This window comes from Elgaria multicarinata, chromosome 23 (assembly GCF_023053635.1).
Source record: "Elgaria multicarinata webbii isolate HBS135686 ecotype San Diego chromosome 23, rElgMul1.1.pri, whole genome shotgun sequence".
Taxonomy (NCBI): Eukaryota; Metazoa; Chordata; class Lepidosauria; order Squamata; family Anguidae; genus Elgaria; species Elgaria multicarinata.
Window position 1 is genome coordinate 9,775,688 of NC_086193.1, and position 141,737 is coordinate 9,917,424.

The 141,737-nt window shown below is 49.0% G+C and overlaps 4 protein-coding genes across 6 annotated transcripts; 3 read left to right on the top strand and 1 right to left on the bottom strand.

Annotated features, from left to right (window-relative positions):
• Window positions 1–20,674: 20,674 nt before the first annotated feature.
• Window positions 20,675–22,021, top strand: LOC134412968 (heat shock protein 30C-like). Its single transcript, XM_063146965.1, has one exon. It carries the CDS (start codon window positions 20,974–20,976, stop codon window positions 21,592–21,594), a length of 621 nt encoding a protein of 206 aa, XP_063003035.1. The 5' UTR covers window positions 20,675–20,973; the 3' UTR covers window positions 21,595–22,021.
• A 1,741-nt stretch (window positions 22,022–23,762) lies between these two features.
• On the bottom strand, window positions 23,763–49,261 carry FKBP8 (FKBP prolyl isomerase 8). Of its 3 annotated transcripts, none has more exons than XM_063147126.1 (9): window positions 49,178–49,261; window positions 37,808–38,124; window positions 37,079–37,248; window positions 35,115–35,203; window positions 33,101–33,318; window positions 31,803–31,975; window positions 30,373–30,450; window positions 30,110–30,241; window positions 23,763–25,114 (listed from the first exon to the last, which is right to left on the bottom strand). In XM_063147126.1, exons 2-9 carry the CDS (start codon window positions 38,094–38,096, stop codon window positions 25,028–25,030), a joined length of 1,236 nt encoding a protein of 411 aa, XP_063003196.1. In that variant the 5' UTR covers window positions 38,097–38,124; window positions 49,178–49,261; the 3' UTR covers window positions 23,763–25,027. The 3 variants fall into 3 exon arrangements, with proteins under 3 accessions (XP_063003196.1, XP_063003195.1, XP_063003197.1); XM_063147125.1 differs by lacking the exon at window positions 49,178–49,261 and adding an exon at window positions 44,489–44,524; XM_063147127.1 differs by lacking the exon at window positions 49,178–49,261 and adding an exon at window positions 41,691–41,716.
• A 312-nt stretch (window positions 49,262–49,573) lies between these two features.
• Window positions 49,574–57,671, top strand: KXD1 (KxDL motif containing 1). The gene is made up of 5 exons (XM_063147090.1): window positions 49,574–49,671; window positions 50,618–50,734; window positions 54,214–54,366; window positions 54,935–54,981; window positions 56,018–57,671. The coding sequence occupies exons 2-5, from the start codon at window positions 50,640–50,642 to the stop codon at window positions 56,242–56,244; spliced, it is 522 nt and encodes a 173-aa protein (XP_063003160.1). The 5' UTR covers window positions 49,574–49,671; window positions 50,618–50,639; the 3' UTR covers window positions 56,245–57,671.
• Window positions 57,672–59,465: 1,794 nt separating this feature from the next.
• WDR18 (WD repeat domain 18) lies at window positions 59,466–108,441 on the top strand. The gene is made up of 10 exons (XM_063146867.1): window positions 59,466–59,720; window positions 63,760–63,870; window positions 70,910–71,043; window positions 76,405–76,546; window positions 77,787–77,930; window positions 78,446–78,510; window positions 79,001–79,125; window positions 93,699–93,865; window positions 106,431–106,499; window positions 107,776–108,441. Exons 1-10 carry the CDS (start codon window positions 59,475–59,477, stop codon window positions 107,905–107,907), a joined length of 1,335 nt encoding a protein of 444 aa, XP_063002937.1. The 5' UTR covers window positions 59,466–59,474; the 3' UTR covers window positions 107,908–108,441.
• The last annotated feature ends 33,296 nt before the right edge of the window (window positions 108,442–141,737 follow it).

Genomic DNA, 141,737 nt, shown 5'->3' on the forward strand with positions numbered 1-141,737 from the left:
AAAGACGGGATGGGGGTCAACAGGGATACAGTCAGGTCATTTTATCTGTGGACTTCATGGAATTTGGGGGTGGGTATTGTTTCAAAATGTGGGGGTTGCTTCTGAATTTTGCGGCAGGGGCTCCCCGACTGCAGAGCCTTCGGTGTGGTGGCCCCTTACCTTTGGAACTCCCTGCCCCTGGAAGTCAGGTGGGCGCTAGCACCGTGCTGCTTCTGATGGCACCTGAAAACCGCTCTTTTCCAGCCGTGGTTTTAACGGGCGCTCTGTTTTAAATGGAACCATTTTAATCTGTTTCTAAATTTTCTAACATTTCTAAATTTCAGTGTTGTTTCGAAATTTATTTATTTATACTGTTTTATTTCTTAAGTTCACCGCTCCGGCGTCTATTTTCGATACGGAGCAGCATAGAAATATTGTAAATAACTAAATAATGCCCTGGCTAAATAAAGTCCTACAAATAACTTTTTATTCATTCAGTATTTTAACACTTAATTTTCACTTAAATTTAAATTTTACTGTTTTAACTCTGTATTTTAATTTTATATCAATTTTGCTGCGTGGTTTTATTCTGGTTGTGCTTTTTATATTTTATTGTGTATTTGTGCTTTTAACCTGTTGGTTGTCTTACTATGATTTTAATTTTGGTGAACCGCCCAGAGAGCTTCGGCTATTGGGCGGTATAGAAATGTAATAAATAAATAAATAAATAAATAAATTATTAAAGAGTGGGGAAACGCTTTTAAGAGTGCAATCGTATACATGTTTAGACACACACACACACACACACAAAAATGTCCTACATTTTCCAGCATTCTCCAGCCAGGATTGCGGAGTCATAGGGCTTTTTTTTACCGTCTAAGCATGCATAGGGTTGCACCCTGAAAGATTAAGTGCTCTTCGCCTCAGCTGAGCATTGTAGAGGAACATCTCTCCTTATTCTTCCTCTTCGGGTGCAAATAGAGGCATGCATCTAACACTTAACTGCAGAGGACTGCTTCCTACTTCAATCTTAAAACATCTCTTCCTGGCTATTACATGCTCTGCAATGGCTTTTTATTGCACCGATTTAAAGCCGAGCGGGTGTTTTTGTGCCTTGGCTGAAGATACCTATTTTTGGAGCGGTTTTGCAGTGAACTAGGGTGGCGAAAAGCAAGAGCGGCGGGTAACTTTCCTTTCAAGGTCCTGTGGGTGGTCTGGGTGCTCACTGCAAAAATGATCTTCCTTCACTTCGCTTTAAGGTTTCTTTTTCAATCCAACCCCTCCCCCCCCCCCCCCACTTCACACTGGGGCAAAATCAACAGGACGCCGCTTTGCTTTGAAGCGATGTTACCCAGCGCTTCGTGTTTCTGGTACTGTTTAATTTGCTTTTCGCTGTGTATATTTATTGTTTTATATTGTATGGTTTCCTCTGTAGATCCTAGTGATATAGGGTGGGATACAAATGTTTTAAATAAATAAACTCCGTAAACACGGTAGAAACAATAAAATGAAGCTGTTGAGAGGTCAGCTGGGATTTGTATCTCTTCTACGAGGAAAGATTACAACAGCTGGGATTGTTTAGCTTGGAGAAAAAGGAGGCTGAGGGGAGACAGGATAGAGGCGTACAAAATGATGCCTGGTGTGGAGAAGGTGAACAGGGAGACATTTTTCTCCCTCTCTCAAAATACTAGAACCCAAGGGGGTCATCCCATGAAGCTGATGGGTGGGAGATTCAGGACAAATAAAAGGACTTCTTCACACAGCGCAGAATTACACTGTGGAACTCACTACCACAAGATGTGGTAGTATAATATTACAACCCAACAGGGTCATCCCGTGAAGCTGATGAGTGGGAGATTCAGGACAAACGAACGGAAGGACTTCTTCATACAGCGCAGAGTTAAACTGTGGAACTCACTACCACAGGATGTAGTGATGGCCACCAGTTTGGATGGCTTTCAAAGGGGGTTGGAAGGTGAAAAACTGGAGAGAGAAACCAGACTGCAGCTCAGTTCGGACAACACGTTTCTCAGCGGTGGTTTTAGAACTCCACGGTGGAGTTTTTCCACCACCGTTGAGAAACATGTTTTCCGGTGGGAAAACTCCACACGATGGTGGAATGTTGTTGGTTTTTTTTTGGAAAACTCTCCATGCAGAATTTTTCCGATACATTGAGTTGACGTTTCCCGCTGGCTACAGAGTTCCCTGGCAAGAGCGGCGAAGGGAATGAGTGCCGCTCTAGGAGAGCCGCTGGGATTCGTTTTCTTGCCGCAATGGCTGATGGGATACCGTCAGGAGGAGAGAGGGCAGAGGAACTGTCAATCAAACATCATGTTGCCTTTTACTCAACTCCACGGTAGACCACAGTCTCACAATGGCGGAGTTAGAACATGTCATGTGGGGAGCACCCCCTAAAAACTCAACTCCTGAGTGGAGTTTTCACACTGCGTTGACTAATGTGTTGTCTGAACTGAGCCTGCTTCTCTATTAACAAAGATAGAGATGATTTTAGATGCTGTCCCCAGCCTGGATCCTTCCAGATGTGTTGGATTACAATTCCCACCCTCCCCAGCCAGCATGGATGGGGGTGTCCACCTCTGACATCCTAGTACTTCGGCAATTTTTTAAAAATCTTTTCTTTCTTTGCGGATTCTTCCTCAGGTCCAGGCGAGCTTGGGTACTTTCGTGAGAGCCTGGTTTAGGAAAATAGCTCCCAATGGCCTGTTGAGATGTCTGGTAAGCCATTCCCCCCCCCCTTGAGATTTGGGTGGGGGCTGTGAACTTCCTCGAATGTTGCAGATCTGAGGAATTACACACACACACACACACACACACACACACACACACACATATTCCAGTTCATGCCGGCATCTACTGAATACCAGTTGATTCATGGGGGTATGAGGCCTTCAACTCCAGGTTCAGGGTGTCCTTGATATATCTGGCTGTCTGCCATTGGAAACAGGGCACTGAGCTTCACTGCTTGGTACGGGAGGGTTTGTGTGTTATGTAGAGCCCTCAAAACAGTTTTAAAGTGAAAGCAGTTGTAACGCACTGGGAGGGGAGGTTTAAAACTCCAGGCCACCATGGCAAGGATGATGGTTGTGCCACGGAAGGAGGAGGTGTGGCCAGGGGCGTGGTCGGTGTCACGGCCCCAAAAGGGGAATTTGCAGGGTGTATTAGGCCTAGAGACCAGGTGTTCTGTATACCGGCTCTCGTCAGTCAGAAATAGACAGACCTGTTTGTTTAAGCTTCTCAACTTTCCAATCTTCGGTTTCGGCCAGGGCCAGATTAAGACATGCTAAGGCCCTAAGCCAAATCAAGATTCAGTGGCCCATAGCATAAAAAGAAAAAAAAGCGTATTACATTATAGCAAGAAGGGTGATGAAAGGGTATCACCTAGAATTAGCGAGTGTTTGTAACAGTGTTAGACAGCCTTCACTGAAATGGGTATAGAAGCACTAATAAAGTAAGTTGATTTGAACTTCTTCCAAACTGGCTCTAGATGGCGCTTATGGCTTCCAATGCTAAAGGCTGTGTTGCCACGCTTCCTCTATCTAAGGCAACTCTGCTGTAAGTCAAACCAGACTTTCTCACATATTTAAATGGAAGCTCTGTGGATTGGTGGTTCCCGAGTCTGGGAATTGGGTAAACAACCTGTTCTGGATGGGGTTGCACTCCCTCTGAAGGAGCAGGTACGTAGTTCTCTGTGGTGGCACCCCTTGGAGGCCTGACTGGCACCAACACTGACTTTATGACCGGTGCCAAGTAAAGACATGGCTTTTTAGCAAAGCTTTTGATGGCTAAATTCACCAAGCGTGCACATAGTTTTAACTGTTTTAATTGGCTTTACGGCTTTTAAATTCTATACTGGTTTTAGCTTGATTAATGGTTTGATTTGGTTTTAGCTGTGTATATTTATTGTTTTATATTGGTTGTATGATTTTATCTGTACGCCACCCTGACATCGTTGTGATATAGGGTGGATACAAATGTCTTAAATAAATTAACAAACCGAAGTTATTTCATCTTAGTTATCTCCAACATATTATGTTATCTCCAACATACTATGATCCTTAACATGGCTTACTTGGTATTTCCTAAATCCGGCATTGGGTTTGGTTCATCCTACACTCTGAGAATTGTTTTTTTTAAGGTCTCATAAAATTCCTAAATTCGTCCTAACATGTGCATTTCTGTACACAATTTGCCTGCGCTACCCATTTTTGGCGAGCAGTTTTCTGAGAGAATGCATTTTTGAATGTTACTTGCACGGATATTTTTATTAGTCTGTGTTTTTAATTCCATTGCAAAAATTTGGAGGAGTGAGAATTTCAAAAATTCGCTGAGTTTTTGTTTTCGCATGTTGGTTTAAATGTGCAATATTTGTTTGCGTATGTTTGCATAATATTTGCATTAAACGTGCAACTAAAATGATGAAGGGGCTGTCGCATCTCCCCTATGAGAGAAGGTTACATCAACTGGGATTGTTTAGCTTGGAAAAAAGGAGGCTGATGGGAGACATGATAGAGGTGGACAAAATTATGCATGGTACGGAGAATGTGGATAGGGAGACCTTTTTCTCCTTCTCTCAAAATACTAGAACCCAGGGTCATCCCATGAAGCTCCAGAGAGCTTTGGCTACTGGGCGGTATAAAAATGTAATAAATATATAAAATAAAATAAATTGGTGGGAGATCCAGGACAAATAAAAAGAAGCACTTCTTCACACAGCGCAGAGTTAATTATGGAACTCACTGCCACAAGATGTAGTGATGGCCACCAATCTGGATGGCTTCAAAAGGGGATTGGATAAATTCCTGGAGGCGAAGGCTATCCATGGCTGCTAGCCCTGATGGTGGTGTGCTATCTCCAGTATCAGAGGCAGTAAGCCTGTGTGCACCAGTTGCTGGGGAACATGGGCGGGAGGGCACTGTTGCACCATGTCCTGGCCGATGGCTGGTTGGCCACTGTGTGAACAGAGTGCTGGACTAGATGGACCCTTGGTCTGATCCAGCCTCAAGGCCCTTCTTATGTTCTTCATATTACTGAAATGAGCCTTCAAATGTAAACCGGGTGAATCTTTTTTTCTGCCCCGCTCAGCTCCAGATCTTTCGCAAACTATTCCCCCGGGTTCCCCTTCCCCTTCCTGCGGAGTCCGATGTCATCCGAGGGCACCCAGTCCGGTCCCCAGACAGGCTGGTGCTGCACGCCAAGAAGCGGCAGGGAGTTCTGACCCGCGTCCTCTTTGTCTTCATCCCATGCCGGTTCCAGCGGGTGATGGGGTATTCGGGCATCATGTGGCGGAAATCGGTCTCAGAAGGTAAGAGACAGAGCGGCGCTCTCTTCTCAGTGCAAATAAGGAGCGTGTTCAGAGGAGGGCAACCAGGATGATCAGGGGTCTGGAAACAAAGCCCTATGAGGAGAGAATGAAAGAACTGGGCAGGTTTAGCCTGGAGAAGAGGAGGCTGAGGGGAGACATGAGAGCACTCTTCAAAGACCTAAAAGGTTGTCCCACAGAGGAGGGCCAGGATCTCTTCTCGATCCTCCCAGAGTTCAGGACACGGAATAACAGGCTCAAGTGACAGGAAGCCAGATTCCAGCTGGACATCAGGAAAAACTTCTGACTGTTAGAGCAGTATGACAATGAAACCAGTGACCTAGGGAGGTTGTGGGCTCTCCCACCCTAGAGGCCTTCAGGAGGCAGCTGGACAACCATCTGTCAGGGATGCTTTAAGGTGGATTCCTGCATTGAGCAGAGGGTTGGACTCGATTGCCTTAGAGGCCCCTTCCAACTCTGCTATTCTATGATTCTAACTTTGTGATTGGAGGGAAGACCTCTGCAATAGGGTGGAGCAATAATGTATGGAAATTTATGTAAGTACTGAGCCTCGTTGTCGCACACCATTCTCCTTCCGGCATGTCGGGGAACTCCTCTGCAGCGTATGCTTTTCTCTCTTGCTGAATAAAGCGAATTGCGAGCAAATGCTACCTGAGTTACATCCAGTCTCTTGACCATGTAAAGAATTCCACGACCACCTCCTCTGGGTGGTCCCAGTCTCCTTTAAAAAAATGCTCTTTTACCTTCCCTCCGAGATTTCTCGGAGAGGCAGCTGGCCCGGTTTCCCCTCCAGAAAAATGCCCCTTTCCTGCTAAATGGCGGGGCAGTCGGATCATGGATTGAAAGCAAAACAACCAGGATCGGTCTCAAATCCTGTGCCGAAAATTTCTTGCACAAAACTTTTGACTATTCTCATCCCGTTTGGTAGCAAAGAAATGGCTCTCGCAAAGAAATTCAAAGAAGAAATTTCTGAGATACACTCATGGGTTCGACTCAGGGTTCTTGTGCTTTCCTTACTGATGGGATGGCTGAGGAGTGTGTGTGGGTGTCCTGTCTTTCATTGTACAGTCCTCTTTCTGACAGCCTGTGGCCCCCTCGGCTTTCCACACTTCCCAGCCACGGGAAAACATCATAGAACCATAGAATCATAGAATAGCAGAGTTGGAAGGGGCCTACAAGGCCATCAAGTCCAACCCCCTGCTCAATGCAGGAATCCACCCTAAAGCATCCCTGACAGATGGTTGTCCAGCTGCCTCTTGAAGGCCTCTAGTGTGGGAGAGCCCGCAACCTCCCTAGGTCACTGGTTCCATTGTCGTACTGCTCTGACAGTCAGGAAGTTTTTCCTGATGTCCAGCTGGAATCTGGCTTCCTGTCACTTGAGCCCGTTATTCTGTGTCCTGCACTCTGGGAGGATCGAGAAGAGATCCTGGCCCTCCTCTGTGTGACAACCTTTTAAGTATTTGAAGAGTGCTATCATGTCTCCCCTCAATCTTCTCTTCTCCAGGCTAAACATGCCCAGTTCTTTCATCGTGAATTGATACCTCCCCTATGGACTTTTCCAATCAGGAAGAGCAGGGCAGCCTGGGAGGCTGCAGACCAATGGGGAGATGTGTAAAAGACAGTAAAAAATATAGACAGTATCCTCAGCTTCCTCACGGTGACTAGTGAAGGTCAGAAACGCCGACACACATTCAAAATAAATTATAAATTGCCCTCAGAATGAGGCAGAAAAATGGAAGCCCGTTTTATGGGGGGGAAACATTTTCCTGAGATTTTTCTTTTCTGACCCCCTAGAAATAAAAGGACACTTCTCAGGGTTTCCACCACATTTTCTTCACCATTCTTTTTTGTGGTGGGTTGTTGTTATCATCATCATCACCCTCAGCTCTCTTTTCTCACTGGTGGCGGTTTTTCTAGACGGACATGATGGGCTTTGCCAAGTCGTGCTGTCTTTTACTGATTCTGGAATTCCCTGACTATTGAGCCTGTTTTAAGTATGACTGCTTTCTGGGTGTTGGTGTGGATGTATTTTGGTAGGCCCAGTTTCTGAAGGTTTTGATAGGCCCAATTTCTGAAGGTTTTGGTAGGCTCAGTTTCTGAAGGTTTTGGTAGGCCCCGTTTCTAAAGGTTTTGGTAGGCCCAGTTTCTGAAAGTTTTCTGTATAGATTTTGGATGTGATGCCTGTGACTACTGGAATGATTGTGACTTTTTCCTGTTGCCATAGTTCTATAACTTTCATGGCCGCTGGTGTATATTTCTCTCTCTTTTCCTCTTCCTTTTCAACAACATTTTTGTCATTCGGTATTGCTATGTCAATGAGGTAAGTGTGTTTTTCTTTTATATAACTGTTTATAACTGTTAACGTCTGGTTGATTGCAGGGTAGTGTCTTGTCCAAATGAATTGCTCTGTCCCAGTATATTTTATGATCTGCATTTTCAAAGATTGTTTTGGGTGAGTATGAATAGTATGGTGCAGGTTGTTTGATAAGGTTGAATTATTATTTCTCTTTCTGCAGAGACGCTGAGGATGCTGGTCAACCCCTGTGGCAAAGGAAGCAAAAGGAAACAGGACGACCTTGCTCTGGAGGAGCACGAATGCTGGGTGGAAACCCTCCAGAAAGACCTACCTGATGACGATGACCCTGGGGACCCATCCTATGAGGTATTGTGCCTCTATAAAAGACCTACTGGATCAGACCAAAGGCCCATCTGACAACAGCCGACACGGGCTGGACAGTGGGCAAGAAAGCATCAGAGCATTCCAGCTGTAGGTCCCTAGCAATTGGAATTAAAAGATAGACTGCCACTGAATATGGAAGTTCCATTGATCTGTCTCATACACATATTAGACCTAAATTTTAACCTTAAATGCTTTCTCACCACCTTAAAAAGGCTTGTAGGTCAAGTCAACAAAATACAGAGCAAGGGAAGTGCGCAATAAAAATAGTCCTAAAAGTTGGGCAGGGTCCCAGGAGACCATTAGTCTGACCCCCTGTTCTGTGCCTTTCCACCACCGCCGCCTTAAAAGCCCTGAATCCCAAGTCAATGCAATATGACACAAGGGAAGCGCAAAATAAAAGCAGTCATAAACTGGACATGACTCCCAGAGATCATCTAGTCTGACCCCCTGTACTGTGCTTTCCTCCACCACATGCTTAAAAACCCTGTATCGCCACTCTTTCCCAAATGCAGCTTGGTTTGCTTCCGAGTCATCGATAGACCTGTGTTCCTTCCTGCAGTGTGCTTGCTTCTTCGGCTGATGGTTCCTTGGACATTTGGGGTGGGTTGTCTGGTGCTGTCCTGTCTTGGATGATGGAGCTAGATTTGAAAGTCCTCTTCTCAACCACCGTATTTTCCTTCTTTAATTTTCTTTTATCCCACCAGCCCAGAAAGCTGGAAACTGACAGCGAGGAATACAAGTCCCAGAACAACACCGAGACGGACCTGGAGGTGGAGGAGGAGGACGGGGTGATGATGTTGAAGGACTACCCAGACCAAAAGGTTAGGGGAAAGGAACGGGGGGCTGCCGGGATGGAGGTAGGGCTCCTTCACACAGTGCAGAGTTAAACTGTGGAACTCACTACCACAAGATGTAGTGAGGGCCACCAATTTGGATGGCTTTAAAAAGGGGGTTGATAAATACCTGGAGGAGAAGGCCATCCATGGCTACTTGCCCTGATGGTTGTGTGCTACCTCCAGTATCCGAGGCAGTAAGCCTGTGTGCACCAGTTGCTGGGGAACATGGGCGGGAGGGTGCTGTTGCACCATGTCCTGCTTGTTGGTCCCTGGCCGATGGCTGGTCGGCCAATGTGTGAACAGAGGGCTGGACTAGATGGACCCTTGGTCTGATCCAGCATTAGGGCACTTCTGATGTTCTTATGATTTCCCTGCTGCCTGTTGTTGTTGTTGTTGTTGTTGTTATTTCTATACCATCCAATAGCCAAAGCTACCTGGATGGTTTCCAACAATTCATAAGACAATGAAATATGTCATAAAAATATAGCATAATAAAAAATAATACAGCTGGCTGGGGGCGCTACGAGTTGTAGTCCAGCACAACAGGAGGGCACAAGGTTGCTTTAAGCAACGGGGACAGTTAGACACGGAAAGCCACGCTCGACTGGAAAACAGGGCAAGGAGTTGGTACTGTAATGGTCGGACTTTGGGGCACAGGTCTGGGAGAACCCACTCGACCGGTGGGCCCCTTTCAACGCTATGGGACTGTCTTGCTTCAAAGTAGCAAGACGCATTCCCGTCTAAAGCGTGGCAGGATGGCGGGGTCTAAAATGATCCCACTGCAACGTGCAGGACTGATTTGCTTTGGCGATGTTGGACTAGCAAGGAGGCAGGCCGGACACGCGTGGAGGGACCCGTCACATCTGCTTATTTTTGCAGGAGGAAGAAGACGAGGAAACAGCAGCAGTGCCCCCTGAAACCAAGGCCAACGGAGGGGAGCCCCTGGTTTTACAAAACCCTGGGGACAGAACGGAAGATCCGGAATGGTGGGTTCTGAAGAACTCCATCTTTGAGAGCGTGACCGAGGAGAGCCACGTCGGAAGGGCCCCGCAAAGCCAGGGACCTGCGGCCCGCTGCCTCCTGGACGCTGACAAGCCTGCTAGCAGCAGCTCTCCAGAGAAACGGGTGGACATGACCAGCGGTGAGGAGACCATGCGTTTTTGGGGTACTGTTGAAGGCCTCCCCCCCTCCTAATATTAGAACCTGCTGGCGTCCTCCCATGAAGCTGACGGGTGGGAGATTCGGGACAGATTCAAGGAAGGACTCCTTCGTACAGCGCGGAGTTCAATTATGGAATTCGCTCCCAGCTTAAGGACTAGAAACATGCTTTCTTTTTAACAAGAAAGGCTACTAGCCCTGATGGCTGTGTGCTGCCTCCAGTAGTAGAATCAGTAAGCCTATATGCACCAGTTGCTGGGGAACATGGGTGGGAGGGTGCTGTTGCACCGTGTCCTGCTTGTGGGTCCCTGGTTGACCGCTGTGTGGACAGAGTGCTGGACTAGATGGAACCCTGATCCAACAAGGCTCCTCTGATGTGGTGTGGAGGAGAAATCCCACCAATAAAATGCCCCTACTCAACTTGACTCAAGCGGCAGCAGCTTGGGGGCGAAAGATGTCACGCTCTGTACATACTCATGGCTTTCCGCTCTTCCAAGCCAAGCGAGCCAAAGACAGCTGGCATTACTGCTAAGCAGGCCTGGAGTCTTTTCAACCCAAGGGCCCAATTCAGTTTTGGAGATGGTGGGCAGCATGGTGGGCAGGGGAGTACTGATGGGCGGGAACTTCAGGCAAAATGGGTGGGGCCAAAGCTCCCCCGGCATAGATTAGCTTAAAGCCTGCAACTAAGCCTTAGAAGAAGCGTTTCATGTTTTTAGAATTAGAGTCTGGTATTTGGGGGAACCCTGCTTTAAAGGCGGAGGGTTTGAGGGCGAAGTTGCGCAGCTGTGCACAAGAGAGGGCGGCTGGTCTCACCCCATGGAGGGACGGGGATCATAGAATCATAGAATAGCAGAGTTGGAAGGGGCCTACAAGGCCATTGAGTTCAACCCCCTGCTCAATGCAGGAATCCACCCTAAAGCATCCCTGACAGATGTCGCAAAAGAGCCGGATCTTGTTGCAACGATGCAAGGAGGTAACAACGAGGCCATTCCCTAGTGGAGGACCGGGACTGTAGCTCGGGGGGGGGGGCGAGAACCCGCTTTGATGTCCGACTGTCCTGGGTTGATTCGTGGCCTCTCCAGTTCAGAAGGTTTGCTGGCCTCAAGGCAGGAAAGCCGAGGTCAGTGGTAGCCAAACGGCGCCGTCCCTAGTGAGGTAGATGGACCAACATTGTCTAACACCTCTTTCTCTCTCTCTCTCTCTCTCTCTCTCTCTCTCTCTCTCTCTCTCTCTCTCTCTCTCTCTGCCCTATACGGAGGTTGAATAGCAATGCAATGTGTCGTCTCACATACACGCACGCACAAATGCACAAAGTCTCGATGTGCTGGTCAGGTGCCCCCTCTAGTGTTGGCAGAACTGTACAACTTTTTGCTAGCCAGTAGCCGTGAACCTGATGCATGCGTGACTCAGAGCACCATCACACGGGCGTCTGGTTGCACGCTCGTTGCTGGGCAGTCACAGATTTTCGCGGCTCCCTCTCACGCCGTTATCTGCCTCCCGCCCCTTCTATCCTTCTTCGTGCGACAAAAAAACCCAGCAACACCCCAGTAAGTCTGACTTATTTTTAAAGACGGGAGTTTCCGCAATCTCCTGCTGTGTGCCGGAGAAGCAGCGGGGTCAAGACGACCCCCTGAATGGGCCACGCGCACATTGTTTACTTCCTCTTTCGAAAGAGGAAGTAATGAGGGACAAAAGCGTGGGCGGAGAAGCGACGGTAAGCAAACGTGGTTTTCCTCCGTGCGATGATGCTCTCAGAGCTGGGCAGTAGAATTCTGGACTGTACTATTTTAGGATAAGGGAAGGAGAGAGAGAGAAAGAGAGAGAAATCGTGCTTTAGGAGTGCTTTCTGCCCTATAAAGCTCCCTTGCTCACGATGTAGCATCTTTTCTTATGCCCCAAATTCTAGAATTGGGGGGGGGGGGTGTTTCCTTTTCAAACCCTATGAGATGCTGAACAGCGCTGTCCCTGAGGGGCTAGCTTATTAAATGCGGGGAGCTCTCCTAACGCGGGGGTGGGGGGAGTCCAAAATACCACAAGTTCTTTAGCTTAGAGCTCTTACGACCGGTAATTAAGCTGTTGGAGAGGCATTTCAACCTTTCGACTGAAGGGGAAATGGCACAAAATGCCGGGAAAATATCCCAATGATTGGTAGTTAGGAGAAATAGCAGAGGGAAAGAAATGGGGCACAGCTTTCTAGGGAATCCATAGGGATCTTTAGAGCGTCCATACTGGGCTCTGGACATGAGTTTTGGGGCGCGCGCACACACACACATGTCTATACAAATCGGTACCTAACCAGTAAGCAACATGCAATACATTGCAGTTTCTTATGCCAGTGGAGGCTGGTGGCTCTAATTTTGGCAGAGCTGTGAATCCGTTCTGGGTTTCAGTTCGAACCAGCCAGAACTCTAAAGCAGCTATCCATGGTGTTCTGAAGCTATTTTGGGAAATAGGGTATGGTTCTCCTTAAGTTCTTGTTATTAAACAAAGCCCTATGAAGAGAGACTGAAACAACTGGGCATGTTTAGCCTGGAGAAGAGAAGATTGAAGGGAGACATGGAAGCACTCTTCAAAGACTTGAAAGGTTGCCACACAGAGGAGGGCCAGGATCTCTGCTCGATCTTCCCAGAGTGTAGGACACGGAATAATGGGCTCAAGTGACAGGAAGCCCAATTCCGGCTGGACATCAGGAAAAACGTCCTGACTGTTAGAGCTGTACGACAATGGAACCAGTGACCTAGGGAGGTTGTGGGCTCTCCCACACTAGAAGCCTTCAAGAGGCAGCTGGACAACCATCTGTCAGGGATACTTTGAGGTGGATTCCTGCATTCAGCAGGGGGTTGGACTTGATGGCCTTATTTATTTATTTATTTATTTTATTTTATTACATTTATATACCGCCCCACAGCCGAAGCTCTCTGGGCGGTTTATAGGCCCCTTCCAACTCTACTATTCTTTGATTCTATTAAAAGGCGTGGGAAGAGTGGATTAATTCATGGTGAGGGGAAAACAAGGCCATTCAAAAGCTATTAGCCAATGTGGGTCGATAGAACTTCCATATTCAGGAGCAGTCTACTCTAAATCAGTGGAGGCTGGTGGCTTATCCCCCATATGTGGTTCAGCACCTTGGATGACTTCTTATGAGTTTTGGCTGGTCCTGTCAGCAACCCAGAAAGAATTCACAGCCCTACCAATGCTGTCTTGACGCATTCAATCCCACGTTCTTGTTTTAAGAAGAGAACCTTTGCTCTTGAAAATGGTGAGGCCCTTTCACGGTCCGTGTTTCTTATTGGGCCATGGGTCGATATGGAACTGCCAGGGGCATTCCCTCTGAAGACCTCAGTGACGGGGGAGGTTGGTCTCTCAAGTACCCTGGTACCACGTTGTTTAGGGCTTTGTGCTAAAATCTTAAACCTGGCTCAGTAGCAGGAAAGAACGTTCCCCTCTGCATGTCACAACCTCTCCGTTATAGGCCAATAAGACGCTGTAGGAATTCTTCACATGTTCTAGCAGAGAAAACGGTCTTTTCTGCCCCTGCCAACGAAACGCCCTGAACTGGAGATGCCGCGTGTTGACCTTACAACCTTCGACCTGCCAACCACGCACTTCGCCACTGAGCCATAGCTGCGCTATTTTGGATACTTCAGACTCCTTTCCCGCCCCTTTCCTGAAGTTGACCGTAACGACTAAAACCGCCTGTCATTTTTGTCTCTTTCCTAGAATGATTTTGGACGCTTCGCGACCACGACTTTCCTGGCTGAGATGTTACGAAAGCGCAACGTTGCTTTAGACTAGGGCCGGTTCTCTGCTTTCTCCCCTGCGTCCGCCCGCCTTGCCCTTTGACTACTGTGTCATCGTGAAATGTCTGCCATTTTGAAATTTTGCAATAAAGCCTTATTTTTCATATTGGTATCCGGCCCCTTTTCTGCGTCTTTTCCCCCAAAGCGGCTGGACGGAGCTGCGGTCCAGAAAATTCAGTCCAGGGCATCTCCACAGCGCACTCGGCTAGAAAGCCACAGCCCTGCTTGGGTCATGGGTGTGTGGTTCTTCCCCCAGCGGGCAGCCCTGCGAGGTAGGCCAGGCACAGAGGGATCAAACCAGAGCCCACATGGCTGATGTGGGGGATTCAACTTTGTGCCTCCTGTAAGGAGGGCAGACTCCATGTTAGGCATTATTAGAAAAGGAATCGAGAATCAAACTGCCAGGATCATACTGCCTTTATACAAATCTAGGGTGTGACCACACTTGGAATACTGTGTACAGTTCTGGTCCCACCACCTAAAAAAGGATATCATAGAGCTGGAAAAAGTGCAGAAAAGGGCAACTCAAATGATCAAGGGGCTGGAGCATTTCCCCTATGAGGGAAGGTTACAACAGCTGGGATTGTTTAGCTTGGGAAAAAAGGAGGCATGATTAGAGGTGTACAAAATGTTGCCTGGTGTGGAGAACGTGGACAGGGTGACATTTTTCTCCCTCTCTCAAAATACTAGAGCCCAACGGGGGTCATCCCATGAAGCTGGTGGGTGGGAGATTCGGAACAGATCAAAGGAAGGGACTTCTTCACACAGCACGGAGTTAAACTGTGGAACTCACTGCTACAAGATGTAATGATGGCTGCCAGTTTGGATGGCTTTAAAAGAGGGTTGGATCAATTCCTGGAGAAGGCGATCCATGGCTACTAGCCCTGATGGCTATGTGCTGCCTCCACTATCAGAGGAAGAACATAGAGGAAATTGTATTTCTGTTCCCCTCCCTGCATGCAGATGGGGGCCTTAAAAGCCCTATTAACCGGGCACCCATGAGCGGTGGGAGGGGGAGGAACATGATTTCCAGAAGGCTGGAGAAAAATACATGCTTTCCCCAGAATTGGTGAAATCACATTCCCCCCTCTTTAATGCAAGGGGGGAAGGCAAAGCATTCTGGGACCTCCAGAAAGTGCATAATTCTCCCCTCCCCCCATGCTAATGGCGTGCAGGGGAATTGTGCAATTTCCGCCAGTGCCCCACGAGTTCTTTATTCCCTAGTGCTGTGTGTTCTTTTCTATCACACTGAATGAGAATGGTCAGGGGGGGAAATAATGGGAGAAATTTTTGACACTTCGAGTTTGTATGTTTTTCACGTTGCATCACATACTTTGAGCGGTCCATTTTTCGAAGCCGCCCAGAGTCCGGAGTGATGCAGAAATGCAAATAATAATAATGACAAATCAATACCTTGCAACCGACCAGACATAATGGTCATAGACAAAAAAATAAAAACACACCTACCTCATTGATGTAGCAATACCGAATGACAAAAATATTGTTGAAAAGGAAGAGGAAAATATACACCACTGATCATGGAAACCAAAAAACTAGGCCACCAGGAAAAGGTCACAATTATTCCATTAGTCACTGGCATCACATCAAAAAACTATACAGAAAACCTTCAGAAACAGGGCCTACCAAAATACATCCACTCCAACATCCAGAAAGCAGTCATACTTCAAACAGGCTCAATTGTCAGGAAATTCCTGAATCTGCAGAAGACAGCATGACTTGGCAAAGCCCATCATGTCCGTCTAGAAAAACCTCCATGAGCGATAAATAATAATAATAATAATAATAATAATAATAATAATAACTGTTTTGGTTTATAGCACAGCTGGAATGGCATTTGACGCAGCATTTCTCTGTGACTTGGAAGAGATCAACTTGACAGGTGTTGCAGAAACGCCTTAGAGGGATCCGTTCTTCGGAGAGGGGGCGGAGATTTCGGTGACTCTCAGCCCGCTGTGTCAACATCCATTTGAGGAACGCTGGACAGCTGTCATCAGTCACCCCATGTCCTACATGCATGCTACAAATACTCCGAGTTCACTGAGCTATGAACTACAGTTACGCTTGACCTCCCCATCTTTGCTGGGAATTCACCCGGTACCCGGAAGTAAATTCCACACCCGGTTGGACTATTTTATTTATTAAAACATTTGTATCCCGCCCTATAGCTCTAAGATCTCAGGGCAGCGTACAACTAAAATTATACCACACTATAAAACAAGAAAACATAACCAAATCAAACCATTAATCAAACTAAAGCCAGTCTAGAATTTAAAAGCAGTAAAACCAATTAAAACAGAACAATGTGCAAGCTTGGTGAATTTAGACTACAAATCCCATTGTCCCTGACTGCAGGCTGGGGATCATGGGGGTTGTGGCCCAAGAGGTCTGCAAGGCGACAGGTCGCACAATGCTGCGGTTGAAAAGTGTGTGTGTTTTTTCTCAAAATATTTTCATTTAGAAGGGTTTATCGTTTCAACTAGGGCTTTCTCTGTGGTGGCACCCCGTTGTGGAATGACCTCCCCTAGGAGGCCTGACTGGCACCAGCACTGGGTTCATTTCAGTGGTTGCCCTTTTTGCGGTTTATTTATTTATTTATTACATTTCTATACCGCCCAATAGCTGGAGCTCTATATCATTGTATAGAATCATAGACTAGCAGAGTTGGAAGGGGCCAACAAGGCCATCGAGTTCAACCCCCTGCTCAATGCAGGAATCCACCTTCAAGCATCCCTGACAGATGGTTGTCCAGCTTGAATACCTCTAGAGTGGGAGAGCCCACCACCTCCATAAGTAACTGGTTCCATTGTTGTACTGCTCTAACAGTCAGGAAGTTTTTCCTGACATCCATACGGAATCTGGCTTCCTGTAACTTGAGCCCAGTATTCCGTGTCCTGCACTCTAATTCATGCAGAATAATATAATCCCGGTTATGCTCAAGGTTATAAAGATTAATTTCTGGGCAGATGTACTTTATTTATTTATTTATTTATTTATTGCATTTCTATACCGCCCAATAGCCGAAGCTCTCTGGGCAGTTTACAAAATTAAGACAATCCAAGTATAAAACAACAGTATAAAACCATAATATAAAATATTTATTATTTATTTATTTATTACATTTCTATACCGCCCAATAGCCGGAGCTCTCTGGGCGGTTCACAAAAATTAAAACCATTCAAAGTGTAAAACAACAGTATAAAACCATAATATAAAATACAATATAAAAGCTCAACCAGATAAAAAGAGCAGCAATGCAAAAATACAAATTTAAAACACCAAGTTAAAATTTATTTATAGACTGTTAAAACGCTGGGAGAATAAAAAGGTCTTCACCTGGCGTCTAAAAGAATATAAAGTAGGTGCCAAGCGAACCTCCTTAGGGAGCTCATTCCACAGCCAGCGTGCCACAGCAGAGAAGGCCCTGCTCCTGGAAGCCATCTGCCTCCCTTCCTTTGGCAGGGGCTCACGGAGAAGGACCCCTGAGGATGATGTTAGGGTCCAGGCAGGTAAATAGAAAAGGAAAAACGTGTCTTAAATGAGCCATGTAACAGCTTTTAAATCTTGGGAGGCCTCAACAGGAGCATAAACACTCGTTTTATCAAAAGCTATATGTACTTTTATCTTTTAAAATATGTTATTACCTCCATTTTAGAATTTTTCAAAGTAACGTTTTAAGGTTCAGGGATTTATTGTTTGTTTTTCACATATGTGTGAAACAGTCTGAAGACAGATTCAATCAACTTTTTGGATTGAGAGAAGTGAAGCCCATCATGCAACTCTGCGCTGTGCGAAGAAGACCTGCATCAATAGAAGTATCTCTTCCAAATCGCGTGAGGTCCTGGTTCCTCTCTATTCAGACCTGGTTAGGCCTCATCTTGAGTATTGCGTCCAGTTCTGGGCTCCACACTTCAAGAAGACAAGCTGGAGCGTGTTCAGAGGAGGGCAACCAGGATGATCAGGGGTCTGGAAACAAAGCCTTATGAAGAGAGACTGAAAGAACTGGGCATGTTTAGCCTGGGGAAGACTGAGGGGAGACATGATAGCACTCTTGAAATACTTCAAAGGTTGTCACACAGAGGAGGGCCAGGATCTCTTCTCGATCCTCCCAGAGTGCAGGACACGGAATAATGGGCTCAAATGACAGGAAACCAGATTCCAGATGGACAGCAGGAAAAACGTCCTGACTGTTAGAGCAGTACGACAATGGGACCAGTTACCTAGGGAGGTTGTGGGCTCTCCCACACTCGAGGCCTTCAAGGGGCAGCTGGACAACCATCTGTCAGGGATGCTTGAAGGTGGATTCCTGCACTGAACAGGGGGTTGGACTCGATGGCCTTATAGGCCCCTTCCAACTCTACTATTCTATGATTCTATGATCTTCCTCTCATCTCTCCTTAACCTCCCACGGCTATCTTCATGGGATGACCCCACTGCGTTCTAATATTATGACACAGAGATGGATCTGGTCTCCAAATGTTCTTCCTTGGAGTGTCTTCAAGTCTCGGGTCGAGTGACGTGGCCTGGAGGTTCACCGTCAGCAGCTGCCGCTCTCTGGGCTCGGACAGCTCCGTCTTCTATTTCGGTTTGAATGAGGCCGAACGGCCCTCCTAATTATAAACCAGCCGCAGGCCGAAGCAGTGAGCGCAGAGGTAAACATTGCGGGAGCGTTGTCTCATGATGCCCGTTCGGGCGACTGAGTAACGGTAACGCGGTGTCTCCGCACTGAGTTGAACACAGCTTTCGGCAGGGGAGCATCAAGGCGAAAATATTCTAAGAAGGCAAGGACCTGAATAAAAGGCGGACCATTTCCAGAGGAGGCCAGTCTCAGCCTACAGAGACAGGACACACCGGTCTTGGCTGCTGAGAAGAGAACCGGTCAGCTTTCCTTCCCAACAGAAATGCTGTGCCGACTGCATCTCGCCGCTCCCCTGCGAAGGACCCGGGCGTTGTGGCCGAGGGCTGGCTTGCTCTTCGAAGAACTTGAACGAGAGATGGACACTCTGTGGGACCTCCTGGGCGAAGACTGGCGGCCTGCAGCCAACGGCGGTGCAAGGAGCCGCGAGACACTGCACAGTTCCGCAGTGGCGAACTCCGGAAGCCCGTTTGCGGTGACTCAAGACATGGCTGGGTTTGATCCTAAGGAGCTGGTGGTGACACTTATCGGGGAGAAGGTGGTGCTGACGGGCAAGAAGGCCACTCAGACCCCCGACGGCCCCTTCCGTTATGAGCTGTTCCGGAGGGAGTGGGACGTTCCGGAGAGCGTCGACCGGGAACAGCTGAGGTGCTCCATCTCCAGCGAGGGACAGCTGCGCATCGAAGCGCCGGCGTCCGGACCAGCCACAAGGACGGTGCCCATTGATGTCAACGGAGCAGGAAACGCTGCCCATCCGGAACTGACAGTCACAGGACACAGCCGGGCTCAGGGTTGAAAGTGAGACCAGATTCAAGAGACTCTTTAGGGGCAATAAAAATAAAAAACTTTATTTTGCTTGAAACTACGTCTCCTGCTGATGAATACTTTAAATACAGACTCCTCCTCCCGATGGAGAGTCCATTGGCAGATATAGGGGCTGTCTAGATGCTCTGGAAGGCATAGGGTAGCTCCAAATCCATCCTGCATCGGTTATATGACACAGCACCAATTTGGAGCCACCCCGGGGCAAAGACACGAAGACCCGCAGCAGAAAAGTTGGGGACTTCCCCCAACGTTTCCTGCCCAAGCGAGGTCAGTGAGGGTCTCCCCCATCTGTCCTCGCTTGGGGGCGTTTCTGGGCAAAAGGCAACCTTTTGTAGGTCAGCTGATGCCGGGGGGGGAGGGGGCGGGCCCGGCGAGATTTTAAGGACTTTAAATATTTTTTTTCCTGTTCGGCCGCTTGGTGGTGTTTGGGGGAGGAGAGAGAGAATCACCCTCTATGTATTTTGGAAGCAGGCCCAGATTTGTGAATGATGCAACGAGGTGTAAGAAATTCCAGCAGCATCTGCCAACACCCGGGATCTTTTGTGCGATTGACTTTTGTAGCATGGGAGTTTTGAAACTTGAGAAGGGCGCTCGGAAAATTTCGAAGGGGGCTTTTGCTTCCCCGGCCTTTGGTCGGGGGGGGGGGGAAAAAGGAGACAAAATTACAGTTTTACATCTCTCCTCTTTTTTCGAGACATTACAGGTTTGCGGGTCTCGCTTGGGTGTGGCCCCGTTGGAAGGAGGACGTTGGGGTTTTCTTAGCCGTTTGTAATATTTGTGTCGATTTGCAAATCTGTAAGTTGAGCCTAGGTTGAAAGGCCTCTAATAAAGCTGAGTTTACTGGCAGGAAGGGTTTTAAGCAAAAAAAAACAAAAAAAAACAAACCCGTAGGAATATTTGGTATTTTGTTCCTGAGCACCAGTGGAATGCAGCACCTCCGATGCCAGTAAGGTGGCGAATCCGCTCCGGATTTCAGTCAGAAACTCCTTTAGAGTTCTGACTGAGAACGAGGCCTGCTCTTGTCAGCTAAAGCCTGTTAAATTCTCCCCACTGTGTTAGGCTACACAGGTCTCTTAGCAGCATTCAGGAACTCTGTGAAGTCCGTATTTCTGCTCACTAACGAACGCACTACATAGGGACGGAGGTAGGCTTTGCAAAGCAGGCCTTGCTGATAACATTTTTATCCATCCTTTGCCCCACATACACACACCCTTGATCAAAAGTGCCGTGGGTTTGGATTGCTTCTGGCAACCATACGGAGCGTTATCTTTGGCCAGAAGCCGGTGGGAGCCTGCCCAGGCGGCTAGTCCCGTGACGGTGACGAATGAGATTTTTTTTGCTAGAGGCTGCTAGAAAGCCGAAGAATTCCTTTTCGTTGCCCTGTGAAGGTGGTTTGAGGAGGAACCGAGAAAGGAACTGTTTGCAGGAGCTGGTTTCTTCAGGGGTGGGAGGTAGCCATCCCCCACCCCAAACTGGCTCTCGCTGTTTCTGGAACACTCTCCCTCCTTCCAGGCCTGTTTGCAAAGCTCTTTCCAGCCGTTGCGTCATTTCTGAACCCGAGCCAAGGACTTCCCCTCTGCTCTATTTATGGGCAGGCGAAGGCGGGCCTCCAGAGTTATAAAAACAGCTGCGTCTCCAAAGCAGGCCAGAAAGACACCGAGGCGAAGGAAGATCGCTCCTCTCGGCTGTACTGTGTTGCCATGGCGAGCTACTCCCGTTTGCTGCTACGGATGCTCCCGCTACGGCGTTGGGCCCTGCCGGGCCTCGGCCCCGTGTGGCTCGGCGAACCACAGCCGGCCTGCCGGGTCCTGTGGCCCTGCGGCCGCAGCCTCATGGACCGGGTGGCGAACGACATGGAGAAACAGTTCCAAGAGATGGAGGAGAAGATGACCCGGGCCTTCTTCCAGGCCTTGCCGGCCTTGACGTGGGACCGCGAAGGCCGGACGGAAGCGTGTGGGGACGGCGTCGCCCGGGACCAACCGGATGGGAAGTACCGCTTCTCAGTGGACGTGGCCGGCTTCACGCCCGAAGAGATGGAGGTGAAGCTGGACGGCCGGAGAGTGACGGTGACGGTGAAGCGGCGAAGGGAGAGCGGAAGCAAGGAGAGTGGCTACTGGCGGGAGCGTCAAGAGTTGCGCCGGGAGACCCTCCTGCCACCGGACGTGGACCTCCACGGTGTCACCTGCTCTTTAGCTTCTGACGGGCAGCTGTGCATTGAGGCGCCACGCCTGGCCTTCGCGTCGACCACGGGAAAAGCCATCCCCATCGATGTGAAGCCGGATGCCCAGGAGACACCCGACGGGGAGAAACCAAGCGCCTGAGACTGTGGATGCAGTGGCCACCCGCCCAACCCCTGTGAGAACGAGTTACGCTCTGCTGCCACGTAGAAAGACATCTCCGTGGCTGATGGGCCCTTCCGTCTCTTTCCACGCACCTGTCGGAGGCCTACCTGGACGCTGACCTTACTGTCATTCTTTCTGTGCAATAAAACTTTGATATTTCCCCACACACACTTGGTTGGATTCCTGCTTGGCGTGTTGAAAGCGTGTGTGTGCGTGTGCATTCGACTCTACCCGAAAAACGGAACGTCGAATGGTTGAATTGCGGCCGCAGCCTGGGAAGTGCAAGAGACGGATGCCAACTAAAACAGGCGACAAAACCAGGCACCGTGTAACATAAGAACGCTTCTTAAATCAAACCAATAAATAAATAAAGGGTGTGCTGGCAGTTCCCCCCTCCCCTTCCCAATTTGGAATTAAGAGTTGACGTGTTCTTGAGATGAAAAGCCAGGCATCAGCTGGCTCTGAGGCTTGGTGAGGGCAACAGGTCGGGCACCCGCCCACAGGGAAGTTGGACATTCTGAGGGCCAAATTCCATTTTGAAGACAGCATTCCTGTGGTGGGCAGAGCCAAAGGCCAAGATTTTGATTTAAAGCTCCCACGGCAAATAATTTGGGTCTTAGGAGAGGTATTTCAATCTTTTAGGGGGGGGAGGAGAAATTGTACAAAACCTGGGAAACCTCCAAATAGTCGGGGGGGGGGAGGTGGGGTCAGTCTGGAAAGCCAGCTTTGAGGTTCCAGACCCCTAACTTACGAGATCCACCAGCATAAGATGCAGGGAATATGTGGGTTCATGGGAGATCAACGTCATGGCCTATTAAGTCTATCAGTGTCTCAGTAGAGCCTCCATATTTAGAGGTGGTCTACCAGTAAATAACAGTTGTTAGCTCAGGGGCTTCTTGGGAGATGTCTGGCTGGAACAGATGGCCATTTCCACCTTTTCGTTATCGCTCAGAAGATCCCCAGTACCGCTCCTCAAAATTGGTTCTTCCATATTGATTGATTGATTGCCTAATCTTCCCCATTGTGGTGCCCTCCAGGGGTGCTGGGACTACAACTCCCAGTATCCTCCCCCAACCGGCTATGCTTTTTTAAAAGCTGTACTTTTAATGTTCCTGGTCACATTGTTTTAAGCCATGAAAGCCAGGAGGCCACAAAATGAATGGCAGTCAAAGGGAAGGGGGCATGGTCATTCGAGGGCCAGATTGGGACTCTGGCAGGGCCAGGTTTGGCCCATGGGCCAGTGGTTCTGCACCTGTTTTACGCTGGGAAACTATCAAATGAATGGTGGTCAGGGGGAAGGGGGCACAATCAGAGAGAAAGGAGCATGGTGAGGGGGAAGGGGGCGCAATCAGAGAGAAAGGAGCATAGTCGGGGAAGGGGGCACAATCAGAGAGAAAGGAGCATGGTCAGGGGGAAGGGGACGCAATCAGAGAGAAAGGAGCATGGTCAGGGGGAAGGGGACGCAATCAGAGAGAAAGGCGCATGGGGAAGGGGACCCAATCAGAGAGAAAGGCGCATGATCAGGGGGAAGGGGACCCAATCAGAGAGAAAGGCGCATGGTCAGAGGAAAGGGGACCCAATCAGAGAGAAAGGGGCATGGTCAGAGGGAAGGGGACCCAATCAGAGAGAAAGGAGCATGGTCAGGGGGAAGGGGACCCAATCAGTGAGAAAGAAGCAAGGTCAGGGGGAAAGGGACGCAATCAGAGAGAGTGGAGCATGGTCAGGGGGAAGGGGACCCAATCAGAGAGAAAGGAGCATGGTCAGGGGGAAGGGGACCCAATCAGAGAGAAAGGAGCATGGTCAGGGGGAAGGGGACCCAATCAGAGAGAGTGGAGCATGGTCAGGGGGAAGGGGGCATGGTCATCAGAGGGCTGGATTGGGGCTCTGGGAACACCTGATTTGGCCCATGGGCCCAAGGTTCTGCACTCGTTTTACACTGGGAAACCATCAAATGAATGGTGGTCAGGGGGAAGGGGGCACAATCAGAGAGAAGGGGGCATGGTCATCAGAGGGCTGGATTGGGACTCTGGGAAGGCCAGATTTGGCCTGTGGTTCTGCACCCATTGTAAACCATTAATGTTCCATCTCTCCCTCCCCTCCCCTCCCCAAATTGCTTCAGGAATAAAATGGGCCACCACCAGCGAGGCTGCTGAGAGATGTCGTTTTATTACAACGTTTGGTTGTGGTGGTTGTTCACAGTTTAAAATTTGACAGAGGCGACAAAACCAACGAAAGCATCTTTGGGGGAGATGTGGGGGGAGGAATCCCTGTATCCTGGTGATGCAGGAGTAGCTGAGCTTGGCACCCAGTGCTGCCAGCATAGTAGGGCCGGTGGTGTGACCGAGAAGGAGAGAACTGCAGAGCAAGGGGGTGAGAAGCTGGCAAAATTGAGAAGCAGGAATTCAAGGGGTGAGGAGGTTGGCATGATCCCTTATTTGGCCTCCAGAAGATGCTGGGGGGGGGGGGGAATTAATAGCTACACATACCCTGCTCCACCCCCTCCCCCCCAAAAAAAATTTACACATGGAAACAGGGTCCAGATCCACTGATGATCCTTTCGGCGCTACAAGGTAATCTCCCGTGGGAAGCCGCCAAAGACCACATATATCGGTGTCGCCCCTCCAGATGTTTTGAATGACAACTCCCAGCATTCCTGACCATTGGCCGCACCGACCGTGGCAGATAGGAGCCGGAGTCCCAAACATCAGGAAAAAACCAGGTTAGAGGATGGCTTACACCCAGGGAAGGAGCAGGGCCCAGGCATTTCTCAAACAGCTCTAAACATCCATGACGCTACTCTTCTTTGTCGGTACAAAAGCAGATTCATCTCACCACAGCCCACCTTCCTATACACGCGCCCTGCCACCCTGCAGCCCTTTGAAGCCAGGAGCAGTCCTCTTCCTTCATGGCCTGGGCAACTTTTCTGCTGGATTCTCCCTCCCTTGATCCCCCCACCCTTCCAGAAATAAGAACCCAAAAGGCAGGGGGAGAAAAATGCACGCACACTTAAAAAAACTGGGGGGAAAGGAGGGCGAGAGGAAGAAAATATTGTGGGAAACGTCCGGCCAATTATAGCCTTCCTGCTCCCGCCTCCAGCCCCCACTAAAACACACCTCTGGGTCCTTTCCCACTCCTAGTAAAGCCACCACCCATAGCCACGGACAGTGCAAAGATCGCCATCCGTGCCAAGTGACACCTCTCCCCGGAAGCGTTGCGCGTCGGTCTCGGGGAATGTGTGGGCAGGAAGCAAAGCCGCCCACCTGCAGCCCCCCTCCCCCAAAAAACAACCTGTAGTCCAAAGCTGTGTACTGGTCATCAAGGACCAGGCGGGGAGAGAGACAGTGGAAGGTGGGGGGGGGAGGCGGAAGGAAGGAGGAGGGCCGGTCTTTCGGATCGGGCTTCTCGCACGTCGCTAGTTCCTGGCTGCGATCACCACCGACAAGGCCACGCCGCCCAGCGCCACGGCGGTGGCGCCAAACAGCCACTTCCACGGAATCGACTGGAAGGAGAAAACAGGATTCGTTCTAAGAACCTTTTTTTAAAAAAAAATAACATCTTATTCAAAAGCTAGGTGGTCGGGCAGAAACAGAGGCTGAGGGAGTGATAGACCCATGGAAGACAGACGGGGGTCATTTCTCAGCCCTCCCCCGGCTGGCGGCAACGTCTGGACTCACTGGGGATGATGGAAGTTGTGTTCCAATGCATTTAGAAGGCACCATGCCGGGCAAGCCTGGTTTAGATTCCGCCCCACCTCAAGAGCCCGTTATTTGACTTTGCTACGGGTTTTTTTTATCCTGCCTCTCTGCTAAACTCAAAAATAACCCACCTGGGTTTCTCCAACAATCTTTAAGATGGTAAGAAGGGCCCTGCTGGATCAGACCAAGGGTCCCTCCAGTCCAGTATTCTTTTATCCTCAGCGGCTGAAACCCACAAGTAGGACAACAGTGCAACAACAGCCTCAAGCCCATGCTCCCCAGCAGCACAGGCATACGCCCTCCGATCTATCTGCCGCCATTTACCTTCCCTCAATTTGCCTAATCTCCTTTTAAAGTCATTCGAATTGGTGGCCGCCATTACGACTGAGTTCACACAACACGCTAACCCGCACTCAGTGATTGAAGATGGGTTGAGTGTAGGTTGTTGTTAAACTGTGCGCAACAGCTGTCTGAACCCAGTGCGTTTTTCTTGAACAACCCGTCCTAAGAACCCAGGGTTTGCTGTTGGGTTGTGAGCGGTGGGTTGTTCGTGGTTAACAAGTCCTGGTTTGTAAACATGGCTGGGTTCAGACAACACTACAACCCACATTTCAACAAACATCCACGTTTCAATGACTACCCATACTCAGCCACTGAGCGTGGGTTATTACATTGTGTGAGCCCAGTCTACGTCTTCAGGTACTGAATTCCACAGCTTAACTCTGCACTTTGTGAAGTCCTTCCTTCGATCTGTGCTGAATCTCCCACCCAACAGCTTCATAGGACAACCCCATTGGGTGCTAGTATTATGAGACAGGGAGAAAAATGTCTCCCGATCCACAATCTCCAGGGATAAGTTTGCCACACGTCCCGGAAAGCCAGGAATGTCACGGTTTCCAAGCATTTCCAAAATGCCCCGGCTGGTCAGTCAAGAATCCCGGATTCCTGTTCCAGCCGGCTGGAGAAATTCCAACCTCCAAAACGGTGCCTTGAGCCTGCTCAGTGGAGTGTAAGCCTCCATACTGAAGTCTCTGCTAGCTTTTGACAACTAGCGGAGAAATGTAATTTAGTGTCATTTTTCCTCTTTGTTTGCTTAAACTGTTCTTTGCCTATTATTTATTTGCAGGTGCTTAAGTACTTGTTGTTAAGTACTTGTTAAGGAACTAGAGGATCGGCAATCCTTGACTTGTTATTGACCAATAGGGATGACTTAGTGGATAAAGTGGCAGTTACGGGAACTCTGGGGGAAAGTGACCACGTCATACTTGAATTCTTGATTATGAAGGAGACAAAAGTCGAGCGTAGCCATACACGTACTCTGGATTTTAGGAAAGCTGATTTTAATAAACTCAGAACTATGATAAGTAAGGTCCCGTGGCAAGGGAGCCTAATGAGAAAAGGAGTGCAGGATGGGTGGGAGTATTTAAAAAAGGAAATTTTAAAGGCACAGTTACAAACCATTCCAACAAGGAGAAAAGATAGAAGACAACAGAGGAAACCAATGTGGCTTCACAAAAAGCTTATTGATGAACTGAAAACAAAAAGGGATACATATAGGAAGTGGAAGGAAGGCCAGGCTACAAAAGAAGAGTACAGACAAGTGGCGCAGAAGTGCCGAAATGGCGTCAGGAAGGCTAAAGCTGTGAATGAGCTGAGATTAGCGAGGGATGCTAAAAGCAATAAAAAGGCTTTCTTCAGATACGTGAGTAGTAAAAGACAGAGGAAAGAAATGGTGGTTCAACTGCTTAATGAGGATGGCAAATTGATAACAGTCGACAAAGAAAAGGCTGAAGTGCTCAATTCCTACTTTGCCTCGGTCTTCTCCCAAAAGCGGGTCTATGACCCCCCTGGAAAAAGTGAAGCAGAAGTTGAGGGGGCAGGATTGCAGTTTGAGATTGATAAACAAATGGTCAAAGAACACCTAATTTCCTTGAATGAGTTCAAATCTCCAGGGCCCGATGAACTGCATCCTAGAGTAATGAAGGAGCTAGCAGAAGAACTCTCAGAAACTTTGTCTATTATCTTTGCAAAATCATGGAAGACGGGTGAGGTGCCGGACGACTGGAGGAGGGCTAATGTTGTCCCTATCTTTAAAAAGGGCAAAAAGGAGGAACCTGGGAACTACAGACCAGTCAGTCTGACATCCATCCCTGGGAAAATTCTGGAGCAGATTATAAAGAAGTCAATCTGTAAACACCTTGAAATCAATGCAGTGATTACTAGAAGCCAACATGGATTTGTCAGGAACAAATCCTGTCAGACTAATTTGATCTCATTTTTTGATAGGATAACCTCCCTTGTGGACTGTGGGAATGCTGTGGACGTCATATAACTTGACTTCAGCAAAGCTTTTGACAAAGTACCACATGACATTCTGATTAACAAACTAGCTAAAAGTGGGCTAGATGGAACAACTATTAGGTGGATCCACAGTTGGCTACAGAATCGGACTCAAAGAGTACTTATCAATGGAACCTTCTCAAACTGGGGAGAGGCAACGAGTGGGGTGCCGCAGGGCTCAGTCCTGGGCCCAGTGCTCTTCAACATTTTTATTAATGATTTGGACGAGGAGGTGCAAGGAACGCTGATCAAATTTGCAGATGACACCAAATTGGGTGGGATAGCTAATACCCTGGAAGACAGAAACAAACTTCAAAGTGATCTTGATAGGCTGGAGTGCTGGGCTGAAAACAACAGAATGAAATTTAATAGGGATAAAGGCCAAGTTCTACATTTAGGGAATAGAAACCAAATGCACAGTTTCAAGATGGGGGACACTTGGCTCAGCAATACTACAAACGAGAAAGATCTTGGAATTGTTGTAGATCACAAGCTGAATATGAGCCAACAGTGCGATATGGCTGCAAGAAAGGCAAATGCTATTTTGGGCTGCGTTAATAGAAGTATAGCTTCCAAATCACGTGAGGTACTGGCTTCAAGAGGCAGCTGGACAACCATCTGTCAGGGATGGTTTAGGGTGGATTCCTGCATTGAGCAGGGGGTTGGCCTTGTAGGCCCCTTCCAACTCTGCTATTCTATGATTCTATGATACTTTAGGCTGCCATCCCATGCATACTTACCTGGGCGTAAGTCCTATTTAACTTAATTAAATCGCCTGGAACGCTCTTCCAGAACATTTGAGAACTACAAGTTCAACCGCAGCTTTTAAAGCTCAGCTAAAAACTTTTCTTTTTCCTAAAGCTTTTAAAACTTGATTTTGTTCTGACTTTTATACTGCCTGTTTGGTGCATTCTCTTCCCCTCCTTATTGTTTTATTACGATTTTATTAGAATGTAAGCCTATGCGGTAGCGTCTTGCTATTTATTGTTTTACTCTGTACAGCACCATGTACATTGATTGTGCTATATAAATAAATAAATAAATAATAATAATAATAATAATTAATAGGATTGGTTTCTGAGTAGACACACATAGGACTGCAATGTTAGATAACTAAAGCTTAGATAGCTTTCTCTTTCTCAAGACCTTCACATATTGCTGTTTTTTTAAAAAAAAAATCCTACCGCCCCCCGCAAACAAATTGTCCCGGTTTTGTGGATTCAGAATATGGCAACCCTATCCAGGGTTAACTGTATGTACCTCTTTCACGTCTCCCCTTCCTTGCATCTTCTAAACTAAACAGCCTTCGCCATTGTAACCTTTCCTCATAGAATCCTAGAATAGCAGAGTTGGAAGGGTCCTACAAGGCCATCAAGTCCAACCCCCTGCTCAATGCACGAATCCACCCTAAAGCATACCTGACAGATGGTTGTCCAGCTGCCTCTTGAAGGCCTCTAGTGTGGGAGAGACCACAACCTCCCTAGGTAACTGGTTCCATTGTCATACTGCTCTAACAGTCAGGACGTTTTTCCTGATGTCCAGCCGGAATCTGGCTTCCTGTAACTTGAGCCCATTATTCCGTGTCCTGCACTCTGGGAGGATCGAGAAGATATCCTGGCCCTCCCCTGTGTGACAACCTTTTAAGTATTTGAAGAGTGCTCTCATGTCTCTCCTCAATCTTCTCTTCTCCAGGCTAAACATGCCCAGTTCTTTCAGTCTCTCCTCATAGGGCTTTGTTTCCAGACCCCTGATCATCCTGGTTGCCCTCCTCTGAACACGCTCTTAGGTGGACCTTTTCTGTCTCAAAAAAACCCCATCCTTTTAAAGGAGCGGTGACCAGAACTGTACATAGTACAGTTTTATCCTTGCAACCCCAAGACGTAAGTTAAGGCAGAGAGAGAGAGAGAGAGCAGCTGAATACACAAGAGACCCACCGGATCCTTCTTTCTTGTCACTGAGAAAGCAAGGCCAGAAGCCTTGATCGACCTGCTCCGTATTGTAGGCCTCTGTATGTAGTTTGGTTCCTGCAAGTGAACTGCATGATGGGATTGGGGTGATGTATGTGCCTGAATCTGCTGTAATGATGAAACTGCTTAATTGGAAGGAAACACTGAATTGGAATTTCGAACTGTCAAGACCTTTTGATGTAGTATGAGACAAATAAGCTAGTTTGATAAAGAGGACCGTCCAGATCCATCTGACACGGCCAGGAGAGTCACGGGCCGTCTGTTGATAAGGTAGAATGAAGAAGTTTTCTTTGCTCTGTCTTTGTTTTGCTTTAGAACTTTGCCAACGGCTGATTGGTTAAGGTGCTTCTGTGTATAAATAGACCTGCTTTTCACACCGCCAGTTGAATAGCTCTTTGTCTGTAGGACTCTCTCCCTGCAGCTGTATGACGCTCAAGAAAACAGAGTTGCCTTACGACCAAAGTGGATTTTTTTACCCTTGACACCACCTACCCGTGACGATTTATCTTTGCACTTGGCGGGGGGCCCGCCGGGGTTCCCCAACATCTTGCGGTACATCTCCGTCTCCACGCTCCTTTGGTCCGCGTGCTTCTTCGCCAGCTTCGACAGCTCCGTGTGGATGGTCTAGCAGCCGGCGGGAGAGAGAAAGAGAGAGAGAGAGGCTGGTGGGTGTTAGTGTCAAGGGTGGGGATGTGATGAGGAGCCCTGCTGGACCGGCCTCCGCCGGCTGCAGCTCCGAATGCCCCCGCGCTCACCTTATTCGACGGCTCGAGCTTCAAGGCGGCTTTCAAGATGGGGATAGCATCACTGTATTCGCCTTGCTGGGCCAGGACCTAAAAGAGCAGAGGGGCGGAAAGAGAAGAGAGGTGTCATGTTTCTCAGAACCTCCTGCCTTCTTGGGAGATAATAACGAGGCCTGCTACGTAATCCACAAAGCTTTATTTAAGCAATAAACATCTTTTCCCACCTGAAGAGAGTCTAGGAACTTTCCCCTATGCAAACTAAGCGAGACAATTGTCCTTTCAAGAAGAATGGAAAGCCCTTTCCCAAGACACGTTAACTTCAGAGAGACTAGTTCTGAGGCAGCTTCTGACGGGATGCCAGACAGGCAGACTTTCTCTCGCTTTCCTTTCGCTCCGCCCATTTTAGTCAGCGGCGTACTCTAGGATTGGCTAACCTCTCCGTGCTCTCCCCTTCTGAATAATACTGGCTTTCCACTGAGTGTGTATTATTTGCCCTTGAGGAGATAAGCTCTGGAGAGGGTTCACTCCCAGCTGGTGGAGCCCGTGAGAGCTTTCTCCCCCACTGGTCCAGGCTGGCCTGTGTCTGGCGCCGACTCCTCTACTTCAGAGTCTGATTCTGATTGATCATCTGAAACACTTTCTTCCAACCCAGGGGGAGCAGGGCTAGACACGACAAGAGGTACAGGTCAGAGACCACCATAGCTCCAAATCAGGGACGGGTTACCCCTTCAGAACAAAGGCTCGATTCTGTTTCGGAGAAGCTCCCTGCATTCCAGTTGGGGGCGGGGCCCAAGGCAAAGGGGGCGGGCCTAAAGATACCAGATGATTTCCCCTTCAAGTTCTTCCTGCCAGTAACGTAGCCTAAGAGGCATTTCAGCCGTTTAGAATGAGGAAAAAAGTTCGCAAACCCCGGGGAAGCTCAAAATGATCAGTGGTTTGGGGGGGGTGGCTTTTAGGGAATTCCGTAGGGTGAAATTGGAATCCCAAGCAAGCTGGATCGGGACCCCAGGACGGAGATCGATCCAGGGCGTTTAGGCAAACTTATGGTCCCCCCTACAACCTCACCAGCAATAAAGGGCTAACACAGAACTACTTTGTTGAGTCGGTTTGGTACAGATAATATATTATAAGTTAGAAGGACACAACGTTTAACTGAATAGAGGTGCAATCCTATGCATGTTGAGACAGAAAAGGGGTGGGAAAGTCCTACAATTTCCAGCATGCCCATGCCAGCCACCCCAGGAATTATAGGACATTTTTTCTGTCTGAACATGCATCGGATTGGGCCCTGATGTCCAACCGGAATCGGGCTTCCTGAAACTCGTTGCCCTCCTCTGAACCCCCTCCAGCCAGCCTGCATCCTTCTTGAAGTGTGGGGTCCTCTGGTCCCTTCACCCCATTCAGCCTGCCTGCCTCTGAGCTCACCCCAAATCCCCCCCTACCTTTCCCTTCCGGAAGAGGGCCTTAATGTTGTCGGGTTGCTGCTCCAAGACCTGATTGCAGCTCCGCAGGGCGGCTTCATAATGATCCAGCTTCAGCTGAGATGCCGCTAAATTGTTGAGGCATTTCACTTTCACTTCCACTAGCTCGGCCTCTTCCTCTGGGCTGAAATCCACTGCAGAGGAGAAAGGGGGTGGAGTTACGGCCTGGAAAGGGGCGGGGTTACAGCCTGGAAAGGGGCGGGGTTATGGCCTGGAAAGGGGCAGGGTTTCGGTATTGGTCTTTGTGGGGTCTTCAGCGTGGGAGCTACCAGACTTTGTCACACACACATGGATTTTATGTTATTTCTAAAGATTTCCCTTTAAATTAAATCAAAACCGAACTGGGAGGGAGGGATGCCCCCCAGCACCATTTTTATTTGGGTTCCACAAAAATAAAAGGGGGTGTTTTGGAGCTTGGCTATTGCCTCCTCCATGTACTCACATTCTTAAGGAAGTTACTTTTTTGTATTTATTTATTTTATTGTCTTTATATCCCACATTTTTTCTCCTCCATGTAACCCAACGCGGTGTACATAATCCTCTTCCTAGAATCATAGAATAGCAGAGCCAGAAGGGGCCTACAAGGCCATCGAGTCCAACCCTCAGCTCAATGCAGGAATCCACCCTAAAGCATCCCTGACAGAGGGTTCTCCAGCTGCCTCTTGAAGGTCTCTAGTGTGGGAGAGCCCACAACTTCACCAGGCAACTGATTCCATTGTCGTACTGCTCTAACAGTCAGGAAGTTTTTCCTGATGTCCAGCTGGAATCTGGCTTCCTTTAACTTGAGCCCGTTATTCCGTGTCCTGCACTCTGAGAGGATCAAGAAGAGATCCTGGTCCTCCTCTGTGTGACAACCTTTCAAGTATTTGAAGAGTGCTATCATGTCTCCCCTCAATCTTCTCTCCTCCAGGCTAAACAGGCCCAGTTCTTTCAGTCTCTCTTCATAGGGCTTTGTTTCCAGACCCCTGATCATCCTGGTTGCCCTCGCAACAACAACCCTGAGAGGTAGGCTGGGCTGAGAGACTGGGCGGCTGGCCCAAAGTCACCCAGTGGGTTTCTGTGGCCAAATGGGGACTCGAACTCGGATCTCCGAACTCCCAGTCCAACACCCTAACCACTACGCCACACTTCTAGTCTCACCTATTTGCCTTCTGGGAAACGAGTGTCTCGTGACCGGCCACGCCCACCATTTCAAAAGTGGGCGAGCCCCCCCCACGTCAGCCATTTTGTGAGAGTGCCTGCTGAAATTCCAAGCGTACCTTTAGAACTGGAGCGGATGACCTTGAGGGCGACGTCGTAGGAGTTGATGGCCATCACGTAGTCCGCCCGCTGGTAGTGGAAGTTGCCGCGCTCCCGCTTCCGATTCGCCAGCTCGACTTTCTCTTTGCCGCTAAGGAGCTCCAAATCAGGAGCATCCCGCGCCGCTAGCAGCTCTACCTCGAGTGCCAAGGAGGCGTCAGGAAGGATGTCGGGGCTCCTGCACAGGGCAGATGAAAAACACCTCAATCAGAAGAGTCTGGGAACGGCCTTTCCAGATCTGATCGACCCAGTGTCCAGTTTCCAACAGCGGTCAGCCAAGATGCCTCCAGGGAACCCAGAAGCTTCCTGCTGACCCATTTCAGACCATAACAAAGGTGGTGTCAGTGGCACAGAGCACCTTTTACCAGTTTGGAATAAATATATCAAATACGATCCTATCTGGACAGAGATAGCCTATCTACAGTTATCCAAGGTCTGGGTCTCAAGATGGGGCCCAGGCTCTCTGGTTTGGTTTCAGACAGAATCATAGAATCATAGAATAGTAGAGTTGGAAGGGGCCTACAAGGCCATCCAGTCCAACCCCCTGCTCAATGCAGGATTCCACCCTAAAGCAACCCTGACAGATGGTTGTCCAGCTGCCTCTTGAAGGCCTCGAGTGTGGGAGAGCCCACAACCTCCCTAGGTCACTGGTTCCATTGTCGTCCTGCTCTAACAGTCAGGAAGTTTTTCCTGATGTCCAGCTGGAATCTGGCTTCCTTTAACTTGAGCCCGTTATTCCGTGTCCTGCACGGATGCTGAGTCAGACTCAGAGGCAGAACTAGAAGAAGCTCATGGAGCAGAGAAGGAAATTCCCCCAACGCTCTCCCGGAGTCAAGGAGGAATCTTCCCAGGAACTTATCTCACAGGAGGCCGAGACTAAGAGACAGTCTCCCCACGCCACAGGAACGCAGTCTTTGTCAGAGGGGCAGGGAGCAAACAGGAACCAGCCCAGGAACCGCTCAGAACTGGGCGTGTAACTTCTTTTGACGTTTCGGGATAAAGTGTTTTCATGGTTTTGATTTTTGCGAACCGCTCGGAGAGCTTCCGCTATGGGGTGGTATAGAAATATAGTAAATGGAGGCTCAGTTCGGACCACACGTCAGTCAACGCAGTGTGAGTTCCTAGGGGACGCTCCCCACACAACATTTTAAATGGATATTGTCTGGTTTTGTTTGCATTTTATGCTTTTTTGGTTTAAAATTTTGTATATTTCTTTTTAATGTTCACTGTTTTAAACTTTTGTAAACCTCCCAGAAAGCTTTGGCTATGGAGCAGGATATAAATGTAAATAATAATAATAATAATAATAATAATAATAATAATAATAATAATAATAACAACATTCTAACTCCACCATTGTGTGACTGTGGGCTACCGTGGAGTTGAGTAAAATCCATCGTGATGTTTGAGTGACAGTTCCTCCGCCCTCGCTCCTCCCCCGGTCCTCCTGATGGTATCCCATCAGCCATTGCTGAAAAAAAAACACCAATCCTGGCAGCTCTCCTAGAGTGGCACTCGCCCCTTTCGCCACTCTTGCCAGGGAACTCTGTAGCCAGTGGGAGAAGTCAACTCAATGCAAGGGGAAACTCCACGGAGCCCACCCTGTAACATGCAACACAACGGTTGTGCAGGAACTCTTCTCTTGCACAGCACGGATATTCAGCATGGAGTGTTTTCTTTTAAAAAAACACCCAAAAAACTCCACCGTCGCGTGGATTTTTTTCCGCCAGACCACACGTTCCTCAAGGGTGGTGTAAAAACTCCACCATGGAGTTTTAAAGCCACCGTTGAGAAACGTGTTGTCTGAACTGAGCTGGAACGAAGTGTAGCCCATAACCCTTCCCCGATGGTTTGCCTTCCAGTTTGGGGTACTTAAGAGGCGGATCGCTTCTGGCCGTGGGGTCACAGTTACTGGCTGTTCATAGACCCACACCCCAAATCAAATCAAGGCACTGTTCCCACTTGCCCACGTACCTCCCCTGCGGGCCGAAGCAATATTTCGCGTCTGAAATAACGAGGGCCGTCTCCCGCATCTCCATCAGCTGTACGCAGAGATCCAGGGCCTAAGAGGGGGGCCGAGATGGGGGGGGGGAAGAGACGGTTTGGGTTATCGCAAAGTAGCGGGTTCGACACCAGAAGAACTGGCGAGGAGTCAGATGTGAACAGACACAGTGTCCTCTACGCTGCTTGAATGTATAGAGACTAGGGTAGCTTAACATGGTCATGATCCCCCAACCTGACCGTGGAACTTCACTGGGTGACTTTGGGCCGGTAGACTCTCAGCCCAACCTACCTGACAGGGTTGTTGTTGTGAGGGTAAAAATGGAGAGGTGGATTACATACACCCCCTTGGAGGGGAAAAACCGGGATATAAGTGCAATAAATAAAAAAGCAGGAATTTTATCCCGCCCCCTTTGAAAGCCATCCAAATGGGTGGCCAACACTACATCTTGTGGTAGTGAGTTCCACGGTTTAACTCTGCACTGTGTGAAGAAGTCCTTCCTTTCATTTGTCCTGGATCTCTCACCCATCAGCTTCATGGGTTCTAGTATTTGGAGAGAGGGAGAAAAATCTCTCCCTGTCCACCTTCTCCACACCAGGCATCATTTTGTCCACCTCTATCAGGTCTCTTCTCAGCCTCTTTTTTCCCCAACCTGAACAATCCCCGCTGTTGTCACCTTCCCTCCTTGGGGAGATGCTCCAGACCCTGAATCCTTTCAGTTGCTTTTTTCTACACTTTTTTCCAGCTTCATCATATCATTTTTTTATGCGCGGTGACTAGAACTGTACCCAGTATTCTACATGTCTGCGCTACACCTGAGTGAAGAAGCCCTGAAATACAGCAGGTGCTCAGGAGGTAAAAAGCTTCCTCCTTCAGGGTGCACATGCAACCCTGAGAATCTGCTTTTCCCCACCTTCTCCTTCGCATAGAAAACATCAGTAGCATGAATTGCTATGAAGACGGTGACGCTCCCGCCCTCTTGTGGCAAGGCCTTGAGCTGAACCTCTATAAAATTACGCTTCCAAAATCTCGTTATCTGCAGCGGTCGCACCATAGATTTATTTAAAGGCAGTATGACACTGCCAGTTTTATCATAGAATCATAAAATCATAGAATAGCAGAGTTGGAAGGGGCCTACAAGGCCATCGAGTCCAACCCCCTGCTCAATGCAGGAATCCACCCTAAAGCATCCCTGACAGATGCTTGTCCAGCTGCCTCTTGAATGCCTCTAGTGTGGGAGAGCCCACAACCTCCCTAGGTAACTGATTCCATTGTCGTACTGCTCTAACAGTCAGGAAGTTTTTCCTGATGTCCAGCCGGAATCTGGCTTCCTTTAACTTGAGCCCGTTATTCCGTGTCCTGCACTCTGGGAGCATCGAAAAGAGATCCTGGCCCTCCTCTGTGTGACAACCTTTTAAGAGTGCTCTCATGTTTCCCCTCCGCCTTCTCTTCTCCAGGCTAAACAAGCCCAGTTCTTTCAGTCTCTCTTCATAGGGCTTTGTTTCCAGACTCCTGATCCTCCTGGTTGCCCTCCTCTGAACACGCTCCAGCTTGTCTGCGTCCTTCTTGAATTGTAGAGCCCAGAACTGGACTCAGTTCTGGGCTCCACAATTCCTTTCTAATTCAGTTCCTTTCTAATTACGCCTAACGTGACGTTTGCCTTTTTTGTTTTACAGCTGCCGCGCACCAGAGCTACAATTTCTCCCCGAGGGCTTCAGCGCTGTGTGAGACACTCCCTTCACCCTTATAAACAATCATAAGTAATTGGATCTTATGCGCCAGTCCAGCCTCGCTTCCATTCAAAACCCAGACAAATTGAGAAACAAGTTACTAGCCCTCATTCTTTCCATGTGGAGAGGGGCAGCGAGACGATTCAGGGCTGGCGGTGAATGACCATGCGTGGCGTGGGGCGTTTTCCTGAGCCGTGTACACCCACCTGGATGACGTCACAGTCCCCCAACGTGAAGGTGAGGCTGGGGTCCTCCTCTACCACCGTACCATCTTCCAGGGTGGCTTTGAGCCGCACGGTTACATCCTGGCCTTTGACTGGCCGGCTTTCTTGGCCTTGACCCGCTACAAGGACTTTCTTCTTCAACAAGCCACTCCCTAGGACAGGACCGAGAGGAGAGAACCCCAGAGGATTGAAGCCAACGTATTTGATATATGATGTAGAATTCTGGTCATGCATCACCCTCACCCACTTTGGCAGGATCTTAAAAAGGTTATTGCAGACATCCGAGAAATTTTGAATCAGAACATTTACATCAGAAGGGCCCTGTTGGATGAGACCGAGGGTCCATCTAGTCCAGCGCTCTGTTCACACAGTGGCCAACCAGCTGTCGACCAGAGACCAACAAAGCAGGACATGGTGCAAAAGCACCCTCCCGCCCATGTTCCCCAGCAACCAGTGCACACAGGCTTACTTCCTTGGATATTGGGGGTAGCACATAGCCATGGACGCTGTACCTGCATTTTTATGCAAGAAACTGTGAGTAAACCATTTAACCATTCTTATTTATTTATTTTAGCTTTGTGTGCGGGACTGATAAACACTCATCCCAATCTGCTTTTAGGTTTTGTTTTGCTCTGCTAACTGCCTTTTTAACAGGAGGCAGCAATGCCAAATAATCCCATCAACACAGGGGCACGGATTCGAGGCTCTTACCCAATACGTCAAGCCACTCCTGCATAGCCTCCGACCCTTCCTCAGGGGGACGCTCCAAATCATCGCCTCGGCTGTCTTCTTTAGCCTTGCTGGCAGGGATGTCCTCCAGTGGAGGCAGGCCGCTCAAGTCCCCGTCCGCGTCATCGTCGTTATCTAGGACTTCGAAATCTTCCCCGCTGTCCATCATGGAGGAGCTGCCTCTGGCCAGCTCAGGGGAAGCCAAATCGAGGAGGCTGGCGCCTGCCCAGTCCACAGAAATGTCATCCAGGCCTTCCCCTCCGGAAGCCATGGTGCTGGCAGGCGACGGATCAGCCGAGCTGCAAAGGGAAAGACCGACAAAGAGGCAGGTGAAGCCCTGTCCGAATCGCTGTGGAATTGAGGAACCGGAAGGAGCCACGACCACGGACCACCAGCCCCTAAAGAGTTTAGACAGGAGAGTGTTCTGCAAGAAGGAACAGGGAACGCTGATCAAATTTGCAGATGACACAAAACTGGGCGGGATAGCTAACTCCATGGAAGACAGAAACAAACTTCAAAGTGATCTTGATAGGCTGGAGTGCTGGGCTGAAAACAACAGAATGAAATTTAATAGGGCTAAATGCCAAGTTTAACATTTATGAAATAGAAACCAAAGGCACAGTTACAAGATGGGGGATACTTGGCTCAGCAACACTACAAACTAGAAGGATCTTGGAATTGTTGTAGATCACAAACTGGGGAGAGGCAACGAGTGGGGTGCCGCAGGGCTAAGTCCTGGGCCCAGTGCTCTTCAACATTTTTATTAATGATTTGGACGAGGAGGTGCAGGGAACGCTGATCAAATCTGCAGATGACACAAAATTGGGTGGGATAGCTAATACCCTGGAAGACAGAAACAAACTTCAAAGGGATCTTGATAGGCTGGAGTGCTGGCCTGAAAACAACAGAATGAAATTTAATAGGGATAAATGCCAAGTTTAACATTTATGAAATAGAAACCAAAGGCACAGTTACAAGATGGGGGATACTTGGCTCAGCAACACTACAAACTAGAAAGATCTTGGAATTGTTGTAGATCACAAGCTGAATATGAGCCAACAGTGCGATATGGCTGCAAGAAAGGCAAATGCTATTTTGGGCTGCATTAATAGAAGGATAGCTTCCAAATCGCGTGAGGTACTGGTTCCTCTCTATTTGGCCCTGGTTAGGCCTCATCTAGAGTATTGCGTCCAGTTCTAGGCTCCACAATTCAAGAAGGAGGCAGACAAGCTGGAGCGTGTTCAGAGGAGGGCAACCAGGATGATCAAGGGTCTGGACACAAAGCCCTACGAAGAGAGACTGAACGAACTGGGCATGTTTAGCCTGGAGAAGAGAAGTTTGAGGAGAGACATGAGAGCAGTCTTCAAATACTTAAAAGGTTGTCACACAGAAGAGGGCCAGGATCTCTTCTCGATCCTCCCAGAGTGCAGGACACGGAATAACGGGCTCAAGTTAAAGGAAGCCAGATTCCAGCTAGACATCAGGAAAAACTTCCTGACTGTTAGAGCAGTATGACAATGGAACCAGTTACCGAGGGAGGTGGTGGGCTCTCCCACACTAGAGGCAGCTGGACAACCACCTGTCAGGGATGCTTTAGGGTGGATTCGTGCACTGAGCAGGGGGTTGGACTCGATGGCCTTTTAGGCCCCTTCCAACTCTACTATTCTATGATTCTATGTGGAAAAGGGGGAGTGAGGTTATTGCAGACATCCGAGACATGATAGCACTCTTCAAATACTTAAAAGGTTGTCACATAGAGGAGGGCCAGGATCTCTTCTCGATCCTCCCAGAGTGCAGGACACGGAATAACGGGCTCAAGTTAAAGGAAGCCAGATTCCAGCTGGACATCAGGAAAAACTTCCTGACTGTCAGAGCAGTACGACAATGGAATCAGTTGCCTGGTGAGTTTGTGGGCTCTCCCACACTAGAAGCCTTCAAAAGGCAGCTGGACAACCATCTGTCAGGTATGCTTTAGGGTGGATTCCTGCATTGAGCAGGGGGTTGGACTCGATGGCCTTGTAGGCCCCTTCCAACTCTGCTATTCTATGAATTAGCAAATTCATAACGGGTAATCCCGAATTCGGGGACGGTTTGCAAACGTAAAAAAAATAAACCTTATGGATCAAACCTCTCTAGTCTGGCATTACGTTCCCACCATGGCCAATAAGATGACCCAATGGGAAAGCTACAAGCAGGACACGAGGGCAAAAGGACCCTCCTAACCTGTGCCCCGATGACTGGTATTCCTAGAGCTACCTTGCCTCTGATACTGAAGGAAATATATAGCCCTTGGGACCAGAACCCTTTTCCTCTTCCACAAATTTGTCTCATCCGTTGCAGGAGATTCGCTTTGACTGTCGCTGTGTCTTCCACTCCAAGAACAAACCGTGGGTCTGTTGGAGAAGAGACAAGCCAGAATTCTGGGTCCGTACGTAACGTTCATCAAACCACGGGCAGTAGGTCCATAGTTTGTTTCATCACTCCCGAGAGCTAAAATTCTGGGTTATAGTTACACGTAAACCGCACCAGCGTGTTCGTTCATTATGCTGCTGATTAATTTTCTACAACGGTCGAGTGAAACCATTTTCCATAGGGGAAAAATATCGTCCGGGGGGGGGGTGATTTCCACCACGGTACAAATGTATTAAACCCACACTGCAGGTGGGGAAACTGAGGCCGTGAGAGGAGAGGAGGTGGGGAGGGACACGCTTCTGGTCGCCGTGCAGATTTGCAGCAGAGGTCATGATCACTGATTTATTTCTCAAAGCCTGCACAGTCTGCCTTTTGAGTAATAAAAAACAACCCCTCAAGACAGCTAACAATGCCATTTTAAAATGCATCAAAACCCCACATTAATGACCGGGCCCTTTCTCATTCATGGCTCAGTGATTTATCCGCTCTTTTGACATCCCGCTTATTAAAAAGAGGGGCTAAAAGCAACCCTAGAAATGCAAGCAATTGCATTAACCATCTCTCTATCACCAGGGGAAATGGGTGCGAATTCAGCATTTGTCCTTAACTCAGCTTCAAGTGCGTGGAGGTTTGAAAATCACTGCTAGTTTCACCGGTGAGTAAAGAATAAAACCACCCAAGCCCTGAGGAAGGCAACTCCGCTGGGAAAACAGGTTTGGTTGGATCAAGGCCCAACAGGATCAGGGCGTGTTGTTACACCGGCCCGACAGGATTAAAGGTGTTTGATCATTCTAAAAGGGACTACACTTTCATCCTGGCCTTTTGTGGCAAAAAAGCGCATAGCCCTCATGTTATCCTCACAACAATCTTGCAAGGTAGGGTAGGAACAAAGAAAGAGAGAGAGAGAACTCGTACCATTTGACTAAGGTCTTGTAGCAAACTCCACAACTGAGCCAAAATTTTCCCAGAGGTAGGCGAAAGGTAGATCTCCAGATGTTTTGGACTTCAGCTGTTTTGGACTTCAGCTCCCAGAAGCCCCTGCCAGCACGCCCATAGGAATGCTGGGAACTGGAGTCTAAAAACATCTGGAAGTCTACCTCCTGCCCACCTCTGTTCAAGCCACTTGGATTTATTATTATTAGTCATTGTTTTGTTTTATTGTATTTTAATTAGAGATGGGAAGGCCTGGGCAGGGGTGGGGCTGAAAAATAAGGTTAAAAATCAGGGTTTTTGCAGGACATTTTTGTCTTAGGAAAAACAACAACTGTGTGTTGTTTTCAAATGTTTCCATTTATTCCCAGGCCTTCACTTTTCTAATTTCAATAGACTACTCATCTCTTTGCTTTTAGTTTCTTTTTCCTAGCTTTGACTTCTAGGTAGAGCTTCCTCTGAGAACAGTGCCCCGACTCCAGAAATCCACATACCTTGTGAACTTAAACACACACACACACACCTGTTTCAGCTCACCTGAACCTCCATCTCCTTGCTCCCCATTCTGAGCGAAATCACCCAAGGAAACTCACCGGCGACAGATTTTGGGTCACAAACAACAGGAAGCCGTGGCGCAACATGCCATTAAACCTACGGAACTCCCTGCTACAAGATCTAGCGTCGGTAGGTAATTAGCTGACGTGGCTTTTTTAAAAAAAAGAAAATAAAAGGGCGAGACTAACCCATGCAGGAGAGGTTTATTAACAGCTGCTGGTACAAAAGGTCTAATATTTTTTAAAAGGAGCTGCCGATATTCAGTGGTAAACGAATATCAGAAGCTGGGGACAGCCCGGCTTCATGCCTTGCTTGTGTTGATCTCAGGGGAATCTGTTTTGGCACCTATGAGTCATGATGGCTGCTATTCATAGAATCATAGAATAGCAGAATTGGAAGGGTCCTACAAGGGCATCTAGTCCAACCCTCTGCTCAATGCAGGAATCCACCCTAAAGCATCCCTGATTTAGTTATTATTTAGTTATGATTTTATTTGTCGGAACTGTCTGATTTATATCCCATCACTCCACCACCACCCCCATGGAGCTCAAGATGGCCCATAATTAAAACGTATTTGAACTAAAAATACAACAGTAATAGAAATAAACAGCACCCCAGCAACAAACAGACCACTTACATGCCACAGACCTGCCTGAATAAAATGTTTTTGCTTGCCGGCGGAACAACAGAGGAAGGACCAACCTAGACTCCCTCGCAAGGAGTTTTACAGCTTGGGAGCCACCACTGAGAAGGCCCTGATTCGTATCCTCACCAAACATGCCTCTGAAGGCGGTGGGACCGAAAGAAGGGCCGCCCCAGAAGATCTTAAAACCAGGGCTGGCTTGTGGGGGAGAATGCAGTGTATCAGCTAGCCTAGAGACTCCATGGTCGGGGCAGTCCAGCTTTGAACAAGCAGATGAGGACAAAACACCAGGGGAAACTCCTTTATGCCTTTGGTGTGATCCAGCAAGGGAATCCTGGCAGTCTAAGTGGCGATCCTACAAGGCCGAGAACTGACCGACAAAAGGCATGCTTTAGGGATGCTTTAGGGTGGATTCCTGCATTGAGCAGGGGGTTGGACCTGATGGCCTTGTAGGCCCCTTCCAATTCTGCTTTTCTATGATTCTATGATATTCTAGACTAGAAACTTGCTCAAACGTCTTTGCAAGCCTTTTATCCCAAGGACCGAACAACAGAGGAGACTGCAAAGCCACCGGTGGGTTGCAAAGAGCGAGGCGGAAAGCACAGTGGCCAAGAGACTCAGCAACCCGTCACGAAGTCACCAGTTCGAATCTAGGCTCATTGCCATGCACAAACTTCATCCAATCCATTTGCACTCTCAGCCGCTTAATTTCTAGCCGATGGGCGCAATTAATACTGACTTCACAACATCGTTGTAAAGCAGTCCCAAGCCTCTGGTGTCCGCCTGATGATTTGGACTACAACTCCAGGCATCCCTAACCACTGGGCATGCCAGCTGGGGTTGATGGGCATTGAAGTCCAGGTTGAGGAAATTTGCCATAATGATGAGCGCTTTTCCACCTTCAAACGAACTTATTAAATTATATTTGATCCTGCCCTTTTAATAACAAACAGCCTGTTAAGATATACATACTGATACAACCCCGGCATCGAAATGATGGTGAGCAAAGTTTTCTGGCATGGCCCAAAACCAGTTTTACGCTGAAGCAAGGCCCGATGAATTCAAGGAGGTTTGCTTTTCGGTAAATAGCTTTAGGATCAGGCCAGGAGATTGCAATCGCCTATGCATTTAGCAGGCACTAATCCCAACGATCTAGGCCGCCAAAGGAAGATGAATGAGGACAGGGGTTATTTCAAAAAAGCCCTAATGAAATCAAAAGTCTGCGGCAGCCAAAACAGCAGCACCTTGAAGACTAGGAGACTTATTGGGGAAGTGGGTGGTTTAAATTGGGTTGAGGGCTTTTAATGGTTTGAGGGTGAGGGTTTTAATGGAATCGTCTTAATGTGGGTCGAGGGTTTTAATGGGATTGTTTTGTACGTTATTGTAAAGCGCCTCGATGCCAGAAATGGTGAAGCGTCACTATAAAAATGCTTTAAATGATAATAAATTACCGTGGCGGAAGCTTTCATGGGTCAGTTGGATCGGGCCCCTGGAAAAATCACACCCCTGTAGATCTAAGTTAAATCCGCACGGCAGGGCTTTGGGAGCAACGACCGGGGTCAGGAGAGAGAGAAATAGAGACGCCCCAAAACAAAATAAAGGAAGATTTGTGATGGATTTAAAAAGGAGCTTCCCGGTGGGGGCAGGAGAAAAGCAAGGCAGGCTGGTCTTAAATAACAACACACACACCCCACTTCCCGGCACGCTCTCTTGGCAGGGCTCCCAGCTCCAGACTTTAATCTCTAAACATCCCACTTAACTTGATAGCCCAACATAAAAAAATATTAAATAAATCCGGCATGGCCAGAACCAGCCCCAGGACATATGTGTGTCCCCCCCCTTTGCCCCTTTTCTGCCTGCAGGATGGAGCAGGAGCTAAGAAATGTCCGGTCCCGAGTTCAAAACACGACGTCCCTTCCCCCAACGTTTGCAAAAGAGAGACTGTCGAAAGTTTAAAGTGGGGGGAGGCTAGTCTAGAAAGGATTGCTCCCCCCCCACCCCGTTGCAGGGTCCATACAGCTGCCCGTTCCAGCCCCCCACAATTGCATCCGTCCCCCAAATCCCCCTTACAGGCAATTTCTAGTCACTATCTCCCCCACTCCCATGGCTTGCAAGACACTTACCTGGTCCCAGGAATTACCCCTTTTCCAGCCCCGCCTCCTCAGTTCCCCGAATGGCTCAGCTGATCGCAGAAAGCCGAGACGATAGGCTGCCTGGGGTGTTAATCAAAGCCTGTCAACCTAATCTCCACCCACCCAGCCCAACTCCTTTGCAATAGAGAGTTTTTTAAAGGGACCACTCTGCTGCTAAGATCATCTTCTTGGCTCGCCGCTCTGACCATGTTACTCCACTTCTGAAATCTCTTCATTGGCTTCCAATTCACTTCAGAATCCAATATAAACTTCTCCTGTTGACCTACAAAGCTTTTCACTGTCTAGCTCCTTCCTATCTTTCCTCTCTCATCTCACACTATTGCCCCGCTCGTGCTCTTCGCTCCTCTGATGCCATGTTTCTCGCCTGCCCAAGGGTCTCTACTTCCCTTGCTCGGCTTCGTCCATTTTCTTCTGCTGCCCCTTATGCCTGGAACGCTCTTCCAGAACATTTGAGAACTACAAGTTCAACCGCAGCTTTTAAAGCTCAGCTAAAAACTTTTCTTTTTCCTAAAGCTTTTAAAACTTGATTTTGTTCTGACTTTATACTGTTAGTTTTACCCTACCCAGTGCCTGTTTACCCTACCCTGTGCCTGTTTGCATTCTCTTCCCCTCCTTATTGTTTTATTATGATTTTATTAGAATGTAAGCCTATGCGGCAGGGTCTTTCTATTTACTGTTTTACTCTGTACAGCACCATGTACATTGATGGTGCTATATAAATAAATAAATAATAATATTAATAATAACAGGAAGATAGATCTGTGGAATGAAAGCAGGGGATACAATAATAATAATAATAATTAATAATAATAATAATAATAATAATAATAATAATAATAAGGGGCTGGAGCATCACACCTACAAGGGAAGATTACATCAACTGGGATTGTTTAGATTGGAAAAAAGGAGGTTAAGGGGAGACATGATAGAGGTGTACAAAATGATGCATGGTGTGGAGAACGTGGACAGGGAGACATTTTTCTCCCTCTCTCAAAATACTAGAACCCAAGGGGGTCATCCCATGAAACTGATGGGTGGGAGATCCAGGACAAATAAAAGGAAGGACTTCTTCACACAGCACTGAGTTAAATTATGGAACTCACTGCCACAAGATGTAGTGATGGCCACCAATCTGGATGGCTTTAAAAGGGTGTTGGATCAATTCCTGCAGGTGAAAGCTATCCATGGCTACTAGTCCTGAGGGTTGTGTGCTATCTCCAGTATTCGAGGCAGTAAGCCTGTGTGCCCCAGTTGCTGGGGAACATGGGAGGAGGGTGCTGTTGCACCATGTCCTGCTTGTTCATCCCTGGCCGATGGCTGGTTGGCCACTGTGTGAACAGAGTGCTGGACTAGATGGGCAACACTAAATAAAATATAATACATAAAAATTAGTCAAAAGAGCATATCAAACCAATGTAATATTAAAATAACAATCCCAACATCTGAAAATTCTTAGGTTTAAAATTAAATATTAAGAAAAGGTGAACCTATGGAAAGGAGGACAGGGTTCTTGGATCTTTAAGAGTTGCAGAGAAAAGGGAATTTCATCAGGTGTCATTCGTATGCATGCAGCACCTGGTGAAATTCCCTCTTCATCACAACAGTTAAAGCCACAGGAACTATACTAGAGTGACTAGATATAAAAGAGGGCAGGGCTCCTGCAGCTTCAACTGTTGTGATGAAGAGGGAATTTTGCCAGGTGCTGCCTGTATACAAACGACACCAGCTGAAATTCCGTTTTCATATGTTAAAAGATGCAGGAACCCTGTCCTCTTTTCCATGTGGTCACTCTATTTTAAATGCATATTATATGATGCATTAAAAATGCAACACCCTACACCAGAAGCGTCAACCAGGGGGAAGGAACGAAGAAAATCAGCTCATGAGCGTTAAAATATACGTTTAAAACTGATGTAAAAAATGCTTGTTTCGATATTGATTTTATACGTACGTTTTAATGCCCAGCGTTGTATATAAGGCTCTGTAGATATATCAGCCATTCATTTCTAATCGAGATGTTATTGCTTTTAATCTTACTTGTAGATTTTTGTTATTGCTTTTTTAAAAAAATGGCTGTTGCTTTTAATCTTACCTGGATATATTTGTTGCTGTTTTGAAATTATTTGTTGTGGCTTTTAATCTTACCTAGATATATTTTTAACTCGGTTCTGCAGGCTGCCTTTTTGAACACTCAGTGTCCAAAACCAGGAGAGAAATGAGAAGCTAAAACTAACCTGAAACTATTTCAGCGTCGATCACATTCACTTTTTTAGGAAAAGCCGGAGCGATAGGCTGTTGAAGAGGCGTGGATGAATTTCTTTCTGGATTTATTTTTTGACATCGCATTTTATAACGAGTTCAGCCTTGGAGATGGGTCGACCAGCCTACCTTACAGGGCCGTTGTGAAGGTGGCGACCAAATCTATGAGTTGTAGCACTCAAAACCTTCTGCCATAATGCAGCTGTTCACTCTTAAGAGCATGCTCCAGTACAACTTTACGCGGAACTGTTTACAATGGTGCTGGAGTGAGGCTGTAATCCTGTATTTACAGAGGTAGACCCAACTACAGGAGAATCCCTCGGGAGATCATGGATCCAATGGATTTTCTGGATCTGTTTCAGCTGGGGCCTGGGACATAAACCGCTTTGGATTATCTCCTTTAGAGAACAGACAGGGGAAGCGTGGCCCTATTGAACATCTCGCAGCATTCAATACCATGGTGCCCTTGTAGCTCAGTGGCTGGGCCCCTGCTATATACGCCGAAGGTCCTGGGTTCGATTTCTGACATCTCCAGGTGGAGCTGGGAAAACTCCCGCTTGAAACCCGGAGAGCAATTGCTGCCAGTTAGTGTCAGCAATACTGGGCCAGGGGGACCCAATAAAAGACAGCTTCCTATTCTTATGGGTCAGCTGGCTGAATTCCATATTTTAACATTGGGTTGTTGAACCACATAGATAGTTACTGAAACGTGGATCGCCTTGATGTCTGAACCCAGGCGCGCTAACAGACCATGGTTTGTTAACCACAAGCAACCCACAGTTCGCAGCCCGATGGCAAACTATGGGTTCTCATCACGGGTTGTTCGCGGTTAACAAACCATGGTCTGTTAGCTCAGCTGGGTTCAGACAACACGATAATCCATGTTTCAACCACAACCCACAGTTCAACAACAAGAATTGAGCGTGGGTTATTGTGTTGTGTGAACCCATTCAAGGACAAGCTAGTTTTCAACATCACATGCGAACCAGGTCAGTGGCTACTGCCCACAACGGAGCCTCCAGTTTTAGTGCAGTCTACCTCTGAGTATTGGACGCAGGGTAAACATTGCCTCCAGAACGCCGGATTAGATGGACTTTGAGGTGCATTTTCTTATGTCCTTTAAGCGAGAGACGTAGGCTGAGGATTACTCAACACAAGAGTCAGGTTATGCATTAACTGTGAAAGAGATTCCAAGCATGAGGTCTAGCATGGTAAATGTAAACTCACACCAAGTGGTGCTGTTCCCCTCCAACTTTCCCCTTATGATGCAGAGTGAAATAAATCTAATAAATTGATGAAGAACTGCAATAAACAAGGGGTGTAGTAAATGATCCGTCACACATTGTGAAGGGAGCCACGGCACACAATCCTGGTTTGCAAATGTGCAACACAATCCCAGCCACGTTTATTTCTGTGTTACATGTGGATTACACCCTCAAAAGATATCATGGATGGTTCTATTTTCCCAAGCAAACAAAGCAGACCGTGCAAAAACGAGTCCAGTTTAACCTCAGCCTACACTGACCATTTGGGGATTTTAAATTGCAGAAAAGATTATTTTCTCTGCTACTCTGTTGTCTGAGGAAGAAACAGACTCTGCACATACCCAGAAACCCTGGGCAGGCAGACTGTACGTTACATATTATGGGGTGATGAGAGAAATGCACTCCGCACATGCCCAGAAACACTTGAGTGAGGTGTTTTTAAGTTAGTTTAGGGAATGCACTCTGCACATACCCAGAACCACCAGAGGCAGATCGTACCTAACTTATTGCTGGGGGTAGGAAAGACACTTTGCTTATGCCCAAAGACTCTAGGTGTAGAGTCTAGTTAGCTTTCGGTTGTAGGGAAGAGGAGGAAATGCACTCGGCACATGCCCAGAAACCTTGAGAATAAGATTGTACATGCTGGCGGTGCACTATGCACCTGACCAGAAACATTGGGGGGGGGGCAGATTGTACCTACTCTATGGTGTGTGTGAGGGAAGCAAATGCACTCTGCACATGCCCAGAAGCCCTAGGGATATGTTTTATCTTCATGATGAGGGTGGGGAGGATGCCATAAAACTTTTCCTTGAAATCCTGGGGTATGTTTGTATCCCATTTGCTGCAGAATGTGCACTCTGCACATGCCCAGAAACACCTCCTCTATTGTGTGTGTGGAGGAGAAGCAAATGCACTCTGCACATGCCTAGAAACTCTAGGGACATGTTTTCCCTTAACATGGGTGGTGGGGAAGGAAGATGCCCTAACACCCTGCACCGCATTTGCTGCAGAATGGGCACTCTGCACATGCTCAGAAACACCAGATCGTACCTCCTCTAATGTGTACGTATGGGGAGGGTGGCAGCAAACGCACTCTGCACATGCCCAGAAACCCGGGAACCCCAGCTGCGCCTACCTTATCGCCTATGGCGTGACACACTCTGCATATGCCCACGGGCGCTCCTGCCCCGTGGCCTTCCCGTTCATAGCTCTGCGCAAGAAGCGGCCGAGAGGGGGAGGGGGGCGGGTGGGAAAAAGAGGAAGGGGGCGGGGCCTGGAGGCGGGGCTAACTGGGCTCTCTTCCTCCAATCAAAACAGAGGAGGGGAGGGGCCGGCGAGGCGAGGCGGAAGGCGGTCGCGTTTCCAAGGAAACCCGCCTCACGCGCGCACGGACGCACGCACGCACGCACGCACGGCGCCGGCCTGTCGTAAGCGCGCTGGCGCCGCTCGTGACCCCGCCCCAATCCGGAAGTGAGCGCGCTGGTCGGTGTCTATGGCAGGAGGCGGCGGCAGCGGCAGCGGCAGCAGCAGCAGCAGCGCTGGGCGGCCCTGAGCCAGGCGGGCAGGCGCGCCCCCCTCCCTCCCTCCCGAGCCCGACATGTGAGGCGCTGCCTGGAAAGGCCCGCTCAAGTAGGCCCGGGGGCGGGGCTATCTTGGTGGGCGGGGCGAAGCCTGCGAGGGGGGGTCCTGTGTGGACGGAGAGGGGCTTGGTCCCACCTAGAGGCGCTCCCCCCCCCCCCACACCCCACCACCACAAGAAGCCCCTTCCCGTCCTCACAGGACGGTAGTGGGGAGGGGTCTGTTGGGGGTGAGATTGAAGGGGGAGGGGTCTTTGAGGGGGAGGGGCTGTGCCCCCTTAGGGGGAGGGGTCTTTGAGAGGGAGGGGGGTGCCCCCAAAGGGGAAGGGGTCTTTCAGGGGGAGGGGCTTTGCCCCCTAAGGGGGAGGGGTCTCTGAGGGGAAGGGGCTGTGCCCCCTAAGGGAGAGGGGGCTTTGAGTGGGAGGAGTTGTGTCCCCTAAGGGGGAGGGGCTGTGCTTCCTTAGGGGGAGGGGTCTTTGAGGGGAAGGGGCTGTGCCTGGTGTGGGAAGGGGCTCTGTCTCGCAATTGTAAACCACCCAGAGAGCTTTGGCTATGGGGCGGTATATAACTGTAATGAATCCAATCAGATGGGCAGGGCCTGTCCTTGGGAGGAGTGTGGTGTTTGTGTTAAGGGGAAGGGGCTCTTCAGGAGCCCAGACTGCTTTGCTCGTGACGGCTGAGGGGCCACGCCGTCCCATGCCTCCAGCATACGGGCAGGAGAGGCCTGTCAGCTTCCAACTTCCCACATGGGATGGGCTGAAGCAAGGGGGCAGTTAGTGGTCACGGCGCGTGGGGTGGCACCCTGGCCAGGCCATGTCCCCCCCCCCTCGCCCGTGGGCCCCTCTTCCAGAGGGGCCTTTGCCTGCAGCCTTCTCCGGCGTTTTCCCCGACTGGCCACCAAACCATGCCTCCCCACCCACCCCCACCCCAGACTTGGTGCAGTGAAGAGCTGTTGTGCATCTCCTTCACCCTTCTTTCCCCCCTGACCTCTTTGCCAGGCTGCCGCCAGCCCCGCCTACGATGGAGCCCACGGCCTCAGGCGTCTTCTGCGGCCGAGTGCTCAGCATGGTCAACTCGGAGGACGTGAACGCCATCATCCTGGCCCAGAAGAACATGTGAGTGGGGCAGGCCTTCCTCGCGTGCCTCTCCTCGCCCATCCTGGCAATGTCGTCTTCTCCCCTTCGTTCGCCGTCTCTCTCCCTTTGCCAGCGAATAGTTCAAAGGGGGGGAGACCCGTGACACCCCCATCACGCCTCTTGCTTCACGCCTCCCTCTCCCCGACTTCCTGTGTCGCCTTTCCTGCATTGTTCTCACCCGGTGAGGCATGGCACCCAGGATGAGCTCTTTCCCTTGATTTCGGTTTACTCTACCGATCATGGAACCGACAGGCCTTAACGTACCCGAAAGCATCTTAAAAACGGACCTCTTCCCCTGGTTTACATATTAGTGTATTTGCTTCATTTTTTTTATCCCAAATCCTCAGGCAATGACTCTCCCCAAACAGCCTGTATCAATAGAAAGTAAGAGAGGTAGGCCCTACACAATAAAACAACCAGATGTTCCAGGAAAGAGGGTGGGAGGAGGGGAAATTCCAGGCCACAACAAGGTGGGCATTTAAATGCACGTTGAGTAGCGTGACCCTGTGGAAAGGAGGACCGGGCTCCTGTACCTCTTAACAGTTGCATAGAAGTTGGGCTCAAGTGACAAGAAGTCAGATTCCGGCTGGACATCAGGAAAAACTTCCTGACTGTTAGAGCAGTACGACACTGGAACCAGTTACTTAGGGAGGTGGTGGGCTCTCTCACCCTAAAGGCTTTCAAGAGGCAGCTGGACAACCATCTGTCAGGGATGCTTTAAGATGGATTCCTGCAATAAGCAGGGGGTTGGACTGGATGGCCTTACAGGCACCTTCCAACTTTACTATTCTATGATTCTATGAGAAAAGGGAATTTTAGCAGGTGTCCTTTGTATGCATGCAGCACCTGCTGAAATCCCCTCTTCTTCACAACAGTGAAAGCTGCAGGAGCCCTGCCCTCTTTTTTAATCTGGTCACTCTAGTATAGCTCCTGCAACTTCACTGCAGATCCGGCATGCCTGCGCTGTTCCTTACAAAATACTCCGAGCTGAGCGCTATGGAAGAGCTGCCTCCATTTACGCTCCTTGAAGCAGATTGAGGGAGATCTTGGGCTCTCAGGAGGAAATGGGCCATCTTAGCCCCGTCTCACGTACTGAGGCCGAGCGGTTCCCCCAGCCCCAGGGATAGGGTGGCCCTGTGGCAAAGAGGGCAGGGCTCCCGCATCTTTACCAGTAGTATCGAAAAGGGAATTTCAGCAGGTGTCACTTGTCTGCGTGCCGCCTCTGGTGAAATCCCCTCTGCAGCACAACAGCTCAAGCTGCAGGAGCCCTGCCCTCTTTTGCCTCGGGTCACTCTAGTATAGCTCCTGCAGCTTGAAATGTAGCAGTTGGTGGATCTTTGGGTGCTGGAAGGATCTAGAACGCTCTTTCACAGCAGGGCAACTGTCAGTTGGGAGCCGAGTGTTCTTCTGGCTGGTAGTGGGATGTCAGGTTCCTGCAGCTGCTCCTTCTCTGGCTGATGGATGGGGCCGGGTTGGTCTCCCTCCTTGGCTTCATATTACTCCTGGGAAGCGCGGGTGTGTGGGTGGGCAGGCAAGCCTCTCCCTGGTCCTAGTTCCCCTGGTTTTTATTCCCTTGCAAACCCAACGCAGAGAAAAAGCAGTCCGCAAATCCCCCCTAGGAAACTGGCTTATATCTGAACAAACTGTTGTTTTATTATCAAGCCCGGTACCAAACACTGCCTTTCCCGTCTCCATACCCCAACCAGGTTGGGGCGGCCCCTCTGCCTCCTTCTTGAAAGTTCTCTGCACGTGCTTTTGGTGATTTATGGATCTAGACTGATCCTGCGCTAGAAAACCTCCCAGATGTCTGGCTGAAGTCCAAGGGTGTGACGTCACCGGGTGGATTTAGCTTCATGCCAGCCCGGTGCCAAGAGAGGCCGGCCGTTGTTGACTCAGAAGCAGGGGTGGGTGACCTCTTGGACACCAACTCCCATCTGCCTCAGCCCGCATGGCAGGGGATGGGAGATGAGGTGGCCGGGGGCGCCGGGTGTAGAGAGTGTGCTCCCAAACCTCAAATCGGCCAGACAACGGGAGAGGCCGGCAGCCGGTATAAAGCAGTCTTGGGTCTTCAAAACTCCATTTCCAGGCAGACATGTACGGCTTAAGCAACCACCCTGAAGACTCGGATTTTATTCCAGGCTGGTTTTGGCGCTTCAGGGAGGAATCCTACGGCCCTCTGGTCATTTCATATTCTTCTCTCTGAGGTCATTCTGAGCTCAGACAGGGGAATCATAGAATTATTATTATTATTATTATTATTATTATTATTATTATTATTATATTTATTTGTATCCCGCCTTTTGCCCAATACTGGGCCTCAAGGCGGTTTTACAAAGTTTAAAACATACATTGCAAAACCTAGGAAAAGAAATGTGTGTAGGGAGTTTTCCCGCCAGACAACACATTTCTTAATGGCGGCGTAAAAACTCCGGAGTTCTAAAACCACCGTTGAGAAACGTGTTGCCTGAACTGAGTCTGTGTGTGTGTTTCATTCCAGCCATTCTGCCAGGCTCTCCAGAGGGAGATGACGTTGTGTTTCTCCGAAAGCTGCTGCTTTCGATGGGAGGCAAATGACGAGGCCCGCTGGGTAATCCACAAAGCTTTTATTAAGCAGCAAACATCTGTTCTACATGAAGAGAGTCTTATCTCTTGGAAACTTCTCCCTAAGCAAAACTATGTAAACTAAGCGAGACAATTGTCCGACCAAGGAGAACAGGAAGCCCCTTCCCAAACGCCCGTATCTTCAGAGAGCCTGGTGCGGAGGCAAGTTCTGGCGCAACCAGACTGACTTTCTCACACCTTCCTTCCGTGCTGTGCGTTTGAGCTTCCAGCGGACCCTAGCATCAGCTAGCTTTTCAGGACGCTCTCCTCCGGAAGAAGGATCACTTCCCACTGAGTGTGTAGGATTTGGCCTTGAGGAGATACGCTCTGGAGAGGGCTGACTCCCAGCTGGGGAATCGCCTGTGAGAGCTTCCTCCCTCACTGGTCCAGGCTGGCTGGTGTCTGGCGCCGCCTCCTCTAGTTCCGAATCTCAGTCTTATTGATTACCTGAAACACCTTCTCCCAAAACAGAGGCAGTAGGTTTAGCCATGACAGATGAGGAGGGCCATGCCACCAGTCCTGCTGAATTCTCCCTCCACCCACCGCCACTTTCCTCCCCTATTCCTTTTTCCCTGGCGTGCCGTGTCTTTTTGGTTTGCAAGCCTGGGACTGTCTCCTTTCATTGATTATACAGAAGCCGCTCCGGGAGCCTTTTGGGGCTGAGGAGCGGCATAAAACCAGTTCAGAGGAAAAAAAGAGATAAATAAATGAACGGACGTAATCGGTACGTCCGTGTTTTTGTAGTGTCGTTTGCGGCCACACGAGGGCGGTGCAGCCTGAAAAGTGGGTTGTAATTCTTTTAAGGAACCAAATAACCACCCCAGTTGAACAGGTTGCTTTCCTTCCTCCCCCCACAGGCTGGACCGATTTGAGAAAACCAACGAGATGCTCCTGAACTTCAACAACCTGTCCGGCGTCCGCATGCAGCAAATGAACGACCGCTTCCTCCACCACACCCGGACGCTGGTGGAGATGAAGAAAGACCTAGATAGCATCTTCCGGAGGATCAGGTGGGTGGGCAGCCAAGCCTTGCCAGCCCCGGTCCGAGCCTTTCTCTGGAATGGAGAATCTTGGGTTCAAAAGCTACCCCTGTTCAGAGCCAACATCGCAGGACTCGTCGGCGCCCTATCGATTAGGGTGACCCTATGAAAAGGAGGACCAGGCTCCTGCATCTTTAACAGTTGCATAGAAAAGGGAATTTCAGCAGGTGTCCTTTGTATACATGGAGAACCTGGTGAAATTCCCTCTTCATCACAACAGTTGTATACCTGAGCCATATAGGGCTTTATAGGTCATAACCAGCACTTTGAATTGTGCCCGAAAACAGACTGGAAGCCAGTGGAGCTGTTTTAACAGGGGAGTTGTCTTCTCCCTGTAACCGGCCCCGGTCAACACTCTGGTTGTTTTTGTAATTTATATGTTTTAATTGTACATGCTTTAATATTGTAAACCGCCTTGAATCCCTGTACTGGGAAAAAGCTGGGATATAAATAAATATAATCATAATCCCATTTCCTTTGCTCTGTGGCAGTGTTTGCAATGTGCTCTCTTACGCAGATTTCTTTATGATTCTTGCAGGACGCTGAAAGGGAAGCTAGCAAAACAGTATCCAGAGGCATTTAGCAGTGAGTACGCCCGCCTTGAACACGCGTTCTCTCTCCAATTACGCTTTTGACGACTGCTTAACTACCCTGCTGCACGAGACGGAACCTCGCCTTGAAAAGAATTAGAATTATTAATAAACGTTACATTATTATGCGCTGTAATAATAATTACACTGCACCAACACTAGTTTCCAGCACTTCCTGAAAACGTACTTATTTCAGGAAGCCTTCCTTGACTGACCAGCCATGCATGGTTACACGTGCGATCCACGGTGGATTAACATGCCATGTGGCAGGAGTTCCCATCCCATGATGGTCCAACTACACACACCGGCTACCCACCTTTTGCAGTGAGGTTAGCGGGCTTCCACAGTGGTTTCCGGGTCGTCTGATGGGAACTCATTCATTCATTCCGGTGAGAAAGCAAAAAAATAATAATACCCTTGATCATAGAGTCCGCTGGCAAGAGCGACCTCTACTTCCGGCGATGCTCTAGCCTGCATGGACTTTGTCTATGGTTTTTGTCGCCATGTGTCGGATGGAGTGGCTGCCACCAGCCCATTCGTGCCACAGAGGACACTGGGATGTGTGGTTAAACTGCGGATTATCACCAGGTAACTACGGGTGGTGGTGGTACAGGAACCACGCTGCACTGCACGGTTCCCAATCATGCGACAGGCCCACTTATTATTTATTGCATTTGTATACCGCCCCATAGCCGAAGCTCTCTGGGCAGTTCACATAAGATAAAAACACTTCAAAACAATATACAAAGATTAAAAACCACAAAAACAAGCAAAATACACATACATTTAAAACCACGATAACAACTTCGTCTGATGGGAACTGCAGCAGTTACAGTATTGCAGCAGTTACGGTAACCACCCGCCCTCCATGCTCATCTGAATCGAGTGCTTATCTCTTATTGTTCACTGCTCCGGAATCTGTTTAGATGTGGCATGGTCAGTGAGGTAGGTACATCCCTCACACCCTTTCCAGCCTGCCCTGGCATTTTGGAAGAAATCCCCCCTCTCTCTTTCTCTCCTTCCCCTTCCAGATATTCACGAATCTCCCATCCTGGAAGACGATGACTTTGACCCCATACCCAAGAGCACGGCCACAACCATCGCTACCTCGGAGCAGAGCACGGAGTCCTGTGACACCAGCCCGGACATCATTTCTCCCGCCACCAGCCACGACTTCGAAGACCTCTCCCAGGGGCCCTGCGACTCGCCGGCGGTGAACGGGCAGAGCGTCACAGACGACGGCAACGAGACGGACTAGTCCGCGCATTTTAAGCTTCTGCGGGGGGGCGGGCGCAAAGGCCGGGACTTCCTCCTCGCGGCTGGACATGCCAACTTTGGACACCCTTCTTTTCTTTTTTTTCTAATCTGTATTCTCTATGTTGTCTTGGCTGACGATTTTCTGTCTGGGGAGAACGGGGCTTTTGCACGAACCACCATCGTCCTATTGGTGCTGATCTGTGATTTATGCCAAATAAGCATAGCCTTGAGCGGGGAATTCACTTCCTTTTTTCTTTTCTTTTTCTGGGGGGAGAAGGATGGCCAGTTGCATAACTCAGTGCTTGTACCAAGGGCTGCCTCCAAACTTCAAGCTAACACTTCCCCCCCATACGCTATTGGAAGGATCCCGGGAACCCGAGCTATGTCATTCAGCATTCCCCAATCTGGCAGTCCAGATGTCTCGGACTGCAACTCCCGTTGTCCAGGAATGATGGGAATTGCGGTTCGATATTTCTGGGCAATGCCAGGTTGGGGAAGGCTGAAGTTGACCCTCTGTATAAGCGCTGGTCAGTCAGCTATACATCTTTGCAGTGACTACAGGCTGGCTCAGCCGTCTTAAGAAGTTGAGGACTATATGAGACCAAAGCCGTAAGGGCGTCTGCAGTGATGGCCAGCTGAAGTTGGCTCAGCTACCTTGAGGGCACGCGTTGTTTTAATGTTTAGAGGCGGGGGAAGTTTGCCGTAAAAAAACCCGAGCGAAAACGTGTCGCTCCAGCAGGCCATCTTCCCCATCTGCTTCTTCGGCAAAGTTTGCCGGAATCCTCTCTCGCGTCGGTCCTCCTTTGGAGCGAGCCGTGTCCCTGCACAATCCTCATTCCCACCCGGGCGAGGTTTCCCAAAAAAACAGGCCCTCCCCCTCAAGCTTTTGGCCAAGATCTCCTTCCCCAGCTAACTTGACAAAGAGTCAAAACGCTCTATATTCGCCGGTTCTTCTAACGCCCTCCCCAAAAAGTGTATGGTTTCCCCGCGCAATCTTTTAATCATCTTAACGATGCACCTTATAACTTACATGATGGCCTGTACGCACCTCTGCAGCTTGCCTTGCGCTGTCTCTTAACGTGGAGTCGTCTTGACTGCTGCACCCACCTGTCACTTGTCACGTCGAACAATCCAGTCGGATTTTTCTTCCGTTCTGTTTAGATCCCCTTTTACGGCACCCTCAGTTATCGTAATGCCAGTGGGCGTCTGTCTTCTTTATTTGGTTTCCGAGCCCCGAAAGGGTCAGCCACCCTCTGTATTAAGGGTTCTCTGGTACAGCTAAATTTGTTAAACGGCGGTTGGTGCGTTGCCTCCTTCCGCTAATGTGATCTCCTGAAATGCGTTGTAATTCAAAGAAGAATATTTTTGTACTGCTACAAGTTTACAGAGATTAATGAGGTAATAACCAATAAAGGAGTTAAGTTAATAGATCCGGTGCACATCCTCGTGTGTTTGAGATTTGTAGAGCTGGGAAAAGTGCAGAAATGGGCAGCTAAAACGATCAAGAGGCTGGAGTATCTTCCCTAGGAGGGAAGGTTGCATCAACTGGGATTGTTTAGCTTGGAAAAGAGGCTAAGGGGAGACATTATAGAGGTGTACAAAATTATGCCAGGTGTGGAGAATGTGGACGGGGAGACATTTTCCTCCCTCTCCGATAATACTAGAACCTAACGGGGTCATCCCGTGAAACTGATGGGTAGGGGATCCAGGACAAATAAAAGGAAGGACTTCACACAGTGCAGAGCTCAACTATGGCATTCACTACCACAAGATGTAGGGATGGCCACCAATTCGGATAGCTTTAGAAGGGTGGTGGTGGATAAATTCCTGGAGAAGGCTATCAATAGCTACTGGTTATCAATAGCTACTGGTTATGTGCCACCTCTCTCAAAATACTACAACCCAACAGGATCATCCCATGAAGCTGATTGCTGGGCGATTCAGGACAGAGAAAAGGAAGGGCTTCTTCACACAGTGCAGAGTTAAACTGCGGAACTCACTACCACAAGGTGTGGTGATGGCCACCAATTTGGATGGTTTTTAAAGGGGGGGCAGATCAATTCCTGGAGGAGGCTACTAGTGCTGATGGTAGAGGTGTACAAAATTATGCATGGTGTGGAGAAGGTGGATATGGAAACATTTTTCTTCCTCTCTCAAAACACTAGAAGCCATGAAACTGATGGGTGGGAGATTCAGGACAAATAAAAGGAAAGACTTCTTCACACAGTGCAGAGTTAAACTATGGAACTCACTCCCACAAGATGTTGTGACGGCCACCAATCTGGATGGCTTTCAAAGGGGGTTGGCTCAATTCCTGAAGGAGAAGGCTATCAATGGCTACTAGCCCTGATAGCTCTGTGCTACGTCCAGAATCCGAGGCAGTAAGCCTATGCACACCAGCTGCTGGGGAACATGGACAGGAGGGTGCTGTTGCACCATGTCCTGCTTTATGGGTCCCTGGTCGACAGCTGATTAGCCACTGTGTGAACAAAATGATGGTCTAGATGGACCTTTGATCTTAACCGGGGTGTTCTTTGGCGGCGACCGAACAAGACGCTGTAAAGAAGGCAAACTCCATGTTAGGCATGATACGAAAAGGAATTGAGAATCAAACTGCCAGCATCATACTGCCTTTATGCAAATCTTTGGTGCGACCTCACTTGGAATACTGTGTACGGTTCTGGTCACCACACCTAAAAAAGGGTATTATAGAGCTGGGGACAGTGCCAAAAAGGGCAACTAAAATGTTTAAGGAGCTTGGGGAAAAGGAGGCATGATAAAGGGGTACAAAATGATGCCTGGTGTGGAGAAGGTGGATATAGAGAGCCATTTTTCTCCCTTTCTCTTAAAATCGCACTCAAAAATGGTCATGGTTGCCATGGGGTGTGTGATTGATGTGGAAGATGGGAGTTGTAGTCCAACACATCTGGTAGGCAACAGGTAGCTGTGAGCCACCTGTGCCCCCCTCACATGTTTTGGACTTCAACTCCCATTAGCTTCAGCTGGTATAGCCAAGGCTCAGGCATTCTGGGAGTTGTAGTCGGCGATCTGTCCACTTGTCTCTATGGTGATTTGCCTTTTCGCTCGGTCCGACTTTTTTTCTTTTCTTTTTTAAACCGGAAGTTTTGTCTGGACGTCTCCGCCTCTATGGTCGGCGCCGCCGGTTTCCCTGGTCACCCGCGCTCCTGATGCGCATGCGCCCGAGAAGGGGGTGTGAGGCGAGGGAAAAAGATGGCGGCCGCCGGCTTCGGTGGCGGCGGCGGCCCCGTGGAGGTGGCGCTGGTGGCGGCGGCCGAGGCCTCGTCCGGAGGCGGCAGCGGGTGCTGCTCCGTGTGGGAAGTGGGCTCCGGAGCGTCGGTGGCCGGCTACCGCGGGGGCTGCTGCGCCGCTCGCGGGCTGGCGCTGCTGGGCGGGGAGCACTTGCTGGGGGCGCAGCTCGGCAAGGCCTGTGTGGGCGCCTGGGAGCTCCAGAGGAAGGTGAGTAGGGAGGGAGGCGCATGCGCAGCCGCGGGGGCGGGGCGCAAAGAAAACCCAGCACAGCCACCTGCCCCAGGAAGGAATATCTCCCCCCCCCATGGGAAAGCCCCCCTCCATTAGACCCCTTCTCCTCAGACCCCCCCCACCTTAGGAGTATCCCCCCCCACAGCACAGAGCCTCTCCCCTCCCAGGACTGCCCCCCCCTAGAAATGTCCCTCCTCTACAGGCAAGATCCTCCTCATAAGAAAGTCCACCCCCAGGAAGGAATATCCCCCCATGGGAAAGCCCCATACATTAGACCCCTTCTCCTCAGACCCCCCCCCCACCTTAGGAGTATCCCCCCCCCCCCACAGCACAGAGCCTCTCCCCTCCCAGGACTGCCCCCCCTAGAAATGTCCCTCCTCTACAGGCAAGATCCTCCTCATAAGAAAGTCCACCCCCAGGAAGGAATATCCCCCCATGGGAAAGCCCCATACATTAGACCCCTTCTCCTCAGACCCCCCCCACCTTAGGAGTATCCCCCCCCCACAGCACAGAGCCTCTCCCCTCCCAGGACTGCCCCCCCTAGAAATGTCCCTCCTCTACAGGCAAGACCCTCCTCATAAGAAAGTCCCCCCCCAGGAAGGAATACCCCCCATGGGAAAGCCCCCCCCATTAGACCCCTTCTCCTCAGACCCCCCACCTTAGGAGTATTCTCTCCCAGTACTGTCCCCTCTAGAAATGTCCCTTCTTTACAGGCAAGACCCTCCTCATAAGAAAGTCCCCCCCATGGGAAAGCCCACCCCATTAGATCCCTTCTCCTCAGACCCCCCCACCTTAGGAGTATCCCCCCCCACAGCACAGAGCCTCTCCCCTCCCAGGACTGCCCCCCCTAGAAATGTCCCTCCTCTACAGGCAAGACCCTCCTCATAAGAAAGTCCACCCCCAGGAAGGAATATCCCCCCATGGGAAAGCCCCACACATTAGACCCCTTCTCCTCAGAACCCCCCCACCTTAGGAGTATCCCCCCCTCCACAGCACAGAGCCTCTCCCCTCCCAGGACTGCCCCCCCTAGAAATGTCCCTTCTTTACAGGCAAGACCCTCCTCATAAGAAAGTCCCCCCCCAGGAAGGAATACCCCCCATGGGAAAGCCCCCCCCATTAGACCCCTTCTCATCAGACCCCCCCACCTTAGGAGTATCCTCTCCCAGTACTGTCCCCCCCCCCAGAAATGTCCCTTCTTTACAGGCAAGACCCTCCTCATAAGAAAGTCCCCCCCCATGGGAAAGCCCACCCCATTAGATCCCTTCTCCTCAGACCCCCCCACCTTAGGAGTATCCCCCCCATAGCACAGGGCCTCTCCCCTCCCAGGACTGCCCCCCTTAGAAATGTCCCTCCTCTACAAGTAAGACCCCCCTCATAAGAAAGTTCCCCCCCATTAATAGCATGCCCCCCCAGAAGGAGTATCGCCCCCCCACGAGAATGGTTCTCCTTAGAAACCCCCCACCTTAGGAGCGTCCTCTCCCCATAGGAATACCCCCAGCACAAGCCCCTCTTCCCCATTAGGAACACACAGAGACCCTGTAGGGATGTCTACCCCAGGAAGGAAAGCACATGCTGAGATAGGGTGGGCGGCCATTTGTTGCCAGCACTTTCAGTAGTAGCCCTCCCAAAGAGGCCCTCTTGGCACCTGCTTCGTTACCTTTCCAACGCCAGGCAAATATCTTTTTATTCTCGCGGGCCTTTTAATCTGCTTTATTTCTGCCGCTATGCTGCGTTTTTAAGTAGTTTTCATCGTGGATGTTTTGAGCTCTCGTGATGCCTGTTTTAGCCACGGCTGCTTTTAATCAACTCCATTTTATTATGTTTTGGGGATTTATTTGCCTCTTTGTTGACCATGCTGGCTGAGAGGGTTGGGAGTTGTAGTCCAAAACATCTGGACGGCATTTGGTTGGGGAAGGCGACTAATATGTTTAAATGATATTATTATCCCCATATTCTAGATGGAGGGACCGAGGTTGAGAGAGAGAGAGAGAGAGGCTCAGTTCAGACAACACGTTTCTCTACGCAGTGTGAAAACTCCGCTCAGCGGTTGAGTTTCTAGAACACAACATGTTCTGACTCCACCGTTGTGTGACTATGGGCTGCCGTGCAGTTGAGTAAATTCCATCACATCGTTTGATTGACAGTTCCTCCAACCTCTCTTCTCCCCCGGCCCTCCCAACAGTATCCCATCAGCCATTGCTGCAAAACCACCCCAAACCCGTTGGCTCTCCTACAGCGGCACTCGCTCCTTTTGCCGCTCTTGCCAGGGAACTCTGTAGTCAGTCTGAAAAGTTAACTCAACACAACGGGAAACTCCACGGAGCCCGCTGCACAGCACAGAACACAACAGTTGTGCAGGAACTCTCCTCTGCACAGCGTGGGTATTCTGTGTGTAGTGTTTTTGACGACAACAAAAACCCTCCTCCCTGAGGTGGAGTTTTCCCTCCAGACAACGCATTTCTCAACGGTGGCGTAAAAACTCCACCGTGGAGTTTGAAAAACCCTGTTGAGAAACGTGTTGTCTGTACAAAATTATGCCTGGAATGGAGAATGCGGATAGGGAGACATTTTTCTCCCACTCTCAAAATACTAGAACCCAAGGGGGTCATCCCATGAAACTGATGGGTGGGAGATCCAGGACAAATAAAAGGAAGGGCTTCTTCACACAGTGCACAGTTAAATTATGGAACTCACTACCACAAGATGTAGTGATGGCCACCAATCTGGATGGCTTTAAAAGGGGGTTGGATCAATTCCTGGAGGCAAAGGCTATCCATGGATACTAGCCTTGATGGTTGTGTGCTATCTCCAGTATTCTAGGCAGGAAGCCTGGGTGCACCAGTTGCTGGGGAACATGGGTGGGAGAGTGCTGTTGTACCATGTCCTGCTTTGTTGGTCCCTGGTTGACAGATGGTCGGCCACTGTGTGAACAGAGTGCTGGACTAGATGGACCCTTGGTCTGATCCAGCAGGGCTCTTCTTAACAGAGCCAGAGAGTGTAGCTTGATTTCGATTTCCAGGGTCAGGACTTTAATATAGCTAGAGCCTTATACTGCTACAATTTCAAAGAACCATAGATAGAATTATCTTTCCTCCCATGCTCCAGAATTTCCCGGCTGCTCTTTTGCTCCTATTCTGTTCTGCTGAAAGAATTAAAAACAAAGCCGTTTAAGCAGCCAGGCAGAGTATGAAGCACTGTTCATCTCATCTCTCTTTTCTGGGCGGCTGTATATCGTCTTCTGCCTCTTCTTCTGGAATCTAGTTTACTGTTGTAAAGTGTGTGTGTGTTTGTGTGTGGGCAGTTTTGATTTCAAGGCCTTTTCCAATCTTTCTTTGGCGCCATGTAGCTCAGGACTGAATAACAATAGCTCTCCAGAATCTGAGACAGAGAGAGGTCTCTCCTGTCTTCTTAGTCCCTTTTTAACGGGGCATCATAGAAAAGTAGAATTGGAAGGGGCCTACAAGGCCCTTGAGTCCAACTCCCTGCTGAATGCAGGAATCCACCCTAAAGCAACCCTGACAGATGCTTGTCCAGCTGCCTCTTGAAGGCCTCTAGTGTGGGAGAGCCCACCACCTCCCTAGGTTCCATTGTCGTACTGCTCTAACAGGACATTTTTCCTGATGTTTTGTCATACTGCTCAAACAGTCAGGAAGATTTTCCTGATGCTCAGCTGGAATCTGGCTTCCTGTAACTTGAGCCCATTCTTCCGTGCCCTGCACTCTGGATTGATAAGAGGAGATCCTGGCCTTCCTCTGTGGGACAACCTTTCAAGTCCTTGAAGAGTGCTATCAATGTCTCCCTTCAGTCTTCTCTTCTCCAGGAACTAAACTCGGAATCTTCTGCATTCAAACCATGTGCTCTTCCCTTTGCAGTGAAGCTCACATGGTCTCCCCTTCCCCCCCTCCCGCATATTTCAGACATCTTCCAGGTGTGTCTCCGTCCCCCCAATCCCCCCGTTGAGACTATACTAGGTCAAGTGAATCCTACCACAACCTTCCTCTTCTTCTGTCTCTAGGATCAGCTCCAGCAGAAGATAATATGCCCGGGCCTAGTGACTTGCCTGACAGCTGCTCCCAACGGTCTCTACGTCCTGGCAGGTATCGCCGAAAGCATCTACCTCTGGGAGGTAAGTCCTCGGACACTCGTGCAAGAGATGGCTTAAAGGTTTAAGAAATTAGGGAACTGGGTTGCTGTCTTTTTCTCCCCTCTAGCCAGTGAGCTGGGTTCAAGCCTGCTGAAGTGATGACCATCTCTCTCCCCACTGCAAATAACGAGATATTGGAAGCATAATTTTATGGAGGCTCAGCTCAAGGCCTTGCCACAAGAGGGCGGAAGTGTCACCGTCTTCATAGCAATTCATGCTACTGATGTTGTTTTCGATGCGAAGGAGAAGGTGGAGGAAAAGCAGATTCTTGGAGCACCGTGTGCCCCCTAGATGAGGAAGCTTTTTAGCTCCTGAGCAACTGCTGTATTTCAGGGCTTCTTCAGTCAGGCGTAGCGCAGACACGTAGACTACTGGGTACAGTTCTAGTCACCGCACATAAAAAAAAAATGATATTATGGAGCTGGAAAAATGTGTAGAAAAAGGCAACTGATATGATCCAGGGGGCTGGAGCATCTCCCCTAGGAAGGAAGGTGACAACAGCTGGGACGTTCAGCTTGGAAAAAAAGGAGGCTGAGGGGAGACAGGATAAGAGTGGAGAAGGTGGATCGGGAGACGTTTTTCTCCCTCCCCCCAAATACTGTAAGGAACCTCTTTGGTTTTGCCAGTTTATGAGGAGCAGGCAAAAAAAAAAACAATTTAAGAAACCATCGATATTAGTAACAAAGAAAATTATTTATGTCTTAAACAACGTATTCATCATGCTAAAATAAAACGTTCCATAATCCATTTTTTTTCCAGAAAAAAACAAAAAAGGCTTGCGGGGGGGAAGGCGCCCCCCCCCCCGAATTTTTCCAGCTTTTTTCCCCTTGCCTTCACATCTCTCTTCAGGGTTATGCTCCACTTAGCTGTGGGTTCCTTTTCTTCCTTCTTTCACAGCCTGTTCTCTAAGGGTTCCCCCCCTCCCCATACACACACACACATGCACAAATCTCCTGCACATTGAAGCAGGATGGGGAAAAGAAGGATGAATAATCCAAAAGCAGAGCCTCCCAGGACTGCTGATGCTGCTTTCTGTGTGTGTGTGTGTTTTCTCCTTCGGGTGTTGCTTTGAGGCTGCCGTACACAGCAGACAGGCCTTTTCGCTTCCAGCAACCTTTTCACCCCGGGGTTAATGAGGGAAGCGCACGCTTCCTCCCAGAAGCAGCTCTCTCATTTATATCCCAGGGAAAAAGAGGGTTTGTGTTTGTTTACAGCCGTTTTGAAATAATTCCAACTCCGTCTTTGAGTGTCCTTATTTCTGGAACTGTGATTTTTTGGGGCTGAAATTAGTTTTTTGTAGTCGCGTCTGAGTTTTAACGTTGTGTATTGTGCTTCCTGATGGGCCACAGCGTGCACTCCCCACAGCTGACTCCTCAGTTTGATTCTTAGTAAGTTGCACTCTTTGTCAAACCATAATTACTTCATGGGCTTTAGCTAGTTTGAACTTGCATCCATTTTTAAGTGAGGCCTCATGCTATCACAGAAGGACTGAAATGCTTTCAATACTAGTTCTATATTGGAGTCAGGAGCTAAGATTATATTTTGTAGAGATATGCCTAGTGCTGAGTTTTGAAAACCTTTGAGTTTATCTACTTAAACTTTTTGCCATTTCAGTCTCCTCTCTCCCTGTATTTCCAGATTCTGTGCTAATCAATGATCTGTAGGGGACGCTTTCCTCATATTGGATTTAGCGGCTATTTTCAGTGCTATAGGCTGATGGTCACTGTCTTCCCTCTGGTTTACTATTATACCAGAAAATAAATGGGCACTTCTTCTGGGAACATAGACATAATCGAGGACACTACCTGCCCATTGAGAAAAATAAGTGAAGGGATAAGAAGTGTTTTAAAGCAGCAGTTTCTGCAGCTGAAATCTCCCCATGGCCTGAGTTCGATCCCAGCGGAAGCTGGTTTCAGGCAGCCGGCTTGGGTCGACTCAGCCTTCCATCTTCCCGAGGTCGGTAAAACGAGTACCCAGTTAGCTGAGGGAAAGGTAATAATGGCCGGGGAAGGCAACGGCAAACCACGCTATAAGGCCTGCCGAGAAAACGTCAGTGAAAGCTGGCATCCCTCCAAGAGTCAGTAATGACTCAGTGCTTGCACGAGAGGTTCCTTTCCTTTTCCTTCTACCTACAATCTGCAGTCCAAATTTATATGTTAACTGAAAAAGGTTTACTCCCACATTGTTTATTTCATAAATGTATTAGATTGGAAACTGGAGTTGATTTGATTGTCTCTTCAACGATTGACATCATTGAAGGGCGTCCACGCTCTTGGCAAAAGAGGCATGTGTGGCTGCCAGTCAGGAAGGCAGTGACGTTGGCCCTACCCTGGCATTGTTTTAGGATTACTGTGAACCCAAATCCTTCCTTTACCCCCTCAGATATATTTGTTTGTTTTACTTATTTAGTTAAAGTAGGGTGACCCTGTGGAAATGAGGACAGTATCTTTCACAGTTGTATAGAGAAGGGGATTTCAGCAGGGATCATTTGTATGCACGCAGCAGCTGGTGAAATGCCCTCTTCATCACAACAGTCAAAGCTGCAGGAGCCCTGCCCTCTTTTCTATCTGGTCATTCTACAAAAGAGGGCAGGGCTCCTGCAGCTTTGACTGTTGTGATGAAGAGGGAATTTCACCCGGTGCTGCATGCATACAAATGACACCTGCTGAAATTCTCCTTTCTTATACAACTGTTAAAGATACAGCAGCCCTGTCTTTTTTCCCATAGGGTCACCCTAGTTAAAGCATTTTTTTTCCTGCCCCTCAGCCAAAAATGATTGATTGCATTTATATCCCACCTTTTTTCCCAAGGCGTCGTACATAATCCTCCTCCTCCTCTCCATTTTATCCTCACAACAACCCTGTGAGGTAGGCTGGGCTGAGAGTCTGTGAATGGCCTAAAGTCACCCAGTGGGTTTCCATGGCCGAGGGGGGACTCAAACCCAGATCTCACGACTCCCAGTCCTACACTTTAGCTGCTGCACCACACTGGCTCTCAAAAATGCTTCCAAAGCAGCTTACATATAATCAGGAAAGAGGAAAGGGTGGTGGATTAAGCAGTCTTTCAGCAGCGCTGGAGGAATGGCTGCTTCCCCCCACCGTCTCCCTCAGTACCGGAACGGCTGCAGATCTATTTGTGGCAAGGCGAGGGACGGCCAAAATCCCTGTCGTCTTTTCGGGACAAAGCAGACACCGGCCCAGTTCACACTATTGCAGTGCAGTTAACAAGCCACGGTGCCAGTGCATTCAGGGGCTATCAGAATGATTTTTTTTTGCTACAGTAGAATACAGCAGCAGACACCGGCCCAGTTCACACTATTGCAGCGCAGTTAACAAGCCACGGTGGCTTATTAACTTCCCGGCACGTGCCGGACACATTTCCTTCATTGCCCTCGCTGGCTCAGCTTGCCACGTCATCCGGATCTGTGCGGCAGGGCTCATTCAAGGGGGCAGCAACCCTCAAATAACCCGTGGGCGAGGGGAAATAAACCTCCGTGGCGTGTTCACCGTGCCGCAGTTGTGCGAACCGGCCCAGTGGATTCACTTCAGACGCAGCCGTGCGCCAAACCAGGACTTCTTCTATCATAATTTACAACACAAACCGAATGCGAGCTGCCAAATATGTAATAAACCGTCCGTTTGCTTCGTTCGAGCGTTTCGACCCTGCTCTTTGCCAAAAAAGCCTCTCTGAGTAGAAGACCGAGGCTTAAACCGTGGCTTAGAGCTGCTTGAATATTTTTGTTCTCCTTCTGCAGGGGCTCTGGAGTTGGAGTGACGGCTGTAACTCTGTCTCTGTCGGTTTAGATTTCATACCAACCCAAAATTGCAAACATAAAGGCGGGCGGGGGGAGCAGCCATCTAATTTCCAGCAGAAGCCAAGTGCGTTGTTGCTGCTGCTGTTACTGTTAAAAGATTTGTTGCCTTATTCCAAGTCTTTGATGATTTCACTCAGCAGCTCCGTACCCATGTTGAAGAGCCAGGGTGGGGGGCTAAGATGGAAACGTGTGGGGCACCAAGTGCCGTGGGGACGAGCAGAGCACACATGTCCATACCATTTCCTGAACCCGATCCTGCAGGTAGGAGCAGAGCACACATAAAATTTTGGGTGGTGTGGAGGTCCAGTGTGGCGTAGTGGCGAAAGTGTTGGACTGGGAGTCGGGAGATCCGAGTTCTAGTTCCCACTCGGCCGTGAAAACCCACTGGGTGACTGTAGGCCAGACACAGTCTCTCAGCCCGACCCACCTCGCAGGGTTGTTGTTCTGAGCATAGAAGCAGAGAGGAGGAGGATTACGTACGCTGCTTTGGGTTCCTTGGAGGAAAAAAGGCAGGAGATAAATGCAATAATAAAAAGTAAAGTGGATAGAGGTTTCTCAAGTTACAGGAAGCCAGATTCCTTCTGGACATCAGGAAAAACTTCCTGACTGTTAGAGCAGTACGACAATGGAATCAGTTACCTAGGGAGGTGGTGGGCTCTCCCACACTAGAGGCCTTCAAGAGGCAGCTGGACAACCATCTGTCAGGGATGCTTTAGGGTGGATTCCTGCATTGAGCAGGGGGTTGGACTCGATGGCCTCGTAGGCCCCTTCCAACTCTGCTTTTCTATGATTCTATGATCAGGAAAAACTTCCTGCCTGTTAGAACGGTATGACAATGGAACCAGTGACCTAGGGAGGTTGTGGGCTCTCCCACACTAGAGGCCTTCAAGAGGTAGCTGGACAACCCTCTGTCAGGGATGCTTTAGGGTGGATTCCTGCATTGAGCAGGGGGTTGGACTCGATGGCCTCGTAGGCCCCTTCCAACTCTGCTATTCTCTGATTCTCTCTCATATTAGAACCCATCCCATGAAGCTGTATGGTAGGAGATTCAGGACAGACAAAAGGAAGGACTCCTTCACGCAGCACCCAGTTAGTGGAATTTGCTACCACAAGATGTAGCAACAGGCGTCAGTTTGCGTGGTTTTAAATGCAGGGGAGACAAAATTCCTGAAGGGGAAAGCTATCGATGCTTCTAGTCCTATATACACCAGTTGTTGGGGAACATGGGTGGGAGGGTACTGTTGCATTTATAGGATCATAGAATAGTAGAGTTGGAAGGGGCCTATAAGGCCATCAAGTCCAACCCCCTACCCCGTCCAGGAATCCACCTCAAAGCATCCCTGACAGACGTCCCGCTTGTGGGCTTTCCCTTGGGGCAGCTGGTTGGCCACTGTGTGGACAGAATGCCGGACCAGAGAGGCCTTGGTTCTGATTCAGCAGCGTTCCTCGGTTGTTCTCATCACATCCAACCCGCACGGAAGCAATGCCCCAGTCACTATTGCTCGCCGGCAGTTGGTTATCTGTGCCACGTGTCCGTTCTGAGAACTGCCTCCATCAGCAGACATTCCGCTCAGCTGCATCGGAGGGCCAGGTGAAGCTGCCGGGCCTCCTCCGTTCGCCCGCCCCTTCCCTCCCGCGGCGGCTGACGTCAGCAGCCCTTCCACCTGGCTGCATCGTCGGAGGCGAGCCCTCCTACATCGGCGTGGCTGCATCCAGCAGCTCTTCCCTGCCACAACTGCCTCCATCAGCACCCATTCCACCTGGCTGCGTCCGACAGAAAGGCGAGATAGCGTCAGCCTGGCCAGGACTGTCTGCCATTGGGCTCTTCTCCCACCCAGACGCGCCTCCATCCGCATCCCTTCCATCTGGCCTTGTCATCCGAGGGAAAGGAGAGACGGCCAGCAGTTCCCCACCCTCCCTGCCCTCTCAGCCTGCTGCCGTTGAGAAGCACAGCGTTTTAGAGCAAGACCAGAACTTGAAGATCATCGATCTACATTTTTATCCAGCTTTTTGACTCCCAAAGCGGCTCGTATAAATTAAAAAAGAGAGAGGGAGAGAGAGAGAGAGAGGATGTCCCTCCCATCAGGCTAAGGAACTAAAAAGGCAGGCACACATGAGGGAAGAGAAATGGAGGGATGAATTGTTCTGGAGATCTCAGAAGCTTCACAGTGGCCATCTATCAGGGCTGCTGTCGTTGTATCCTGCCTCGAGTTGGGCTGGGTGACCCCCCCAAGGTCCCTTCTGAGTCTACAAATCTCAGAATTTAGGATGTTTGGATGGTCCTCATAAAGGTATTACTGTACAGCGGCTTGTGAACTTCGTATCAATTATTGGGAGTTTGGATTTGGGTTTTTTTGGTAGAATCCCAGAATAGTAGAGTTGGAAGGGGCCTATAAGGCCATGGGGTCCAACCCCCTGCTCAGTGCAGCAATCCGCCTTAACGCATCCCTGACCAGCTACCTCTTGAAGGCCTCTAGGGTGGGAGACCAGCTGCCTCCCTAGGTTATTGCTTCCATTGTCGTACTGCTCTAACAGTTAGGATGTTTTTCCTGATGCTTTTTCGTACTGCTCTAACAGTCAGGACGTTTTTCCTGATGCTTTTTCATAGTGCTCTAACAGTCAGGACGTTTTTCCTGATGTCCAGCCAGAATATGTAACTTGAGCCCATTATTCCGTGTCCTGCACTCTGGGATGACCGAGAAGAGGTCCTGGCCCTCCTCTGTGTGACAACCTTTCAAGTATTTGAGGAGTGCTATCACGTCTCCCCTCAATCTTCTCCAGGCAAAACATGCCCAGTTCTTTCAGTCTCTCCTCATAGGGCTTTATTTCCAGACCCCGGATCACCCTCATTGCCCTCTTCTGAACCCCACCCAGCTTGTCTGCGTCCTTCTTGAAGTGTGGTGCCCAGAACTGGACACAGTACTCAAAATGAGGCCTAACCAGTGCTGAATAGAGGGGAACCAGTATCTCACGCGATTTGGAATCTAGACTTCTATTAACGCAGCCCAAGATAACATTTCCTTTTTTGCTGCCGCATCACACTGTTGGCTCATATTCAGCTTGTGATGTACAACAGTTTAAGTGTTTGTGCTACTCCATCTTGCTGCAGCTGAGCCAGTGTGATTGCCTGGTGCGTGCCAGAGCATCTGGAGTACTTAATTTCTTCTCTTCTTTCACTTCTCTCCCCACGGCAATTGCTGGCCTCAGGTGTCTAGCGGGAATCTGCTTGCCATCCTGAACCGACACTACCAGGACCTCTCCTGCCTGGCCTTCACAGATGACAGCAGCCACTTCCTGTCGGGCGCCAAGGACAGCCTCGTCATCGTGTGGAACCTTTACAGGTATGAATTGGAGCCGCCTCCTCCTCCTTCCTCCGCATACTCACAACAAGTCAGCGCCTCTGCATTCAATCCACCTGTCAGACTGGGCATGTCCTCTAGAGCCAAAAATTTAATAGATTCAAAATAGTCCTCCTTCATACAGCACATACCTAAACTGTGGAACTCACTACCACAAGATGTAGGGATGGCCACTGTAACGGAAGTCAGGGTCCACCTGGCAACCCTGCAAGGTAGGCTCCTGGACCACACCTGAACTCCCAAGTAACCCACCTCCCTGCCTTGTCCACAACCGGGACGAGCCAGATATTCAAGGGAATAACGCACAGACTCACATTTAGGGACCAAAGCAATTTTATTGCAATCGCTAAAACTGACACGTAAGGCCTTGGTCAGTAAAACAGCCTCTTAAAAAGGAAAGAATAGGGGGAAGGGGAGACCCTGGGGTACCGCAGGGCTCAGTCCTGGGCCCAGTGCTCTTCAACATTTTTATTAATGATTTGGACGAGGAGGTGCAGGGAACGCTGATCAGATTTGCAGATGACACAAAATTGGGTGGGATAGCTAATACCCTGGAAGACAGAAACAAACTTCAAAGTGATCTTGATAGGCTGGAGTGCTGGCCTGAAAACAACAGGATGAAATTTAATAGGGATAAATGCCAAGTCCTACATTTAGGAAATAGAAACCAAAGGCACAGTTACAAGATGGGGGATACTTGGCTCAGCAATACTACAAACGAGAAAGATCTTGGAATTGTTGTAGATCACAAGCTGAATATGAGCCAACAGTGCGATAGGGCTGCAAGAAAGGCAAATGCTATTTTGGGCTGCATTCATAGAAGTCTAGCTTCCAAATCGCGTGAGGTACTGGTTCCTCTCTATTTGGCCCTGGTTAGGCCTCATCTAGAGTATTGTGTCCAGTTCTGGGCTCCACAATTCAAGAAGGATGCAGACAAGCTGGAGCGTGTTCAGAAGAGGGCAACCAGGATGATCAGGGGTCTGGAAACAAAGCCCTATGAAGAGAGACTGAAAGAACTGGGCATGTTTAGCCTGGAGAAGAGAAGATTGAGGGGAGACATGATAACACTCTTCAAATACTTAAAAGGTTGTCACGCAGAGGAGGGCCAGGATCTCTTCTCGATCCTCCCAGAGTGCAGGACACGGAATAACGGGCTCAAGTTAAAGGAAGCCAGATTCCAGCTGGACATCAGGAAAAACTTCCTGACGGTTAGAGCAGTATGACAATGGAACCAGTTACCGAGGGAGGTGGTGGGCTCTCCCACACTAGAGGCAGCTGGACAACCATCTGTCAGGGATGCTTTAGGGTGGATTCCTGCATTGAGCAGGTGGTTGGACTAGATGGCCTTGTAGACCCCTTCCAACTCTGCTATTCTATGATTCTATGTGGAAAAGGGGGAGTGAGGAAAGAAGGTGAGGGAAAGCTCTAATACTTAGCTGTTACCCCAAGGAGCAATCATATGTCCCCACACCCAGCCGAAACAACGGCTGGCCTTCTCCAGAATACCCACACACGTTAAAACATAAAAAACCTTTCTAACTCCGGGCAACCCCCTCCTGGTTGCCATGGACCTGACCTTCCCACTTGACATAGGCACGCACCACCAAGGAAGGTGGAGGGCCTTCTTCATAGAGCTTTTTATTATCTCTTTTTGGGACCCCCTGTCCCATGACCTTAGCAAACCAGCTAGTGCCCTTCCTGGGCTTTTGCTCACCCCCTTCCATAGGGGCCAGGCCACCTCTTTTTCCCCACAGCTGAATTCCTTTAGTTTGTCCACCGCCCTGATCATCTCCAGGTGCCGGTGGGAGTTAAACTGACTCGAGGCAGAGATGACCTTGGCTGGTAGCCACCAGAACCTGGCACAGCCAGTTTGAAACAACAGACCATAGATCATACATAGGGGCAGATTTTACAAGCCCGCAGCAACAGCAAAGTTAAAGGCATGGATTTGCACCCCTGTCCTTCACAGCCACGATTTTGGATGGCTTTCAAAGAGGGATGGATAAATTCCTGGAGGAGGAGGAGGAGGAGAAGGCTGTCCATGGCTACTAGCCCTGATGGTGATGTGCTACCTCCAGTATTCAAGGCAGCGTGCTTATGTACACCAGTTGCTGGGGAACATGGGTGGGAGGGCGCTGTTGCATCGTGTCCTGTTTGTGGGTCCCTGGTCAATAGCTGGTTGGCCACTGTGTGAACAGAGCGCTGGACTAGATGGACCCTCGGCGTGATCTAGCAAGGCTCTTCTGATGTTCTTAGGTTCCTGTCCATTCCCAGAATCTGAGCAAGCTTCTAGTCCTTACCTTCAACACCTTCACTGGCCTTGCACACCCTTATCCTCCATCCGTTCTTCTACCCTGACACATCCCTTCCTGAAACTTTCGCTCGTTGAGCCCCAACACCCGCAGCCGTCCGAGGCTGCCTGCTCCCTGAGAGGACCCCACCCTTTCTCCCATTGCTGCTCCTTGTACCTAGAAGCGCCTCAGAGAACACCTCACCCCACCCCACCCCCCGGTGCGGCCAGGTCTTTAATTCCCATCAAGCAGTCCCTCAAAACCTACCTTTTTTCAGGAAGCCTTCGGATCACCATTCTAGTTTCTATACCTTTGTTTTGCTTGTAAGTCCTTTGGGGCAAGGACCTCTCAGGCCCAATCTTTGTATAGCAGCACGTACATAACTCAGATTTCCCCAACCTGGTGCGACAAACGTTTGCACCTCGACCCTGCAAGGTAGGACAGTGTCATGTCTAACCCTACTGCCCCTGTTTTGGAAGAAGGTGTTTCAGGTAATCAATCAGAATCAGATTCGGAAACAGAGGAGGCGCGCCAGACACCAGCCAGCCTGGACCAGTGGGGGAGGAAGCTCTCATGGGCGATTCCCCAGCTGGGAGTCAACCCTCTCCAGAGCTTATCTCCTCAAGGCCAAATCCTACACACTCAGTGGGAAGTGAGGTTTCTTCTGGAGGAGTGTGCCCTAGCAAGCTAGCTGATTCTAGGGTCCTCCGGAAGCTGAAACGCACGTCACGGAAGGAAGGTGTGAGAAAGTCCGTCTGACTAGGATTGCGCCAGAACCTGCCTCCGCACCAGGCTCTCTGAAGTTATGGGCGTTTGGGAAGGGGCTTCCTGTTCTCCTTGGTCGGACAATGGTCTCACTTAATTTGCTTAGTTTTGCCTAGGGGGAAGTTCCCAAGAGATTAGACTCTCTTCAGGTAGAAGAGATGTTCGCTGCTTAATAAAAGCTTTGTGGATTACCTAGCAGGCCTCGTCATTGTCTCCCAAGAAGGCAGGAGGTTTTGAGAAACACAACAGACAGGCTGCAAGGCTTCCTTTTGCCTCTATTCCCCAGCGGTGCTGCTGCAACCGCTCCCATCTCCCTTTAAATAACCCTTCGCCTGCCCACAGTAGAAGACAAATGTATGGCTTCCATATATGCAGAGGGAGATCTGCCCGTTTCAGAGCTTCCTTTAAACTCCTTGGCAACCCGGTTTGCGGTTCTCCCCCAAGCAGCCTCGGCGCACGAGCAAGACCCACTCCAGGCTAGGCGAGAGACAATCAAATCAACTCCAGTTTCTAATCTAATACATTTATGAAACAACCCAGCAGAGAGAAGTTGAGAAATGAGACCGTTGCTTATAAAAATAAATGGAACATCCAACTTGCTCACTAAAGCTTCTCAGAATCCTAAGAGTAACTCCCCAAAGTGGTGTTCAGGTGGGAGAAAGACAAGGCCCACACATAAGAACATCAGAAGTGCCAGGCTGGGTCAGACCGAGGGTCCATCTAGTCCAGCACTCTGTTCACACAGTGGCCAGCCAGCTGTTGACCAGGGAACAAGCAGGACATGGTGCAACAGCACCCTCCCACCCATGTTTCCCAGCAACTGGTGTATATAAGCTTACTGCCTCTGATACTGGAGGTGGCACAAAACCAGTAGCTATTGATAACCAGTAGCTATTGATAGCCTTCTCCAGGAATTTATCCACCACCACCCTTCTAAAGCTATCCGAATTGGTGGCCATCCCTACATCTTGTGGTAGTGAATGCCATAGTTGAGCTCTGCACTGTGTGAAGTCCTTCCTTTTATTTGTCCTGGATCCCCTACCCATCAGTTTCACAGGATGACCCCGTTAGGTTCTAGTATTATCGGAGAGGGAGGAAAATTTCTCCCTGTCCACATTCTCCATATTGTGCATCATTTTCTCCACCTCTATCCTGTCTCCTCTTAGCCTCCTTTTTTTCCAAGCTAAACCATCCCAGTTGATGTCGCCTTCCCTCGTAGGGGAGATGCTCCAGCCCCTTAATAATTTTAGTTGCCTCTTTCTGCACTTTTTCCAGATCTGGCATCAGAATTCTACACAGTATAGTGTCGGACAGCTGGGGTAGGGGGAATAGTTTAGCTGATGAGTAAAACCTGTGTTGGGTGTTCGCTTGCTGCTAGAGTCACTGCTCTGTCATCAATTGCTTATTTTTGCTCCCGGCCAGAAGAGGATGCTGGTGGCTATCTGGTTGAAGACCCAAGTTCCCTTCACTAGCAAGAGACTCCTCCGCTCCAAGCTGTTCTGCCAGGGATGTTCTGTCCTGTCGAGCACAGATTTTATAGAAGCCCAAGGGAACGTCGTTTTGGAAAGTCATCCGTTCAAGCAGGCCAGGATGACAGCCCCTTCCTGGCAGCCGGTATTTTTAACCGTGTGGGGCATGAGATGGCAGCTGCTCTCATCTGCCCTGTGTTGGCTGTAGCAGTCTTCGTTATAGGGCTGACCACAAGGCCAAGTCATGACCCAGGCCCATGTTCCAGCAGACAGGTTTCTGGTCATTACTTCCCTCCATCGGGAGAATTGACCGTTCATTCGTACTCTCTGTGAGCAAGGTTATCTTGCTAATTGACCAAGGGGGCCCTGTTTGCTTGCACACTTGCTGGGGTCTGCCTCAGCCCCCTTCTGGATTGGCCCTGTTCATGGATCAGTGGGGCTGTAGCCCAGTGACAGAGTTCTTGCTTCGCATGGGGGAAAAAAGTGCTGGCTGGTGAATGCTGGGAGTTGTAGCCCTAATTTTATTTTATTTGTCCAAACATGCATAGGATTGCACCCGTAGTTAATTTATTTCTTCTAGTATTTCTGGACCCGCCGTTTGGGCGTTATTGCTCTAAGAGGGTACTGTTTGTCAGTTCTGGGTGGGGAGGTTTTCCTCATGATCTTTATTCACGTGTCTCTCTTTTTTTTTCCCTTGAGTTTGGGAGGGGCAACCTGACAACTCCAAATCTCCTAAATCTGTAACCGTTCCTCTCTTAACGACAGGCACAGGGACCTCCTTCCCCTGTGCTGTGTGCTAAGGGCCGTTCCTTTCTCAGTGTGCTGCAGGTTGAGCACGTCCAAAGCCCCGAACCCCGCCACGTGTGGTCGCGGCACAGCCTTCCCATCACGGACCTCTGCTGCGGCGTCGGCGGCCCTATGGCACGTGCTGCCACAGCCTCCCTAGACCAAACTGCAAAGGTAAGGGGGCTAGTGAAAGTCAGCACAGGTGGCCCAAAATTTCTTTGTGAGGGGGAAAGCACAAGCCAGTGAGGAGGGCCAGGATCTCTTCTCAACCATCCCAGAATGAAGGACATGGAATAATGGGCTCAAGTGACCGGAAGCCAGATTCTGGCTGGATATCCGGAAAAAATTCCTGACTGTTAGAGCGGTACGGCAAATCATCAGAAAAAACTTCCTGATGGTTAGAGCGGTGTGACAATGGAACCAGTGACCTAGGGAGGCGGTGGGCTCTCCCACACTAGAGGCCTTGAAGAGGCAGCTGGGCGACCGTCTGTCAGGGATGCTTTAGGGTGGATTCCTGCATTGAGTAGGGGGTTGGACTGGATGGCCTTAGAGGCCCCTTCCAACTCTACTCTTCTAGGATTCTATTCCTCTCCATGACTTGCAGTGGAGAGGAACAGAGCAGGAATGGCGTGGCTCCCCTTGACCACTCTGCAACAAATTGTTGTGGTTCGCACTTGCGCCTTTACAAAACTAACATGTCCATGTGCCTCCTCAGTGCTCAAAACACTCATCCGTATATGCATGGGTCATCTTCACAGCAGTCTTGCAAGGTAGGCCAGCTTTGATCTCCATATTGCAGTTGAGACGGGGGGGGGGGGGGTAAAGCTGAAAAAGGGTCGTTTGTACTGGAGTTCCCCCTTGCCCCGTAGCTCCATCGTTGAGGCAGCCAGTCTGTGATGTAGCGATTGGAAGGTCAGGTTAGCAGCAGGGAGGTCTGGGTTCAAATCCTCGCTCAGCCATGAAGCTCACTGGTGAGACCCTGGGCCCGTCGCGATGTCTTTCCACCTCTTCTGTGTCCTCAAAGCATTCACGTGAAGTGTGGGCGGGGGAGAGCGACAGAGGAGAGCCATGAAGGAGGGCTAGGGTAAAAGCAGCAAGAATAGTTCACCATACTTTCCAAAAGAGAGATAAATATCCAGGTGGCTAAAATACAAGAAAAGGTGATTTCAAAAAGCAGCATTGAAACATACCGTTCAAAATAAAGCATCCCTGCGTGACGCTACCGCAGCCTTTCCCAAAAGAGGTGCTCTCCAGATGTGTTGGGCTACATCTCCCAGCATCCCCAACCAGCTTGGCTATGCCAGGAGTTGTAGTCCAGCACCGCCTTGCCACTAATGGATCTCCTCCAGCGACCCTCTGGTGTTGTCCTACCTGCGGATGGATTCAGGCTGACCTCGCTCCTCTCCTTTCCTAGCTCTGGGAAATCTCCTCCGGCGATCTGCTGCTCTCCGTCGTCTTCGACGTGGGCGTCATGTCGGTGACCCTCAACCTCACCGAATATCACATGTTCTGTGGTGGCATGGATGGGTCCATCTTCCAAGTGGACCTCTGCTCCTGGGTAAGGATTCGTGGCGAAAGTAGAAAGGACTGCGCCCCCGTAGAAATTACGGCGCTGTCCTGTGCACGTTTAGACAGAAAAAGAAAAGAAAAAGTCCTACAACTCCCAGCATTCCACTCTGGCTGGGGAAAGCTGGGAATTGTAGGACTTTTTTTTCTGTCTACCGTGCGTAGCATTGTACCCTTAACATCTCAAGGATGGACGAAGATCCCGCATCGCCCATGGCATCATCCCAAAAGCCAGCTCAGGTAATGCCTGTGTTTGGGGCTCAGCCAGTCTCTAGCACGTACAAAAAATACTAAAAGCCGCTGTTAAAATACAATTATAATTCAATATCTCAGGGTCTTGAGGCTCTAGTTTTTTTAAAAAAAAACACAGAATAGGTTCCTTAAGTCTGCCGGACCCCTAGGCTATACGGTATTGGGCTGACAGTTGGTCTCATCTGCCCACTTTCCTTTCGCAGGATTAAACCGTGCATCAAAACACGGCATTTAACTCTCTCCGTTTCTTCGCAGCCTGTGCAGAGGGAGAGAGGCTTCCAGCCAGAGCGGGAGAATGGGAAGATCTTCAAAGGGCACAGGTGAGTGGAGCTGCATATGTCAAAAGCCTCCGTTTCAGATATTACAGCATTCGAAATTTTAAAAAGGGGGATGGAGGATTAAATTACATAGCGGCTCAGTTGAGACAACACAGGGTGGAGGGCAGGTACATAGGCGAGGAGGCGTTCCTTCAGATAACCCGGCCCCAAGCCATTTAGGGCTTTGGATGATAATATTACGTCACATTTCAAGATTCTGATCAGGCGGTCCTGGTGTGCCAGGGGACCCTCCTGCTAAGCCAGGCCTTGGACATCTGCCCCAAAACTCATTATTATTATTATTATTATTATTATTATTATTATTATTATTATTATTATTTATTTATATAGCACCATCAATGTACATGGTGCTGTACAGAGTAAAACAGTAAATAGCAAGACTCTGCCGCATAGTCCGAACTGCGCCGTTGATGGCCCAAGCTTCAGTCCTTTGCAAAACCCCTTCCTTAATCTTTCTTCCACCCGCCCCCAGGAACCAGGTGACCTGCCTGTCCATCTCGACCGACGGAAGCCTGCTGCTGTCCGGTTCGCACGACGAAACCGTTCGTCTTTGGGACATCCAGAGTAAACAGTGTCTGCGCACCGTGAATTACAAAGGTGTGTGTGTGGGGGGGTGGAGGCATAGACCCTTGAGTGTCTTCTGCAATAATCTAAGGATGGAATTTGGGGGCAGGGGGGATACTTATTCTGCTTCACACAACATAACAACCCAGAGTACAGGATGAGTGTGGTTTGTTGTTGAATTGTGGCTTGTTCTGCCATGTGGACCCAGCCATGGTTTATTAACCATAACCGGCGTACAGCTGGTCTACAGCGAGAGGGAGAAAGCACCAATTCAGGCAAAGAAAGGGAGAGAGATGTTCTCTGGTGCTATGAAAAGCGTGCATCTTTAACGACGAATCTAAAAAGCTCAACGTTTCGGATATATGGTCCTTCTTCAGGAGCGATAAAAGATAAAATATGTACAATTATAGAACAAAGCAACACCCGTATTGAGCAATGCCTTTAAGAGGATTTTTTGTTCTGAACAAAAAATTCTGTTAAATGCTTTACTCAATATGGGTGTTGTTTTATTGTTCTATCATTGTACATATTTTATCTTTTATAGCTCCTGAAGAAGGATCGTATAACCGAAACGTTGCGCTTTTTAGATTTGTCGTTAAAGATACACACTTTTCATAGCACCAGAGAATGTCTCTTTCTCCCTTTCTTTGCCTTGTTAACCATAAACCACCCACAAGAGAATCCTTGTTGGGTTGTGAACTCTGGGTTGTTTGTGGTTAACACACCACAGTTTGTTGGCACGGCTAAGTTCACACGGTGCAACAACCCACGCTTCAACGACAACCCAGACTCAACCCACATTCTGGCTTGATGTGTTGTGTGAACCCAATCATTGGCTTTTAAGTACTGCTGAATCCTTTTCATTCAATTTTGCTGGGTACAAAGGCAGACTTTCGGTCTGGGACAGGTTAGTTTCCCAGTGTGTATTTGCAGATTTGCTAGGTGCAGAATCTGGCAACAGCCAGAAATCTTTAGATTTGCTACTTTTCATTCATTCATTCTTTCGTGTGTGTGTTTTTAAAGAGACCTCATTATTCTACACAGATTGAGAGAGAGACGCTCAGTTCAGACAACATGTTTCTCAACAGTGGTTTTAGAACACCACAGTGGAGTTTTTACACCACCGTTGAGAAATGTGTTGTCTGGCGGGAAAACTCCACGCAACGGTGGAGTTTTTTTTGGGAAATACGGGATATCCACGCTGTGCAGAGGAGAGTTCCTGCACAACTGTTGTGTTGTGTGGAGGGCTCTGTGGAGTTTTCCGTTGCATTGCGTTGACTTTTCCCACTGGCTACAGAGTTCCCTGGCAAAAGCGGCGAAAGGAGCGTGTGCCACTCTAGGAGAGCCGCCGGGATTGGTTTTCTTGCAGCAGTGGCTGATGGGATACCATTGGGAGGACCGGGGGAGGAGAGAGGGTGGAGGAACTGTCACTCAAACACTGCGTTGACTTTTACTCAACTCCACGGTAGCCCACAGTCCCCACAACGGTGGAGTTAGAACATGTGTAGGGAGCACCCCCTAGGAATGCAGTGGAGTTTTCACCCTTCATTGACTAACGCGTGGTCTGGACTGAACCGTAGCATAGGCGTCCCACTATGTGTCAATCCACACACACCTTTGCCCGAGAGCATGGCCACTGCTGGCCCCGTGGAATTGTGCACTGTACGAAGAATTGCTTCCTTTTGCCTGCCGCCATTCACCTTGGGTCATAGAACTCTCCATCCCATGCCTAATGTATAATTTTGTATGCCTCTAGAGGTCCCCCCCAGCATTAAGTGTGCCCCCCACTGCCACATTTCCCGCTGTGGCAGTAGCCGCAAGCCGCAGCACAGGCAACAGTTGCGGGCTGAATTTCAGTGGCAGGAAAAGGTCTAATTTAGCCTTTTGTTTTGATGCTGCCGCCAACGAAATTTGGGGGTGCAGCCCATGGGTGTTCCAGCACATTTAAATCTCCCCCCTCCAGGGTCCCCAAAGTCGCCCACCCCTCCTCTAGCCGGACCTTTATTCCATCCAACAGGACTGCTCTTCTGTTTCCAAATGGCACCGTGACGAGAATAATCCAGGTAGCAGAAACCGCGGTTGACAGCTTGGCAGGCCTAATGACCCTCTTCAGACGATACGTGAAGCCACAGGGGTGGATCCCTTTGAGCTAAACATGAGGGCTTAGCATCTCATGTGAACTATTTCTAACCACGGTGTAAACACGCTCACTTACCATGAGTGGCCTAACTGTGGCTTAGAGTGCCGTCTGAACAGGCCCACTTTGTTACTGTATTCTGCCCATGACGGCAGAATACAGAGAGTGGATAAGTCATAGAATCATAGAATAGCAGAGTTGGAAGGGGCCTACAAGGCCATCGAGTCCAACCCCCTGCTCAATGCAGGAATCCACCCTAAAACATCCCTGACAGATGGTTGTCCAGCTGCCTCTTGAAGGCCTCTAGTGTGGGAGAGCCCACAAGCTCCCTAGGTAACTGATTCCATTGTCGTACTGCTCTAATAGTCAGGAAGCTTTTCCTGATGTCCAGCCGGAATCTGGCTTCCTGTAACTTGAGCCCGTTATTCCGTGTCCTGCACTCTGGGAGGATCGAGAAGAGATCCTGGCCCTCCTCTGTGTGACAACCTTTTCAGTATTTGAAGAGTGCTATCATGTCTCCCCTCAGCCTTCTCTTCTCCAGGCTAAACATGCCCAGTTCTTTCAGTCTCTCTTCATAGGGCTTTGTTTCCAGACCCCTGATCATCCTGGTTGCCCTCCTCTGTACACGCTCCAGCTTGTCTGCGTCCTTCTTGAATTGCGGAGCCCAGAACTGGACGCAATACTCTAGATGAGGCCTAACCAGGGCCGAATAGAGAGGAACCAGTACCTCACGTGATTTGGAAGCTATACTTCTATTAATGCAGCCCAAAATAGCATTTGCCTTTCTTGCAGCCATATCGCACTGTTGGCTCATATTCAGCTCCATCACAGGCTCATATTCAGCTCCATCACCGGCTCCCTGTCTTCTCACCACGTTTAGGAGGTGGGATATATTTCACGTGCCCCAGGCCATTGATTTCCGTGCGCCTGAGCACAGTTTCGAGGGCTTCTCGGTGAACCGTTCCGGAGGCCTCTCCTACAAGATTATTATCTGAAGCGCCGCGTCCTTGTGCCAGATCATCTTCGCTGTACATAACGCTCCCTTTAATGAGCGTCATGTCCAGGCGCAGAATTGTTTCGCTTCATTACCGACGCAACATGATTTACAAATTCTCCTCGCTTTGGCTGTGTGTGTGTGTGTTTTTAAAGGCCCGACTAATGCTCAGAACGTTCTGTTGGCAAAAAGGGCATAAAATGTGCATGGCTGGGTCTTAAATGCTGTGGTTGGGCTTTGCACCATAAATGTTTCATCGCGCTGAGTTGCTCCAGTTGTGCGCTCGATAGCTGCTCCCCACTCCCGCCTCGTGCTGCCCCTGCTTAAGTGGGTGTAGGAAAAATCATGTGTCAGAAGTGGGAAGAGGTCAGTTCCATGCTAGAGTTCATTAGGAAAGGGATCGAAAATAAACTTGCTGGTATTGTAAGGGCATTATAGTGCAGGCCACATCTGTGGGCTTCTTGCAGGCATCTTATGTCTGGCCATTCCGCGACACTAAGATGAGGCCTAACCAGGTCCGAATAAAGAGGAGCCAGTACCTCACGCGATTTGGAAGCTCTACTTCCATTAATGCAGCCCAAAATATCATTTGCCTTTCTTGAAACCAAACACACAGTTACAAGATGGGAGATACTTGGTTCAGCAATACTACAAACGAGAAGGATCTTAGAATTGTTGTAGATCACAAGCTGAATATGAGCCAACAGTGCGATAGGGCTGCAAGAAAGGCAAATGCTATTTTGGGCTGCATTAGTAGAAGTATAGCTTCCAAATCATGTGAGGTACTGGTTCCTCTTTATTCGGACCTGGTTAGGCCTCATCTAGAGTATTGCATCCAGTTCTGGGCTCCGCAATTCAAGAAGGACGCAGACAAGCTGGAACGTGTTCAGAGGAGGGCAACCAGGATGATCAGAGGTCTAGAAACAAAGCCCTATGAAGAGAGACTGAAAGAACTGGGCCTGTTTAGCCTGGAGAAGAGAAGATTGAGGGGAGACATGATAGCACTCTTCAAATACTTGAAAAGTTGTCACACAGAGGAGGGCCAGGATCTCTTCTCGATCCTCCCATAGCGTAGGACACGGAATAATGGGCTCAAGTGACAGGAAGCCCGATTCCGGCTGGACATCAGGAAAAACGTCCTGACTGTTAGAGCAGTACGACAGTGGCACTTAATTACTTAGGGAGGTGGTTACTTCAAGAGGCAGCTGGACAACCATCTGTCAGGAATGCTTTAAGGGGGATTCCTGCATTGAGCAGGGGGTTGGACTCGATGGCCTTAGAGGCCCTTTCCAACTCTGCTATTCTGTGATTCTATGAGAGGCGATTGTGAAAGCAGAGAGCAGTCGGAAGCATCCCTCTTCTGTAGCAAAAGGGCTGCAGGTATAGATTAGTCCTAGGATTCTATGGACCAGTCCTTGCTAACTCTCACTTCCTTATTTTGGACCAGCTGAAGTTTCCGGAGCATTTTCGAAGGCAAGCCGGCCTACGCACAACGCACTGCAGTCATCCAAAAGAGATTACTACCCAGCTTAATCCAGGGCCCAGCCGCAGGGCGTGTGTGCTTGCTTTGTCATTAAACAGGGTTTTTTTGTTTGTTGAGAGTTGGAAGCCCAGGTTCTAGTTCCATGGTTTTCTGGAACGACAGCAGCTCACCCAATAACGGAGCAATTTTATCATGCCGTAGCACTCAGAGTTTTAAGAAGTTCCCTTGTACCAAGTCAGAGAGAGACCTTCAAAGAGGTGCTGTGAATCTTGAGTCGATAGTGCTAGCCTAGATATTTATTTTCTTCATTTTAAATATTTATAGTCCGTCTTTCTGGACAAAGTTCTTTCAGGGCGACGAACGTTTCTATCACGTTGCAGTATTACATTATGCTAAACGCTTTAAATTGAGCAAAAATAAAAGGAAGCAGCAGTGCTTAAAAATAACCTTCCCTAACCTGGTGCCCTCCAGATCTTTTGGGCTACAGCTCCCATTATAGAATCATAGATTGGTAAATTGGAAGGGGCCTATGAGGCCATCAAGTCCAACCCCCTGCTCAATGCAGGAATCCACCTTCAAGCATCCCTGATAGATGGTTGTCCAGCTGCCTCTTGAAGGCCTCTTCTGTGGGAGAGGCCACGACCTCCCTAGGTCGTTGGTTCCATTGTCGTACTGCTCTAACAATCAGGAAGGTTTTCCTGTTGTTTTCTTGTACCGCTCGAGCAGTCAACGTTTTTCCTGGTGTCTAGCCAGAATCTGGCTTCCTGTCACTTGAGCCCGTTATTCCGTGTCCTGCACTCTGGGAGGATCGAGAAGAGATCCTGGCCCTCCTCTGTGTGACCACCTTTCAAGTATTTGAAGAGTGCTCTCATGTCTCCCCTTAATCTTCTCTTCTAGAGGCTAAACCTGCCCAGTTCTTTCACTTTCTCCTCATAAGGCTTTGTTTCCAGAGCCCTGGTCATCCTCGTTGCCCTCCTCTGAACCCCTTTCAGCTTCACTGCCCCTGGCCGAGAGCCAGCCAGAGCAGCAACTTACACAGAGAGACATCAGGCAGAGTCATGTGTGGGCAGCTTGTTTTAAGCTCACAGGAGCCCTCGGCTTAACCGTCTCCAACTGGGTGCCCTCCAGGTGTGTTGGACTGCAATCCGACACACCTAGAGGCAGCAGGTTCATTAGTTCTTTTCTGATGGCATCCGCTCGCAGTCCGGGAATTGCCTCGGCAGCCGAAAATGGGCTCCAAACTGTCTAATCCTCGTTACGAAAACGAAAGATGGAATCTTTTCGGGGCCCTGGACGTGGCATCCTGATTCAATTACGTGACTTGAAGCTCCATTTCCAATTTCATAATTAGGGCTGTCTGGTTGCTCGGTGTCTGCAGAGGATTTACTAGCTTGTGCCGTGCAAAGATCAGCCGCTGAGCGCTGGAGCCACAAAAGGCTGGCGTTGCTTCGGAAAGGGGTGGGGGACGGGGACGCAGGCAGCCGAACGGCTGTGCCGGGTCTAGGGGAGGGAGGGGAACTCCAGAAGCGGTGCATGGTTGTCGGGAAAGAAAGAGAACGAAAGAGACGACGACGACGGTGGCAGCTTCTTATCTGGTGTGCTGCGAGGCCGAGATAAAGGATGTTAATGCTTCCCCCGGGGCACTGACAAAAGCAAGCACTTGCCAGCGTTCAAAAGCCGGGACGAGATTCTTTTTCTTAAGGAAGGGAGAGGGAGGCAGGTAGTTAGACATTGGAAGGGGGGGGGGGGGGAAGGACTGCAGAGTTCTGAAACCCAGAAAGAAAGGGGTTCTTCTTTCACCCCATTAAAATTGGAGTTGGGCCTAATCTCCACCCAGCAGGATATTCCACTATGAAAGTGGGATCTAAAAGGCAGGAGCCGCACCAAGCAAGAAATATCGCTATGAAGGCGGCATACGGTAGGTGTCAATGGGTCCCAACGGTTGTCGGTGCACTTCAGTACCGCTGTAAAGCAGTCGTGTGGCTCCTGCCTTTTATATACCGCTTTCGTAGTGCAATATCCTTCTTGGTGGAGATGAAGGGTGGCTGAGAACAGTTTGGGGGTGGCTGAGAACAGAGCAGCCAGAGAAGACGAGAAGCGCCCTGCTGGATCAGACCGAGGGTCCACCTAGTCCAGCACTCTGTTCACACAGGGGCCAACCAGGGATGAACAAGCCGGACATGGTGCAACAGCACCCTCCTGCCCATGTTCCCCAGCAACCGGTGCACACAGGCTTATTGCCTCGAATACTGGAGACAGCACACAACCATCTGGGCTAGTAGCAATGGATAGCCTTCTCCTCCTCCAGGAACTTATCCAACCCCCTTTTAAAGCCATCCAAATGGGTGTCCGTCTCGACATCTTGTGGTCGTGAGTTCCATACTATCATAGAATCATAGAATAGCAGAGTTGGAAGGGGCCTACAAGGCCATCTAGTCCAACCCCCTGCTCAATGCAGGAATCCACCCTAAAGCATCCCTGACAGATGGTTGTCCAGCTGCCTCTTGAAGGCCTCTAGTGTGGGAGAGCCCACAACCTCCCTAGGTAACTGATTCCACCGTTGCACTGCTCTAACAGTCAGGAAGTTTTTCCTGATGTCCAGCCGGAATCTGACTTCCTTAACTTGAGCCCGTTATTCCTTCTCCTGCACTCTGGGAGGATCGAGAAGAGATCCTGGCCCTCCTCTGCGTGACAACCTTTTAAGTATTTGAAGAGTGCTCTCATGTCTCCCCTCAATCTTCTCTTCTCCAGGCTAAACATGCCCAGTTCTTTCAGTTTCTCTTCATAGGGCTTTTTTTCTAGACCCCTGATCATCCTGGTTGCCCTCTTCTGAACACGCTCCAGCTTGTCTGCATCCTTCTTGAATTGTGGAGCCCAGAACTGGACACAATACTCTAGATGAGGCCTAACCAGGGCCGAATAGAGAGGAACCAGTACCTCACGTGATTTGGAAGCTATACTTCTATTAATGCAACCCAAAATAGCATTTGCCTTTCTTGCAGCCATATCGCACTGTTGGCTCATATTCAGCTTGTGATCTACAACAATTCCAAGATCTTTCTCGTTTGTAGTATTGCTGAGCCAAGTGTCCCCCATCTTGTAACTGCATTTGGTTTCTATTCCCTAAATGTAGAACTTGGCATTTATCCCTATTAAATTTCATTCTGTTGTTTTCAGCCCAGCACTCCAGCCTATCAAGATCACTTTGAAGTTTGTTTCTGTCTTCCAGGGTATTAGCTATCCCACCCAATTTTGTGTCATCTGCAGATTTGACCAGCGTTCCCTGCACCTCCTCGTCCAAATCATTAATAAAAATGTTGAAGAGCACTGGGCCCAGGACTGAGCCCTGCGGCACCCCACTCGTTGCCTCTCCCCAGTTTGAGAAGGTTCCATTGATAAGTACTCTTTGAGTCCGATTCTGTAGCCAACTGTGAATCCACCTTATAGTTGTTCCATCTAGCCCACTTTTAGCTAGTTTGTTAATCAGAATGTCATGTGGTACTTTGTCAAAAGCTTTGCTGAAGTCAAGATATATGACGTCCACAGCATTCCCACAGTCCACAAGGGAGGTTATCCTATCAAAAAATGAGGTCAAATTAGTCTGACAGGATTTGTTCCTGACAAATCCATGTTGGCTTCTAGTAATCACTGCATGGATTTCAAGGTGTTTACAGATTGATTTCTTTATAATCTGCTCCAGAATTTTCCCAGGGATGGATGTCAGACTGACTGGTCTGTAGTTCCCAGGTTCCTCCTTTTTGCCCTTTTTGAAGATAGGGACAACGTTAGCCCTCCTCCAGTCGTCCGGCACCTCACCCGTCTTCCATGATTTTGCAAAGATAATAGACAAAGGTTCTGAGAGTTCTTCTGCTAGCTCCTTCATTACTCTAGGATGCAGTTCATCGGGCCCTGGAGATTTGAACTCATTCAAGGAAATTAGGTGTTCTTTGACCATTTGTTTATCAATCTCAAACTGCAATCCTGCCCCCTCAACTTCTGCTTCACTTTTTCCAGGGGGGTCATAGACCCGCTTTTGGGAGAAGACCGAGGCGAAGTAGGAATTGAGCACTTCAGCCTTTTCTTTGTCGTCTGTTATCAATTTGCCATCCTCATTAAGCAGTTGAACCACCATTTCTTTCCTCTGTCTTTTACTACTCACGTATCTGAAGAAAGCCTTTTTATTGCTTTTAGCATCCCTCGCTAATCTCAGCTCATTCACAGCTTTAGCCTTCCTGATGCCATTTCGGCACTTCTGCGCCACTTGTCTGTACTCTTCTTTTGTAGCCTGGCCTTCCTTCCACTTCCTATATGTATCCCTTTTTGTTTTCAGGTCATCTCTAAGCTTTTTGTGGAGCCACATTGGTTTCCTCTGTTGTCTTCTATCTTTTCTCCTTGTTGGAATGGTTTGTAACTGTGCCTTTAAAATTTCCTTTTTTAAATATTCCCACCCATCCTGCACTCCTTTTCTCATTAGGCTCCCTTGCCACGGGACCTTACTTATTATAGTTCTGAGTTTATTAAAATCAGCTTTCCTAAAATCCTGAGTACGTGTATGGCTACGCTCGACTTTTGTCTCCTTCATAATCAAGAATTCAAGTATGACGTGGTCACTTTCCCCCAGAGTTCCCGTAACTGCCACTTTATCCACTAAGTCATCCCTATTGGTCAATAACAAGTCAAGGATTGCCGATCCTCTAGTTCCTTCCACCACTTTCTGTAGGAGAAAGTTATCACCCATACATGTCAGGAATTTCTCGGAAGGGCCGCTTTTGGCAGTAATGGTCTCCCAACAGATATCAGGGTAATTGAAGTCCCCCATCACTACTACATCACACTTCCTTGAAACACTGGCAATTTGTTTCTCAAAAGTTTCGTCCTCGTCTTCTCCTTGATTGGGTGGTCGGTATTAGACCGATTATCATATTCTTTTTTATTCCTAGCCCCATTTATTTTAATCCAGACGCTCTCGACGGGGCTCCCAATCTCATCCGCCTGTATTTCTGTGCAGGGATAGGTATTGTTAACATATAATGCAACTCCACCTCCCTTTCTATTTCTTCTGTTCTTTTTGAACAAGTTATATCCTTCAATTGCTATATTCCAGTCATGGGAGTCATCCCACCAAGTTTCAGTTATACCTATCAAGTCATATTTGCCTTCATGTAAGAAGAGTTCAAGTTCATTCTGTTTGTTTCCCATGCTCTGGGCATTAGTATATAGACATCGAAGACCATGTGTTTTATAGTCTGGCTTTGTTCCTACCTTGTTGCAGACACTATTTTGGGACACTGTTGGAGCTGTTCTCTGTACTGTGGTGCATTGGCCTTCATCCATTGTTGCCTCAAAATTTACGTCCCCCGCCCTCGTAAGATTCCGTTTAAAGCCCTCCTGATCAAGTTCTTCATGCTGTGGCCGAACTCATTCTTTCCAGCCCTTGTGAGGTGCAACCCATCCCTTGCCAGCAGTCCATGTTCCAAGTAGCGTAGCCCGTGGTCCCAGAATCCAAAACTCTCACGACGGCATCACCTTCGAAGCCAGTCGTTCATCCGGAGTATTTTTCTTTCCCTTTCTAATCCTCTTCCAAGAACCGGGAGGATGGATGAGAAAACTACCTGGGCCCCAAATTTCTTCAGTTTCCTTCCCAGAGCTTCAAAGTCTGAAATGATTTCTTCGTAGCTCTGCTTGGCGACATCATTTGTTCCCACATGGATGAGAAGAAAGGGGTATGTGTCCGTGGGCTTTATGAGCTTTGGTAACCCTTCAGTCACATCTCTAATCTGTGCTCCAGGGAGACAGCACACCTGGCGAGTCCATGGGTCTTCAGGACATACTTGGGTTTCAATCCCACGCAGCAGGGAGTCTCCCACAACGACTACTCTTCTCTTCTTCTTGGTTGACCTACCTTCTGCCTCTTGGTCACTGTTGCATGGTGTCTCCTGCACTTCTTCCTCTGCAAACTGTCCTTCAGTCTCATTCTCCAGAAGCTGAAAGCGGTTGCTTAACTCCAATGGCTCCACCGGTGCAGAACGCCCTCTAATTCCTCCTCTCCTAACTGTCACTCTTTTCCAGGGAGTTTCCTCTTCATTGGCTTTCCTCCCCTCAGCATACTCCACTTCGGCTTCAGCTGGCTGTTGTTCTTCAATCTCATGTGCTTCTTGTTGCTGTTGCAGTTCCACCGTTCGGTCTAAGAACTCCTCGACTTCTCTTATTCCTTGGAGGGTGGACACTCGCCGCTCAAGTCCTCTCACTTTTTCTTCCAAAAGTGCCACCAGCTTGCACTTGTTGCAGGTATACGCCATGTTGAGCTCAGGCAGAAACACGAACATTGCACACCCTTTGCAGGTCACCACCTCTAGGGACTCCTTTCCATCCATATTGTCGATTTCTGCTTTGGTTTTTCCCCTTTTTGATTATAGTGGAATTGCCTTTGCTTTATCCTGTCCTCTCTGAAGGTACACAACTATATGAGTATGTCTTAAGGGAAATTAAGATCTTTTGGTTGGGGTTTTTTTTGTTTTTTTTTTGGTGGGGGTTTTGTGGGGTTTTTTTTCTCTTTATGTTTTTCTTTGTTTTTGCCCCCCTCTTTTTTTTTTTTTAATTTGTTTTTTTTTATTTCTATTTTTTATTAATATTATTTTTTTAGAGGCCTCCCCCTTGACCTCCCCTGCCAAACTCCCCCTGTCAAACTCCTGTTTGCTCTTCCTGTTCGCTCGCTCCCTGGGAATCTGGCTTACTTTTATAGCTCCTACTTGAGCTGGGCCAGCTGCTCTTCCCTGCTTCTGCTCAGCTCCAAGTCAGGAAGCAGAATGAGGTCACTGAAAGGCCAACAACAATCAACAGCAATCAACAGCAATCAGGCACTGATTGCTGAGTCCAACTGACAATCAGGCCACTCCCCCTTCAGCTCCTGCAGCAACTATCCACACCGACCCTCTTCACTCAGCACTCAGGAGCACATGGCAAGCACACGGCCTCTTTGAATTGGCAGCCTCCTGGGTTTCCTTGAGGCTTCTCTTCTTCCCCTTTCCTTGGTCTCCTCTTCCCCTACACTCCCCCTGTCAAACTACTGTTTGCTCTTCCTGTTCGCTCACTCCCTGTTCGCTCGCTCCCTGGGAATCTGGCTTACTTTTATAGCTCCTACTTGAGCTGGCCAGCTGCTCTTCCCTGCTTCTGCTCAGCTCCAAGTCAGGAAGCAGAATGACTTTGTGCTGTGTGGGAAAAGCCCTTCCTTTGATCTGTCCTGAATCTCCCACCCATCAGCTTCATGGGACGACCCCGTTCGGTTCTAGTAGTTTGAGAGAGAGAGGAAAATGTCTCCCTGTCCGCCTTCTCCACACCTGGTATCATTTTGCCCACCTCTATCGTGTCTCCCCTCAGCCTCCTTTTTCCCCCCAAACTAAACAATCCCAGCTGTTGTCACCGTCCCTCCTAGGGGAGATGTTCCAGCTCCTTGATCGTTTCAGTTACCAGGGCTGTGTCCTTGCAATACGGAGCAGTTGGCCAACTTCCCCCAACCCAGTGCCTTCCAGAGGTGTTGGACTACAACTCCCAGAATTCCCTGGCTGGCTTGGAGATTCTGGGAGTTGTAGTCCAACACTTCTGGAAAGCAGCAGGTCCGGGAAGGCTGCATTGAGCCATTTCTGTCTGTTATCGGTCCTCTTCCTAGTTTGCATGGGCGACGGATCCCCGACGGCGCATCCGTATATTCAGAGGTGAATTGAGGTTGGGTGTGTGTGTGAAAGCTGACGGCCACCAGCAGCCCGTTTGGGTAAATGCGGTAATTAAAGCACTCATTAACTCTGCAGAGTGGATGTGTGTGATACATCATTACCGGGAGACAGCTGCGGGAGGCGCAGCCCTGTGATGGATGGCTTTGCTCGGTGGAGGACGGCGAGGCCGCGACGCTGCGCAACACCTGGGTGCCCCGGGGAGTTCGCAGGCGGCTCTCCGCAAGGCTACGCGCATCTTCGGTCCTGATGGATCGAGTGATGCCAGGCAGAACATCCACTGGGGTAGATGCTCCAGCCGTGGAGGGCGGGAGTAAGGCATCCTGCCTTTATACAAGTCTAGGGTGCGACCACCTTTAGAATGCGGTGCACAGTTCTGGTCACCACACCTAAAAAACGGTATTGCAGAGCTGGAAAAAGGGCAGAAAGGGGCAACTCAAATGATGAAGGAGCTGGAGCGTCTCCCCTAGGAGGGAAGGTGACAACGGCTGGGATTGTTCAGCTGGGGGAAAAGGAGGCTAAGGGGAGACCTGATAGAGGTGGACAAAATGATGCATGGTGTGAAGAATGTGGAGAGGGAGACCTTTTTCTCCCTCTCTCAAAATACTAGAACCCAACGGGGTCATCCCATGAAGTTGGTGGGTGGGGGATTCAGGACAGTTCAAAGGAAGGGCTTCTTCACACAGCGCAGAGTTAAACTGTGGAACTCGCTACCACAAGATGTGGTGATGGCCACCAATTTGGATGGTTTTTAAAGGGGGGGGGCAGATCAATTCCTGGAGGAGGCTGCTAGTGCTGATGGTTATGTGCTCCCTCCAGTATCCAAGACAGTAAGCCTGTGTGCACCAGTTGCTGGGGAACATGGGTGGTGTTGCACCATGTCTTGCTTTGTTGGTCCCTGGTTGACAGCCGGTCAGCCACCGTGTGAACGGAGTGCTGGACTAGATGGACCCTCGGTCTGATCCATCAGGGCTCTACTTACATTCTTAAGGTGTGTGGGGTGTGCAAAGACCCCAAATTCCAGCATGCTGTGGGTTAAAGCTGTTACTACCAGTAACTAAGCCTGGGGAGGGGCATTTCATCTTTTAGAATGGGGGCAGGGGCGGGGGAGTCATGCAAAATTCAGGAAGGCAGCAGACGATCGGGGAGTAGGGGGTGGGGTCTTTTGGAGGGCCGGATCTGGCACTTCTCGCTGAGGGTCCACACCCCTGCAGTCAATGGCGGACGACTGGTCTGACAGTGACAGGGATGGTACTTCCGTGTTCCTTGATGTGTCTTGCACACGTGTTGCTAGGAGGAAATCCGCGGGGCGCGATCGCAGCAGCTCGCAAACAGAACACCGGTTTTCCGAGCGTAAAGTGCCAAGTTATTCCTGGTCCTCTTCCCTTAAAAAAAAAAAGGATCAAGGAGCAGGGGATTGGAAAAACCCAAAGGGCGGCTGCAGGTCTGAACAGACAAATCCTGGATGACGTAGAGAAGTCGCCGGAGTGAGTTGGTCAGTGAGCAAAAATATGCAGGAGATTCGAGGTGTAAAAGACTTAGCAGGAACAAGAGACTTCATGTAATCCTGGTGGGGTTTCCAAGCTTGGGGCAAGTATGGGGAAGGGGGGAAGGGGGAGCACCAGGTCTATGGGGCCCGGTGTAGTGAGTTTGTTAGCGAGCAGAAATACGGACTTCACAGAGTTCCGGAATGCTGCGAAGAGCCCTGTGTATCCTCACACAGTGAGTAGAGTTCTAGCAGGCTTTAGCTGACAGGAGCAGGCCTCGTTCCCTGGATGGGCCTCTCCTGGTTATGTCATCCTTTCCTCATAGAGCCTTATCTCTAGATGAGCTGAGAGGTTTCCACTCCTAACGAGGCACCAAGAAAGGCAATTAATTTCCCGGCTTAAAGTGCTTTGGGAACTTGCAAAGGCAGCTGCTTCTTCTGAGAGAGGGAAGGGAGGCAGGCAGGCAGGCATCTAGCGGGGGCCCCCAATAGAGACCCAGCTATGAAAGCTTGATTAGCTGCGAACTTCCTTCACATGTATACATTCCGCATCCATTTTCCATCCATAAACTGTCGTCTTTTTGCACGAGTGGCTTGTTTCCGTCTTGATAACCGACCGATCCTGATTCATGTCTCAGACCTGGCAGAACCAGAACCCGTGTCAATCCCCCTGCCTTGCACAAATCTGTACTAGGTGCCGTGTTCTGCGTTGCTTCGCCAAAAGGCACCGGGCGTACTTATTCACCGCGTAACGTCGACCTTTCTTGTGGCTCCTACAGGTCCGATCACCAACGCGTTCATCGCCCTGGCCCCCGCCAACATGCTCATCCCGGACAGCAAGCCCAGCGTGCCGCTGCCGAAATTCAGCCGGCACCTCCACAGCATGGAGAACGCCGACAGCCAGGCCGGCGAGGGGCTCACACTTTGCCTGGGGTTGCATCAGAAGGTACGGGGGCGAGGCGGGGGCGGCGCTCTCCATCGGGCGGCGGGCGAAGTATTTATCCTGCCAGCCGAAGCAGGAGTGGCACGCCGGCAGATGGCCGGTCCCTGCTGAGGTGTTTAAAAACAGGCTAAGCTGAACGTTCTGGCACGGCTCTCCCTCTGGGAAGGGAAAGGGTCCGCCGGTGGATGCGTCGTCGTGGTGAGTTATATCCCGTTGAAGCGGTAATGGGCTGGAACTTCGCCATTGCGTCTGGTTTTACCGCGGCTCGAGATGGGCCTCGCATAATGCTTCGTTAATTTCTGGAATTGGCAGCTGCGCAATGTGGCACCAGATGCTTGCTTTCGCTGGCCTCAGAAGCAGAGGTGGGGAAGCCTCCCGTTGGCTGACTTCATCTGTCCTGTGGAGGTCCCCCATCCAGCCTGCAGAGGCTTGGGCGCCTCCTGTGACCGTCACCCGCTTCCCTCCATAAGCCCTGCCCCTTGGCCTGGGTGCTCCCAGGGAATGGGGTAGGAATCCCCTCATTATCTCCAACCCGCGATTGGAGATAACCAATGGATTGCCCTGCGCGCCGCTCTCCTTCCCAGTGCAAGCGTCGGCAATTCAAGCGCCTCCTGATTCCCCTTCCTTCGCCTGCCCCGTGTCCTCACCCGCTTGGAGGAGCCCCACGGGCAGGCGAAGGCAGATCCTGGACGCTGTGCGGATCATTTCATTGAGCGAGGCCGCAGGTGAATGGATGCCTGCGCTGTCCCAATTTCTGCAGCCCACAAAGAGAAGGAGCTCAGCTTTAAGAACATCAGAAGAGCCCTGCTGGATCAGGCTGAGGGTCCATCTAGTCCTGCACTCTGTTCACACACTGTCTAACCAGGGTCTAACAAAGCAGGACAGAGTGCAACAGCACCCTCCCACCCATGTTCCCAAGCAACTGGTGCACACAGGCTTACTGCCTCTAATACTGGAGGTAGCACATAACCATTGATCCAAACCCCTTTTAAAGCCATCCGAATTGGTGGCCATCACCACATCCTGTGGTAGTGAGTTCCACAGTCTAACTCTGTGCTGTGTGGAGAAGTCCTTCCTTTGATCTGCCCTGAATCTCCCACCCATCAGCTTCGTGGGAGGACCCCGTTGGGTTCTAGTATTATGGGAGAGGGAGAAAAAATGTCTCCCTGTCCACCTTCTCACTTTCGCAGGAGCCGAATGGCGCAACGGGTTTTGGGCCACTTGTCCCAGGCAGTTGGAGTTTTAACGCGGCTGGAGGGCAACAGGGTTGGGGAAGGCGAGGTGAGGCACGTAGCTGTGATCGCCGAAGGGAAAATCTGTGTTCGGGGGCAGGCTACATCTGATCACCGGGGTGGGGGGCAAATAGCAGGAATCCTGGATGCTAGGGAGAAAGGACAGGGAGTGGCCGTCTCTTGCCACACCTTGCCTGTGAACTTTCCAGCAGCGTTTAGGTGACTGCTATTGGGCATCAGACGTCAGGTGAGCTCAGGGGTCCAGCCCCTGCTTTGCACGCCAGAGGCCCCAGGTGAGATCTCCAGGTAGGGTTCAGTAGGTATCCCGGAGATCTGCTGCCTGTTAGTACTGGCAATCCTGAGCGAGATGCACCCGGCTCGGGAGAAAGCAACTTCCGATGTTTCTTTGCTTCCCAAAGGTCACACTGAGAGCCAGCATGGCCTAGTGGTTAGAGCGTTGAACTGGGACTTGGAAGATCCAAGGTTCTAGTCACCCACTCGGCCATGAAGCTCACTTGAGTGGCTTTGCGCCAGTCCCTGACTCATCCTAGCCTACTTTGCAGGGGGGATTGAGGAAAAATTGGAGAGCGGGAAGGCCGCCTAAGCCTCCTTGGGTTCCTTGCAAAAGGAAAAAAGTTGGGATATCAATGTTGTAGTAGTAGTAGTAGTAAATGTCATCTTTTTTTTATTTATTTAAAGAAAACAACATACTACATAAATGTTGAATATCATAATATCAAATCTACATAACATAATCAAACATAACATATAAGTGCACCCCCCACCTCGGGATCTTACTCGTTTCCAAAATCTCATAGTTTCTTCTGCTGGTGGTTTCCCACTTCCCTTAGAAAACACAAATATTAGGAACTGTTTCCAAATTCCTTCAAAACCATTCGTTTTTGCTATACCTCTTCTCACATTAATATTACATGTCAATTTATCATTAATAGTTATATCCCATACTTTTTTCAATACAATAATCACCTTGAATTTTCCAGTTCCTAGCTACAATCAACCTTGCTGCAGTCAGCAAATTCGTTATCAGTTCCTTAGTTTCTTTTTTACATTTTAAATCTTCAAATAGTGACAGTAATGCAACTCTTGGTGTTTGTTCTATCCTCATTCCCACAATTTCTTCAATCTCCAAAAACACCATCTTCCACAATTTTTGTACATATTTGCATTCCCACCACATATGTAAATACATTCCTTTCGCCCCACATCCTCTCCAGCAATTTGCTGAGTGCTGGTTATTTATCTTATTTAATCTAACCAGGGTTAGGTACCACCTCCATATGATTTTGTAATAATTCTCTTTTATTCTCACTGACATATTTCTCAACGCTCTTTGTCTCCATATTCCTTCCTAACTCTGTTGTCCTATTTGTACATTCAAATCTGTCTCCCAAACCATTTTTCCTGAACTATCTAGTATCCCTTTCTCCAACAATATTTTATATATTTCACTCATTAACCCTTTTGTCGCTATTCTTTTTCCCTTATCCTTTTCTTTTTTAACTATTAATTCCTCAAACTTTGACAATTCTCTACAATCTCCATTTTCTCTTACCCAACTTTTAGTCCACTGTTCTAATTGCCAATAATTTAACCAAGTTAATTTTTTATCTTTTAGAACCTCTTCCATCTTCTCTCTTGTATTCATCCCTCTTAACCAATCCCTTAATTTCATTTTATTTTTCTCTATTAAAACTTTACTTAATCTACTCTTTAAATCCTCCAGGAAATTCTTTAGCATTATTACCGGTGATAAAGGGGAGCTGCTAAAAAGCAACTCCTTTTTATATTTACTCCAAATTTCCCAATGGAATTTCAAAATTTTTAGCTCATTTTTTACCTCCTTCCCTAAAAAATATATTTTCCAAGTTCATCTCTATATTACTTGTAAATTAATCTTCCATCCAATATAAATCTCCTACTCCTATAATTGCTTCTACAAAGTAGTAAATGTCATCAATCCCAAGAAACAACAGACCATGTAACAGGAGGAGGTAAATTCTGGCAGGCATGGACCGTACAGGCAGACACAATACAGCTGCAGAAATAATTCACCAACGACTGGCCACCAAATTCAACTTCATCAAACAACGTGCACCATACTATACATACTCACTCCAAAAAAATCGTAGAAAATGCAGATCATAAAATATACTGGGACAGAACAATTCATACAAGCAAGAGAGTACCTTGCAACTGACTAGACATGTTACTTATAGACAAAAAAGAAAAATGCATGTACCTCATCGACATAGCAATACCTAATGACAAAAATGTTGTAGTAAAAGAAGAGGAAAAGAGAGAGAAAATATTCACCACTGGTCATGGAAGTTAAAGAACTACGGCAACAGGGAAAGGGCACAATTATTCTGTTAGTCACATCACATTAAAAAAAACCCTACACTACAGAAACTGGGCCTACCAAAATACGTCCGCACCAACTTCCAGAAAGCCGTCATACTTAAAACAGGCTGAATGGTCAGGAAGTTCCTGAATCAGTAAAAGACTTGGCAAAGCTCGCCAGTAAAGTTGCCATGAGCGAGAAAAGAGAAATGATGATGATGACGATAAAAAAATATTCTGGCCGTTATGATAAGCAGAATGCTGGATTAGATTGATATGATCTAGCCTGGCAGAGCATCTTCTCTGTTCTCTCCCTCCACACCTTGCTGCGTTCCGTGGGGCGTTTTCAAACCTGCCAGCATTCCTCGCCAGAAGGGTATCTGTCTCCCAGTGGTGGTTGAATGGATGCCTTTGTGCTTGGGAGAGGCGCGTGATGGAAACGGGAAAGCAAACCACGTCTGTTAACCATCGCTCACTGCCTAGGCCTCTCGCCCGGCCCTTCCGCCTGTCTTCCCCTTCAAGGGTGCTTTGATATGTTATCTCTCCTGCCTGTCAATTCCCCCCTCCCTCCCCGCGAGACTGATGGGGCTGTCAGACTTTGATAAATGAGCTCCTTGTTAAGTGCGGCCTCTTATTCCCCAGCACGGCGTGTTTGTCCTTTATGGCTTGTTCAGGCGGCCGTGGGCAGAGTTAGAAGCTCACCTGAGGGACGCATCGGGTATCTTCCTGGTGTTTAGGAAGCACAACCCAGAATGCCTTACCTGTCAGTTTCGTGCCTCTTCCCTGACTTTCCGAGCACGGTTGCTCTTGTGTTTCCCAAGGTGAAGTCTCGCTCGGCCTAAAGACAGACACTGGCTGCGTTCAGACGACGCAATAGTCAATGGTAGGTTAATAGTCGACTCCAGGGTTGATTACCGAGCGGGGACTCCTCACGCGACGTGCCCCTACACAACTGTGGAGTGGTTGGGGCTGCCGTTGACTGGACAAATAGTCAACCCGGCGTTTGATTGACACAGTCTCTGCCCCTCTCCCCGCCCTCCCTCAGTCTTCCTGCTGCTATCCCAGCAGCCTCTGCGAGTTGTGCCACCTGTAGCAGATTGGCGGTGTGGACTCTGTAGCCGGCCGAGATTGTCCCCTCAGCCCTGCAAAAAGAGCTTGTAAACCGCCCAGAGAGCTTCGGCTATTGGGCGGTATAAAAATGAAATAAATAAGAAATAAAATAGTCCACTGAGCTCGACAGACCACACACTAGCTAACGGTTGTGCAGCTAGTCAACTCTGCAGAGCGTTCGTGATCTCCGTTGGTTATTTTGAAGAAATAAGTCAATCGTGGGGGTGGTTTTTGCCCAACAGACGACACAGTAACCAACCGTTGACTATTTAACCAACCATTGACTACTTAAACCACTGTTGGTTACCGTGTTGTCCGAACTGAGCCATTTCCAAATTGGAAAGGTGGCTGCGTTGGGCAAGTTGTTGAAGTGGCCATCTTCATCTCCCCTCCCGGACCTTTTTGTCTTACTGCTCTGCCAATCCCTGCAAAACCCTGTGAGCGGGGGAAAAAACGTCTAGTCCTCATGACCGCTGAGCCTGTCATTTGTCAATTCCTTCCGTTTCACCGGGTGTTTTTTTTCCCGTCTCACCCACTGGTTTTTTTGTGCAAGACCTGCATTCTGAGAACTGCCCACCTCCAAACTGCACTCCGTGGCCACCGCAACAAGTTGCTTGTTGTGTTTGAAGACTTTTTTTTTGTTTTATATATGCCACCCTTCCATTTAAATCATTTCAGGAGGTTTTACAGCAAGTCGTAAAAGAGCAATCAGCCGCGCCAGCTGTCAGTACTAAACGGCACCGCTAAATTAAAACGTTGGAGGTTAAAAACCTGGGGGAAATTTTAGGAAGCCTTTGACAGTGGCTTCAGTTGCCTGGTGAAGTTGTGGCCTCTCCCACACTAGAGGCCTTCAAGAGGCAGCCAGACAGCCATCTGTCAGGGATGCTTTAGGGTGGATTCCTGCATTGAGCAGGGGGTTGGACTCGATGGCCTTGTAGGCCCCTTCCAACTCTGCTATTCTATGATTCTATGAATCTATGACAGGCGCCGGAGGACAGTAGAGTGGGTATGGGCTGAGGCTCCCTGGAGAGAGAATCGCGGGAGTGAGGGGCCACCATTGAAAAGGCCTTTACGTCACCGGTCGCTTGATGGCGGGGGGCCTCCATTGAATGTCAGCTGATGCAGGAGAGAATGTTCACTTAGGGTAAAGCTATCCATGGCTACTAGCCCGGATAGTTGTGTGCCACCTCCAGTATCCGAGGCAGTAAGCCTGTGCGCACCAGTTGCTGGGGAACATGGGCGGGAGGGTGCTGTTGCACTATGTCCGGCTTTGTTGGTCCCTGGTTGACAGCTGGCCGGCCCCTGTGTGAACAGAGTGCTGGGCTAGATGGACCCTTGGTCTGATCCAGCACAGCACTTCTTATGTTCTTATGATCTCCCTGCTGCCTATTATTATTATTATTATTATTATTATTATTATTATTATTATTATTATTATTATGGAACAAGGTTGCTTTAAGCAATGGGGACAGTTTGTCACGAAAAGCCACACTCGACCGGAAAACAGGGCAAGGAGTTGGTACCGTAACGGTCGGACTTTGGGGCACAGGTCTGGGAGAACCCACTCGACCGGTGGGCCCCCTTCAACGCTACGGGACTATCTTGCTTCAAAGTAGCAAGACGCATTCCCGTCTAAAGCGTGGCAAGATGTCAGGGTCTAAAACGATCCCACTGCAAAGTGCAGAACTGAATTTGCTTTGGAGAAGCCCCTGCATCCAGCCATAAACCGACAGGCCATTTTGGACCCTCAGTTTGATCCAATAGGGCTCTTCGTCTGTTCTTATAATGTGCAATAGAATCATAGAATCATAGAATAGCAGAGTTGGAAGGGGCCTACAAGGCCATTGAGTCCAACCCCCTGCTCAATGCAAGAATCCACCCTAAAGCATCCCTGACAGATGGTTGTCCAGCTGCCTCTCGAAGGCCTCTAGTGTGGGAGAGCCCACAACCTCACCAGGCAACTGATTCCATTGTCGTACTGCTCTAACAGTCAGGAAGTTTTTCCTGATGTCCAGCTGGAATCTGGCTTCCTTTTACTTGAGCCCGTTATTCCGTCTCCTGCACTCTGGGAGGATCGAGAAGAGATCCTGGCCCTCCTCTGTGGGACCACCTTTCAAGTATTTGAAGAGTGCTATCATATCTCCCTTCCGCCTTCTCTTCTCCAGGCTAAACATGCCCAGTTGTTTCAGTCTCTCTTCATAGGGCTTTGTTTCCAGACCCCTGATCATCCTGGTTGCCCTCTGAACCCCCTCCAGCTTGTCTGCGTCCTTCTTGAATTGTGGAGCCCAGAACTGGACACAATACTCTAGATGAGGCCTAACCAGGGCCGAATAGAAAGGAACCAGTACCTCACGTCAATACAAAGAATATAATACCTAAACATTGTTTTAAATGAATTAATAATAATTAACAAAATCACAGGATGGCACAAAGTGTTACAAGCTAGGCAGAACCATGTCTTTATCAGCTATCTGAAAGACACTGAAGAGGAAGTTGCTCAATCTTCCTGGGGAAAGATGATGCCCTAAATCAAGGCAAGGCATAAATCAGGGCGTAAATCAAATAAAAATGTAATATAATTAGCACAAAATTGCCCGTGGGGTGGACAAAGTGGGTAGGATTGTCTTCCCTCCCTCTCTGAACCTGTGGAGGTTGTGTGTGTCACCCAATCGAATGGTTTAGCTGCACAGTCCTTGGTCACACGACGCACGACTAGTGTGTGAGATTTGCTAGCAGAAGGTGTGGAGGGTGGCTTAGCTATCTTTGAAGGAGCCTGGGCAATTTTATAGAGGATTCGGCAAAGTGATGTGGTGGTAATTGATAACTAATTGAGGGTTGATTATTAATATACGCTTTAAATGAAACCTCCATGTTCAGAGGTACTGTATCTCTGAATACCAGTTGCTGTGTCTGTTGCCTTCATCCCCTGTTTATTTATTTATTTATTTATTACATTTTTATACCGCCCAATAGCCGAAGCTCTCTGGGCGGTGCTTCTCATAAATATTTCATCAGACCGAGGGACCATGTAGTCCAGACTTCTGTTCACACAGTGGCTGAGCAGCTGTTCATGAGAAACCCACAAGCAGGACATGGTGCAACAGCACCCGCCCACCCATGTACCCCAGCAACTGGTGCATGCAGGCTTACTGCCTCGAATACTGGAGATAGCACACAACCATCAGGGCTAGGAGCCCGTTGATAGCCTTCGTCTCCAGGAATTTAGCCAACCCCCTTTTTAAAGCCATCCAATTTGGTGGCCATCATGCCAATTTTGTGATCGCAAATTCCATAGTTTTACCTCTGCGCGGTGCGAAGAAAGGAAAGGAACCTCTCGTGCAAGCACTAAGTCATTGCTGACTCTTGGAGGGATGCCAACTTTCGCTGACGTTTTCTTGGCAGGCCTTATAGCGGGGTGGTTTGCCATTGCCTTCCCCGGCCATTATTACCTTTCCCCCAGCTAGCTGGGTACTCATTTTACCGACCTCGGGAGGATGGAAGGCTGAGTCGACCCGAGCCGGCTGCCTGAAACCAGCTTCCGCTGGGATCGAACTCAGGCCATGGGGAGAGTTTCGGCTGCAGAAACTGCCACACGAGGCTCGCGGTGCGAAGAACTTCCTTTTACTTGTCATAGAATTAGTGGGGTTTGTCCATCTGTAAATATTGGAAGGGGGGAGGGGGGCCCTGACGGAGGGCCATCCAGCTGCCTCTTGGAGGCCTCTAGATGGGTCTGCTCCCGTAGCGTCCCTACATTTCATTCCGAAGGGAAGCCCCTGTTCGAATCCACCCCAGAATCTTGAAGCTGCCTACACAGCAGGGTTGAAAGCTTTGGCAAAGCAGAGCCACGTTTGCGGTAACCTTCATAGAGCGCGTCTCTGCCTGGCTCTCCGTACTGATTGCAGTTGGAGACCTTGCTCTCGCTCCCTTTCTCTCGGAGACGGCACAATGACATGATGTCTTCCTCATCTCGGAGACGGAGTAATAACAACCAGAAGAGAGAGAGAGAGAGGTTGGGATGGTAGCACCGGGCAGGCTGTGCGGATCTCAACAGCCAGCATACTGGATAAAAATCTCCTATCTGCCGTTATCAGCAGCATGTCTGCTCCAAAATTAGAACAGCAACTATTGGCCTGCGTGTCTGGCGTTCCTGATCAGCCACGGTAGCACCATTGTGGCGAAGGAGGGAGGTTCCCCCCTTCCTCGCTGTACTCCCGGACGTCGAGTGAACAGAGACTACAAAGACGGCCAGATGGAGGGGAGCATCGAGCACCCGTTTCAGGGTGCTTGTCTTAACAGATTCAGAAGAGACTGAAACAACTGGGCATGTTTAGCCTGGAGAAGAGGAGATTGAGGGGAGTCAGGATAGCACTCTTCGAATATTTACTTATTTATTTATTGCATTTCTATACTGCCCACTAGCCGAAGCTCTCTGGGCGGCTTATAAAATTAAGACAATTCAAGTATAAAACAACAGTATAGAACCATAATGTAAAATACAATATAAAAGCTCAACCAGATAAAAACAGCAGCAGTGCAAAAATACAAATTTTAAACAGCAAAGTTAAAATTAACTTCTGGACTATTAAAATACTGAGAAAATAAAAGGGTCTTCACCTGGCGTCTAAAGGCATATAATGTAGGTGCCAAGTGAACCTCCTTAGGGAGCTCATTCCACAGCTGGGGTGCCACAGCAGAGAAGGTCCTGCTCCTGGTAGCCACCTGCCTCACTTCCTTTGGCAGGGGCTCACGGAGAAGGACCCTGAGGATGACTTTAGGGTCCAGGCAGGTACATATGGGAGGAGGCGTTCCTTCAGATAGCCTGGCCCCAAGCCGTTTAGGGCTTTAAATGTTAATACCAGAACTTTGAATCGGGCCTGGACCTGGACTGGCAGCCAATGAAGCTGGAAAAGGACTGGCGTGATGTGATCTCGTCGGCCAGTCCCTGTTAGTAACCATGCTGGCCTGTTTTGTACCACTTGAAGTTTACAGACTGTTTTCAAAGGCGGCAGCCCCACGTGTAACACATTGCAGTAATCCAAACAAGAGGTTATCAGAGCATGGATAACTGTAGCTAGGCTATCTCCGTCCAGATAAGGGTGCAGTTGGTATATCAGCCTAAGCTGATAAAAGGTACTTGAAAGGTTGTCACCCAGAGGAGGGCCAGGATCACTTCTCGATCCTCACAGGGTGCAGGACACGGAATCATGGGTTCAAGTTACAGGAAGCCAGATTCCGGCTGGACATCAGGAATAACTTCCTAACTGTTAGAGCAGTACGACAATGGAACCAGTTACCTAGGGAGGTTGTGGGCTCTCCCACACTGGAGGCATTCAAGATGCAGCTGGACAGCCATCTTTCAGGTACACTTTAAGGTGTCAGGGATGCTTTAGGGTGGATTCCTGGGGGGGGGTGGACTTGATGGCCTTAGAGGCCCCTTCCAATTCTACTATTCTATGATTCTATGAAGTTGCCCCTGTGGATCTACTTGCGGCAAAGTCGGAAGGCGGCCTTCATGCAAGGCCGTCTCTCTCCCTCACACGCACACACGCACACCGGCCCATCAGCTTGCAATACTGGCGTGACACTGACCAACCTTGACAGTCGCGCCTCGTGGCTAGGAATGATACCTCCAGGCGACGAAGGGCGAGAAGCCTTCTTAAATGAGGAGAGTGGTTTTCCGCTTTGCTCGGGGGCTGTTGCGAAGCTGCCACAGATTTGTGTCACGTAGGGCTAGATGGTCAAATAGTTATTCATTTCTTTGTTTACAATATTTTTATATCACTCCCTATCCGAGGATTTCGGAGCGGTGAACAAATGAGATAACAGAATAAAAGCATCATTCAAAATTACATTTCAAAAGGAACAGGTGCAGATTGAACCACAGCCGGTTATTCCCGGGAAAGCTTCTTGGAACAATCATGTTTTCAGGAGGCGTCGAAAACAATGCAACGTTGGTGCTTGCCTGACCTCCAATGACAGGGACTTCCATAAGAAGGGGGCCACCACGCCAAAGGCTCTTCTCCTGATATATAGGTGTATGTGGGCATGGGTGTTTTTATATTATTTATTTATTTATTTATTACATTTTTATACCGCCCAATAGCCGAAGCTCTCTGGGCGGTTCACAAAAATTAAAACCACAGTAAAACACCCAACAGGTTAAAACACAATTATGAAATACAATATAAAAAGCGCAACCAGGATAAAACCACACAGCAAAGTTGATATAAGATTAAAATACAGAGTTCAAACAGTAAAATTTAAATTTAAGTTAAAATTAAGTGTTAAAATACTGAGTGAATAAAAAGGTCTTCAGCTGGCGACGAAAGCAGTACAGTGTAGGCGCCAGGCGGACCTCTCTGGGGAGCTCGTTCCACAACCGGGGTGCCACAGCGGAGAAAGCCCTCCTCCTAGTAGCCACCTGCCTCACTTCCTTTGGCAGGGGCTCACGGAGAAGGGCCCCTGTAGATGATCTTAATGTCCGGGTAGGTACATATGGGAGGAGGCGTTCCTTCAGATAACCTGGCCCCAAACCGTTTAGGGCTTTAAATGTCAATACCAGCACTTTGAATTGGGCCCGGACCTGGACTGGCAGCCAATGAAGTTGTAAAAGGACTGGCGTAATGTGATCTCATATCACATATAAGCCATTTATATGTTGTACGTAAATGGCTTTTTTTATTATTACAATATAATATTCTATTTTCGTGGCTTTTCATCTTTGGAAACCACCCAGAGAGTTTGAGCTTTGGGGCGGCATAGAAATGAAACTAAAATGGAAAGCGGACCGGGCACCCTTGGGGCAGCCATCCCTAGACTGGTACCTTCCAGATATTTTGGACTTTGACTCCCATCAACCCCAGCCAACATTGGCAATGGTTAGCAATGCAGAGATTTGCAGTCCAAAGTATCTGGAGGGCCCCAGGCTGGGGGATGGGGAACCTGAACCTGCTTTGTGGGGGTAAAGAGCGCAAGAAATCCGTCACGTTTCAGCCGTGAAAAGATGGCACGGGTGGCAGGGAGCCATTCCGAGCACCGCTTGCCTTGTCCAGCCCGCTCACGCTGTCAGTCCACTTGAGAGGACGCCTCCTCAAAACCTGTTTGCGGCTCTTATCATCGTTGACCTCATCTGTCCTGTGGAGGTCCCCCATCCAGCCTGCAAAGGCTTGGGCGCCTCCTGTGACCGTCACCCGCTTCCGTCCATAAGCCCTGCCCCTTGGCCTGGGTGCTCCCAGGGAACGGGGTAGGAATCCCCTCGTTATCTCCAACCCACGATTGGAGATAACCAATGGATTGCCCTGCGCGCCGCTCCTTCCCAGTGCAAGCGTCGGCAATTCAAGCGCCTGCTGATTCCCCTTCCTTCGCCTGCCCCGTGTCCTCACCTGCTTGGAGGAGCCCCACGGGCAGGCGAAGGCAGATCCTGGACGCTGTGTGGATCATTTCATTGAGCGAGGCTGCAGGTGAATGGATGCCTGTGCCATCCCGATTTCTGCAGCCCACAATGAGAAGGAGCTCAGCTTTAAGAACCGCTGTCGGTCCACTCAAGAGGACACCTCCTTAAAGCCTGTTTGTGGCTCTTATCATCGATGATACGCCATTCCTCTTGTGAATTCTGAAACCAGCAGTCCGAAGCTGTCAGATTCGCTGGCTTTCTGTTAAGAGATTATCTGTTCGCTTCGCCTTTTGTCAGGAGGTACTTAGAAGCTCAGCTGTTCCCACCGTTGTGCCGGAATGAAACTCCACTGCCACGCAGACGTGTGGCTCTCACGGCTTTGCTTCGGCCGGTCGAAATACCCCACCCGCTGAGAATCTGGCTCTGACTCCACCTCTCTTTTGACCCTGCCGCTCTGTTCTGTCTTCCACAGGGATCCGGGGAGAGCTACTTGGAGAAAGCAGAGCGCTTGTATTCACAAATGTGTTGCACAAAGGAAAAGGTGAGTCTCCCCGCAATGGGTCAACGTTGCCGAGGGGGAGGCTTCATTCCACAGCCCTCTGGGGCTTTTTAATCGCAGACCGGCCATCCTTGCGTTCTGTGCTGTGGGGGCCTTGAAAACTTAAAACACCGGGTTGGACGCGTCCCCTGCTTCGTACCCATCAGAGTGGGGAATTTGACCTTTCTGACTGGCTTTTTCTTTTTCGGGGGGACTCGCATGGGTCCCCAATGCACCCCAAGAAAATTTTAAAAAATGCAATTTAAAGTAGTAAAACACATTTTGAAACGATGCAGGCTAGAAACCTCCAACAGAAGGCTAAGCAGAAAGCTGTAGCTTGAGTGATCCCGTTGCACCCCTCTGAAACAAAAAACGCCTGCACCCTGCGTCTTTAAAAACAGAAGAGGCCATGCTTAAGCTCAGGCAGGGAGGACATGTTGGAACTACTTCACACTCCAGGGATGGGGGAGGCGGTGATCCTCGTTGGACCACGACTCCCATCATCCCTGACGGTTGGCCATGCTTCCTGGGGCTGATAGGTGTTGGGACTCTGGCCACATCCGGAGGACTGCTGGTTCTTGTACCCTGAAAGCACTGTTCTGTCTTGGGTGCCTTGAGGCACCAGGCAAAGGGGAGAATGTGGGGAGAGGCTGAGCTGTGCTGTAGTCCTGAGGAGGGGTGTCCTGTCCATTGCTCTGGGATCTTCACAGCGAGGTGAGCCTGCAAAGGTTATCTTAGAAACACAGGCGCGGTCACAGGGGTGTGGGTAGCCCTTCCACTTTCCCATTTCATATGGAGTCCAGCCTCGTATTTTAACTCCTGGCCCTGCCAGGAGTTGTACGGGCGACAAGGAATTCCATGCAGGCGAACGAGCAGGCCGGCAGAGGCAGCATGAAGCTCTCTGTTGGCTGTCGGGCTGGTTGAGGAAGAAGCTGCCGCCTTCCATCTCGCAGGAAAAACAAGTGGGCCAGCAGGGGAGGGACAAAGCAAACCACCTTCCCCAACCTGGGAATGATGGGAGTTGCAATCCCACACATCTGGAGGGTGCTTGGTTTGAGAAAGGCTCCTCTGCCAGCCAGTCTGCTTGATAGAAGGCATTAAAAAAAATTAGCCTGCTAAAGGAACTAGTGACCTCTTAGGCTATTTTTTGTTTGAGAAGGATAGTAATTCTTCTGGCCCTCCTCTAGAAGGCTGGCTTAATTTCCCCATGGGTGGGATGGTCGTGATTCCCTGCCTCCCCGAATGCCCTCCCTCATCCGGCTCACCCTTTCCTCCGCAGAATTTGATGGGGGACCATGAGCAGCTGAAAATCCAGGTGACGGACCTGGAGGAAGAAGTTGCCACCCTGCGAAAGATCAACAAGAGCCTGTTCGACTTCTCCAGCTGCATCATCACCAAGCCCGGCAAATAGGGCAACTTCGGAAGCCCAGCTTACAGCCGGAGAGGGGAAGAGGCAAGCCAGTACCTGACCCTTGGCCAATGTGCATTGTCGAGTCCTCTATTCTTGGACACAGGTGTGGGTCTTTGCAGAGGTAACTGCGCAGCTGGGACACAGGAGTCTCATGTCTGCGCAGCTCTGTGAGTCAGCTGTCTGGCAGGGAGGAGAGAAATGGCCCTTTTTTGTATCACGGCCTCCCCTCTCTGTCGCCCTGGTAACTTTGGACTCTTAACAAACAGTTTACTGCATCCCAAACAGCAGGTGGATCTTGAGTTGGCTTGAGAAACGCTGAAACCGCAGCACCCAAATGTGTGGGGTCCAACTGAACTGCATAGCTGAGCGAAGAATCCATTTCTGCACGACGAAGACGGTTCTTACGTTTTCCCTGTTGTGTGTGTGGTGGTGGTGGTGGTGTCTGTCAAGTGCTGAGAGAATCTTCTGTAGAGTCATTCTACGTGTTACGTAGTCCTATATCTCAACACCTCCCCTCATATTAAAAGGGGGGGGGAATAAAACCACTCCCCAGTTGTAGTAAGCTAGCATAACAGGGAGAGTGCTTCGTCGAGCAGTTCATCCTGATGTGCTAGTCTTCTGCATGCGGGGAAGCTTTTAGGTTTTGTTTGTTTGTTTGTCGGAACCTTCACAAATGCAATCCCCTGCGTATCTTAATGGATTAGAGCAGACCTTTCAGCTGTTCTGCCGGTTCCAGGGCTGACATTTTTGGTGGCGGAGTGGTTACAAATCCCACCACCTAAAGCCAGCTTGGCTTTTGCAGCACAGCAAATCTTTCTTTATATTTCTAATCTTTCACTTTGTTTAGAGGAATACCTCTGATTCTATCCCACAACAAACCCATTTTTGTACTGTTTTTTTAAAAAAAAAAATAACAAAAAAGGCTTACTGAATCACGTGTTGTGCGTTGTGCGCCCCTTCTTTAAAGAGTAGCAAATTGTTGTTGCCTTCATGGCTTGTGGACTTCCCAGAAGCATCTGGCTGGAAAGCGTTGGAAACAGGATGGCAGGGAAGGTGGAATTTCATCTTGACGCACCAAGGCTCCTGGTAAGATCCTAGTCATGTTGGCTCAATGGAACCCCTAGAGCCAGGGATACTCTCTGAATATAATCTTCTGCAGAAGAGGACTGTTGCTTTCATGCTTCCTGGAGGCATTGGTTGGCTACGCGAGGAAACAATGCTGAATGAGATCGTGGGTGCTAAAGCTCTTCAGACTCAAAGGCCAAATTCAGTTTCGGAGATGTTCGGGGGGGGGCACATTCCAGCGGAAGGTAGAGCTACTGAGTGATTGGTTGGGAGAACGGGAGCGATGCAAGGGGAATTGGGCACCGTCTCTGGAGAACGCTGGGGGTGTGTGGGTGGTTGTAGTTTGGCCCCCGCGCCTGAGTTGCTGCACCCCTCAGGCTTCCGGACCTTCTTAGTCTTATCCAGTAATAGCTGGATAGCTGACAATGGAGCCTTCATAGTCAGAGGCAGTATACCAGCTGCTGAGGACAAACAAAGAATGGGATTTCTCCCGCACCTCCTCTTTCTCCATCTCCCTGGGACATCCAGCTGGCCGGCCGTTGCCGGGAAACGGTGCTGAATTGGATGGCAGTTCCGAGCAATTCTTCTGCCCTTCAGTTGCCCCGGAAATCAAGTTCACAAGAAGGAGCAATCAGCTTCGATTCTGCAGACTTTGAAATGGACAAAACCGTGGGGGGGGGGGGGTTTCTCCAATAACCGCTTGGACAGCGACTTTGGCCTTGTTACATTAGAGCTGCCTTCCCCCAAGTGAGTGCCCTCCGGGTGTGTTGGACTGCAACTCCCATCATTCCCAGCCTGGGGATGATGGGCGTTGCCGTTTGGCATTTCAGGAGAGCAGCGGCTTGGGGAAGGAGACGTCCCTGCGCTCTCTCAATTTTATTCCGGCGGGGGCTGCTTAAAAAGGAGCACATGGCGAGGGAATCTGCCGTCGCCAGCCAGCGTTCTCCGCTGCGGCCTCCCCCCATCCCACCCCGCAAGACTCGCCTGTCCTGCTTCATGTCGAAACCTTTGCTCGATGTGAGAGTGGAATTCCAGGCCCTGTGCTGCCCTTGCTTGCCTCTTCGTGCCTCCGGACCCCAGCGTGTGGGGCGGGGAGTAGAGCGCAACCCCTGGCCTTGTGTAACCCGCACCAGCGCAACCCTGAAGCGGTAGTTCTTCGCCCAACTGTGCCGTTTTGCTGCGCTCTCCCGTAACGGGGCACTGTGCGTGGTCTCAGGGTGGGGGGCAAGCCCTTCAGGAGATCCACCCTGCTCCCGCTGTGGAGACGCCGGGCCCTGCAGGACTCTGGTGTCTTTCCAGCTTTTCATTCCAGCAAGAGCCCCTCGGGCCCGCTCCTTGTCAAATGCTGACAACATCGAAAGCTGACTTCTGCCAAGCCAGGCTCTTCTTCCCAAGTCGGCTAAGATTGTCTATTCCGGCTTCCCCAACTTGGCGTTAGCTGTTGGACTTTCTGGCTGAGCCTGATGGGAGTTGGAGTCCAAAGAATCAGGAGGCTGCCAAGTTAGGGAAGACTGATTGATTCCAACTGGCAAAACTCTTTCTCGTCACCTGGTACCTGAACATAACTGGAAGCACGAGGGATTTGAACTCGGGGCCTTCCGCATACCTCGCAAGCACTCCGCAAGAAAGCTACGCCCCCCTCCCAATCTTGCGGCACACTCTTGCTCCACACCCCCTTTTGATCTAAGTCAGGCATGAGAATCGATACAAAAGTCTGTTTGTTCCCATTTATTTTTGGGTGTGTGCTTTTAACAGCTTTTACCGCCTTGACCTCTCGGTCCCCCTTGCGCGAAGCTCCTCCAGCTCCGTGGAAAGTTTTATTCGTGATTCCCCCTTGCCCTGTCTGGCAGGTGATTCAGGCCAGCCAAAAGTTGAATCAGTAAAAAAGGGAAATTGATTCTCAGGATGCAGATTGTGAAAGAGGATGGGAGAAAGTGGAAGGGGTGGGAGAAAAGGGGCTAGCAGAGAGAGAAGGGGTGGGAGAAAGAGAGAAAGGGGAAAGGGTGTGTGAAAGAGAGAAAGGTGGAGGATGTGGAAAAAGGTGGCACAAAGTGAAAGGTGGAAGACACAGAACAGGTGGCAGAGAGAAAGGGTGTGACTGAAAGAAGGTGGCAGAAAGTGAAGGGGTGGCAGAGAGAAAGGGAGAAGGGTGAGCGAGAGTGAAAGGAGGTGGCAGAAAGTGGAAGAAAGGGTGGCAGAAAGAGTGAAAGGTGGAAGACAGAACGGGTGGCAAAGAGAAAGGGTGTGACTGAAAGAAGGTGGCAGAAAGAGTGAAGGGTGGGGAAAAGAGAAGGTGGCAGAGCGAGAAAGAAGGGGTGGCAGAAAGGAAGAAGGGTGAGAGTGAAAGGAGGTGGCAGAAAGAGTCAAAGGTGGAAGACACAATGGGTGGCAGAGACAGAAAGGGTGTGACTGAAAGGTGGCAGAAAAAGAGTGAAGGGTGGGGAAGAGAAGGTGTGGCGGAGAAGGGGGTGCAGGGCGTTCCCACCCTCTTCGGGCTCCATTCCCACCCACTGCTGACATGGCGGCCACAAGCAATTCCCCCTCCCCCAAGTGAAGGTGCTCCACAAACAAAAAGTCCCCGCTCCCCCGCTCTAAGGAGGAACCGCAGAGCTGACCAAAATCTAGTCCTGAAGGAAAACCCATTTGATTTAAAGTGTGGTTTAATAACCCTGAGTGTCTGGGCTGAGGATGCCAGTGTGCTTAGATAATGCTTTTAGTTTAATCAGTGCCATTTCTTCTTTGTTTTCTGTTCCATCTAGCAGCTAGCGGGGAGGGGGGGTGAGTGTATGTGTTTTTTAAAAAAGAATATCCTTCTGCTCCCGACATCACAAATTAAGAGCTTTTCACAGGCTCTTCGGTCCAGATTGGACTCTTCTGCTCTTTGGATTGAACCATAAAAAGGAATGAAGTCCAAAAGTACTGGTGGGGTCAGGAGGGGAGCTAGGCTGTGTTTTTCCTTGATCCTTTACTGCAGTCAGTCTCTTACACGGCAAATTCCCTTTCTCCATCTCCTGCGGATCACCAGGCTGAGGCACGCAGGGCTCCTAATATGACCTTCAGAGGCCAGCGCCAGGGGTCAGCCTCGTTGGGCCTTTGCAAAGGGCCCCCACCCCCGCAGGGTGCCCCGCTGCCATTCTATGGACCCTCTGGTCCCTGCTCTTTGCCATGTCACCTGCCCCTTTTGAGCATCCGAGCAAAGATTCGGAGTAAGAGCAGCAGCCTGTTTTCTGGGATTGGGCCCAGAGGTACGGGGTGGCTGGGTGGGGTGTTAGTGGTGCCTTGGAGAGGAGGGGGGCACTCAGAGACCCCTTAGAATCAAAGACACCTAGAATAATAGAGTTTAGAAGGGGCCTATAAGGCCATCCAGAAATGGGTTGGAGAGAGGAAGATTGACAGAGAGAAACAAGGGGGTGGCAGAGAGAGAGAGAAAGGGTTGGCAGGGAGAGAGAAAGCGGAGGCAGGAAGAGAGAAATAGTGGCTGAGAAAAAAGGGGTGGCGCAGAGAGAGGTGCCAGGGAGGGAGAGAAAGAAAGGGGTGGCAGAGAGAGAAAGGGGTGGCAGAGAGAGGTGCCAGGGAGGGGGGGAGAGAGAAAGGGATGGCAGAGAGAGAGAAAGCGGTGGCAGGAAGAGAGAGAAATAGTGGCAGAGAGAAAAGGGGTGGCAGAGAGAGGTGCCAGGGAGGGGGGGAGAGAGAAAGGGATGGCAGAGAGAGGTGCCAGGGAGGGGGAGAGAGAGAGAGAAAGAGAAAGGGGTGGCAGAGAGAGGTGCCAGGGAGGGGGAGAGAGAGAAAGGGGTGGCAGGGAGAGAGGTGCCAGGGAGGGAGAGAAAGAGAAAGGCGTGGCAGGAAGAGAGAGAAATAGTGGCAGAGAGAAAAGGGGTGGCAGAGAGCAGGAGAGAAAAGGGGTGGCAGGGAGAGAGAAAGGGGTGGCAGAGAGGGGGGGTTCCAGGGAGGGAGAAAGAAAGGATGGCACAGAGAGAGAGAGAGAGAGAGAGAAACGGGGGAGGGGGAGAGACTGTCTGCCTATTTTCCCCTTGGGCTCTGCCCACATTGGCTGCAGCCCCAGCTGACATTTCCCATGGGCCTTCCAGCAGTTAAAAGCATGCCCCCGAGTGCAAAGGTGGGGGACGCCCTCTTCCTCCACCCCCAGGCCAAACTCGGGCCATCTCTGTCTTCTCTTGTTCCCGGGCGGTGGCACCCCCATCGATCTCACTTCACGTTGTCAAGGCATTAAAAATGAAGGCGCCGCTGCCCACCGCCACCGGCCTGCGGTTGGAAGGATTCACGCCGGGCTTCTGCCAGCTGGATGAGAATCGGCCCAATTCCCCCCAAGCCCCAGTTCTCTGGGTAAAGTCGGGGGTCACTCTGGGTTTATGGCACGGTCCCTTCCTGGCACCTTTGCAGGGTGAGAAGAGGGCAGAGAGAGGCGCAGGCCGAGGTGGGTGGGTGGTGGTTCTATCTCTTGTACCTGGCTGCAATCGATCTCCTTAATTAACTGTCCACCGTCAAGCAGATAAACTATCCATCCCGGGAATTTGCTTAATAGCTTAGCTGGCCTTGTTGCTAATTTTTTTTTTTTTTAGCCAAACTCGCTCAGTGCGTCTGCTCCAACATAACGTCCGTTGTTTTTCCCCTTTCTGTTTTTCCACATCTCACTTGAGGCTTCAACCAGAATGGACCTGCCAAGCCTGGTGGCCGCAGGTTTATAAGAACCATAGCGTTGGCCGGTACCTTGAAGAGCATCTAGCCGGACCCCGCTACTGCAGTATCCCTAATAGGTAGCCGTCCAGCCTTGGCGTGAAAACTCCCTCTCCAAGCCAAACCTGCCACCTTCCTAACATTTAGTCAAATCCCCCATTATCAATGAACACCTTTTCTGTTCCACATATGCTCAGGATCAGCATTCGGCATTTAACTTCAGCATATATATGTATTTTTAAAAAACAAGTTTCTAGTCCATAAGGCTGTGGAAATAAGCTCAAACATGCATGCAGTGCAATTTGTTTCCTTCATATCTAGTTAGTTTATTTCCAGGGAAATATTTACTGCACTATGGAGTATTTTGAATCTCTCTCTCTCACACACACACACGCACACACATTTTTTTGTGTAAACAGGACAGGGAAAGCGTGAGCCGATTTTCAGCCTTTGAAATGCAAAACTACTCCTTACGTGCCACACTTCATCCTGGCATTACAAGGTTCAAGGAAGATGTCCAGGTTAGCAAACAGAGTGCAAATCACACGACTTTCACCAACCATCCTATGGGCCGATTGGAGTCCACCATGTGCAGAGCCTTCCGCGTGGTGGCCCCCCTCCTATAGAACTCCCTGCCTCTGGAGGTGAGGCAGGTGCCAACGCTGTATTCCTTCCGGCGCCTCCTGAAAACGTCGTTCCAGAAAGCTTTCCCTAGATGACCACCTGCGGTTTTATTTGCACTTCGTTTCTTTTAAAAATGCAATTTTGAATGTGTTGTTTTTATCCTTTTATTCTATTTGTTCACTGCTCCGAAAATCTTGGGGAGTGCAGGACCCGGAATAACGGGCTGAAGTTACAGGAAGCCAGATTCCAGCTGGACATCAGGAAAAACTTCCTGACGGTTAGAGCAGTATGACAATGGAACCAGTGACCTAGGGAGTTTGTGGGCTCTCCCACACTAGAGGCAGCTGGACAACCATCTGTCAGGGATGGTTGGATTCCTGCATTGAGCAGGGGGTTGGACTAGATGGCCTTATAGGCCCCTTCCAACTCTACTCTTCTATGATTCTATATAAATATTGCAAATACATAAATAAAACCATCTGCCCTTGGCACATGAGATTATAATTAATATTATTATTCTCTCTTTTCTTGCTCTTGACAGTTTTTCTAGATGGACATGACCGGCTTTGCTAGGATCTGGGGAACGCTGGGAGTTTGGGACGTTTTTCTGCTAGTTGGGAAATACTGGAAGTTACAGGGAGTTTTTTTTCCTAGTGGCTGGAGAATGCTGGGACTTTATTCTGCTGGCTGGGAGCTGTAGGGCTTTTTCTGTCTAAGTGTGCATAGGATTGCCCTTATTCTGCTGGCGCCTACACTGTACTCCTTTCGTCGCCAGCTGAAGACCTTTTTATTTACTCAGTATTTTAACACTTAATTTTAACTTAAATTTAAATTATACTGTTTTAACTCTGTATTTTAACCTTATATCAATTTTGCTGCGTGGTTTTATCCTGGTTGTGCTTTTTATATTGTATTTTGTATTTGTATTTTTAACTTGTTGGTTGTTTTATGATGATTTTAATTTTTGTGAACCGCCCAGAGAGCTTCGGCTATTGGGCGGTATAAAAATGTAATAAATAAATAAATAAATAAATAAATAAATAATGCCTTTTTTGGAGGCACCTAGGATGGACCAGGCTGTTTGTGTGTCCTTATCATAGGTAAGAATGGAACAGCCATGTTCAGGAGCAGTCTACCTTTGAACATGAGTGGGCCGTGGAGAATCGTCACAAAAACGCTACCTCCTCCATGCTCTGCTGGTGACCTTCCTAGAGATACCTGATGGGAACAGAGAGCTGCCGGGTTCTTCTTTTGTCTTTACAAGAGGAGACTTGGGTGGAGCTGGGTACTAAACTTCACATCTTAATTTGGACTCTGCGGCTGGGCCTTGGATTCACGTTTCTGTATTCACTCGTCGCGCGATGAACGTCTCCTTTCATGGTGCCTCCCGTTCAACGGGAAGACGAATTCCACAGTCCCTGGTCCTTCTGGATAAATGGAGGGCCAGTTTGCGCCTTCAATCTTCCATCAAGGCGCCGAAAGCAACCCTGAGATGTAGAAAAATGAACCTCTTTGTCTCTCCCCTTGGGTGCTCCACCCCCTCCCTCAGTGAAAACCAGAATCAGGAGCGTGTGGAACGTGGGCAAGCATTCACGCTGATTTAAAAAGGCTCAACGTTCAGCCACAGCGGAGAGAATGAAAAAGACCGTCGGCAGAGTAAAAGAGGTCCGAGGCGTCCACCTTTGGAGAAACAGCCCTGTCGTGTCACCGCATCTTTCACTTGGGCGGCATTCCTGGGCGCCGCGTGACGGATTTGCTCCGTCTGTGCAAAAAAAAAGCGGTGAAGGATGCCTTGGTTTGTTCTGTGGTTTTCCACTTACCCCTGCACAACAGGACATTCATATATATCACACCATCTTTTGGCTGTCCATCTCGGAAGCTGAGTGCTGGGGCGTCTAGAAAAAACAATAAACGGTTCTGAGCGCACAGAGCCGGTTTTAAGTCGCGTGGGCTGTGTGCCCGCCGCATTTTCGTGGTCGTGCAGCCTGAGAATTGGGTCTCCCTGTTGTTTTAATATTTGCACATTTCTAGTCCTTAAGGTGGCGAGGGGAGGATAAGTGAATTTCCCCTGTTCTGTTTCTTTGCTGTTTGAGATATTCGCTCTGTGTTGCATTCTGCTCCCCCGAATTCTGCTGTGACTGGAAGAATATTTAAAACCACATCCAGAAATGGAGAATGTGCAGATTTGCCTTATCTTCCATTTCCTCCAGTTTATATCCGTCTGCGTTTTTCCTTCTCTGCATCAGACTGCTGTATACCTATATATTTCTAGATCTAGATCTGCACCTTCCATATCTATATTTATATCTATACCTGGTGCAGTCAAGAAGCAATTTTTTGTAGTATTCCAGCAAGATCCTGTGAACCGCCCAGAGAGCTCTGGCTATTGGGGGGTATAGAAATGTAATAAATAAATAAATAAATAAATAAATCCTTTTGGTGTAGTGTTTTATTTCTGTGCATCTACGCTCCCGCGCGTCAGTAAAACACCACACAAAAAGCATCCGTGCAATCGTGATTGTTTTGTTGCGGCTGGTTTTGCAGTAGGTTATCAATGCACATGTAAACATCGGTAATGGAGAATCAGTATGGAGAATGTGGACAGGGAGACATTTTTCTCCCAGGATCTCTTCTTGATCCTCCCAGAGTGCAGGACACGGAATAACGGGCTGAAGTTACAGGAAGCCAGATTCTGGCTGGACATCAGGAAAAACTTCCTGACTGTTAGAGCAGTGCGACAATGGAATCAGCTACCTAGGGAGGTTGTGGTCTCTCCCACACTAGAGGCCTTCAAGAGGCAGCTTGATAACCATCTGTCAGGGATGCTTTAGGGTGGATTCCTGCATTGAGCAGGGGGTTGGACTTGATGGCCTTGTAGGCCCCTTCCAACTCTGCTATTCTATGATTCTATGATTCTCTCAAAAGACTAGAACCCGGGGTCATCCCATGAAGCTGATGGGTGGGAGATCCAGGACAAATAAAAGGAAGGACTTCTTCACACAGCGCAGAGTTAAATTATGGAACTCGCTACCACAAGATGTGGTGATGGCCACCAATCTGGATGGCTTCAAAAGGGAGTTGGATGAATTCCTGGAGGCAAAGGCTATCCATGGCTACTAGCCCTGACGGTTGTGTGCTATCTCCAGTATTCGAGGCAGTAAGCCTGTGTGCCCCAGTTGCTGAGGAACATGGGTGGGAGGGTGCTGTTGCACCATGTCCTGCTTGTTCATCCCCGGCCAATGGCTGGTTGGCCACTGTGTGAACAGAGTGCTGAACTAGTTGGACCCTTGGTCTGATCCAGCATCAGGTCACATCTTATGTTCGTATGTTCTTAATGTTGGCACTGAAAACCTGGAGAGTTTCCAGAGAACGGCGACCGAAAAGCAAGTCCTAGGAGCAATGATTGAAAGAGCTGGTGTGCTTAGCAGAGAAGATTAAGGGAAGCCATGATAGCAGTCATCAAATATCGAAATGGCCGTCGCACAGAAGATGGAGCAAAGTGCTTCTCAGAAGGCAGAATTGGAAGCAATGGGTGGAAATTGCAGGGGAAGAAGTTTCGGCTAAACGTTAGGAGGTGGGGGGTGGAATGTCCTAACAGCGGGCTCTTCTCAGCCAGAGATATTTGAGGAGATGTTGGGCGGGCATCTGTCTGGGACGCTGCCGTTTCATCCTGCATTGCAGATCCTGGATTGAGCAGGGGCCATTGGACTTCATGACCTCCAGCACTAAAATGCTGTGGTCCAATTAATTCAAACGGAAGGAACTCGTAAGCCACCCCGGGGTGGGGGGGAGTAGGTTCTATTCGTAAAGAAGAACTTGGTCCACCTAGTCCAGCCATCTTTGGGTCAACCAGATGCCTCCAAAAGAGTATGGTCAGCCCTTGTTCTTGTGGCTGTTTGTAAAGTCGCATCTGTGAGTTAGGGCAGTGGAGGTTGGTGTCTCCGACCTTGGTGGGACTGTGAATCCCATCTGGGTTCCAATCAGAACCAGACAGCACTCAAAAGGAGTCCTCCAAGGTGCTGAACCTAGTTTGGGGGATAAGCCACCAGCCTCAACTGATTTAGAGTAGACTGCTCCCGAATATGGAAGTTCTATCGACCCACATTGGCTAATAGCCTTCGACTGACCTCGTTCCCGACTTTTCATAACAAGAACTTAAGAAGTGCCCTGCTGGATCAGGCCGCAGGTCCATCTCACCTTGCATCTCCTTCCCACAGCAGCCAACCAGACTGTGGCCCCGTTCAGAAGACACCTTAAACCATGGCTTTAACCGTGGTGGTTAAGCCAGAAAGCCGGGTTGTGTTCAGAACACACTTTAAACCACAGCTTTAACCAAGGTGAATAAAGCAAAAAGCCTTATTCACCGTGAAAGCCGTGGTTTAAGGTGTCTTCTGAACATGGCCTGGCTTTCTGGCTTAACAACCATGGTTAAAGCCAGGTTTTAAGGTGTCTTCTGAACACGGCCTGGCTTTCTGGCTTAACCACCACGGTTAAAGCCGTGGTTTAAGGTGTCTTCTGAACACAGCCTGGCTTTGTTTGGAAGAAAAAGTGAGAGGACTTGAGCGGCAAGTGTCCACCCTCCAAGGAATAAGAGAAGTCGAGGAGTTCTTAGACCGGACGGTGGAACTGCAACAGCAACAAGAAGCACATGAGATTGAAGAATAACAGCCAGCTGAAGCAGAAGTGGAGTATGCTGAGGAGAGGAAAGCCAATGAAGAGGAAACTCCCTGGAAAAGAGTGACAGTTAGGAGCGGAGGAATTAGAGGGCGTTCTGCACCGGTGGAACCATTAGAGTTAAGCAACCGCTTTCAGCTTCTGGAGAATGAGACTGAAGAACAGAGGCAGAAGGTAGGTCAACCAAGAAGAAGAGAAGAGTAGTCGTTGTGGGAGACTCCCTGCTGCGTGGGATTGAAACCCAAGTATGTCGTGAAGACCCATGGACTCGCCAGGTGTGCTGTCTCCCTGGAGCACAGATTAGAGATGTAACTGAAGGGTTACCAAAGCTCATAAAGCCCACGGACACATACCCCTTTCTTCTCATCCATGTGGGAACAAATGATGTCGCCAAGCAGAGCTACGAAGAAATCATTTCAGACTTTGAAGCTCTGGGAAGGAAACTGAAGAACTTTGGGGCCCAGGTAGTTTTCTCATCCATCCTCCTGGTTCTTGGAAGAGGATTAGAAAGGGAAAGAAAAATACTCCGGCTTCAAAGGTGGTGCCGTCGTGAGAGTTTTGGATTCTGGGACCACGGGCTACGCTACTTGGAACATGGACTGCTGGAAAGGGATGGGTTGCACCTCACAAGGGCTGGAAAGAATGAGTTCGGCCACAGCATGAAAAACTTCATCAGGAGGGCTTTAAACTGAATCTTACGGGGGCGGGAGATGTAAATTTTGAGGCAACAATGGATGAAGGCCAATGCACCACAGTACAGAGAACAGCTCCAACAGTGTCCCAAAATAGTGTCTGCAACAAGGTAGGAACAAAGCCAGACTATAAAACACATGGTCTTCGATGTTTATATACTAATGCCCAGAGCATGGGAAACAAACAGAATGAACTTGAACTCTTCTTACATGAAGGCAAATACGACTTGATAGGTATAACTGAAACTTGGTGGGATGACTCCCATGACTGGAATATAGCAATTGAAGGATATAACTTGTTCAAAAAGAACAGAAGAAATAGAAAGGGAGGTGGAGTTGCACTATATGTTAAAAATACCTATCCCTACACAGAAATACAGGCAGATGAGACTGGGAGCCCCGTCGAGAGCGTATGGATTAAAATAAATGGGGCTAGGAATAAAAAAGAATATGATAATCGGTCTAATACCGACCACCCAATCAAGGAGAAGACGAGGACGAAACTTTTGAGAAACAAATTGCCAGTGTTTCAAGGAAGTGTGATGTAGTAGTGATGGGGGACTTCAATTACCCTGATATCTGTTGGGAGACCATTACTGCCAAAAGCGGCCCTTCCGAGAAATTCCTGACATGTATGGGTGATAACTTTCTCCTACAGAAAGTGGTGGAAGGAACTAGAGGATCGGCAATCCTTGACTTGTTATTGACCAATAGGGATGACTTAGTGGATAAAGTGGCAGTTACGGGAACTCTGGGGGAAAGTGACCACGTCATACTTGAATTCTTGATTATGAAGGAGACAAAAGACGAGCGTAGCCATACACGTACTCTGGATTTTAGGAAAGCTGATTTTAATAAACTCAGAACTATAATAAGTAAGGTCCCGTGGCAAGGAAGCCTAAAGAGAAAAGGAGTGCAGGATGGGTGGGAGTATCTAAAAAATGAAATTTTAAAGGCACAGTTACAAACAATTCCAACAAGGAGAAAAGATAGAAGACAACAGAGGAAACCAATGTGGCTCCACAAAAAGCTTATTGATGAACTGAAAACAAAAAGGGATACATATAGGAAGTGGAAGGAAGGCCAGGCTACAAAAGAAGAGTGCAGACAAGTGGCACAGAAGTGCCGAAATGGCATCAGGAAGGCTAAAGCTGTGAATGAGCTGAGATTAGCGAGGGATGCTAAAAGCAATAAAAAGGCTTTCTTCAGATACGTGAGTAGTAAAAGACAGAGGAAAGAAATGGTGGTTCAACTGCTTAATGAGGATGGCAAATTGATAACAGACGACAAAGAAAAGGCTGAAGTGCTCAATTCCTACTTTGCCTCGGTCTTCTCCCAAAAGCGGGTCTATGACCCCCCTGGAAAAAGTGAAGCAGAAGTTGAGGGGGCAGGATTGCAGTTTGAGATTGATAAACAAATGGTCAAAGAACACCTAATTTCCTTGAATGAGTTTAAATCTCCAGGGCCCGATGAACTGCATCCTAGAGTAATGAAGGAGCTAGCAGAAGAACTCTCAGAACCTTTGTCTATTATCTTTGCAAAATTTGATCTCATTTTTTGATAGGATAACCTCCCTTGTGGACTGTGGGAATGCTGTGGACGTCATATATCTTGACTTCAGCAAAGCTTTTGACAAAGTACCACATGACATTCTGATTAACAAACTAGCTAAAAGTGGGCTAGATGGAACAACTATTAGGTGGATTCACAGTTGGCTACAGAATCGGACTCAAAGAGTACTTATCAATGGAACCTTCTCAAACGGGGGAGAGGCAACGAGTGGGGTGCCGCAGGGCTCAGTCCTGGGCCCAGTGCTCTTCAACATTTTTATTAATGTTTTGGACAAGGAGGTGCAGGGAACGCTGATCAAATTTGCAGATGACACCAAATCGGGTGGGATAGCTAATACCCTGGAAGACAGAAACAAACTTCAAAGTGATCTTGATAGGCTGGAGTGCTGGCCTGAAAACAACAGAATGAAATTTAATAGGGATAAATGCAAAGTTCTACATTTAGGGAATAGTAACCAAATGCACAGTTACAAGATGGGGGACACTTGGCTCAGCAATACTACAAACGAGAAAGATCTTGAAATTGTTGTAGATCGCAAGCTGAATATGAGCCAACAGTGCGATATGGCTGCAAGAAAGGCAAATGCTATTTTGGGCTGCGTTAATAGAAGTATAGCTTCCAAATCACGTGAGGTCCTGGTTCCTCTCTATTCGGCCCTGGTTAGGCCTCATCTAGAGTATTGTGTCCAGTTCTGGGCTCCACAATTCAAGAAGGATGCAGACAAGCTGGAGCGTGTTCAGAAGAGGGCAACCAGGATGATCAGGGGTCTGGAAACAAAGCCCTATGAAGAGAGACTGAAAGAACTGGGCATGTTTAGCCTGGAGAAGAGAAGATTGAGGGGAGACATGATAACACTCTTCAAATACTTAAAAGGTTGTCACACAGAGGAGGGCCAGGATCTCTTCTCGATCCTCCCAGAGTGCAGGACACGGAATAACAGGCTCAAGTTAAAGGAAGCCAGATTCTGGCTGGACATCAGGAAAAACTTCCTGACTGTTAGAGCAATGCGACGGTGGAATCAGTTACCTAGGGAGGTTGTGGGCTCTCCCACACTAGAGGCCTTCAAGAGGCAGCTGGACAACCATCTGTCAGGGATGCTTTAGGGTGGATTCCTGCATTGAGCAGGAGGTTGGACTAGATGGCCTTGTAGGCCCCTTCCAACTCTGCTATTCTATGATTCTATGATTCTGGCTTAACCACCACGGTTAAAGCCGTAGTTTAAGGTGTCTTCAGAACACGGCCTGGCTTTCTGGCTTAACCACCATGGTTAAAAACAGGGTTTAAGATGTCTTCTGAATGGGCCCATTGATGGGAAGTCCACAGGGAGGGTAGTGGCCACAATAGGTGCTACTCCAATATAGATTGCCTCTGGTTTTGGAGGATCCATTTAGCTAGCCTGGCAAACAGGCATTTTGATAGCTCTGTTCCCTTCTCGGTTCTTTTGTCTGATGATGATGATGGTGGTTTATTTTTCAAGCCATCTCAGCTGGCTTTGGAAACCCCTGGTCTCTGGGTCACTTGCTCTCTCTCCCACCCACTTAAAACGAGAGACGCACATTTCCCCATGTATCAAACACAGGCTGCCGAGCAGAAGGAGGAGAGCCGTGAGGAGTGGAATTCATTAGTTCATTGAAACTCATTACATTTGCCTGCAGGGTGATCGATATTTTTCGCTAGTCAGTACTTGGCCATTTTTATTAATTTTTCTCCCCCCCCCTTTAGAGTAGTTATTATTGTAATTGATTTCCCTTTTGCACCAGCAGCTGGTGTGTGGTGGTTTTTTTTGGTTTAATTTGGTTTTTTTTCTGCTGGAAGAGCAATGCGGGAGCGCTTTCACTCCCAAACATCTTGCACTGCGGGGAAAAATGCTTTGTTGTGATGACCTTGCAGAACTCACTGCTACCAGATAGGTCAGTGGTGTGGAACCTTTTCCGGAGAAATTCTCGGGGGACCGCGTTCCCATGGTGGGCGGAGCTAAGGGCAAAGGGGGGGAGGATTCAGAAACAAAAGGCACATTTTAGCTTACAGCTCTTCCAGCCAGAAACTTAGAAAGGCATTTCAACTAGGGTGACCCTATGGAAAGGAGGACCGGGCTCCTGTATCTTCAACAGTTGTATTGAAAAGGGAATTTCTGCAGGTGTCCTTTGTATGCATGCAGCACCTGGTGAAATGCCCTCTTCATCACAACAGGTAAAGCTGCAGGAGCCCTGCCCTCTTAACCAGATACAAAAGAGTGCAGCTTGAACTGTTGTGATGAAGACAGTATTTCACCAGGTGCTGCATGCATACAAAGGACACCTGAAATTCCCATTTATTTATTTATTTAGAATATTTATATACCGCTCCCCATTGAAAAATTTCGGAGCGGTGTACAAGGTAAAATGAAAATAAAAACAGAATAAAAACAGTTAAAACAAAATTTTAAAGAAGCAATAACAGTAACCCAAGGCTGCATGTTAAAGAAAGGCTTCTTGGAATAAAGATGTTTTCGGGAGGCGCCGAAAGGAGTACAAGGTTGGTGTCTGCCTGACCTCCAGAGGCAGGGAGTTCCACAGGAGGGGCGCCACCACGCTGAAGGCTCTTCCCCTGGTGTATTCCAATCAGAGGATGGATCTATGTGGAACCACCAGGAGCAGGCCCTCGGATGACCTCAGTGACCGGGCAGGTTGGTAAGGGAGAAGGCGCTCTCTCAGTTTTCTATGCAACTGTTAAAGATACAGGAGCCTGGTCCTCCTTTCCATAGGGTCACCCTAATTTCAACCATTTAGAACAAGGAAGATGCTGCACAACAGCTGGGAAGCCACCTGGTGATTGGATTGGCTGTGGCAGGAAAGGGGCGTGACCTACGGGAACCCAGGAGGTCTAAATCTCTTGGTGTTTTGGCGTACCACTGATATGCGCCTTCAGAGAGATTTCCTGGAATTGAATTTGACCCTTGGACTGAGAGAGGTTGTCCGCTCTGGCAGGCAGCTGCTTTCCAGGGGCCATGGAAGGTAAGAACATCAGAAGTGCCCTGCTGGATCAGACCAAGGGTCCATCTAGTCCAGCGCTCTGTCCACACAGTGGCCAACCAGCTGTTCACCAGGGACCCATATGCAGAACACGGGTGCAACAGCACCTTTCCACCCATGTTTCCCAGCAACTGGTGCACACAGGCTTACTGCCTCGAATACTGGAGATAGCACACAACCATCAGGGCTAGCAGCCATCGATAGCCTTCTTCAGGAATTTATTCAACCCCCTTTGAAAGCCATCCAAATGATACATCTTGTGTATCACTACATCTTGTGATAGTGAGTTCCACAGTTTAACTCTGTGCTGTGTGAAGAGGTCCTTCCTTTTTTTAGTCCTGAATCTCCCACCCATCAGCTTCATGGGAGGACCCCGCTGGGTTCTAGTATTAGGGGAGAGGGAGAAAAATATCTCCTTCTCCACACCAGGCATCATTTCGTATGTCTCTATCATGTCTCTCCTCAGCCTGCTTTTTTCCCAATCTAAGCAATCCCAGCTGTTGTCACCTTCACTCATATTTCTTTTATATATTATATTGATTAAGTGCGGTTTCGTAATATGTTTTTGTTGAGATGTCTTCCGAGATGCCTGTTCTACAAAGGAGCTCACCTTTTTTCTCTCCCTTCCGAATTCGGGACTGCGGTGAGAACAGGAGCAATCTGAGCGGGTGTGCGTATATTTATTTATTTATTTTATTACATTTATATACCTCCTCCTCCCTCCCAATCCCCTTTCCTTTTGTGTCATGTCTTTTAGATTGTAAGCCTGTGGGCAGGGACTGTCAAGAAATACTTTTGTAAGCCGCCGTGAGAGCCTTTTTTGGCTGAATGGCGGCATAAAAATGCTTAAATAAATAAATAAATAAATAAATACCGCCCCCCAGCCGAAGCTCTCTGGGCGGTTTACAACAATTGTAATCACAGTTAATTGTACAAATAACCATTGGCGTTCCTCTGCTCCATGAATATATCTCATCCTCCCTGATAGCCATCACAACTTGAGACAGAAAATTCCTTAAATCAATTCTGCGCGGTAGGAAGGAATACTTTCTTTTACTCTGGAATGGATCACCTGCCAATCAATTTAATTTGAAGACTGCCTTGTTTTTGACCCGGGGTGCCCAGAACTAGTGAAGAGCGTTTGCGGACCATTCGCGTGCTTCAGTCGCCTCTCAGCCCCATTAGCACATGACATTTGTGATGGCACCCTCTAGAAACCTGAGTGAAGAAGCTGAAGATGAGAAAAAGATGTCAGAGAAAAGGAAGGACTTCTTTACACAGTGCACGATTAAACTATGGAACTCACGACCACAAGATGCGGTGAGGGCCTTTAATTTAGATGGCTTTCAAAGGGGGTTGGATCAATTCCTGGAGAAGGCGATCAAGGGCTACTAGCCCGGATGGCTGTGTGCTGTCTCCAGTATTCGAGGCAGTAAGCCTATGTACACCAGTTGCTGGGGAACATGGGCGGGAGGGTGCAATTGCTCCTATGTCCGGCTTGTGGGACCTTGCTCAACAGTTGGTTGGCCACTGTGTGAACAGAGTGCTGGACTAGATGGACCCTTGGTCTGATCCAGCAGGGCTCTTCTGATGTTCTTATGTCAGGATTGCCGTCCTTCTAAAGCTGCAGGTGAGTCTGCAGCGTCACACGGCTGCGAAAAAGGCTAATGCGATTGCAAGCGGCGTTAATGGAGCCATCATCTCCAAGTCACCGGAAGCAACGGTTCCACTTTATTCCATGCAACTCCAACCTCACCTGGAGAGAAGATGCAGGTCAACTCATCTGGGGTACCGTCACCTGCTCTGGGCACTGCAACTTTAAGAGGGATTTAGACAGGTTTGAATGGGTTCAGGGGAAGGCAATAAAGATGTTTAGCAGTACGGAAAACAAGTCCTATAAGGAAAGTTTGAAGGAATTGAGAAGGTTTATCCCAGAGAAGAAAAGACAGGCCACGGCCAGGACAAGGACGCAGGAGGAATAATAGCCCTCTTCAATTCCGCAGAAGAGCTGTCACAGAGAAGATGACAAGGACTTTCTCTCCTGCCATCCTGGTGGGTAGAACTGGATCTCACAGCTCCAGTTGCAGGAAGGCAGATTTCAGTTGAACATTAGGGGAAACGTTTGGATGGTCAGAGGAGCCTGTCAGCGGCAGCCATGACCTTGAAGGGTGGTGGGCTCTCCAAACAGAGGCTGGGCGGCCTTCTGTAGGGATGTACTAGCCCTGGAATTCCTGCACTGAGTCAGAGGGGATGGACTAGATGGCCTCTGGGGATACCCTCCAAGCCCATCATTCTAGCATCCCGGTTCTTCTAGTCCAGGGGTGCTGAATGTCTTTCAGCGCAAGGACTGAGCTCCGTTTTGGAGAAGCTCTCGGGGGTCGTACTTCAGTAGCAGGCATGGCTGAAGGCGAAAAGGGTAGGACTTAAAGTGAAATGCCCCCCTCAAAAGAAACCCCAAATCCCAGAATATTGTATCTTAAAAATCTTGCTGCCAGTAACTGAGCCTTAGCAGCAGCAGTTCAAGCTTTCAGAACGGGAAAATGCACAAAAGCCGGAGATGGGGGGGCGTGGCAATGATAAAAGGGGCGTGGCTATTTGGCTTAGATTTGACCCACAGGTGATCCAGGTTTGCCTCCCCCGCCACGCCAAAGTCTGAGTTTCAAACCCCCTGACTTTATTCTACCAAAGGCTTTTGGGATTGAGATTTCCAGGACACCATTTTTCATCGCCCCGTGATCCATTTCTAAGCGGTGCCTCTGAAGGTGCCGTTGGGCTCAGTCTTCAGCGTCTGATTTAATTTGTGCCAGGGAGCAGGGCTGGCGGATGACAGCGAGGTATTTTTAAAGGCGGAAAATGCAAAATCCACCCCCCCCCCCACACACACACCCAATTTATTATCTCATTTTATTTCTTTTGCTGTCAAGACTTTTGACGGATTTTTGCACAGCCGGCCAGGCCTCTCGCTTCACCTATCCGGCTGCCTGCGGCGCTTTTTTAAAAAAACGCCCCATAAATTTTAAGTGGCTAAATCACTGTTGGTTACCTTGGCACAGCTGTTTGCTCAGGGTTTTTGGATTGTTGTTGTTTTTAAAGCCTACCAACACGGATATGGATTTCCTAGCTGATTTCTGTGGCTAGAAGGGAGCCTTCGGGCATTACCTAGCTGCTAGAATCTTGGTTTTGACCAAAGAGAGTTGATGGGCGTAATAGACCAGTGATTTGTCTCCCTGGGAGGTAAATTAGCGCAAGGTTAGGCCCTGGCCAGAAGGGCTGAGTCATCGTGAATGGGCAAATGCTCACAGAGCCCTAAAAACTGCAGAGTTCAGACAGATACACACAGAAATTAGTTTGGGTACCAACCTATCAGGGAGGCTAGTTTGCTTCCCTAAAAATCTGATATGGACTTGGCTTCCCTGTGGGTCCCAGGAGGTAGGCAAGCTGATGTTGTCGGGATGTGTTGGACTACAACTCCCATCATCCCAGGCTGCTGGAGCTTATGGAAGTGACAGTCCCTAGGTCGCCTCCCCCTATACCAGGGCGAGGAATGTGTGGTTCTGGTGATGTGGTTGGACTCCGACTCCCATCATCGCCAGGCGGCATGGCCCAAGGTGGGACCTGCAGTTCGACGACATCAGGAAGTCCAAAAAAAATTCCCCATCCCTGACCTGGGCTCAAGCTGTGTATTTGTAAATAAATGTAAATATTGAGATGCGTCAATATTTCTCCAGAGGACTGCTCCAAAAAGAAATCAACACTGGAAAAAGAACCTAAGAGGGTCCATCTAGTCCAGCACTGTGTTCACACAGGGGCCAACCAGCTGTCAGACGGGAACCCACAAGAGGAATACAACAGCACCCTCCCACCCATGTTCCCCAGCAACAGGCTTACCGCCTCTGATCGTGGAGGTAGCACATAGCCTAGAGGACAAGTAGCCTTGACAGCCTTCTCCACCAGGAATTGATCCAACCCCCTTTGAAAGCCATCCAAACTGGTGGCTGTCACCCCGTCTTGTGGCAGTGAGTTCCCCAGTTTAACTCTGCGCTGTGTGAAGAAGTCCTTCCTTTGATCTGCCCTGAATCTCCCACCCATCGGCTTCATGGGACCACCCTATTGGGTCCTAGTATTATGCAGGCCGGTGGGAGATATATCTCCCTGTCCACCTTCTCCACACCATGCAAGGCTTTGTACACCTCTCTAAAGCCTCCCCGCACTGGTCCTTCCTTTGTATCAGCTGTTTCGTGTTTCTAGTCCTTAAGCTGCTATAATAGGCTTGAAAATATCTGTCCTGAATCTCCTGTCATTGAATTTTATGGGGTGAGGTGACCCCATTATATTCTAGACTTCAAAGAAAACCCTTCTCTCTGTCCGGAATGTATACGCCTCTACCATGTTTCTCATTCCTTGCCTGTTTTGCGAAGCTAAACAGACCCAAACATTGTACTCTTTCTGCGTCGGGGAGGTGCTCCTTTTTGCTCTTTCCCAGTTCTGCAATATCCTTTCGATGTGTGCACAGTATTCCACACTATAGCTTTATTTATTTATTAAATTTTTATACCGCCCAATAACCGAAGCTCTCTGGGTGGTTCACATAAGGACTATAGGATAGTGGCAGTTTTCGATTCCTTTTCAGTCCATTCCCAACATGGAATCACGGCAGCTGTATACTGGGTCCACCTGATTCTCAAGCAGGCATCTTGACCAAACATCCATGTGGAGAGACAGGAAGGCAGAGACGAGGGTCACAGTATATATATATACCATCTCCACCCCCACTGCTGCAGACCCCTTCCCAAATGGATATATCTTCTGAAAAGGGATGATTCGGACCGAGGTACTCCCTGATTTTTGAAAGTCCAGTTTATAATCCCATTGGGACGTGTAGGAGGGATTTTGACTGTGTCCATGAAGAATGCAACTTCACACGTTCTCAGAGGCTCCCTTCTTACAACGTCACATGCCCTGGGGCAGAGAGCAGGCATTGTGTTTGAAATAGATTGTGGGTCTGAGTCACGGCTAGTCTTCAAATTAAGTCCTTTTCCTTACCAAATCAATAAGCTGCAAAAGAGGGCAGAGAGCTGTTATTTTTGGATTATGCTGTTCTGCTACCGTCAAGGGGATAAAGCGCTCTCTTCCCCCCCACACACACACACCCTTTTTTATTGGAGTCGAGACTTAAATAGATAACAGTTGGTGAAATGTTTATTGATCCCTCAGGGGGGAAGAAACACAGACTATTTTTCTTCACAAGGGGAAAAATTAACTTTATAAAGTGTCAGTTGATTCTAGCATAGTGTCCCACCCCATCCGGTTCTACACCTTCGGAGACTGTCTGGCAGACAGAAAATGAAGCTCTACCGGTTGGATTTCTGCCTGGTGCAAAGCTGCTATAAAAGCATAGAGCCCCTGACTGGCATGTTGTGCATGGGGGCGGGGAAAGGTAGCACTGCTTCCTTAGAAAAAAAAGAGGGCTCTATATAAAGGATGAGATGGGGGGGGTTGTGTTCATAATTCAGGCGTGTTGAACCTCTTTTAACTTGGGGGATTTCGGAGATTGATTCGGAGCTTCCACATTGGCTCCTATCCACCTCGGCCTGCTTTGGACCTCGTCCATCCTGCTTCGGATCTGGATCCGAAGCTGGATTCAGACATCCGAAGCGGTTTGGATATTTTGGATTCCCGGGCATTATGTAGACCTAATGTTGTGCATTTCCAAAAAATCCCAGCTGCTTCCGGATCAGTCTGAAGCCCTTTGGACCCACTCCAAAGCAATCCAGTTTAGAATCCGGAATTGAAGAAGTGCACAGCTCTACCGAGAAGGCCCACTCCCTTGCAGACAATTCACACTTTTAGAATGGGGAATGCAGCAAAGCCAGACCATTGGCAGTTTAGGAAAAGGAGGTGGGGCCAGGGAAAGTGGACAGGGCCATCTAGGAACTCCGGAGGGCTAGTGCCAGATTTTGGAACAAGCCAAGTAAGCCCTGGCTTAAGGCCTCATATTATGAGGGGCCTCCAACTATGTTGGAGATAACGAAGATGTAAGATAATGAAGATGAAATCGCTTGGGCTTAAATACGTTGGAAAGTCTGGTGTTCCTTATAGCGGAGTTGCCTTATAGAGCAAAAGTGTGGCAACGCGTTTAATCTTGGGGGCGATGAGAGCAGACTGGAGCCAGTTCATTAAGACGTTCATATCAGTGAATCCCCTTCCTACCTTGGTTAGCTCCTAGAGAGTTCTGACCAAAACCCGGAGCGGATTCACCACCCCACTGATTGTCCGAGTCACCAGCTGCGTGCTAAGATTCTTCTTGAACAAGCACCATTTCCACCCAGATGAAGAGCTGCAACAAAAGGTTGCAGTCTAGGATGCGGTTTCATCTTCCTCTTTCCCGCCTCCACCCATTTCCTTCCGCAACTGACAGCATCCCGTACCCACTCAATCCTCGTTGATCTGTTTGCAGGATCTCCCTCCTTAGGGTGTTCCTGAAAGATTTTCCCCCCCTTCTACTCCTGCAAACTTGGGGTTCCCCCGCACCTGGCGATACATCCCTTTTCAGCCCGGGACACATTGTTTTGGCCACTGAGAAAGAGTTTGCGATTAACACATAGAAAACGTACAGTATCAATCTTACATTTAACTCGGATTCCTCCATTCTCTTATTAAATGCTTGGGATAACCGGATTCAACTTCCTCTGAAATATTAATTATGAAGCGGGTTAGATAGTCACCGAGAAGTCGCAGCGATGCCTTCACGGCTGATTAAGGTTTTTGAGATGGATAAATTGACTCATATCTCACAACGAAGGAAAGCGCTTATCTCACTGGTCTCATTCATTGGACAAATGGAAACTCTTTATTATTTATTGGAACGCACACTGTGATTTGATTTCGCTTAATAGGGATTTGGCTTTGCGAGACATTTTTCTTGATGGATGCAGAAGCCAATCCTGGTGGGGGGAGGAGGGCAGGAGAGAATTGGAGGCGGGGAATTGGCAAAATCAAAATCCCGGCTAGGGCTACCACGTTCCTGTCCCATCCCGTCCCCCTCGGCCATTTCGTAGCCTTCCGACTTTTTCTTCCCACTGGTCCAGGGATGAAGCACTTTCCCTCTGTTCCAGGGCTGTGTTGATGGAATAACGGGGCTTTATTAGGGCTGTGCACAGGGCCCCCGAACTGCTTTGGATCCCGATCCGGACCTTCCAGATCGGGCCTGAACCAGTTCGAGTTGATCCAGACCTCTCCTGATCCGCTCCAGAACCGAAGCGAGATCCGGAGGTCAGGATCGATATTTGGCGCCCATTTTGCCCCCCCTTCCCCACTTACTTGCCTCCGCATCGGGCGACGGAGGCAGGTAAGTGGGGAAAGGGGGACAAAATGGGTGCTGAATAAGCCCCCTCCCCACTTACCTGGCTCTAAAGCTTCGGACCAGTTCAAACCACTTCGGGCCGATCTGGACCTCCCCTGATCCGCTCTGGAACCGAGCTTCGGAGGTCTGGATCAGCCCGCTTTGCTTCGGATCCAGGGATCCATAACGAAGCGGAGCACACCCCTAGGCTTTATAAGCGGAGAACCCAAAGCTTCCCGCATCCTGCCTGCAACGCATCCTTAGAATGTCCCATTTGCTGATACCACCATCTGAGGGGCAAAGGCGCCTGAGGTTCCTGCACTCACAGGAAGGCTTGCGAAAGACCGCCTCCTCCGGCCACAAAGAAGAAGGCCATACTCCCCTCGGGTCTCAGGGATACTCTACGACGAACTTTGAGCTGGATCCAACCTCCAGGTGACTGCATCAGGGCTTCCGCTTCCGCCACAGGGCTCCTGCCCATGCAATAGGACTGTGCAACAAGAGTTTTGCTCATGCAACAGGGCTTCCACTTGCACGAAAGGATCTGCGACAGGATTTCCGCTCATGCATCAGGGCTCTCGTTCACGCGACAGAACTCCTGCTGGTGCAATAGGATCATGCATTAGGACTCCCACTTGTGCACTAGGACTATGCAGCAGGACTTCCGCTAGTGCAACGCAATTGTGCAACAGGGCTTCCACTTGCGCAATAGAACTGGGAGGATGAACCCACAGGATTGCAGCCGCCCACCACCTTTATTTCCAAACACCTCTGGGGCTCACATGGCGGGGCAGGGACATCCTTCAAAATAGACATTATGCTCTTTCCTTTACAGCATGCAAACGTCCAAAGTCTGCGACCAAATAAACTTGTGAACAAATCTCATAGAATAGTAGAGTTGGAAGGAGCCTCCAAGGCCGTCAAGTCCAACCCCCTGCTCAGTGCAGGAATCTACCTTAAAACATCCCTGACAGATGGTTGTCCAGCTGCTTCTAGTGTGGGAGAGCCCACAACCTCCCATTGGTTCCATGGTCATACTGCTCAAACAGTCAGGAAGTTTTTCCTGATGTCCAGCTGGAATCTGGCTTCCTGTAACTTGAGCCCGTTATTCCGTGTCCTGCACTCTGGGAGGATCGAGAAGAGATCCTGGCCCTCCTCTGTGTGACAACCTTTTAAGTATTTGAAGAGTGCAATCAGGTCTCCCCTCCGACTTCTCTTCTCAAGTCATTCTTTCAGTCTCAGCTCATAGGGCTTTGTTTCCAGACCTCTGAACCCTCTTGTCTGCATCCTTCTCAAACTGTGGGGCCCAGAACTGGACGCAATACTCAAGATGAGGCCTAACCAGGGCTGAAGAGAGGGGAACCAGTCCCTCGCACAATTTGGAAGCTATACTTCTATGAATGCACCCCAAAATAGCATTCCCCATTTTTGCAGCCACATCATACTGTTGGCTCATATTCAGCTTGTGATCTCCAACAATTCTAAGACCCTTCTCGCTTTTACTCTTGTTGAGCAAAGTCATTAGCACTCCTTGTTTACGGCGTGTGCATGATCCCTTGTATACTACTGGATAAATGCTTTTCCCATGTGCACACTCATTTTATGTGACAAACAGAGCCTTCGCCGGACTGTTTCTAAATCAACTGGATGGCTCCCCAGTGAGCTGATACTGCTGTAGCTAAGCTCCCAGAGAGTTAAAAGAGGAGGAAGGAAAGTGATGTCGGAGAGAAATGCAGTGGCAAAGACAAGACCCCTCAGTGAAACTGCCCACACACACACATATCGGGGTCTGGGATGAATTTTGAGGGCGGTGGAGAAACCCACAGGTCCTCCCATCTGCCCACTGCCAGGCCGACAGATCTAATTCCCATTAGTGTCTCAGAATTTATTTACTTTTTAAAAAATTTTTATTAGTTTTCCAAAATGAACTCAAACCAAACCCGCGAGAAAATAAAAATAAATAAATTAAAATCAGAAGGAAAATACAGTTATATACTTCCCAGACAGCTTCGGCTATGGGGTGGTATATAAATAATAATAATAATAATAATAATAATAATAATAATAATAATAATAATAATAATAATTTGTATTGAAATCTAACTTGTTGGAATGAAGGGATATTGTGACATAACCGTTCCTGCATTCTCGGTGGGTGGGTGTGGAATATAGGCCTCTACAAAAGGCAGCATTTCTGGGGGTGGGGGTGGCGAATACCCCTCAGAACGACACTACATTAAGAGTTAATATCGTTCCTGGGCATTCTGGGGCATTAAACATGGCGGCCAACAGCAGGCATCACTTGGTAGCCCTCCTTTCCCTCAGCTTCCTTCTCTCCCTTCATCGCTTCCGAGAATCAATCTTGCCTCACGAAGTTAGCAACCTTTCAATCTCTGCAAAATTGTCAATCCCGGTCAAACTGCCAACTGCCTGTCCCCTCACAGAAAATGGACCACAGACATCCCATCAGCTTTGCTCTTTCGGCACTTGGAATGTTCATGAACGTTCCATATCATCCCACAGCCTTTAACATTCTCCACTCTCCACCACCTGCGATGCGAAAGCAAGGAGGTGGCCCCGCCCCGCCCGTCTTTCTCAATGATCCTCCCTCAAATTCGTGCTGAAAGTGATCTTTTGCGAACCTTCAACCTAGCCTAAATCCAAATGTTGTTTATTGATTACGTGTTCGGAAGAGGTGACACCCCATCACACCGATTGGCTGAGCTGCTGTGATGCATGCCATGATGCAGGAACACGGAAAACTGCCTTGTGCCTGTTCAGGCTCTTTCTCCCTCGAGCCCATGACCGCAGCTCTATGGGCGAGTATCTGATTTGCATGCAGATGGTCCTGGGTTTGATACAGGGCTCTCCAATTTTTAAAAAAGGGTCAAGGAGCAGGCACTGGGTAAGGCATCCATCCCACTGGAGAGTTCGTGGGCTAGGTAGACAAACCAACAGATTTGGTATAAGGCAGCTTCCTGTGAGACGATATGGAATGTTCATGAACATTCCAATTGCTGAAGGAGCACAGCTGCCAGGATGTCGGCGGTCCAGTTTCTGTGAGGGAAGGAGCAGTTGTTAGTTTGTCTGGGAGTTTACAATTTCACAGGGATTGAAGGGTTGCTAAATTTGGGCAGCAGGATTGGGCCTAGGAAGAGATGCAGGGAGTGTAAGGAAGGTGAGGGAAAGCAGCTGAAGGAGTGATACCGAGTGAACTGTGGGCAGAAAAGCAGGTCGATGAAGGACATCTGTAACTAAAATGGCTGGAGGTGGATAAACCAGGAGTAGAGGAGCTGCATTTACATCGGGTCCTCGAGTGTGCGACACAGAGAAGATAAACTCTAGAATTAATAAGCAGATTTTTTAAAATGCAAAAGAGCATCAGTGGCTATGTCTTCTGTTTGTGACATTTGGATCCAGGCATCCGAGGCCTGCTTTAGCTCGCTCGCCAAAATCACGGGGCAGAGCCAAAGCCGGCGGGAGGTTTTCTGTTTGCTCAATTCCGCCTCTCGGCATTCTGTATTTGCAGGCGTTCTGTATTCAGGGCTGTAATCCCCAGGCTAAAAAAACAAACCCACGTCCTCTTGTAAAGGATTTGGGGCTCTGTAATGAATGCAGAATCAAACAACGTTGGGATGGACTGACTCTAGCCCCCCTCCCGCCGGATCCGTCATGGGGAAGGCAAGAGCCGGATTGCCGCAGCAGCCAGAGAGGATTTTGCAAAGGTGTGGAGGCAGAGGGTCGCTGCGGAAAGTGTCGCAGTCAGGTTGCAATGAGTTAATGAGTGGAAAACATAGAATCATAGAATAGTAGAGTTGGAAAGGGCCTGCAAGGCCATCGAGTCCAACCCCCTGCTCAATGCAGGAATCCATCCTAAAGCATCCCTGACAGATGGTTGTCCAGCTGCCTCTTGAAGGCCTCTAGGGTGGGAGAGCCCACCACCTCCCTAGGTCACTGGTTCCATTGTCGTACTGCTCTAACAGTCAGGATGTTTTTCCTGATGTCCAGCCGGAATCTGGCTTCCTGTCACTTGAGCCCGTTATTCCGTGTCCTGCACTCTGGGAGGATCGAGAAGAGATCCTGGCCCTCCTCTGCGTGACAACCTTTTAAGTATTTGAAGAGTGCTCTCATGTCTCCCCTCCATCTCCTCTTCTCCAGGCTAAACATGCCCAATTCTTTCAGTCTCTCTTCATAGGGCTTTGTTTCCAGACCCCTGATCGTCCTTGTTGCCCTCATCTCAACTCAACACGCTCCAGCTTGTCTGCGTCCTTCTTGAACTGTGGAGCCCAGAACTGGGCGCAATACATTTTTCTGTTGCTTTTATGTGGGGAAAAGAATCCTTTCAATCAGACCCATAACTAACCAGGTAACACACTGTCGCTTAAGATAGAGCTGCACACATAAGCGTGCGTAGCACATTTCATTAGGGTGTATGGGCGGGTGTGTGTGCGTGTGCTTTCTGGGGCTGCCGGAAAGTGCATAATTTCCCCAGGCACGCTAATGGCGACCACCATTAGTGTGCCCAGGGGAATTACGCACTTTCCTGTGGCTCCAGAGACCTTAGGGTGTGCCTGGGCACACCCAGCACACCCTGTACGCATGCCTATGGCTGCACTCTTTGACATCCACTCTCCTTACCTCTGCCATTTTGTTCCTGGTCACCTTTTGCCTGAAAGCATATTTCCTAAGCAACACAACTGGCTGTTCAATCCAGCTTTGTGGGACCTGTGCAAATGAAAGCACTTTGCAAGACAGAAGACGCTTCTTCCCACAAGCTCATGCTGGTGAGCTTTGCACACCTTGCTGAGGCGGTCTGTCTCAGCGTCGAACAGCTTGTATTGTCAGAAAGCGTTTCCTAATGGTTAGTCGAAACCCATTTTCTCACTATTTGAACCCGTTGGTTCGGGTCATACTGCTAAAGCTAGAGAGAACAAATTTACTCTATCGTCTGTGTGTCGGCCATTCAAATATTTGAAGGTGGATATCATATGTCCTTCTGATTGTCTCTTCTTCAGGCTAAACATACCCAACTTTTTCAGCCTTTCTTCCTACATTTTAAATGTCCAGCCTCCTCAATTATGAAAAAAATGCCAAGAACCGTGCTCCTGTTCGCAATGAGGTTTGTGCATGAGGTGCAATGATTTATTTATTATTGCATTTATATCTTGCCTTTTTTCTTCCAAGGAACCCTCACTTCAAGAAGGATGCAGACAAGCTGGAGCGTGTTCAGAGGAGGGCAACCAGGATGATCAGGGGTCTGGAAACAAAGCCCTATGAGGAGAGACTGAAAGAACTGGGCAGGTTTAGCCTGGAGAAGAGAAGATGGAGGGGAGACTTGATAGCTCTCTTCAAATACTTAAAAGGTTGTCACACAGAGGAGGGCCAGGATCTCTTCTCGATCCTCCCAGAGTGCAGGACACAGAATAACGGCCTCAAGTTACAGGAAGTCAGATTCTGGCTGGACATCAGGAAAAACTTTCTGACTGTTAGAGCAGTATGACAATGGAACCGATGACCTAGGGAGGTTGTGGGCTCTCCCGCACTAGAGGCCTTCAAGAGACAACTGGACAGCCATCTGTCAGGGATGCTTTAGGGTGGATTCCTGCATTGAGCAGGGCGTTGGACTCGATGGCCTTATAGGCCCCTCCCAAGTCTACTATTCTATACATAATCATTCTCCTTTTCACGTTATCCTCACAACCTTGTGAGGTAGGTTGGGCTGAGAGTCTGTGACTGGCCCAAAGTCACCCAGTGGGTTTCCATGGCTGAGTGGGGATTAGAACCCAGATCTCCCAACTCCCAGTCCAACGCTATAATCACTACACCACACTGCAAACAGGAACAGAATTCTCATAGCTTCATCAGCACCCAGACACACTCCAGTTTGTCAAGAGCCTTCCTTATATTGTGGTGCCAGAACTGGACATAAAACTCCAGGTGAGATCTGACCAAAGCAAAATCTTGTGGTACCATTCCTTCTCAAGATCCGCACATGAATGCTTCAATTGGTGTCACCTATCTGTCCCTTCTATCTTTTACCAGCTCCCCCTACCCCTTTCTGTGTCACCAAAGCACAGGTATGCGTTGATAAAAACACTGCAGCAAAGCTATCTCGCATGAGCACATCTGGATTCCTTTTGTAGGGTGTTTGACTGCCACATACTAGTAAAACACTCCACACAAGAAGACTCTTGACACAATTGTACGGACATCCACTCCCCTTCTGATTGCTCTTTTATATCCTTTTTTCTTTTTGTATGGTGTTTTATCAATGCACGCAGGTGCGCCATTTATGTACCGAGGGAAGAAGTCATAAGCAAACCGAAGGGAGTGAAATCCGTGGCCGATGGTTTGCGGAGATTACGGAGCAAAACAGACGCATGGGAGATTCCAAAGGCGCTTCCGAATTCTAAAATCCAGGTAGAAATTTCCAAAGCCTCCCTGGCTGCCCAGGATTTGAGTTTTATCCTCTGTTTGTTTTCATTTTCAAAACGCATTCCAGGGCTCCGTCGTCTTCAGTAATGACAATCTATTTAAGATTTTCTAGAAATGCTCTCTTAACCAGCACCCACCCTTCTGGAGAAGAAGAAAAAAAAATGAAAGAGGCCCAAGGCTCAGATTTTGAATTCTGGTCACACGTACGCCGAGGCATGACTGGGAAAAAGCAGTGAAGGGTGATAATAACAGAATGCTTTGCTCTGGTTACTAAAAAGGGGGCTTGAATTGGTTTGAATTCCACAGCTCTGTCTCTCAATCACTTCTCTCTTATAGATATAGATCCAAAAGACCATTGAGGGTGGGTGTTTTTGGATTTTTTAAAACCGGGATGAACGCTATTACAATAGAGGTTGCCGGAATTTCTAATCAAGCCGGGATGGGTGGAGAAAGAGAGAGAGAGAGAGAAAGTCACCTTTTGTCGCATTAAACTCAACTTGGTAGGCGAGCTGTCGCTGGCTGGCTCGGGGCGTGGGCGCATGAGTGGGGTGCGAAAACGACTGGCACATTGACGCCTCTCCGCGCTGTGTGCCAGGCGCAACTGGTTGCATGATGCCCGCGCTGATAGGCAGAGATGTGCATGTTGACCGTGGCATGTTTATTTATTTATTCTTGCATTTATATCTCGCCTTTTTTCCTCCAAGGCGGAGTACATAATCGTCCTCCTCTCCATGTTATCCTCACAACAACAACCCTGTGAGGTGGGCTGGGCTGAGAGTCCGTGACTGGCCCAGAGTCACCCGGTGGGTTTCCATCTCCCGATTCCTAGTCTGACACTTTAGTCGCTACACCACCACGGTGTTCCCCCAACGGGAGACTGAAAGAACTGGGCAGGTTTAGCCTGGAGAAGAGAAGATTGAGGGGAGACATGATAGCACTCTTCAAATACTTGAAAGTTTGTCACACAGAGGAGGGCCAGGATCTCTCCTCGATCCTCCCAGAGTGCAGGACACGGAATAACGGGCTCAAGTGACAGGAAGCCAGATTCCAGCTGGACATCAGGAAAAACTTCCTGACTGTTAGAGCAGTACGACAATGGAATCAGTTGCCTGGTGAGGTTGTGGGCTCTCCCACACTAGAGGCAGCTGGACAACCATCTGTCAGGGATGGTTGGATTCCTGCATTGAGCAGGGGGTTGGACTGGATGGCCTTATAGGCCCCTTCCAACTCTACTATTCTATGATTCTATGTTTCTATGACCCAGCGTGACTGAAGTGGTCAGAATGTTGGACTGGGACTCTGGAGATCTTAGTTCAAATCCCCACCCGGTCATGAACTTTGCCAGGTGACTCAGGGCCACTGGCGGACCCTCAGCCTAACCTACCTCACAGGGTTGTTGTGAGGCTAAGACGGAGAGGAGGAATATCATATATGCCACCTTGGGCTCCTTGAAGAGAAAGGCAGGTTAGAAATGTAATAAATAAACTATGATAAACCTGGGATCCTTCAGATGATTTGAATTGCAACTTCCATGGAGGAGAAGGGTTTCAATGGCTACTACAGACTGCGGCCTGGCCTGACGGAGGAGATTCGTCAGCTTAATGCTCTCTCTGAGTTTTAGACGGCCGTAAAGACTAGTCTCTTCCGGCAGGCCTACCCAGACAAATTTTAAACCTAAGAATTTTAAGATGCTGTGATGGTTATTTTAATATTATATTGGTTTTGTATGCTCTTTTAACTAATTTTATGTATTATATGGTGTTTGGTGTTGTTCCCTGCCTTGATCCAGAGGAAAAGGCAGATTATTATTATTATTATTATTATTAATAATAATAATAATGATAATAATAATAATAATAATAATAATAATAATAATAATAATAATAATAAAAAATTTATTTGTTACCCGCCTCTCCCTCCGGATCGAGGCAGGGCACAACACAAATGCAAACATCATACAACCAATCAAAACATTTAAAACCAATACATCACTAAAAGCAGCCCATCATTAAAAGGCAAATTTAAAATTCAAGTGGGTGGGATCAGACTTTATGGCGGAATACTATTAAGTTGACGAATCTCTCCCGGCTATTTATTATAAGTCCTGATGGCTATGTGCTGCCTCTGGCATCGGAGACAGTGAGCTTATTCACCAGTTGCTGGGGAACATGGGCGGGAGAGTACTGTGGCATTCCTATCCTACTTATGGGTTTCCCACGCGTTGGGCACTGTGTGAATTTTATTTATTTAAACCATTTCTTGGACGCCTTTCAGGGCAGCCCTCACAAGGCAGCTTGCAACAATAAGATACATAAAATATTTTTATTTTTATTATTATTATTATTATTATTGGGTCCAGTTCTGGGCACCACACTTCAAGAAGGACGCAGACAAGCTGGAGCGTGTTCAGAGGAGGGCAGCCAGGATGATCAGGGGTCTGGAAACAAAGCCCTATGAAGAGAGACTGAAAGAACTGGGCATGTTTAGCCTGGAGAAGAGAAGATTGAGGGGAGACATGAGAGCACTCTTCAAATACTGAAAAGGTTGTCACACAGAAGAGGGCCCAGAGCGCAGGACAGGGACTAATAGGCTGAAGTTAAAGGAAGCCAGATTCCGTCTCTGAACATCAGGAAAAACATCCTGACTGTTAGAGCAGTACGACAAAACATCAGGAAAAACTTCCTGATAGTTAGAGCAGTATGACAATGGAACCCATGACCTAGTGGGCTCTCCCACACTCAAAGCATCCAAGAGGCAGCTGGGCAGGGCAGGGATCAAAGGCATGTTTTGTTTAATGCCGGCTTTGGAGAGCCGAGAAGCCAAGAGTAAATCGTACCCGGTTGGGTTTTCCCGAAAGCGACACGGAAGCTTCAATTAACAATGCCTTGCCCTTGCAGTCTCTCTCCTGGACGACCCAATCGCTCATTCGCCTGCTCCTTCCTCCCCCACCGCTTTCCGACGAAGCTAAATTGAGCTAGGTTATCTGAGGTTTCCATTCAGCGATGCAAAACATGTTACGGAGGGGAGCTCTAACAAGCATGTCAACAACAACAAACGCCCTATTCCCTACCGCGGAGGAACCACAGTCGCGTAGGCAATTAAAGTCTTTTGCAAGCTGGCTCCGTTGGCATCCTTCGTCCCAGTCCCGGCTGTGGGGAGGAGCACAGGGTGACACGATCTTTCATTCCACCCCATCATCATCATCATCATCATCATCATCATCCCCTTAAGCCTTCAATTTCATCCACATGCTTTCATGCCTGTTTCCTTCACCACCTTGAGAGCTAGAAACTTGTGCTCTTTTTCATAGAATCATAGAATAGCAGAGTTGGAAGGGGCCTCTAAGGCCATCCAGTCCAACCCCCTGCTCAATGCAGGAATCCACCCTAAAGCATCCCTGACAGATGGTTGTCCAGCTGCCTCTTGAAGGCCTCTAGTGCGGGAGAGCCCACAACCTCCCTAGGGAACTGGTTCCATCGTCATTCTGCTCTAACAGTCTGGACATTTTTCCTGATGCCCAGCCGGAATCGGGCTTCCTGTCACTTCAGCCCGTTATTCCGTGTCCTGAGCTCTGGGAGGATCGAGAAGAGAACCTGGCCCTCCTCTGTGTGACAACCTTTTAAGTATTGGAAGAGTGCTCTCATGTCTCCCCTCAATCTTCTCTTCTCCAGGCTAAACCTGCCCAGTTTTTTCAGTCTCTCTTCCTAGGGCTTTGTTTCC

What these genes read in the sequence shown, in the direction of transcription:
- LOC134412968 (XM_063146965.1), top strand. Translation starts at nt 20,974, where the DNA reads ATGGCGAGCTACTCCCGTTTGCTGCTACGGATGCTCCCGCTACGGCGT.
- FKBP8 (XM_063147126.1), bottom strand. Translation starts at nt 38,096, where the DNA reads ATGGCTTCCGGAGGGGAAGGCCTGGATGACATTTCTGTGGACTGGGCA. An exon ending in CATCCGCTCCAGTTCTAAAG is followed by an intron (nt 31,976 to 33,100) that starts GTACGCTTGGAA and finishes TCTCCTCTGCAG; the next exon opens with TGGATTTCAGCCCAGAGGAA. An exon ending in CCCTCTTCCGGAAGGGAAAG is followed by an intron (nt 30,451 to 31,802) that starts GTAGGGGGGGAT and finishes CTGCTCTTTTAG; the next exon opens with GTCCTGGCCCAGCAAGGCGA.
- KXD1 (XM_063147090.1), top strand. Translation starts at nt 50,640, where the DNA reads ATGGAGCCCACGGCCTCAGGCGTCTTCTGCGGCCGAGTGCTCAGCATG. An exon ending in AGCATCTTCCGGAGGATCAG is followed by an intron (nt 54,367 to 54,934) that starts GTGGGTGGGCAG and finishes TGATTCTTGCAG; the next exon opens with GACGCTGAAAGGGAAGCTAG. An exon ending in GTATCCAGAGGCATTTAGCA is followed by an intron (nt 54,982 to 56,017) that starts GTGAGTACGCCC and finishes TTCCCCTTCCAG; the next exon opens with ATATTCACGAATCTCCCATC.
- WDR18 (XM_063146867.1), top strand. Translation starts at nt 59,475, where the DNA reads ATGGCGGCCGCCGGCTTCGGTGGCGGCGGCGGCCCCGTGGAGGTGGCG. An exon ending in ATCGTGTGGAACCTTTACAG is followed by an intron (nt 71,044 to 76,404) that starts GTATGAATTGGA and finishes TTCCTTTCTCAG; the next exon opens with TGTGCTGCAGGTTGAGCACG. An exon ending in CCCTAGACCAAACTGCAAAG is followed by an intron (nt 76,547 to 77,786) that starts GTAAGGGGGCTA and finishes CTCCTTTCCTAG; the next exon opens with CTCTGGGAAATCTCCTCCGG.